This window comes from Martes martes (genome assembly GCF_963455335.1).
Source record: "Martes martes genome assembly, chromosome: 8".
Classification (NCBI taxonomy): domain Eukaryota; kingdom Metazoa; phylum Chordata; class Mammalia; order Carnivora; family Mustelidae; genus Martes; species Martes martes.
The window spans coordinates 108,645,055-108,789,233 of NC_137895.1; the positions used below are offsets into that span (position 1 = coordinate 108,645,055).

The 144,179-nt window shown below is 35.8% G+C and overlaps 1 protein-coding gene across 1 annotated transcript; it reads left to right on the forward strand.

Annotated features, from left to right (window-relative positions):
- Positions 1 to 3,590: 3,590 nt before the first annotated feature.
- LOC308347163 (double homeobox protein A-like) lies at positions 3,591 to 4,019 on the forward strand (the record flags this gene model as incomplete). The annotated part of the gene is made up of 1 exon (XM_080810293.1): positions 3,591 to 4,019. One exon carries the CDS (start codon positions 3,591 to 3,593, stop codon positions 4,017 to 4,019), a length of 429 nt encoding a protein of 142 aa, XP_080666419.1.
- Between the last annotated feature and the right edge of the window lie 140,160 nt (positions 4,020 to 144,179).

Sequence of the window (144,179 nt, forward strand, 5' to 3'; positions counted from 1 at the left end):
GTTACATTGCAAAAAGAAAAAAAATTATTTTCCAATCTCAACTTGTGTCTTGTTCTTTCTACTCACTCCCCATGAATTTTATCCAGCACATCAGTCATACCCATGATAAAGTCTCTTTGGTCTACATTAGGCAGAGACTTAGGGTGTTTGATACACTTTATTTAGTAAGCTGTCCCCTGAATTACAAGGATGAGGGAGGGTTCCCACCTCTGAAACTAAAATACCAAGTAAAGTAGATCGGCTTCTACCCAAAGGGAATAAATGAAACCCATTTTTAGGGAAGTGTTTAAAAAAGATTTATTGGGAGATTTTTTATTATTGCTTCAATTTCCTTGCTGGTTATGCTGGTTCAATTTTGGTAGTTTATATGTCTCTAGGAATGCATCCATTTCTTCCAGACTATCTACTTTGTTGGCATATAGTTGTTCATAATATGTTCTTATAATTGTTTGTATTTCTTTGGTGGTGGTTGTGATCTCTCCTCTTTCATTCATGATTTTATTTATTTGTCTCCTTTCTCCTTTCTTTTTGATATGTCTGGCCAGGTGGTTATCAATCTTAATTCTTTCAAAGAACCAAATCCTAGTTTTGTTGTAATAAAAAAATCTGCCAACAAACAAGAGACTAAGACCAGATGACTTCCCAGAGGAATTATACCAAACATTTAAAGAAGAATTAATGCCTATTCTCCTGAAACTGTTCCAAAAAATAGAAATGGAAGGAAAACTCCCAGTGATTTCATGAGGCCAGCATTACCTTGATCCCAAAACCAAAGGCCCCTTCAAAAAGGAGAATTACAGACCAATATCCCTGACGAACATAGAGGCAGAAATTCTCACCAAAACACTATCCAGTATGATCCAATAGTACATTAAATAGATTATTCACCATGACCAAGTGGGATTTATTCTTGGGCTGCTAGGTTGGTTCAACATCCACAAATCAATCAATGTGATACAATACATTAATAAAAGAAAGAACAAGAACTATATGATCCTCTCAATAGATGCAGAAAAAGCATCTTTTTAAAGCAAAAATCTTCCTAATGTAAGGATAGAGGATACATACCTCAATATCATAAAAGCCATCTATGAGAAACCCACAGTGAACATCATTCTCAATAGGTAAAAACTGAGAGCTTTTCCCCTAAGGTCAGTAACATGGCAGGGATGTCCACTATCACCACTGTTAATCAACATAGTACTAGAAGTCCTAGTCTCAGCTATCAGACAATAATAAGAATTAAAAGGCATCCTAATTGGTAAAGAAGAAGTCCAACTCTCACTCTTTGCAGATGCTATAATACTTTATGTGGAAAACCCAAAAGACTCCACCCCAAAACTGTTAAAGCTAATACAGAAATTCAGTAAAGTTGCAGGATATAAAATCAATGCACAGAAATCAGTTGCATTTCCATGTACCAACAACTAGACAGAAGAAAGAGAAATTAAGGAGTTGATCCCATTTACAGTTGCACTGAAAACCATAAGATACCCAGGAAAAAATCTAACCAAACAGCCACAGAGTCTGTACTCAGAAAACTATGGAATACTCATAAAAGAAATTAAGGAAGACACAAAGAAATGCAAAAACATTCCATACTCGTGGATTGTAAGAACAAATATTGTGAAAATGTCTATGCTACCTAGCATAATCTACACATTTAATACAATCCCTACCAAAATACCATCAATTATTTTCACCAAAATGGAACAAATAAACCTAAAATTTGTATGGAACCAGGAAGATCCTGAATAGCCAGAGGAATGTTGAAAAAGAAAACCAAAGCTGGCAGCATCACAATTCCAGACTTCAAGCTCTATTACAAAGTTGTAATCATCAAGACAGTATGGTACTGGCACAAAAACAGACAGATAGATCAATTGAACAGAATAGAGAGCCCAGAAATAAACCTTCAACTCTATGGTCAACTAATCTTTGACAAAGCAGGAAGACTGCGTAGTAGAAAAAAGACAATCTCTTCAACAAATGGCATTGGTAAATTGGACAACCACATGCAGAAGAATGAAACTGGACCATTTCCTTTCACCACACACAAAATAGACTCAAAATGGATGAAAGACCTAAATATGAGACAGAAATCCATCAAAATTTTAGAGTAGAACACAGGCAGCAATCTCTTTGACCTCAGCCACAGCAACTTGTTCCTAAACATATTGCCAAAGGGAAGGGAAGGAAGGGCAAAAATGAACTTTTGTGACTTCCTCAAGATAAAAAGGTTTTGGATAGCAAAAGTAACAGTCAACAAAACCAAAAGACAGCTGACATAATAGGAGAAAATACTTGCAAATGACATATCAGATAAAGAGCTAGCATCTGAAATCTGTGAAGAACTTCTCAAACTCAACACCCAAATAACAAATAATCCAATTAAGAAATGGGCAGAAGGCATGAACAGACATTTCTGCAAAGAAGACATCCAAATGGGCAACAGACACATGAAAAAGTGCTCAACATCATTTGGCATAAGGGAAATACAAATGAAAACCTAATAATAGTTAATAATAGTTCACATCAGTCAGAATGGCTAAAATTAACAAGTCAGGAATGACAGGTGTTGGTGAGGATGCAGAGCAAGGGAAACCCTCCTACACTCTTGGTGGGAATGCAAACTGGTACAGCTACTCTGGAAAACAGTATGGAGTTTCCTCCAAAAGTTGAAAATAGAGCTACTCTATGACCCAGCAACTGTACTACTGGGTATTTACCCTAAAGATACTAATGTAGTGATCTGAAGCGGCAAATGCACCTCAATATTTATAGTAGCAATATCCACAGTTGTCAAACTCTGGAACGATCCTATATGTCCATCAGCAGATGAATGGGTAAAGATGTAGTATATAAATACAATGGAGTATTATGCAGCCATTAAAAAGTGATATCTTGCCATTTGCAATGACATGGATCGAACTAGTGGGTATTGTGCTAGGCGAAATAACTCAGCCAGACAAAGACAATATCATATGATCTCACTGATATGTGGAATTTGATAAACAAGGCAGAGGATCATCAGGGAGGAGAGGAAAAAATGAAACAAGATGAAACCAGAGAGGGATACAAACCATAAGAGGCTCTTAAGTTCAAGAAAGAAACTTGTTGGAGTGGAGGGTGGTGGAAGAGATGGGGTGGTTGTGTGATGGACACTGAGGAAGGTATGTGCTATAGTGAGTGTTGTGAATTGTTTAAGACTGGTGAATCACAGACCTGTACCCCTGACACAAATAACACATTATATGTTAATTTAAAAAAAAAAGAAAAGAGATATTGGAAAAAAATAGACTTATTTAGGTTTTTGTTTTTGTTAGAGCTGTTTTTAAAAACAGTTGTATTTTAAAATCACAATATGTTGTAAGATTAATACAAAAGTTCAGGAGAAGGGGGTTAAGATGGTGAAGGACTAGGGGACCAGGTTCATCTGGTCCCTGGAATTCATCTAGATATCAAATCATTCTGAACACCTGCAAAATCAGTCTGAAATCTGAGAAAAGAAATGCTGCAGTTCTGATCCTTAGACTTCAGAAATCTGTTCCAACGTGGCCCAAGAGAGCTCTCCAAACAAGACCATAACAATGAGTCAGAGATGCAGCCACACCAAATTCACAGATCAACTGAAAATCCTCATCAAGGCATTTGACCAAACTCCTTACCCAGGTTACACTACCAAAAAAAGACTTGCTTTAGATGTCAACACTGATGAGTCTAGAACCCAGATTTGGTTTCAGAGTCAAAGGGCTAGACACCAGTGCCAGAAAAAATCAGAACCCAGTGAGGACTTAGAATCAAGCCAAGATCAAGATCATTCTGAAGAGGAGATTCAAAGTACAGAAGACAGATGGTGTCATACCAGCTATACTGCCTCACAATTACACACCTCAAGAGGCATTTATGAACAACCCTATCCTGGCATTGATACCAGAGAGCAACTTGCTAAAGAAATTGACATTCCAGAGTCAAGAGTCCAAATTTGGTTTCAAAATCAGAGATTTTGTAATAGATAGATCATCTAACAGAAAATCCATAAAGAAACAAGAATATTGAATGACACATTGGACTAGATGGACCTCACAGATATATATAGAACAGTCCACCCTAAAACAACAGAATACTCATTCTTCTCGAGCACATATGGAACTTTCTCCAGAATAGGCCACATACTGGGTCACAAATCAGGGCTCAACTGATACCAAAAGACTGAAATTATTCCCTACATATTTTCAGACTTTGAGAATTTGCTTTGAAACTAGAACTCAACCACAAGAAAAGTTTGGAAGGAATTCAAACACTTGAAAGCTAAACACCACCCTGCTCATCACGAATGTTTGGATCAATCAGGAAATCAAAGAAAAACTTAAACAATTCATGGAAACCAATGAGAATGAAGACACTTCAGTTCAAAACCTATGGGATATGGCAAAGGAAGCACTAAGAGGGAAATATATAGCCATCCAAGCCTCCCTCAAAAAAATTGAAAAATCCAGAATACACCAACTGTCTTTACACCTTAAAGAACTGGACAGTCAAAACCCCCCCACAGAGGAAGGGAAATAATCAGGATTAGAGCAGTGACCAATGAGATAGAAACTAGAGATACAGTAGAACACATCAATGAAACTATAAGCTGGTTTTTTGAAAGAATCAATAAGATTAATAAGCCATTGACCAAACTATTCCAAAAGAAAAGAGAGAAGATCCAAATTAATAAAATTATGAATGAAAAGGGAGAGATCACAACCAACACCAAGGAAATAGAAGCAATCATCAGAAATTATTATCAAGAGTTATATGCCAATAAGTTAAGCAATCTAGATGAAATAGATGCATTCCTGAACTTCCAAAAATGAATCAGGAAGAAATTGACAACCTGAATAGACCAATATCTATTAACGAGATTGAAGCAGTGATCAAAAACCTCCCAAAAAATAAGAGCCCAGGACCTGAAGGATTCCTTGAGGAATTCACTAAACATTCAAAGAAGAAATAATATGTATTCTCCGGAAGCAGTTTCAAAAAAATTGAAACATAAGGAAAACTTCCAGACTCTTTTTATGAAGCCAACATTACCCAGATCCCCAAACCAGGCAAAGACCCCACCAAAAAGGAGAATTTCAGACCAATATCCCTGATGAATATGTTTGCCAAGATTCTCAACAAGATCCTAGCTAATAGGATCCAAAAGCACATTAAAAAGATTATCCACCATGACCAGGTGGGATTTATCCATGAGATGCAAGGGTGGTTCAACATTCACAAGTCAATCAGTGTGATAGAACAAATCAGTAAGAGAAGAGAGAAGAACCACATGGTCCTCTCAATTGATGCAGAAAAAGCATCTGTTCCTGATTAAAACGATTCAAAGTATAGGGATAAAGGTATCATTCCTCAACTTCATAAAACCTATCTATGAAAAACCCACAGCAGAAATTTAATTTTAAATCTTTATACATTTATTCTTCTCAGGTAATCATCAAATTGTTTAGTTTCTGACATAAGTGACTAGTTCTAGTTTTAAATTTCAGTTAAAACTTCTATTTTGATCAAAGAACTGCATATGGCATCTAATGAGTTTGATGTTAGTGTTTATTATAATTTTATTAAAATACAATAAATATAATATTAACTCTATATGTCCTCAGAATGAAATATATTAGTCTAATTCTACTCATGAATTCAAAAATAGACCTATATTTGTGTGGCATTGTGACACAACTCAAAAGAAGTGGAACTAAACATAACTATTATTTATTTACACAGAATATGCAATTGCCATCAACATTTTTATTTTCTTGATGAAATGGTGAAACCTGGTCTTATAGTCAACTGACTATTGGGCAATGTTTTTCCAGTATTTATCAATTTCAAGAAAATTCTCGGTGAGGAACTACATCTTTCATATAAATACTCACATACCTATTTGCATAATCAGAATTACATGGGATCTATCAACATCATATTCCTTTCACTGTTTGTTTACCTGAAATTATTTTTCTTACCTTTAAATTTGAAAAATTTAGTTCTATACTCTTTTCAGGTAAAAATGACTCTGTATCATTTTGAATTTCCTTTAAGCCTTGATCATGGTGCCAATGAAAATTTTTAGGTAATTCTGATGTTAAGAATTAAAACAGAGAGCCAAGATATTTATTTTGAAGTGGAAAGAATGCAAAACTTTGTAAACATAGCTATCAGGAAGGGATTAGCATTTTTTTCTCTTCTAATTCTCCAATTTGTCAAGTGCAGCTTTAGAAGATGTTCATTTGTCCCAGAAAATTATAGAAATAATCAAATAAAACTTATCTAAACCAAAATAACCAATTTCATAATAAACCCAAACTATCATTAGAGATATTACTATTTAACTAATGTAATTTCTATGCACCAGTTTGTATTTTCTTTTTCACAGGTATTTTCCATATGCTTAATTTATGCTGAGGAGGAATATCCATGCTTATTCTGAGCTCACATGAGTGGCAAATGGTTTTGTATTTTGTATTCTATATCTATTGCAAATAATAATAATAATAATTTCTTGAATTAATAATTCTTAAATAATTCCTTGAATTCTTAATGATTTCTTGAATTCTTGAATTCTTAATGGTTTCTTGAATTAATAATTCTTAAATAATCATTTCTTGATTATTCTACTACAACCCAGACATGGTTCAATGAATGCCATAAGCAAATGACTATAGAATTCCAAAATAATGGTTTTTTAAGATTATAATATTTGGGTTTCATTTATTTTCTCCATCATTTTTATTAAGAAACTAGCAATGAGAATGACAAAATTCAGGAGTTAAAAAATCAAATTAACACCCTGCTGATTACAATAATGAACTATGAAGTAATCCAATACCTGCAACCAAGATAAAGAAGTTCACATCAATTAAAATGGCATTATATATAAAAGCAAAACTCTGTTCTGCTAAGTACATCTGACCTATTAATTCATGCTAAAAAACTGTGGTTACCTAAGTAGTTTGCTCTGTAGTTATAAGGGCTTCCAAACCCAGTAAATATGATGGGGGAAAAATAAGAGCAACCTAGCAATTTTCAGCAAGAAGCACAGTCATCAGAAATCTGAGAACACCTTTAAACCAATCACAGGTTAAACCAATTTGATTTATAACAATAAAAGAACCTTCTGCATATACTTGAGTTACAGCATCCCTTTGTACAACTCTATACAATAGAAAGTCAGGGCAGGTGACATGCAATAGAACAAAGCCTTATTTCAAGCAAAGGAAATTCTGCACTTAGATGAAATTTTATCAGCTTATTTAATTAAAAGGTGGTAGGTAGGGTTGAGTGAGAAAACTATAAGCAAATTCAGTAAACTAGATAAGAAAAATCATATAAAAAGGATATATTTATTAATATTTACTTCAGATTTTTAAAAAAATTTTATCTATTCATTTGTCAGAGAGATCACAAGTAGGCAGAGAGGCAGGCAGAGAGAGAAGGGAGGAAGCAGGCTCCACGCTGAGCAGAGAACCCGATGCGGGGCTCGATCCCAGGATGCCGGGATCATGACCTGAGCCGAAGGCAGCAGCTTTAACCCACTGAGCCACCCAGGCGCCCCTATTTCAGGTTTCTTTATGTACTTGTGACTTGGTTCATTGTTTTATGACTAGAAGATAAAGAGACTTTATTACTGCTTTTATTATTATTATTATCTACTGTTTGAAACATCTCCTATAATGTAGCTTGAGTAGGTAAAATATGAAAATACCATCTTGGAAAATTCTCTCTTTTATTTCCCAAGGCACTATAATGAAGCTTTTGAAAATATTTCACCATTTTTCTTTAGGTCTTTAAATGATGTATATGAAAGTGACCATGTAAATATAGTGGCATTTCATATTCTTTGTAGATATATTATTCAGGAAGCTTCATTTATATAGGTGTTGCAAATCACAATCTTTCATGATATATCAACTGGAAATTTTATGAATGTATCTAAAAGGAAATGGTGATCCTTTGTATTTATTTTCTTAAATAATCAGAAATTCAAAGTGCTGTCTCTGCATTTTATGGTTCATTAATATGAAGGGAAACAAACTTGGCAAAGTAATTGGACTTATCAGCTCAGTTCAATTTATTTAATAAAGGACATATGCTTTTCCAGCCAAAATAACATATTACACATTATTACACATAATTCCCACTCTCTGTTTCTGCATAATCCCCACAGTTCCTGTTTTCAAGCAAAGAAAAAAATAATTTTACAGGTTATAACAGTCAGTAAATTCTTTCCAAAATGATAGGAAAAAACACAGCAAATCAAAGGTTGGTTACATAAAACAGTGGACCAAAATTCTTATTAAAAACTTAACAACTGGAGGAGGAATCAAGATGGCGGAGAAGTAGCAGGCTGAGATGACATCGGGTAGCAGGAGATCAGCTAGATAGCTTATCTAACCATTGTGAACACCTACAAATCCAACGGGAAATCGAAGAGAAAAAGAGCAACAATTCTAGAAACAGAAAATCGATCAGTGTCTGAAAGGTAGGACCTGCGGAGAAGTGAATCCAAAGCAATGGGAAGATAGACCCCGGGGGGAGGGGCTGGCTCCCAGCAAGTGGGGGAGCAAAGGAGCACAAAATCAGGACTTTTAAAAGTCTGCTACACTGGGAGACATCGCTCCAGGGGCTAAACCGGGGGGACACCCAGGCGGGTTCAGGATAACCCCAGTTCCCGCGGGGTCACGGAAGGACTGGGGGTGTCTGAGGGCCCCGGAGCTTGCAGGTATTGGAGCGGGGAAGCCGGCTACAGCGACAGAGCTGAGAACTGAGCTCTCAGTCCGGGGTTACCTTGTGCCAGTCGCAGGCTGGGTGGGCTCGGAGTGCGACTGGAGGCCACGGAGACAGAAGTGACCAGGCGCTTTTCTCCTTGACTCCTTTCCTCAAGGCGCGACCGCAGGCCAGGGAGGCGGGGTGGTTGGGCGCTTTGCTGTGAGGGCGCACTGAGGAGCAGAACCCCAAGCTCTCGGCTCCTCTGGCCGAGAGACTGGGAGGCCGCAATCTTCATTCCCATCCTCCAGAACTCTACGGAAAGCATTCAGGGAACAAAAGCTCCCGAAAGCAAACCCGAGCAGATTACTTAGCCCGGCCCCTGGCAAGGGCGGTGCAATTCCGCCTGGGGCAAAGACACTTGAGAATCACTACAACAGGCCCCTCCCCCAGAAGATCAACAAGAAACCCAGCCAAAACCAACTTCACTCACCAAGAACAGCAGAATTCCACAGCAGGAGAAAGCAAATCTTATCTGGACAAAATGACAAGGCGGAAAAACTCACCTCAAAAAAAAGAACAAGAGGCAGTACAGAAGGCTGGAGACCTAATCAATACGGACATTGGTAACATGACAGATCTAGAGTTCAGAATGACAATTCTCAAGGTTCTAGCCGGGCTCGAAAAAGGCATAGAAGATATTAGAGAAACCCTCTCTGGAGAGATAAAAGCCCTTTCTGGAGAAATAAAAGAACTAAAACCTAACCAAGTTGAAATGAAAAAAGCTATTAATGAGGTGCAATCAAAAATGGAAGCTCTCACTGCTAGAATAAATGAGGCAGAAGAAAGAATTAGTGACATAGAAGACCAAATGACAGAGAATAAAGACGCTGAGCAAAAGAGAGACAAATACTGGACCACGAGGAGAGAATTCAAGAGATAAGTGACACCATAAGACGACACAACATTAGAATAATTGGGATTCCAGAAGAAGAAGAAAGAGAGAGGGGAGCAGAAAGTATATTGGAGACAATTATTGGAGAGAATTTCCCTAATATGGCAAGGGGAACAAACATCAAAATCCAGGAGATGCTAAGAATGCCCCTCAAAATCAATAAAAACAGGTCCACACTTCGTCACCTGATAGTAAAATTTACAAGTCTTAGCGACAAAGAGAAAATCCTGAGAGCAGCCCGGGAAAAGAAGTCTGTAACATACAAGGGTAAAAACATTAGATTGGCAGTGGACCTATCCACAGAGACCTGGCAGGCCAGAAAGAACTGGCATGATATATTCAGAGCACTAAACGAGAAAAACATGCAGCCAAGAATACTATATCCGGCTAGGCTATCATGGAAAATAGAAGGAGAGATAAAGAGCTTCTAGGACAAACAAAAGCTGAAAGAATTTGCAAACACCAAACCAGCTCTACAGGAAATATTGAAAGGGGTGCTCTAAGCAAAGAGAGACCCTAAAAGTAGTAGATCAGAAAGAAACAGAGACAATATACAGTAACAGTCACCTTACAGGCAATACAATGGCACTAAATTCATATCTCTCAATAGTTACCCTGAATGTTAATGGGCTAAATGCCCCAACCAAAAGACACAGGGTATCAGAATGGATGAAAAAACAAAACCCATCAATATGCTGCCTACAAGAAACTCATTTTAGACCCGAAGACACCTCCAGATTTAAAGTGAGGGGGTGGAAAACAATGTACCATGCTAACGGACATCAGAAGAAAGCTGGGGTGGCAATCCTTCTATCAGATCAATTAGATTTTAAGCCAAAGACTATAATAAGAGATGAGGAAGGACACTATATCATCCTCAAAGGGTCTGTCCAACAAGAAGACCTAACAATCTTAAATATCTATGCCCCTAACATGGGAGCAGCCAACTATATAAACCAATTAATAACAAAATCAAAGAAATACATCGACAGTAATATAATAATAGCAGGGGACTTTAACACTCCCCTCACTGAAATGGACAGATCATCTAAGCAAAAGATCAACAAGGAAATAAAGGCCTTAAATGACACACTGGACCAGATGGACATCACAGATATATTCAGAACATTCCATCCCAAAGCAACAGAATATACATTCTTCTCTAGTGCACATGGAACATTCTCCAGAATAGACCACATCCTGGGTCATAAATCAGGTCTCAATCGGTACCAGAAGATTGAGATCATTCCCTGCATATTTTCAGACCACAATGCTCTGAAGCTAGAACTCAATCACAAGAGGAAATTTGGAAAGAACGCAAATACTTGGAGACTAAACAGCATCCTTCTAAAAAATGAATGGGTCAACAAGGAAATTAAAGAAGAATTGAAAAAATTAATGGAAACAAATGATAATGAAAACACAACAGTTCAAAATCTGTGGGATACAACAAAGGCAGTCCTGAGAGGAAAATATATAACAGTGCAAGCCTTTCTCAAGAAACAAGAAAGGTCTCAAATACACAACCTAACCCTACACCTAAAGGAGCTGGAGAGAGAACAACGAAGAAAGCCTAAACCCAGCAGGAGAAGAGAAATCATAAAGATCAGAGCAGAAATCAATGAAATAGAAACTAAAAAAACAATAGAACAAATCAACAAAACTAGGAGCTGGTTCTTTGAAAGAATTAATAAGATTGACAAACCCCTGGCCAGACTTATCAAAAAGAAAAGAGAAAGGACGCAAATAAATAAAATCATGAATGAAAGAGGAGAGATCACAACCAACACCAAAGAAACACAAACAATTATAAGAACATACTACGAGCAACTCTACGCCAACAAGTTTGACAATCTGGAAGAAATGGATACATTTCTAGAGATATATAAACTACCACAACTGAACCAGGAATAAATAGATAACCTGAACAGACCCATAACCAGTAAGGAGATTGAAACAGTCATCAAAAATTTCCAAACAAACAAAAGTCCAGGACCAGATGGCTTCCCAGGGGAATTCTACCAAACATTTAAAGAAGAATTAATTCTTATTCTCCTGAAACTGTTCCAAAAAATAGAAATGGAAGGAAAACTTCCAAACTTATTTTATGATGCCAGCATCACCTTGATCCCAAAACCAGACAAGGATCCCACCAAAAAAGAGAATTACAGACCAATATCTTTGATGAACACAGATGCGAAAATTCTCACCAAAATACTGGCCAATAGGATCCAACAGTACATTAAAAGGATTATTCACCACGACCAAGTGGGATTTATTCCAGGGCTGCAAGGTTGGTTCAACATCCGCAAATCCATCAATGTGATACAATACATCAATATAAGAAAGAGTAAGAACCATATGATACTCTCAATAGATGCAGAAAAAGCATTTGACAAAGTGCAGCATCCCTTCCTGATTAAAAACTCTTCAAAGCGTAGGGATAGAAGGCACATACCTCAATATTATCAAAGCAATCTATGAAAAACCCACCGCAAATATCATTCTCAATGGAGAAAAACTGAAAGCTTTTCCGCTAAGGTCAGGAACATGGCAGGGATGTCCGTTATCACCACTGCTGTTCAACATAGTACTAGAAGTCCTAGCCTCAGCAATCAGACAACAAAAAGAAATTAAAGGCATCCAAATTGGCAAAGAAGAAGTCAAACTCTCACTCTTTGCAGATGATATGATACTATATGTGGAAAACCCAAAAGGCTCCACTCCAAAACTGCTTGAACTTATACAGGAATTCAGTAAAGTGTCAGGATATAAAGTCAATGCACAGAAATCAGTCGCATTTCTTACACTAACAACAAGACAGAAGAAAGAGAAATTGAAGAGTCAGTCCCATTTACAATCGCACCCAAAACCATAAGATACCTAGGAATAAATCTAACCAAAGAGGCAAAGAATCTATACTCAGAAAACTATAATGTACTCATGAAAGAAATTGAGGAAGACACAAAGAAGTGGAAAAATATTCCATGCTCCTGGATTGGAAGAACAAATATTGTGAAAATGTCTATTCTACCTAAAGCAATCTACACATTTAATGCAATCCCTATCAAAATCCCATCCATTTTTTTAAAGAAATAGAACAAATAATCCTAAAATTTATATGAAACCAGAAAAGACCTCGAATAGCCAAAGGAATATTGAAAAAGAAAGCCAAAGTCGGTGGCATCACAATTCCAGACTTCAAGCTCTATTACAAAGCTGTCATCATCAAGACAGTATGGTACTGGCATAAAAACAGACATATAGATCAATGGAACAGAATAGAGAGCCCAGAAATAGACCCTCAACTCTATGGTCAACTAATCTTCGACAAAGCAGGAAAGAATACCCAATGGAAAAAAGACAGCCTCTTCAACAAATGGTGCTGGGAAAATTGGACAGCCACATGCAGAAAAATGAAATTGGACTATTTCCTTACACCACACACGAAAATAGACTCAAAATGGATGAAGGACCTCAATGTGAGAAAGGAATCTATCAAAATCCTTGAGGAGAATGCAGACAGCAACCTCTTTGACCTCAACCGCAGCAACTTCTTCCTAGGAACATTGCCAAAGGCAACAGAAGCAAGGGCAAAAATGAACTATTGGGATTTCATCAAGATCAAAAGCTTTTGCACAGCAAAGGAAACAGTTAACAAAATCAAAAGACAACTGACAGAATGGGAGAAGATATTTGCAAACGACCTATCAGATAAAGGGCTAGTATCCAAAATCTATAAAGAGCTTATCAAACTCAATACCCAAAGAACAAATAATCCAGTCAAGAAATGGGCAGAGGACATGAACAGACATTTCTGCAAAGAAGACATCCAGATGGCCAACAGACACATGAAAAAATGCTCCACATCACAAGGCATCAGGAAAATACAAATCAAAACCACAATGAGATACCACCTCACACCAGTCAGAATGGCTAAAATTAACAAGTCAAGAAATGGCAGATGCTGGCGAGGATGCAGAGAGAGGGGAACCCTCCTACACTGCTGGTGGGAATGCAAGCTGGTGCAACCACTCTGGAAAACAGTGTGGAGGTTCCTCAAAAAACTGAAAATAGAGCTACCCTACGACCCAGTAATTGCACTCCTGGGTATATATCCTAAAGTTACAAACGTGGTGCTCCGAAGGGGCACGTGCACCCGAATATTTATAGCAGCAATGTCCACAATAGCCAAACTGTGGAAAGAGCCTAGATGTCCATCAACAGATGAATGGATAAAGAAGATGTGGTATATATACACAATGGAATACTATGCAGCCATCAAAAGACATGAAATCTTGCCATTTGTGACAACGTGGATGGAACTAGAGGCTATCATGCTTAGCGAAATAAGTCAATCGAAAAAAGACAACTATCATATGATCTCTTTGATATGAGGTAGTGGAGATGCAAGGCGGGGGGCGGGTTGGGGGGAGGTCGGAGAAGAAAAAATGAAAAGATGGGATTGGGAGGGAGACAAACCATAAAAGACTCAATCTCAAAAAACAGACCGAGGGTTGCGGGGGGGAGGGGGGATGGGAGAGGGTGGTGGGGAAATGGACATTGGGGAGGGTATGTGGTATGATGAGTGCTGTGAAATGTGTAAACCTGGCGATTCACAGACCTGTACCCCTGGGGATAAAAATACATTATATGTTTATTAAAATAAAAAAATTAAAAAAAAAACTTAACAACTATTGGACTCTGCTTACTCTGTTGAAAAATGGAGTAATAATTACCTATGATTATCTCACAAGGTTGATGCAGAGTTCATTTGAGAATAAAGTTCCTAATAGTGCTTTGGAAATCATAAAAAAATACTTACATAATTATATTACAAAACTTCATTTTTGAAAAGAAAAAAGTACAATTTAGATTTGAAATAATGTCAACTTACTTGAGGTAAATTATATTATATACAGAGCTCCTGAAACAGAAAAAAATATATATCATATACACCACCAAAGAAGAAATGTCTTTGTTCTGGTCCAAACACACAAAAATTAATCATGATCTGAACTTTTTTTTCCCTGAAAGGTAGAAATCTCCAATCAGAAGGCTACAGTAAGAACATAAAATATAGTTAACAGTTATACTTAAAATGTTATGTCTGCATGAAGAGTGAAGTGAAACAAGACTATTGAATCATTTCCCACAACACAGTTATGGTATCCAGAATTTGAAGGAAATTGGAGGACAGTTCTTATAGTTCAAGTCTCTGGCCCCAAGTATAAATTCCCTTTGAAGCAGAAGAGAATACAACTTGTGTAATTCAGGTGTATACTATAGCCTACCCATAACTGGATTTCATGGCAATATAAGCAATATGAGTTTCACATGGGATAATCAGATAAATAGTTGATTGACACTGACATGAAAAGTAAACAAAGACTTTTACTGTTGACTGATTATTCTTCACATATTTTAAATCTTTTGTGGGAATTATGTTAAATGAATGCATTTTTACTTGTTTTAAGCATTTACCCTCAAACAACCGTCTTAAAAAATTTCTCTAATGAATTTGGCATTTTTTGTTTCTATTACAAGTTTTCCAAGAACATTATTTTAGGATTTGTGAAAAAGATATGGTTGGCTAAAGCAGTTTTTCTACTTAGAATCCAATGAATTTTTAAAATAAATCTATTTGGGGACGCCTGGGTGGCTCAGTTGGTAAAGCGGCTGCCTTCAGCTCAGGTCATGATCCCAGCATTCTGGGATCGAGTGCCACATCGGGCTCCTTGCTCAGCAGGGAGCCTGCTTCTCCCTCTGCCTCTGCCTGCCACTCTGCCTGTGCTTGCTTGCTCTCTCTCTAACAAATAAATAAATTTAAATAAAAAAATTTAAAAAAATAAATATATTTGAAGTTCAACTTGAATAGAATAAAATATACCTGAATTAAGTAGAGAGTTTGATGAGTTTTGACAAATATATGGAATTGTGTAACTATTACCATAATCAAGATTTTGAAGATTCCTATCACTCAAAAATGTTCCTTATATTCCTTTTCGGTCTGTTCTTACCCTGACTTTTGGTTCCAGGCAATATCTGTTCTACAATCTGAATCTCTAAATTCACTTTACGGAATTTCATAATAAAATTGTGCAATATGTACACTTGTGTGTCATTCTCTCAGCATAATGTTTTGAAGATCCATCCATGTTGTTGCATAAGCCAGTGGTTCTTATCATTTAAAAATGTTTTATTTAAATTCAATTTAGTTGACATATGGCTTTTTTGCTTGTTTGTTTTGTTTTTGTTTTTTAAATTTCAGGGGTAGAATTTAGTGAATCATGAATTGGCTTCTTCCCATACAGAAATACCACAATATATTTATGCTTCAACTTGTTGAAAGACATTTGGACATTTTTTCAACACTTGGATAGAAGAAATAAAGCTGCTATGTTCATTTATAGACATGTTTTCATTTCTCTTGAATAAATATCTAGGGATAGAATATCTGGATCAAATAGTAAGTGTATGTTTAGCTTATTAAAAAAAAAAAGAAAATCTGCCAAACTGCTATCCAGATTAATTATGTCACTTTATATTCCAACTAGCAGTGTGTGTGACAGAGTTCAGAGTATACTAGTCCTTCTCAAATAAGAGGTAGTCTGACTCCTTTTTGGCATCCATTATGGTTTCGGTGTAGTGTTATTGTATTTTGATTCTAAGTTCCATTATTTGATGACTTAGGATGTTAGCTTATTTAGTGTTGATCAGTCATTCGTGTATCTTCTATTGTAGATGTCTATTCAAATATCTTGCTCACTTTTTTTTGGTTATTTGAGCCTTCAGAATGCTTGACCCATAGGTATGAAATCCCACACAATATATTAACAGACCAGGGTACACAGTGAAAGATATGTGGAAATGGGCCTGTTATCATGGACTCTACTCTTAATATTACATACCACACTATGAGAAGAAGCTGGACTCATAAGTTGCTGCAAAAGCATTCTTTCTTTTTTTTTAATTTATTTATTTGACAGACAGAGATCACAAGTAAGGAGAGAGGCAGGCAGAGAGAGAGGAAGGAAAGCAGGCTCCCTGCTGAGCAGAGAGCCCCATGTGGGGCTCTATCCCAGGACCCTGAGATCATGACCCAAGCCGAAGGCAGAGGCTTTAACTCACTGAGCCACCCAGGTGCCCCCTGCTAAAGCATTCTGAAGACACAACTGAAACACCACCTTGAAGGAAACATTCTAAATGCAAAAGGGTATTATCCTTCAGGAAACAGTATCTTCATTCTTTCATAGGTCCCTATATGATCCCTATATGATAGTGTTTCCTCAATAGGAAGATTATATGGGTCCAGGAAACAAAAGGAGGAAGGAGGAATATTCTCATGTAATGTTACTCCCAATGGTCCTTTAAGGCATTTTGTATTTGTAGTCCCTGCAACTCAGTTCTGTAAGATTTACTGGACCTGGTCTCTAACAAGGCTCTCTTAGGCACATTGGATTCTTTGTGTCCAGAAAAAAGAAGTCAAGAAGAGGTATCATCATTGAGGCAGGCATAACTGACTCTGATTAACAGGAGGAAATTATGCTACCTTTACATAAAAGAAGAAAAAATGAACACACACACACACACACACACACACACACACGAGACATACACACAAAAAGTTGGACACTGAGAGGCAACCTTAAAATTAACTGCTTTAGTAATGGCTATAGTTTGTTTCATTAGCCCTCCTTTTCTAAGACTCCTATCAGGAAGAAGAAGTTTATGGAAATTATGGAGGAGCTAGTGTGAAGAACATATTTTCAGAGATATACTTATGCAGCACTTGAAGCAAGGGGGAATTGCACTGACCATGAAAATCTGCAACTCAAGTATCTTGCTACAGAGAGCATAACTGAATGACAGCCATGGCTTCTTTCCCTCTGTGAACATGACTACATGTTCGGTGGTCATGTTTCTACAGGTCATAGAGCAGAAAAAGGAATTCTGTATTAGAACCATTCCAATGAAATGAAAGATTCTCCAATAGCTGACTTTGGCCTGAGGAATCCCAACTGGTCTGGACAAAACATTCTTGGAATTATGCTGCAATCCATGTCTCTTCCTAATCCAATCCACTTCCCTTCCCTCTTTATTGCCATATATGTAAGGACTGCATCATTGTCTGGAGACTTCCCCACCTTCTCCTGTTCCTTCTTTCAATAATATCCTGCACTTTTAATTCCATCTTGGTATATGCTCCTCAAGGGATCTAAATTTTAATGCAAATTGTGTAAACAGATAAGATTAAAAAAAAGAACTAAATTTTTCATTCATGGTGTGTGGTTGGAGAGTTCTTGGTGGGGGTAGGAAGGAGAGAATTCTAATAGAAATTGCTTTGGAAAAAATACATGTTATGCATCCTAGTAAATATTGTAATTTCATTTTAACTTTGGAGATTTTTTCCATTTTCAAAAATAAAATGCATGAAACTCTTGGTTTGTGAAATAAATTAATGTTCTGAGAATACATCAGTAATTTGAGTACTTGAGATTGCCTATGGAAGGCCAATTATGACTGGGTTATGTAAAGATGGGAAGAACAGAAATAGCAAAAAGCTAAAAATCAACAAAATTGGACAATACATTGGTGGGACATAAAGTAGTTGGAAGGGTCAATGTTACATTGTTTCTGAGAAGGGTCTCTGGTTAAATAATTCATAAAAAAACATCCAAAAGGAACTTCACATTTTGTACATACTGCTCAGTGTGGATAGTGGAGCTCTGTTTGAAACATTCCATGATTAAGAATGTGTATGATAATTTCCACTCAAGATGAGTGTGCAAAAAATGATAAAAATGTGAAAAATGATGAGGGATAATAAAATGATTATATATATAAGAATTTTGGGGTTGAATTTGCTATAGAAATATCAAAACTATTATAGTAATCTATATTTGACTTTAAAATATATTTAAAATCTTAATTGGATTTTTAAAAGAAGAGTAAAATCCATGAAAAATAACAGGAGATTTTGAGACAACAACAGGCAAAAAAGAATGATGTAAGGATGGTTATAAAAAAGTAAGTTTGAGGAATGAAAATTATATAAGAAAAAGAAGCATAAATACAAGAATAAACAGAAAGACTAAAGCAACCCAATGATAACAATGAGGAATTTATTCAGATAAAAGGGATTAAAAAAATCTGAAAGACAAGTTACCATATTCTAACCATAGAGAATACTTAAGCAAGAAAAAAATTGTCAATTCCTTCACTAACTTTATATTTTACCTTATGCCTCAAAATGTCCAAAGTACAAAAAAGGTGCTAAGCAGAATAAATAAAAATGAATCCACATCCAAACATGTGGATGAAATGAAATAATAAAGATTAGAGCAGAGGGCGCCTGGGTGGCTCAGTTGGTTGGGCTACTGCCTTCAGCTCAGGTCATGATCCCAGAGTCCTAGGATTGAGTCCCATATCAGGCTTCCCACTCCATGGGGAATCTGCTTCTCCCTCTGACCTTCTCCTCTCTCATGCTCTCTCTCACTGTCTCTCTGTCAAATAAATAAATAAAATCTTTAAAAAAAAAAGATTAGAGCAGAGATCAATGAAATAGAAACCAGAAAAACAGTAGAGCAGATCAACAAAACTAGAAACTAGTTCTTTGAAAGAATTAATAAGATCAATAAACCTCTGGCCAGACTTATCCAAAAGAAAAGGCAAAGGACACAAGTCAATAAAATTATGAATGAAAGGGGAAATGTCATGACTAACACCAATAAATAGAAACAATTATTAGAAATTATTACCAACAGCTATATGCCAATAAATGAGGCAACCTAGAAGAAATGGATGCCTTCCTGGAAACTTGTAAACTACCAAAACTGAAGCAGGAAGAAATTCACAATCTTACAGACCAACAACTGATAACAAAACAGAAGCAGTAACCAAAAATAAGAATTCAGAGCCCAATGGATTCCCAAGGGGAACGCTACCAAATATTTAAAGAAGAAATAATGCCTATTTTTCTGAAGTTGCTTCAAAAAATAGAAACATAAGGAAAACTTGCAAACTCGTTCTATAAGGTTAGCATTACCTTGATCCCAGTACGTGAAAAATACCCCATCAAAAAGGAGAAGTACAGACCAATATCCCTGGTGAGCATGGATGCCAAAATACTCAACAAGATCATAGCCAGTAGGATCCAACAGTGTATTAAAAAGATTGTCCATCATGACTAGCTGGGATTTATCCTGGGGATACAAGTGTGATTCAACATTTGCAAATCAATCAATGTGATAGAACGCATTAATAAAAGAAAAGGCAAAAAACATAGATCCCATAAACTGATGCAGAAAAAAACATTTGACAAAATACAGCCTCCTTTCCTGATTAAAACTCTTCAGAGTATAGGAATAGAGGGAATATTACTCAATTCCTTAAAAACCACCTATGAAAAGCCCACAGCAAATATTATTCTCAATGAGGAAAAAGTGAGAGCTTTTCCCTTAAGGTCAGGAACATGACAGGGATTTCCGCTATTACAACTATTATTGAACATAATACCAGAAGTCCTAGCCTCAGCAATCAGAAAACAAAAAGAAATAAAAGATATTCAAATTGGCAAAGAAGTCAAACTCTCTTTCTTCACAGATGACATGGTACTTTATGTGGAAAACCCAAAAGATTCCACCTCCAAATTACTAGAACTCATATAGCAATTCAGCAACATGGCAGGATACAAAATCAATGCACAGATATCAGCTGCTTTTCTATACACTAACAATGAAACTGTAGAAAGAGAAATTAGAGAATCCATTCCATTTACAATAGCACCAAAACCCATAAGGTACTTTGAAATAAACCTAACTAAAGAGGTAATAGTTCTATACTTTAGAAACTAGAGAACACTTATGAAAGAAACTAAGGAAGACACGAAATGATGGGAAAACATTCCATTCTCATGGGTCGGAAGAATAAACATTGTTAAAATGTTTATGCTGCCCAGAACAATCCACATTTTCAACACTATCCCTATTAAAATATCACTGGTATTTTTCATAGAGCTGGAACAAACAATCCTAAAATCTGTATGGAAAGAAAAGATCCCTATTCACCAAGGAAATGTTGAAAAAGAAAAACAAAGTTGGGGCAACTTTTTGCCTAATTTTATGCTATATTACAAAGCTGTGATCACCAAGATGCATGGTATTGGCATAAAAACAGACACGTAAATTAGTGCAAAAGAATAGAGAGCCCAGAAATGGACCCTCAACTCTAGGGTCAACTAATCTTTGACAAAGCAGGAAAAAATATTCAATGGAAAAAAGACAGTCTCTTCAATAGATGGTGCTGGGAAAACTGGACAGCCACATGTGGAAGAATGAAACTAGACCATTCTCTTACATCACACACAGAGACAAACACTAAATGGATGAGAGACTTCAATGTGAGACAGGAATCCATCAAAATACTGCACAAGCAGTAACCTCTTTGACACCGGCCATAGCAACTTCTTGCAAGACACATCTCTAAAGGGAAGGGAAACAAAAACAAAAATGAACTTTTAGGAAATCATCAAGATAAAAAGCTTCTGCACAGAAAAGGAAACAACCAACAAAAGTAAAAGGCAACCCGTATCATTGGAGAATATATTTGCAAATGACATATCAGATAAAGGGCTGGTATCCAAGGTCTGTAAAGAAATTCTCAAAGTCAACACCCATAAAACAAATAACCCAGTCAAGAAATGGGCAGAAGACATGAACAGACACTTCTCCAAATAAGACATACAAATGGCTAACAGACACATGAAAAAATGTTCATCATTAGCCATCAGGGAAATACAAATCAAAACCACAATGAGCTACACTAGTTACACCAATTAGAATGGCAAAAACTAACAAGACAACAAATAACGAATGCTGGCAAGGATGGGGATAATGGGGAACCCTCTTACACTGTTGGCAGGAATGCAAGTTGGCACAGCCACTCTGGAAAACAGTATAGACATTCCTCAAAAATTAAAAAATAGAGCTAAACTATGACCCAGCAATTACAGTTCTGGGTATTTACCTCAATGATACAGATGTGGTGTACCCCAAAAATACACATGCACCCTAATGTTCTTAGCAGCCATGTCCACAATAGCCAAACTGTGGAGGGAGCTGAGATCCCCTTCAACTGATGAGTGGATAAAGAAAATGTGGTTCATATATACAATGGAATATTACTCAACGATCAGAAAGAATGAATACCTGCCATTTGCATCAACATGATGGAACTGGAAGAGATTATGCTAAGTTAAATAAGTCAAGCAGAGAATGACAATTATTGTATTGGGGAACATAAGCAATAGCACAGAGGACATTAGAGGAAGAAAGGGAAAACTGAAGGAGGGGAAATCAGAGGTGGGAAGAACCATGAGAGATTATGGCCTCTGGGAAAGAATCTGAGGGTTTCAGATGGAGGAGGGGTGAGGGATTAGTGTAGCTCAGTGATGGGTATTAAGGAGGGCATGTGTTGTAATGAACACTGGGTGTTACACCCAAATAATGAATCACTGGACACTACATAAAAAAAAAGTGTAAGTATATTTTCAATTTGGAAGGTACAGATTTAGATTCTACTTTAAAATAACATGAATGTATAGACCATCTCAAGTTGAATTATCTATTTCATTCCTTTCAAAATCTATTAAAACCAGGGATATTTATATTGAACTTTTTACAAAATCTTATTTTTATCCTTAGAGATATTTAGTTTAAAAAACCCAATTTAAAAAAATTATGTTGTGCCTTACCTCAATTAAATTTTTCTTCTGTATTCTATTTTTGTTTAGTATTTTTCTAGTTTATACATCCATAAACACAGCTGTTTATTATTCTAATTTAATCTATTCTGAATATGCTGAATGTGCCTTATTTATAAGATATTTTAACAAAGACATTTTTAACTGTAGAATGTAGTTTTTATTTCTTCATATTTTAAGAAGCTTATTTTTTCATTCTATTTTTCCTTTCATTTTGTTTTTTCATTGGTTAATTTTAATGAAGACATTATTCAACTTTTACCACTTCAAGTTGAATTTTATACGGTAAAATATAGTTTTTAAAATCAATGCCAAGAATAGAATGGAATATGCAATATTACATTGTATAAGATTAAAAATTAAGTACATTATCTCTTCCCAACATTTTATGTCTGGCAACTAACTTGACTCTTCAATTTATTTGGTTTTTCATTCTTTTTAAAAATTATTTGTTTTTTATTAACATATAATGTATTATTAACTCCAGGGGTACAGGTCTGTGAATTATCAGTTTTACACACTTCACAGCACTCACCGTAGCACATACCCTCCCAATGTCCATAACCCAACCACCTTTTCCCTTCTTCCCTCCCCCCAGCAGCCCTCAATTTGCTTTGTGAGATTAAGAGTCTCTTATGGTTTGTCTCCTTCCCGATCACATCTTGTTTCATTTATTCTTTCCCTACCCCCACACCCCCCACATTGTCTCTCAAATTCTTCATATCATGGAGATCATATGAAAACTGTCTTTCTCTGATTGACTTATTTCACTCAGCATATATACCCTCTAGTCCCATCCATGTCATTGCAAATGGCAGGATTTCATTTCTTCTGATGGCATCATAGTATTCCATTTTATATATATACCACATCTTCCTTAACCATTCATCTGTTGATGGACATATAGGTTCTTTCCATAGTTGGCTATTGTGGACATTGCTGCTATAAACATTTGGGTGCTCGTGCGCCTTCGGATCACTACATTTGTATCTTGAGGGTAAATACCCAGTAGTGTAATTGCTGGGTCATAGTGTAGCTCTATAACTTTTTGAGAAACCTCCATGCTGTTTTCCAGAGTGGTTGCACTCTGGAAAATGCAAGCACCAGCTTGCATTCCCACCAACAGTGTAGGAGGGTTCTCCATTCTCTGCATCCTCGTCAGCACCTGTCATTTCCTGACTTGTTAATTTTAGCCATTCTGACTGGTGTGAGGTGGTATCTCATTGTGGTCTTGATTTGTATTTCCCTGATGCCGAGTGATGTGGAGCACTTTTTCATGTGTCTGTTGGCCATCTGGATGTCTTCTTTGAAGAAATGTCTGTTCATGTCCTCTGCCCATTTCTTGATTGGATTATTTGTTCTTTGGGTGTTGAGTTTGATAAGTTCTTTGTAGATTTTGGATACTAGACCTTTATCTGATATGGCATTTGCAAATATCTTCTCCCATTCTGTCAGTTGTTTTCTGGTTTTGTTGACTGTTTCCTTTGCTGTGCAAAACCTTTTGATCTTGATGAAGTCCCAATAGTTAATTTTCCCCTGGATTCCCTTGCCTTTGGTGATGTTTCTAGGAAGAAGTTGCTGTGACTGACATCAAAGAGGTTGCTGCCTGTGTTCTCCTCAAAGATTTTGATGGATTCCTTTCTCACATTGAGGTCCATCATCCATTTTGAGTCTATTTCTGTGTGTGGTTTAAGGAAATTGTCCAGTTTCATTTTTCTGCATGTGGCTGTCCAATTTTCCCAACACCATTTGTTGAAGAGACTGTCTATTTTTCCATTGAACATCCTTTCCTGCTTTGTCGAAGATTAGTTGACTATAGAGTTGAGGGTCTATTTCTGGACTCTCTCTTCTGTTCCATTGATCCATGTGTCTGTTATTGTGCCAGTACCATGCTGTCTTGGTGTTCACAGCTATGCAATATAGCATAAAATCAGGCAAAAAGTTGCCCTCAACTTTGTTTTTCTTTTTCAACATTTCTTTGGTGATTTGGGATCTTTTCTTTCCATACGGATTTTAGGACTGTTTGTTCCAGCTCTTTGAAAAATGTCAATGGTATTTTAATAGGGTTGATGTTGAAAGTGTGGATTGTTCTGGGCAACATAAACATTTTAACAATGTTTATTCTTCTGATCCATGAGAATGGAATGCTTTCCCATCTTTTATTACCATACTATCCTGGTGATCACAGCTTTGTAATAGAGCTTGAGGTCTGGAATTTTGATGCCACCAACTTTGGCTTCTTTTTCAACATTCCTCTGTCTCTTTCAAGGTCTTTTCTGGTTCCATATAAATTTTAGTGTTTGTTCCATTTCTTTGAAAAAAAAAAAGGATGGTATTTTGATAGGGATTGCATTAAATGTGCAGATTGCTTTAGGTAACATAGACATTTTCATAATATTTGTTCTTCCAATCCATGAGAATGGCACATTTTTCCATTTCTTTGTGTCTTCCTCAATTTCTTTCATGAGTACTTTATAGTTTTCTGAGTATAGATTCTTTGCCTCTTTGGTTAGGTTTATTCCTAGGTATCTTATGGGTTTGGGTGCAATTGTGAATGGGATAGACTCCCTGATTTCTCTTTCTTCTGTCTTGTTGTTGGTGTATTGAAATGCAACTGATTTCTGTGCATTGATTTTATATCCTGATACTACGGAATTTCTGTACAAGTTCTAACAGTTTTGGAGTGGAGTTTTTTGGGTTTTCCACATAAAGTATCATATCATCCACAAAGAGTGATAGTTTGACTTCCTTGTTGCCAATTTGGATGTTTTTATTTTATTTTTTTTCTTGTTTAATTGCTGAGGCTAGGACTTCTAATACTGTGTTGAATAGCAGTGGTAATAATGGACATCTCTGCCATGTTCCTGACCTTAGCAGAAAAGCTCTCCATTTTTCTCCATTGAGATTGATATTTGCTGTGGTTTTTTCATAGATGGCTTTGAAGATACTGGAGTATGTACCCTCTATCCCTACATTTTGAAGAGTTTTGATCAAGAAAGGATGCTGGACTTTGTCAAATGCTTTTTCAGCATCTATTGAGAGTATCATATGGTTCTTGTTCTTTCTTTTATTAATGTATTGTATCACATTGATTGATTTGTGGGTGTTGAACCAACCTTGCAGCCCTGGAATAAATCCCACTTGGTCGTGGTGAACAATCCTTTTAATGTACTGTTGGATCCTATTGGCTGGTGGTTTGCTGAGAATTTTTGCATCTGTGTTCATCAAGAATATTGGTCTGTAATTCTTTTTTTTGATGGGGTCTTTGTCTGGTTTGGGGATCAAGGTAATGCTGGCCTTATAAAATGAGTTTGGAAGTTTTTCTTCCATTTCAAGTTTTTGGAACAGTTTCAAGAGAATAGGAATTAATTCTTTAAACGTTTGGTAGAAATTCCCCTGGAAACTGTCTGGCCCTGGACTCTTGTTTGTTGGGAGATTTTTGATGGGTGCTTCAATCTCCTTACTGGGTATGTGTCTGTTCAGGTTTTCCATTTCTTCCTAGTTCAGTTTTCATAGTTTATACATCTCTAGGAATGCATCCATTTCTTCCAGATTGTCAAATTTGGTGGCATATAGTTGGTCATAGTATGTTCTTATAATTGTTTGTGTTTCTTTGGTGTTGGTTGTGATCTCTCCTTTTTCATTCATGATTTTATCAATTTGGGTCCTTTCTCTTCTCTATTTGATAAGTCTGGCCAGGGGTTTATCAGTCTTATTAATTCTTTCAAAGAACCAGCTCCTAGTTTCATTGATTTGTTCATTGATTTTTCTTTTGTTTTCTATTTCATTGATTTCTGCTCTGAACTTCATGATTTCTCTTCTCCTACTGGGTTTAGGTTTTCTTTGCCGTTCTTTCTCCAGCTCCTTTAGGTGTAGGGTTAGGTTGTGTATTTGAGACCTTTCTTGTTTCCTGAGAAAGGCTTGTATTGCTATATATTTTCCTCTCAGGACCACCTTTGCTGTGTCCCAGAGATTTTGAAGAGTTGTGTTTTCATTTTCATTTGTTTCCATGAATTTTTAAAATTCTTCTTTAATTTCCTGTTGGACCCATTCATTCTTTAGTAGGATGCTCTTTAGCCTCCATGTATTTGGGTTCCTTCCAAATTTCCTCTTGTGATTGAATTCTAGCTTCAGAGCATTGTGGTCTGAAAATATGCAGGGAATTATCCCAATCTTTTGGTACCAGTTGAGACCTTATTTGTGACCCAGGGTGTGATCTATTCTAGAGAATATCCATGTGCACTAAAGAAAAATGTGTATTCTATTGCTTTGGGATGGAATGTTCTGAATATATCTGTGATGTCCATCTGGTCCAGTGTGTCATTTAAGGCCTTTATTTCCTTGTTTGTCTTTTGCTTGGATGATCTGTCCATTTCAGTGAGGGGGGTGTTAAAGGCCCCTACTATTATTGTATTATTGTTGATGTGTTTCTTCGATTTTGTTATTAATTGGCTTCTATAGTTGGCTTCTCCCATGTTAGGGGCATAGATATTTAAAATTGTTAGATCTTCTTGTTGGATGGACGCTTTGAGTATGATATAGTGTCCTTCCTCATCTCTTATTATAGTCTTTGGCTTAAAATCTAATTGATCTAAGGATTGCCACCCCAGCTTTCTTTTGATGTTCATTAGCATGGTAAATTGTTTTCCACCTCCTTACTTTAAATCTGGAGGTGTCTTTGGGTCTAAAATGAGTTTCTTATAGACAGCATACTGATGGGTTTTATTTTTTTTATCCACTCTGATACCCTGTGTCTTTTGATTGGGACATTAGGCCCATTTACATTCATGGTAACTATTGAGAGATATGAATTTAGTGCCATTGTATTGCCTGTAAGGCGAGTGTTACCATATATTGTCTCTGTTCCTTTCTGGTCTACTAATTTTAGGCTCTCTCTTTGCTTAGAGGACCCCTTTCAATATTTCCTGTAAAGCTGGTTTGGTGTTTACAAATTCTTTTAGTTTTTGTTTGTCCTGGAAGCTCTTTATCTCTCCTCCTATTTTCAGTGATAGCCTAGCTGGACATAGTATTCTTGGCTGCATGTTTTTCTCATTTAGTTCTCTGAATATATCATGCCAATTCTTTCTGGTCTGCCAGGACTCTGTGGATAAGTCATCTGCCAACATAATATTTTTTCCATTGTATGTTATAGAATTTTTTTCCTTGGGCGTCTTTCATGATTTTCTCTTTGTCACTAAGATTTGTACATTTTACTATTAGATGACGGGGTGTGGATATTTTCTTATTGATTTTGAGGGGGGTTCTCTGCACCTCCTGGGTTTTGATGTTTGTACCCTTTGCCATATTAGAAAAATTCTCTACAATAATTCGCTCCAATATACCTTCGCCCCCCTTTCTCTTTCTTTTTCTTCTTCTGGAATCCCATTTATTCTAATATTGTTTTGTCTTGTGGTATCACTTATATCTTGAAATCTCCCCTCGTGGTCTAGTAGTTGTTTGTCTCTCTTTTGCTTATCTTCTTTATTCTCCATCATTTGGTCTTCTATACCACTAATTCTCTCTTCTGCCTCATTTATCCTAGCAGTAAGAGCCTCCATTTTTTATTGCACATCATTAATAGCTTTTTTTATTTCAGCTTGGTTAGATTTTAGTTCTTTTATTTCTCCAGACAGGGATTCTATAATATCATTCATGCCTTTTTTGAGCCCAGCTAGCACTTGAGAATCATGCTGAACTCTAAATCTGATATATTACCAATTTCTGAATTGATTAGGTCCCTAGCCTTTGGTACTGCCTCTTTTTCTTTTTCTTTTTTTTGTGGTGAGATTTTTCCGCCTTGTTATTTTATCCAGATAAGAATATATCAATGAGAGAATAAAATACTAAAAGGGTGGCAAATACCCCTAGAAAAATGTGCGTTAACAAAATCAGAAGATACCCCAAATCATGGGGAGAATATAGGGGGTTAAAAGAAGTTTAAAAAAAGGTTAAAATAAATAAATAAATAAATATATATATATATATATATATATATATATATATATAAAAAACTGGTGAGTAGAACAGAGCCACCCACTTAATTTTGGGTGTATTTTGGTCTCTTAGAAGAAACTACCTCCCAAAATTTTAAAGAAAGAGAACATAAAAATATATATATATATAAATAAGGGTAAACACAATGAAGGAATGGAATATTACTGTAAAGGTGAAAATTTAAAAGAAATTCTAAAATAGAAGTTGATAAGATAAGTTGGTTGGGAAAAGAAAGAAAAAGAAAGTGATAGAAATTTCTTAGGCTGGAGACTAGTACAAAGCCCTGTGCTAGATTTAGGGAATATTTTGATCAGTTAGAAGAAATTGTATCCCAAAATTTTTTAGAAGAAAAAAACCCTAAAACCCTATGTTTATACAAAATACAAGAACTTATCTGAAAGATAAGAAAGTTTATCTTTCAGAAAGTGGTCGATTTTCTGTTTCTAGAATTGCTGCTCTTTTTCTCTTCTATCTCCTGTTGGATTTGTAGGTATTTGGAATGTTTTGATAACTATCTAACTGAACACCTGCAACCTGATGTCCTCTAAGCCTGTTACTCCTCTTCCATCTTGACTCCACCCCAGTTTTTCATTCTTAAATTACAATATTTTCACTACATATAAACATCCTCCTCCAATAATTTATTTTGAGAAATTCCGAAATTTGCAGATTGAAAGCTTTCACCGAATACCAAGAAGGATTATTGCTCCTTGTTAGTGATTCTAATCCTGATTTTTGTAAGGTTTCAGTTGTGCATTTGTTTAGGAAACTAAGTCAACATATTATCACTAAAATTAGTTGAAGTCAGGAAATTACTTCTGAATTTGAAAAGGGTATAAGTGAACGTTGGTGAGAGAACATAAATAATAGCTAAACTTGTCTGTCTGCCAGCATTGTGCTAAATGCTTTGAATGAATATGATCTTTTCAAAACTATGCACTGAAAAATAAATGTAAAAACAAAAAATATAAAAGATGTATTTAATTTAAGTAGGTATCATTCCATTCTTCCTAAAGTGTAGATTTTTACCCCTGGCAGATCTCTCTCTTTTTATTTTTAATTTTTATTTAAGTTTAGTTAGTTAACATGCAGTAGAATTCAATGATTAATCACTTACATTCTTATAATTAAGACACCTTATGTCTAACATTTTATAAATTTTGGCTTAGAGTTTTATTTAATCATTTTATACTTGTATTCATATAAACCTTGTATATAATAGAGTATTTAATCTAATATATTATTTAGAAGTAACTCTTTTGCATTTGAAATCTTGAACATATAAAGCATTCTTTTTTTTTTCACTTATTGTCTAACAAGTCATTTATTTTAAGACAGAAGTTGCACAAAGAGAAGGGAAGGATATTTAGACTAAGGATAGTACACATATCCCTTGTGAGTATACTCTGGAGTTTCTTTATTTTTTTTTAATTTTTATTTATTTTTTCTAATTTCTTTTCAATGTTCCAGAATTCATTGTTTATGTACCACACCCAGTTCTCCATGCAATACATGCCCTCCACAATACCCACTACCAGGCTCACCCAACCTACCACCTCCCTCCCCTCCAAAACCCTCAGTTAGTTCCTCAGAGTCCAAAATCTCTCATGGTTCATCTCCCCGTCCAATTTCCCCCAACTCCCTTCTCCTCTCCATCTCCCCATGTCCTCCATGTCATTCCTTCTGCTCCCCAAATAAGAAAAACCATATGACAATTGACTCTCTCTGCTTGACTTATTTCACTCAGCATAATCTCTTCCAGTACCGTCCATGTTGATACAAAAGTTGGGTATTCATCCTTTCTGATGCAGGCGTAGTACTCCATCATATATATGGACCACATCTTCTTTATCCATTTGTCTGTTGAAGGGCATCTTGGTTCTTTCCACAGCTTGGCGACTGTGGCCATTGCTGCTATGAACATTGGGGTACACATGGCCCTTCTTTTCACTACATCTGTGTCTTTGGGGTAAATACCCAGTAGTGCAATTGCAGGTCCATGGGGAGGCTCTATTTTTAATTTCTTAAGGAATCTCTACACTGTTTTCCAAAGTGGCTGCACCAACTTGCATTTCCAACAGTGTAAGAGGTTTCCCCTTTCTCCACATCATCTCCAGCACATGTTTACTGTCTTGTTAATTTTGGCCATTCTAATGGTAATGGTAAGGTGGTATCTCAATGAGGTTGTTTTTTTTTTTTTTTAAAGATTTTATTTATTTATTTGACAGACAGAGATCACAAGTAGAGGGGCAGGTGGGGAGTGGGGGGGAAGCAGGCTCCCCGCTGAGCAGAGAGCCCGATGCAGGGCTCGATCCCAGGACCCTGAGATCATGACCTAAGCCGAAGGCAGAAGCTTTAATCCACTGAGCCACCCAAGCGCCCCTCAATGTGGTTTTGATTGGAATCTCCCTGATGGCTAGTGATGATGAACATTTTTGCTTGTGTCTGTTACCATTTGTATGTCTTCATTGGAGAAGTGTCTGTTCATGTCTTCTGCCCATTTTTTGACGTGATTATCTGTTTTGTGTGTGTTGAGTTTGAGGAGTTCTTTATAGATCTCGGATATCAGCCCTTTGTCTGTAATGTCATTTGCGAATACCTTCTCCCATTCCGTGGGTTGCCTCTTTGTTCTGTTGACTGTTTCCTTTGCTGTGCAGGAGCTTTTGATTTCAATGAAGTCCCAAAAGTTCATATTCACTTTTGTTTCCTTTGCCTTTGGAGAAATAATTTTTTTTTAAGATTTTATTTATTTATTTGACAGACAGAGATCACAAGTGGGCAGAGAGGCAGGCAGAGAGAGAGGGGAAGGGAAGCAGGCTCCCTGCCGAGCAGGAAGCCCAATGCGGGGCTCGATCCCAGGACCCTGGGGCCATGACCTGAGCTGAAGGCAGAGACTCTAATCCACTGAGCAACCCAGGTGCCCCTGGAGACATAATTTTTTTAAAGATTTTATTTATTTATTTGTCAGAGAGAGAGAGAGAACATAAGCAGGAAGAGTGGCAGGTAGAGGCAGAGAGAGGAGTAGGCTCCCCACTGAGCAAGGAGCCAGATGTGGGACTCAATCCCAGGACCCTCGGATCATGACCTGAGCCGAAGGCAGCGGCTTAACTGACTAAGCCTCCCAGGCGTCCCTGGAGACATATCTTGAAAGAAGTTGCTGTGGCCAATGTCGAAGAGGTTACTGCCTATGTTCTCCTCTATGATTCCTGCCTCACGTTGAGGTCTTTTATCCATTTCAAGTTAATCTTTGTGTATGGTGTAAGAGAATGGTCGAGTTTCATTCTTCTATGCATAACTGTCCAATTTCCCCCACACCCTTTATTGAAGAGACTGTCTTTTTCCCACTGGATATTTTTTCCTGCTTTGACGAAATTAGCTGACCACAAAGTTGAGGGTCTGTATCTGGGCTATCTACTCTGTTCCACTGGTCTATGTGTCTGTTTTTGTGCCAGTAACATGCTCTCCTGGTGATCACAGCTTTGTAGTAAAGCTTGAAATCAGGCAACGTGATGGCCTCAGTTTTGTTTTTCTTTTTCAACATTTCCTTAGCAATTCGGTGTCTCTTCTGATTCCACACAAATTTTAGGATTGTTTTCTCCAGCTGGTTGAAAAATGCTGGTGGAATTTTGATTGGAATGGCATTGAAAGTACAGACGGCTCTAGGCGGTATAGACATTTTAACAATGTTTATTCTTCCGATCCATTAGCACGGAATGGCCTTCCATATTTTTGTGTCTTCTTCAATTTCTTTCATGAGTCTTCTGTAGTTCCTTGAGTACAGATCCTTTACCTCTTTGGTTAGGCTTATTCCCAGGTATCTTATGGTTCTTTGTGCTATAGTAAATGGAATCGATTCTCTAATTTCCCTTTCTGTATTTTCATTGTTAGTGTGTAAGAAAGCAACTGATTTCTGTACATTGATTTTGTATGCGGCCACATTACTGAATTGCTGAATGAGTTCTTGTAGTTTGGGGGTGGAGTCTTTTCGGTTTTCCATATAAAGTTTCATGTCATCTTCAAAGAGAGAGGGTTTGACTTCTTCATTGTGACTTTGAATACCTTTTATTTCTCTTTGTTGTCTGATTGCTGTTGCTATGACTTCTAACACTGTTGAACAAGAGTGGTAAGAGTGGGCATCCTTGTTGTGTTCCTGATCTCAAAGGGAAGGCTGTCAGCTTTTCCCCATTGAGGATGATATTCACTGTGGATTTTTCATAGATAGATTTTATGAAGTTGAGGAACGTTCCCTTTATCCCTATACTTTGTAAAGTTTTCATCAGGAATGGATGCTGTATCTTGTCAAATGTTTTTACTGCATCAATTGAGAGGACCATGTGGTTCTTCTCTCTTCTTTTATTGATGTATTCTATCACATTGATTGATTTGCAAATGTTGACCCACCCTTGAAACCCACAGATAAATCCCACCTGGTCATGGTGGATAATCTTTTTAATGGACTGTTGGATCCTATTAGCTAGGATATTATTAAGAATCTTAGCATCCATATTCATTAGGGATATTGGTCTGAATTTCTCCATTTTGGTGGGGTTTTTGCCTGGTTTGGGGATCAGGGTAATGATGGCTTCATGAAAAGAGTCCAGAACTTTCCTTCTGCTTCAATTTTTTGAAACAGCTTCTGGAGAATAGGTATTATTTCCTCTTTGAATGTTTGGTAGAATTCCTCAGGGAATCTGTCAGGTCCTGGGCTCTTGTTTTTTGGGAAGTTTTTGATCACCACTTCACTCTCTTTACTATATATTGGTCTTTCAGGTTGCCAGTTTCTTCCTGATTCAGCTTTGGAAGTTTATAGGTTTCCAGGAAAGCATGCATTTCATCTAGGTGGCTTAACAGCCCTTTCTGGCTTGCCAGATTTCTGTGGACAAGACTGACGTTTTCTGATGGGCCTTCCTCTGTACATAATGAATCTTTTCCCCCTAGCTGCTTTCAAGAGCTCCTGTCTAAAATTATGATTCGTCATTTTCACGATCAGGTGTCTTGAGGTCTTTCTAGATTCTATGATCTTGTGGGGAGACCCTTCTGCCTCTAGGACACAAACACTGGTTCCATTCCCCAGATCGGGAAAATTGTCATGGAGAATTTGTTCAACTATATCCTCTGGTCTTCTTTCTTTCTCCTCCCTCTCAGAGATTCCCATAATTCTGACATTGGAACATTTGATGGCGTCATTTGTTTCTGTAATTTTGTTTTCATGGCTTCTAAGCTTTTTGTCCCAGGCCTTCTCTGATCCTTTTTCTCTATCAGTTTGTCCTCTAGATCACCAATTCTATCTTCTGTCCCAGTTATTCTAGCTGCTAGAGAATTTAGATTAGATAAGAACTCATTGATAACATTGTTAACATCTTCCCCAGTGGCTTTCACTTCTGCCCTAATCAATTCCATGTTGCCATTAATGGTTTTCTCCAACCTAGCCATTGCTTGGATAATTGTTAGCCTGAATTCTCTTTCTGACATACTGTTTATGTCCATATCCAATAGCTCTGATTTAGAGGGCAGTCTCTGAATTTTTCCTCTGTTTGGCATTCCTCCTCGTAGTCATTTTGGCTCAGGGACTGAGGCTTGGATGCTTTGCCACAGTGTCTTTGGCACAGCACTGGCAGTGCCCGTCCTGGGTCTGTGGGCTTAAGCCTGTGCCCCTAACTGCCTGATTCCACCAATTCCCCCTTAAGATCTTTTGCTCTTTTTGAGTGCTTTTAACCAGACTCCAAGTTAATGCTGGTCCCCAATCACAGGGCACTGTTGTATTGGGGTATTACTTTCCAATGAGTCACTTCCGGTGGCTCCCTTCCCCTTTTGTTTATCTTCCAATATCAGTCCAAAGTTCCCACTCCACTTTACCTGTCTACTGGTGTCTTCTGACCCTGTAGAGATCCAGAAGCGTATAATCCTACATCTCAGGCTGATTTCATGTGTGTTCAGGGTGATCTGGTAAATAATCAGGTCACTTTAGGGGACCAGTTGAAACAGAGTCTCCTACTTCTCTGCCATCTTGCTCCCTCCCATAGAAACTGTTTATAATTCTTTTATTATGTTAGTGACCATACAGTATATCATTAGTTTTTGATGTATTGTTCCAAAATTCATTGCTTGTGTATAACACCCAGTGCTCCATGCAATATATGGCCTCCTTAATACCCATCACTGGGCTAACACATCCCCCTATCTACCTCCCCTCTAAAATACCCAGTTTGTTTCTAGGAATCCAGAGTCTCTCATGGTTCATCTCCCCTTTTGATTCTCCTCCTACATTTTTTTCCCTCCCTTCTAATGTCCTCCATGTTATTCTTTACATTCCACAAATAATGAAACGATATGATAATTGACTTTCTCTGCTTGACTTATTTCACTTAGCATAATCCCCTCCAGTTCCATCCATGTTGATGCAAATGTTGGGTTTTCATCCTTTCTTATGTCTGAGTAATATTCCATTGTATATATGAACCACATCTTCTTTATTCATTCATCTGTTGAAGGGCATCTCCCCTCCTTCCACAGTTTGGCTATTGTGGACATTGTTGTTATGAACACTGGGGTTCATGTAGCCCTTTTTTCACTACATCTTTATCTTTGGAGTAAATACCTAGAACTGCAATTCCTGGGTCATAGGGTAGCTCTTTTTCAACTTTTATGAGGAACCTCCATACTGTTTTCCAAAGTGGTTGTACCAACTTGCATTCCCAACCAACAGTATAAGAGGGTTCCCCTTTCTCCACAACCTCTCTAACATTTGAAGTTTCTTGACTTATCAGTTTTTGCCATTCTAACTGGTATAACATGGTATCTTGATGTGGTTTTGATTTGAATTTCCCTGATGGTTAATGATGTTGAACATTCTGTCATGTGTCTCTTAGCTATTTTTATGTCTTCTTTGGTGAACTGTCTCTTCATGTGTTCTGACCATTTCTTCAGTGATTCTTTGTTTTTTGGGTGTTGAGTTTGAAAATTTCTTGATAGATCTTGGGTACAAGCCCTTTATCTATAATGTCATTTGCAAATATCTTCTCTCATTCCATGGGTTGCTTCTTTGTTTTGTTGACTGTTTCCTTTGTTGTGGCAGAAGATTTTTATTTTGATGAAGTCCCAAAAGTTCATTTTTGTTTCCATTTCCCTTGCCTTTGGGGACATGTCTTGAAAGAATTTGCTGTAACCAATGTCAAAGAGTTACTGCCTATGTTCTCCTCTAGGATTTTGATGAGTTCCTGTCTCACATTGATGTGTTTCATCCATTTAGAGTTTATCTTTGTGTATGGTGTAAGAGAATGGTCCAGTTTCATTCCTTTGTATATAGAATTCCAATTTTCCCAACACCATTTATTAAAAACTCTGTCTTTTTTCCATTGGATATTATTTGCTGATTAGTCAAAGATTAGTTGACCCTGGAGTTGAGGGTCCATTTATGGAGACTCTAGTCTGTTCTATTGATCTATGTGTCTGTTCTTGTGCCAATACCATGCTGTCTTGGTGATCACAGCTTTGTAATATAGCTTGAAACCAGGCGATGTAATGCCCCAGTTTTGTTTTTCTTTTTCAACATTTCCTTGGCAATTCAGGGTCTTTCCTGGTTCCATACAAATTTTATAATTGCTTGTTCCAGCACTTTGAAAAATGTCATTGTTATTTTGATTGGTTTGGTATTGAAAGTATAGATTACTCTGGACAGCAAAGACTTTTTAGCAATGTTTAGTCTTCTGATTCATGAGCATGGAATGCTTTCCCATCTTTTTGTGTCTTCTTTAATTTCTTTGATGAGTTTTCTATAGTTCCTGGAGTATAGTTCCTTTACCTCTTTAGTTAGTTTTATTCCAAGGTATCTTATGGGTTTTTTTTTTCTTCCAATTTTTTATTTATTTTCAGCGTAGCAGTATTCATAGTTTTTTCACCACACCCAGTGCTCCATGCAATCTGTGCCCTCCCTAATACCCACCACCTATCTTATGGGTTTTGTGCGATTGAAAATGGAATGGATTCTCTAATTTCTCTTTCTACAATCACAATGTTAGTGTTTAGGAAAACAACTGATTTCTATGCATTGATTTTGTACCCTGACACACTACTGAATTGCTGTATGAGTTCTAGTAATTTGAGGGTGGAGTCCTTTCAGTTTTCCACATAAAGCATCATGTGATCTGTGAAGAGAGAGAGTTTGACTTCTTTTTTGCCAATCTGTATACATTTTATTTCTTTTTGTTTTCTGATTGCTGTTGCTAGGACTTCTAGTACTATGTTGAACAATAGTGACAAGAGTGTGCATCCTTGTCGTGTTCTTGATCTTAATAGGAAGGCTTTCAGGCTTTCCCCATTAAGAATGATATTCACTGCCCCCGGTTTGCTTGCATGCCCCCTAACTCCAGGTTTCAGTCTGGGGAGCTGTCTTAAAGTCCCTTCCCCATTGCTACCAGTCTGCAAGTCTGTGCCCTGTTTCCAGCATGGGAGGCTTTTACCTTCCCAGACCAAGATCACAGAGACTCCCTCCCCCCTTCTGTTTATCTCCTGATATCTGCCCACATAATCACAGCTCTATGATTCATACCTTGAGACAAATCGCTAGAGATATTCTGTTTGTAGAGATCCAGATATATCTTCTTACATCTCAGGCTGATTTCATGGGTGTTCAGAATGGTTTCATAGATATCTAGCTCAGTTCAGGGGACTGGTTGAAATATAGTCCCCTCCTCCATCCATCATTTTCTCTTCCATCTTTTCTCCCACTATTTTATGTGAAATATATGTTGTCTTGCTTTTTCTTTGGTCTGGAATCTTGGCACAGCCTATATGGGTCTTCTGACTATAATCATCTGAAGTTTCAACCAGGGAAGAACCTACTTCCCAGATGATGGGGTCACTGGCAGAATTCAATTCTTCATACTTTTTTGGACCAAGGTCCTGTTTCTTTGTGAGTGGTGGCTAGAGGTTTCCCTCAGTTCCTTCCCTCATGAGCTTCTCAAACATATAAACTAGTATCTGCTTATCATGAAGAATATAGCTGAACCACCAGAGGAAGGGGTAACACTGACAGATATCCCAGAGGGTTCTGAATACAGCAGCATCTGTCCCCAGGAGGTTTGAGGTGCCCCACCTTCTGGGGATGTGGATAGCTTCAGCAACCTGGATGCTCTCTCCACTTCTTCATTTAGGGCTTTTTAGGGAGTTTTTATTAGACATGGTGGATGCAATCCTTAGGCACTTGTGGTTGACTCAATTTCCAACCACTCTGCTCTCCTTGGAGAGATGAAGTCAAACACTTGGAGTTTAAAAAGCATCCTGCTAAGAAATGATTGGGTCAACCATATTAAAGAAGAGATTAAAGGAGAACTTAAACAATTCATTAAAACAATGAAAATGAAACCACATCAGTTCAGGACCTATGGAATAATGCAAAGTTGGTCCTAAGAGCCATCCAAGCCTCTCTCTAAAAATTAGACAAGTCCCAAATGCACAAGCTAACCTTACACCAAAAGACTCTGGAGAAAGAGCAGCAAATGAAGCCTAAACCAAGCAGGAGAAGAGAAATGATAAAGATTAGAGCAGAGATCAATGAAATAGAAACCAGAAAAACAGTAGAGCAGATCAACAAAACTAGAAACTAGTTCTTTGGAAGAGTTGTTAAGATTGATAAACCTCTGGCCAGACTTATCCAAAAGAAAAGACAAATGACACAAATCAATAAAATAATGAATGAAAGTGGAGAGATGAAAGCTAACACCAAGGAAATAGAAACAATTATTAGAAATTTATGCCAGCAACTATATGCCAAAAGATTAAGCAACCGGAAGAAATGGATACACCTCTGGAAACATACAAACTACCAAGACTGAAACAGGAAGAAATGGATAATCTGAACAGACCAATAACCAGCAAGGAAATTGAAACAGTAATCAAAAACCTTCCAAAAAACAGGAGTCCGTGACCTGACGGATTCCCAAGGGAATTCTACCGAACACTTAAAGAAGAAATCCTACCTATTCTCCTGAAGCTGTTTCAAAAAAATAGAAATGGAAGGAAAACTTCCAAAACTCATTTTATTAGGCTAACATTACCCTGATCCTAAAACCAGACAAAGACCCCATCAAAAAGGAGAATTACAGACAAATATCCTAGATGAACATGGATGCCAAAATACTCCCCAAGATAATAACCAATAGGATCCAACAGTACATCAAAAGCATTATTCACTATGACCAAGTGGGATTTATTCCTGCACTGTAAGGGTGACACAGCATTCACAAATCAATCAACATGATAGAGCACATTAGCAAAAGAAAATACAAGAACCATATGATCTTCTCAATTGATGCAGAAAAAGCATTTGACAAAATATAGCATCCTTTCTTCATTAAAATTTTCCACAGTGTAGGGAAAGAAGAAGCATACCTCAATATCATAAAAGCTATCCATGAAAAGCTCACAGTGAATACCATTCTCAGTGGGGAAAATGGTGGCATTTCTACACACTAATAATGTGACTGAGGAAAGAGAAATTAAGGGATGTATTTCATTTAGAATAGCAGAGCCATGAGGTACTTAGGAATACACCTAAGCAAAAAGGTAAACGATCTATACTCTAAAAACTACAGAACACTTATGAAAGAAATTGAGGAAGACACCAAAAAGGGGAAACATTCTATGCTCATGGATTGGAAGAACATACACTGTTAAAATATTTATGCTGCAGAGAGCAGTCTACATATTCAGTGAAATCTCTTTCAAAATATCATTGACATTTTTCACAGAGCTGGAACAAACAATCCTAAAATTTGTATGGAACCAGAAAAGACCCTGAACCACCAAGGAAATGTTGAAAAAGAAAGCCAAAGCTAGAGTATTACAATGCCTGACTTCAAGCTATTTTACAAAGTTGTGATCATCAAGACAGCATGGATCATCAAGACACAAAACAGACACATGGATTGATGGAACAGAATAGAGAGCACATAAATGGACCCTCAGCTCTATAACCAACTAATCTTCAACAATTCTTATTATGAACAAAATCAAGATAGGGAAATATCATAGATTTCATAAAAATAATTTTGCTTTTATTTTATAAGATATATTTCTGCATGTATCAATTCAAATATCTAGATATATACTCATATATACTTCCATATCCCCACCAAAGAAGTTTTAAAATACTGAGTAGAGCTAGGAAAAGATATTGTAGAATTCCTGATTTTTGTTTAATTATATGCCAATACATAGAAGACACTTTATTTTCTAATAACATTTTTCGATCTCATGTGCTAAGAGGATTAGGATTTGGTTAATTGAAGATATTCATGATTAAGGTGATTTCATTAGGGTTTTTTTTTTTTTTGATAGAACATTGAGTAAGTAGGTGAATCCAAGGCCATTCTCTACTCTGTTTTTTTTTTAATTCAATTTGATTAACATATTTGTATTATTAGTTTCAGAGGTAGAATTTAGAGATTCATCAGCTGCATATAACACCCAGTGCTCAAGTGCCCTCCTTAATGTCTATCACTCAGTTACACCAACCCCCACCCACCTACTCTGTTCTTGACAATCCTCAGTGCTACCAAGAAACAACCATTACCCCAGGATCCACAGATGAAGTGGTTATTGCTTTCTCCTAGCCCTGTTTGATTAGGACTTTCACAAGAGGCATGGATTATTTAATTTAAAATAGTTAAGCACTAATTTTCACATTGTGATAATAAACACAGGGCTTTTTAGGTATTAGGTGTAAAAAAATCTCACGTGTTTATTTCATAAATTCAGGGACTACTAAACTGTAGTTTTGAAATCATATGAGTAGCATTAGCCTCAGTTCCTCTCTAACTTGTCTTATTTTTATAAGCTCATGAAGGTATTTGTTATAGTGTTTTCTTCAATGGCACATGATTTCTGAAAATAGGTCCTGAAGATGTTTATAGTAGGAAGCTACAGTTCCCCTTCTTCAGGCAAATATGGGGAAAACCCTAATATGGTAACATAAAAAGTTTTCTATTAAGATTTTTAAGAGACATGAAGCATTTCAAAGAATTATGCAAATATGTCATGCTATGTGCCATTTGGCTGATTTATTATTTCACAGATGAGTGCAATTTAGTGCTTGAGCAGTGGAGACCTCCGGCAGAATTGTTAAAAGCATGAAGCATCTATAGTCTGAATATTGACATTAGCACCCGACAAAATGTGGATAACTGTAACCAAAAATTAGAGAAATTACTATGGAGGTCCTTTCCGAGCAAGGCAAAGATTTGATGAGACACAAATGTCTCTGATGTTCTGTCACAGGTGCATAATTTCATAGCTGAACATTCTAATATTCTGAATATTTTATTCCTATTGTTCTGGGAACTAATACTTCTAATACTTTCCCAGTTAACCAGTAGAGATGACAGAAAGTACCTAATATGTCTTTCCAAACATGATATTAAAGCTTATGATTACTCACTTTAATCAACAGCTCCATTCTTACAAAAAGTAAAATTGAAATGTGGATATATACTGGTATTAAAGAGAAAAATAATTAAGTTTTTTTCAAATATATGAGATATCTTGTACCTCTTCAATGAGTTACAATTAAAAAAAGAATGAGAAGCAGTAGAGTTAAAGTAGATTTATTTAGTCTGCTTCTCAATCTTTCCGGTGACCAGTGTGAGGGGCAAGGGGCACAACATGTGTTGTTGGGTAAGACCCCACATTTGAAAGCCTCTACACTAAGTTAAGCTCTATTGATGTTAATAATTTTTAAACAAGTGGTTCCTCATGTTTATTTTTCAATGGGCCCCCCAAATAAACACTGGTCCTGCCAATGAAGTTTGACTACTATGGACCCTGTGGAAGTCTGTTTCAGAGACAGTGAAGATTTGAAAACAGGGGAAAAGAGAACTGAAGAAAAATGAACTGATATTTCATCCTTTTTTTGTTAAATCTTCAGACAGTTGCCAATTTTTTTGTATAAGGCAAGAAGCTGAGAATTGTTACTGAAAAATACTTCAAAGAGGGCAAAAATTTATCAGAGTTTCATCAATCTGACCATTCTAAAAAGGGAAAAAAAAGGAAAGAAAAAGAAAGATAATAGGACTGCCAAGGTAGGCAGAGGTTGCTCTTTCTTTAAGTCTACTTGTAGCTCTGGGCTCAGGTTCTGGCCTTGGTACAAACAGAGGTTGCCATTGAGGAACCACTAAAGCTATTGGTGATTGTGAGGGACTAGTAATAAAATTTTGGAGACTCAATGTCCTGAATACATGACTGACTTTCTCTTTTCACCACTTCTAAACTCAGAAGTTTGAGGGGCTAAAAGATAAAGAGTTGAGACAAAACCTCTGTGAATCAGAATGTAATTTCTCAAAACCTAAAGATGGAGATGAAACAAAGATCCACTAAGTGGAAGGATAACTAAGTTTGCACAAGCAATAATTGAGAGTCCTAGAAAGACTTGTGATCCTGTATCATTACCTGAAGTTGTTTTTCCTGGGAGCGCTTCCTGATTTTAAATAAGTAGAGGCTCAGAATCTGGAGTTAAACATTAGAAGATGGAACTCATTGGAAAAGAAAAACCAGCAGAAAATCAGCAGCCATACAATGTCCTCATGTTGATTTTGGAGATCTATGTGGTCTCGATTAAATGACTAGTTTTGACAGCAAGATATTCGTGAAATTCTGAGGCTATACAGTGCAAAAGTATAAAACTAAAAACAAAAAACAACGCAACAAAAAAAAAATCTGAGAAGCAGACTAGAATTTCTCACAGCATCTTAATACTTAAGGAAAATGATCCAACAGACCCTCACAAGAAAATTTGGAGGACTATACACTCTAGTGTAAAAAATGTACATTATCAAGAGTAATTAAATAAAACCTACTCGTGTATCAGAAAACTAAATATTATAAAGGTGTTATGTAGTTCCAAAGTACAATGTGAATTTAATGCAATTGTAAACAAGATAACAGGAGATATGATAGTGAAAATTGAGAAGCTAATTCTAAAATCTAAAAGAAATGCAACAGATTTAGAATAAATAGTCAAGACAATCTTGAGAAAAAGAACAAAAATGGAGGAGTTGCACTACGTATCAAGAGAAAAAATAAAAATGGAGGAATTATACCACATATCATGATGAATACTAAAGTAAAATAAGATGGAATGATACAATTATTACCACAAAACAAAAGAAAAAGAGATGAATGAATGAAAGAAAAGGAGATATGCTAACGTAAAATAATAATGTCTATATATACCCCATAATTTATGATAAAGGTGATCCTGCACTGTAATAGAGACAGAATGGTTTTCTCAGTAAATGAAAAACACAAACATGAAAGTTTCCTGTCCAAAAGTGTCTTTTGAAGGATCTAAGTACTGGTGCAAGTACTCCAGACAAAGCTCTCTGTATTCCTAAATTTGTTGTCTCAAAACAAACAGCATTTCCTGAACTATCAAGATGAAGCAGTGTCTGAGTGTGGACAGAAGCTCACAGTCAGCATCACCATTGTCTTAAATATAAATGGACAAGAAAAGTGGCTACTGGAAATTTGGAAAGATAGAATGTGCACCATGAAAAAGAAAGGTTTAGATAAATAAACAGAAAAATTTAACTGACATCATTCAGGGAACTTAAAAAAAATTGTTATCAGAGATATTTGAGAAAATGTCACAACCACAAAATGAGTGACTAACTAATCAGAAAAAATAACAAATAGGAAATAGTTCAAGAAATTATGACTGCCAAAATAAATAAAGTCCATCAAATGGTTGAAAGATAAATTTAAGGAATTGTTCGTTAAAGTAAATCAACATAAACAAAAGTCTAAGTAGACAAAGCTATTGGAGAAAACTTAGTTACATAGATAATCTGTAAATTCAGTCATCCAGCAAATGGTTATTCCATAAAGAAAGAATAGGAAAAATGGAATCACCAAAGAAACAAAAAATTTTGAGTTGGCCATAGTTAAAGGACATCAGTCTCAGTTTGAAAGGGTCAATGCAATGACAATCAAGAGGTAAAAAAATACCCATATACAGAACATACTTGTAAAATTCAAAATAAAAAGGAGATCTTAGACACATTCAGAAAGGTTGAGGGAGCTGTACAAAGGAATAAAAATCAGATTGGCATGGGACATCAACATTGGGCATCTGTAGAACTAGATATTAGAGTACAATGAGGTAATGTTTTCAAATTCTGTAGCATTTTGTTTTCACCCTAATTTATAGTTGGCCAAATATCAGCAACAGTAAGGGAAAAATAAAAGCATTTTGACATTGATTGATTGATTGATTGATTGATTGATTTTTAAAGACTTCATTTATTTATTTGACAGACAGAGATCACAGGTGGGCAGAGAGGCAGGCAGAGAGAGGGGGGAAGCAGGCTGAGCAGAGAGCCCACTCTGGGGCTTCATCCCAGGACCCTGGGATCATGACCTGAGCTTTAACCCACTGAGCCACACAGGCTCCCCACATTTTGACTTTTAGAAGAAGCCTGAAAGTTTATTTTCCTTGTATCATTTCTTAAGAATTGTTCTGTTAGTCGGTAATCCAGAAAAATGAGATATTGAACCAAGAAGGAATATCAGGAACCAAGGAAAGAGTGTACCTAACCCAGAGGAGAAGGGAATTTGTAGGATTACAGTTGTAGAGCAGACCAGAAACAAAACTTTTGTGGACAAAGGACACTTAGATGGAAAGAAGTTGAGGAAGAAAAATTGGGAAAGGAGAAATTTCGGGAGGGGTAAGTGAGCAAATGTTACAGAAACATTAAGGAAATATCAGGAAAAATAAAAGCTGGGCAAGAAAAGAAATGTATTGTCTTACTGCTTGTTTGTCACTGCAGGGGCAAAGTAAGTACCTATTTTGGGTTACCCAACATAATTTAAATCAGCAATGATGAATTCATACATTCTCCATATCCAGGCAGAAAATGAAATATCAATGAGTAGAGGAGAGGCCATATTTTATAAAAATGGTGAATAAGGTTTATGGATTAATAGAGATCATGTACCTTGTTTGCTATACATTCCCTTTCTAGAAGTACTATCAATAATGACCAGTTTGGGCTCCTGGTAAGTGTTAACAAACCCTAAAAACTATAAGTGAAAAAATACAAATGACTAAATTGGGGATGTGGAATGTATGGAGAAGAGTGGAATGGAAGAACAGAGTCATTAATATTTTCCTCTTACAAAGCAGAAGGCAAAGTGTACTTGAAGAAGATACAGTTAAATGTATGTTATTTAAAATTATGGAGTAACCAAAGCAGAAAACATTGGTTTGGGAGGTGGTTTAGTGAGGTGATCCATACTCTATCATATCAGGAAAGAATAAATAAAATTGCCGAATTAAGAAAGCTTTATAGTACATTATTGAAAGAAAGACAACTGTTAGCAGATGCCAATGGTCACTTTGAGGATCCACATTCAGAATGTTCCTGTGAAAAAAGATGGCTGCTTCAAAAGGAAATTCACCACCAATAAAAATATATTAAAGTTACCTTTACATAGCTACAAATATGCTAGTATTATTTTGAGTTTTTTCATGTATTAGCCCATTAAATCATTGTAGCACCCACTGTGATATAGGTATTATTATCTTCATTTCAGAGAAAACAGGCTCTTAGAGGTTCTCAAGGCCATCCATTTAGTAAATCAAATAAAGTCTTTCTTTGAGTGACTAAGAAACTTAGTTATTTTTTTTAAGATTTTATTTATTTATTTGACAGACAGAGATCACAAGTAGGCAGAGAGGCAGGCAGGGGTGAGGGGTGGGGAAGCAGTCTCCCCACTGAGCAGAGAGCCCGAAGCAGGCCTTGATCCCAGGACTCTGAGATCATGACCTGAGCCGAAAGCGGGGGCTTAACCCACTGAGCCACCCAGGTGCCCGAAACTTAGTTATTCTTGTTAAGATTTCTTTTTGAAGGGTTTTTCTTTCCCTGTTTCTCACATTGCCATTTAATTAACATGTATCTTAAATACAAATATTTAATGCCTTCTCTACTTGCAGGGACTACTCTTCCCATTATTTCCAAGTTTTTCTCACAGTAAACATGTGGTCAGATGACGGTCAGCTGCATTTAGGTCACTTTAAGTACATGTCTACACAATATTGGATCAGGTACGTAAATATAAAGCCACATACTGTGTGTGAAAAGAAATAACAGTAACAGTTGTTATTTGATAATGATATGAGACACAAAGGCAGAAGAAAAATTATTAAAATATTATTAATTTCCTTTATTAGTTACAGCCCACTGACAAGTCCATAAAACAGACAGAGTGACATTCCATGTTGACACTTTGCTAAGGGCAAAAGGCAATTTTAATCTGACCCCTCAGCATCCTGTGCATCTACTTTAACATATAATAATTCCTTTGGAAATTTCCTTTATCTCTAGATCCCCCAAGATATGTATTGGCAGTCATCCCCCAAGGATATGACCCACTGACATACATCTGATGTATTATTAGATGGTAATAAATGACATTTTCCTAACAATAGTTGGCACCCTCAAGATCCTGGAACCCTTATTTCCAAAATTCCTTAGACACTTATGCTATCCCTAACCTCCTCCCACCTTGAAGGTATATAATCACCACCCCTCTAGACCCCATTGGAGCTCTTTCTGCCCATAGGTCCCGTCTCCTTGCTTTAGTAAAACTACCTTTTCACACTAAAGATGTCTCAAGAATTTTTTCTTGGACTTTGGCTTCAAACCCAAAGTTTTTTGTACATCATTGATATAAGTCCAAATCAATATGCTATTGGAAATACAGGGGTGGAAGCAAGAGGGAAAATATGCAAAGAAAACCCCAATCTCTCCTTTGAGTGAAGTTCTAGGTCTCTTTCCCCTTTCCTCTTCCCTCTAGAGCTCACTCAGGAGAACAAGAGGCCCACTGATTGCCTTTTAGTGACACCTGCTGGGAAAGACCTGAAAGAAGGGTTTGTAGATTTGCTTCTACTCAGTGGCTGCTTCTATCACACCCCGAGTCAGTAGCTCAGTCTATTTCACAGTGATGCTTGGACAGCTTGGACTTAAAAAATATTTCTTTCCCTCGGAGCAACTGCTTTCCAGCCTCCTCATTATGCCTAAAGGAGAATGACCTACATGCCAGCACGACAAAGATCTGGAAGTTTATAGAAGCTTCATTGTAAGCCTAAATCCTTAACAGGGTCTCAAACTGCCAATACCAAATGAAGATGGGGTTATGTAGTAAAGCGGGGGGTCATTAAAATAATGAATTATCCAGCTGGGTTTTGAGCTGTTTTCCCACTAATTTAATGGAAAGATTAATTATCTTCACAATTTATGCTTTTGAAAAATCATTTAATCTTGACATAAAGAACTATCTTTGTGTTTTATTACAGTTATTGTAGGTAACAAATACTTTCTGAGATTTTTAAAAAATATGTTATTTATTTATTTGATAGGGACAGCACATTAGAGGGAGCAGCAGGTAGAGGCAGCAAGAGAAGCAGGCTCCAGCTGAGCAAGGAGCTGGATGTGATGCAGGGCTCAATCCCAGGACTCTGGGATCATGACCTGAGTTGAAAGCAGCCATTTAACCGACTGAGCCACCCAGCGACTCCACAGATCAATATTTTTGCCAACTTGTACCTTACATCTAAGGAAATCTAGTATTATTTTAAATTAAAGCAACATTAAGGAAAGAATTGGTGTTTTCCCCCTTTCTATAACTACAACACTTAGAGATTCAATGCTTTCTCTCACCACATTTATCTTTTAATATTGATAGGTTGTTTTCTTTAATAAGCATTTTAATAGGAATTAAGACTATTTTTTTAACAGTATGATTTGACCAAGAATTGACTTGAAATGTATGACTTCCAAGTTTGGGAATTCTTTGGAGTTTCATTTACCTTTATAATAAGGAGTAGTGTATATGCTGCTGTTCCTATTTTGGTTTTGGTTGTTTACAGATACTCAACTATACTAATAGAGCACCAAATTTATTTCTTCAGTCTTCTTTTTGCAAATGGCATTTTCTGATTTGCAGATTTTACTTGATATTTTTGACAAATTTTTGGCATAAATCTTGTTATCGGAGTATTTAGAAAAGTACTCCAAAAGGTTTTTAAAAAGCAGAGAAAATTTAAAAAGCATGACAATAATTCCATCATCAAAAATCAACACCAATATTATTTTGACATATTTTCTTTTAAAATGCATTTTAGGATGGTTTAGTTATATTTCTATGCTATCAATAAACCATTTCCCTAAAGATAAGTTTAATGGGTGAATAATATTAAATTGTAAATACTTGTTATAGTTGACAATTTACCTTGTAGCGAGGTACTTATTTTTAATTATTTAGTATCATAACACTGTAATAAATACCCTATAGCTCATTTAGTCTGATTTAATTTGTGCACAATAATGTTGGAAACAGAATATAAATTGTCCTGCTCCAATTCTCCAATTTCCCTTTAGAGTGGAATACCCAGTTAAGGGTAGACAGAGAAGGTATTTTCCTGGTTGAGGATGGAGAACTCTGAAAACACTATTTCTTCCTTACTTATGTATTTTATAAAACCAGAAGTTGAAGTTGTGAGAAGTAAAACAAGAAATATATTTATTAATTGTAAAAGCAGACTGAAATATTTTATTTATAGTTAAATAGTCTACCTTTGACTCAGCTATTCTGCATTTTTTTTTCTGACACAGGGAGAACCAAAACAAAATTTCAGAAATAAAATGAGCTATTGGTATATGCCTCCAATAATTAGCAGCCAGAAGAAGAGAGAAATTTTTTATTATTAAAAAAATCTGTTATAAACTCAATAAGGAAAAGCACATTACTTTTCTATTTCTAATCATAACTGATTTAAACATATCACCTGCCAAGATGAAAGAGAAATCCAGTATCAGCCCATTTTAAGCTTGTAACTGAATTCTGGAAATTCAAGCACCACCTCTCCCCAACATTGGGAAGGCTCCCCTTTCTAAGTCAATCTTGATCTCTGACACTTCTGTTCCTAATATTCATGATCTCACTGTGGATTTGTGCATTGTTCATGTTTGTCTAGGATCCCTAAATCCTTTGTGGAATTTGAGTTAATAATTTTCTTATTTTAGACTGTCCATGATTTCTTCTTGCTACTTGGGTCCTATCATTCAATGGGCAATTTATAACTATTGTCCATTGATATCATGACCAACATTCATGACTATATGCCATGAGCTGGAAGAATCTCATCTCCAAATAAATATTTTCCCTTCTAATAGTCCCAACTTGGTCAAGTAACTGATTCTAAATTCCTCACACTTCTCCAAGGTTCTCTTGCCTGAAACCCAATTCTTCACAGCACTGTAAAAGAAAATGACTAACTTGAATTTCACAATTCTCAGTTCAAAAAGCAGAGGCATTCTATGACTTTGTTAAATTATTTTTTCTCTTGTAGACAAGGGTTGGTCTTACTAAGAGCCAAATGAAAACAGAATCTGTTGATTGTAGAAATAACAATTTATTTAAATTTAAAACAATTTATTTAAAGTTAAAGCCTCCCCAAATCATTATGTGGAAGCTTTAGCACAATTGGACAAACGTTAAATGTGGAGAATGCAGAGGAGGGAAGTATGTGGGAGGATTTAGATAGCTGAGGGTACTCCTAACCCCCTGAACCTCTTGGGTCTGCCTTCCCAGCCGAAGAAGACAATCAAGCCCATTGGTTGATGTCATCTTTGCCTTGCTCGAGGGTTCTGTAATAACCTTACCCTAAGGAAGCATTTTACAACAAGAAGTCATTATCTTGCATCATTCCCCAAACCTCTTCCTATTTCCAGATCCGTAACTACTGCCAACTCTGTGCAAACCTTTGAATAGAAAGTTAATGTCTCAAAAGATTTTGACAATTTATATTGACAAATATCTAAAAATTGTGTGAAAGTAGATCTTATGGATCTTATGGATGGTAGACCAGGTAAAGAAAGGGCATACTTTTAGATTTGGTTAAATTCATTGATAGGATCCAGTTATAAAAATTTCAATAGGATGAGCTATTTGGTTAATATCTTTAAGTCTAATAACTTAAAAACTAGAAGAAAAAATTAATTCCTTTATTACAAAAAACTGTTATGGCTGTATCCATGATACTGGGGTAAAGAATAATACATCTCTTTATTTCTCCATGTAGGCAAATGTGCATGATTCTCATTATTTTCATGGTTGGTTAAATAAAATTTGAGCACATTAATGACTTACTCTAAATGAAACTGAAATGCTTACATTTCCTTAGTATAATGTAAAAAAGGACACCCAAAATCTTGGAGAGTTAGAAATATTGAAATAAATTTATCAAGTATTATCTCATCCACACAATGACCATGTCAACAATGTGGCTCTGGAATATAATTTCTTTATTAAGGCCTTAAGAAATAAGTACATATGGAACTCCCATGTATATTTCAAAACTGTATTGGCCTTTTTCTGTAGGCACTGAAGAAGAATTTGTCCACGTGATTTGAGTGGTTATGGATAAGTAAGTGGCAGAGACCAATAGAAGCCCAATGTTAGGTGTGATCAACATAATGGTTTAAGGGCCAGCATGACAATAAACATCATCTCATCTACAGAAAGATTTGGTAAGGTCTAATCGATTATTTGGTCCTATATTAGTCATGGTCTAAGCAGGAAAAAGAAATCTTCAGGAACATTTACAATATAAGGAGTTATAGAGGTAATAGAATCTAAGAATACAAAGAGCTGAGGCAACACAAAGATTACTACCAACAAGGACCAAGAGTTGAATAATGTTAATCAAAGATTTCATGGAATGTCTCCCCCCATCAGTGGTTATTTCTCCAGCTTAGATTGCTAAACAGACAAAATTCCCTCAGGAAATGGAAGAATCCCCACACTAATCCTGTCTGATATTGGAAACAATATTATTATAGAAAGGGTTCAGTAATAGTCATTATAGACCTCTTTATACTCTATTTCGTCATCAGCAATGCCACTGGAGATAATATATATATAAAATGCTTAGATTGGTAGCTGTTACATAGTAAATGCTTGATAAATGTTATTTGTTGCTGTTATCATCATCATCATCATCATCATCATCATCACCACCATCACTGTACTATCTGTGGGATTTACAGAGAATATCACCATCAACTATTTGGAAAGTGCTGATGTGATGATTCCCCCCATATTCCCATTTAAGCCATTATTTTGGTTAATGTGCAAGGACTGGATACTAGAAAGTAATAGGATAATAACCTTAATAAAATGGAAATTTAAAATTCAGATGTAGTCTATTTTCTGTAGTAGATACATTTAGCTTCTGCTACCTGTTACACAGCTAGGCAAATTATTTTTCTCTATCTCCACAGCTAGAAAACATCTGAAATGATCTAAACTCATAAAACATTCTTACTTCCAGCTTTAGAGGTGTAACTCTCCTTCACTATGTCACAATTTTATTCTTGAAAACTCTTGCTACGTCTCCCAAGGGATATAACCTTGCTATGCTACATGTATGGCAACAGGTAGATGAGTTCTGGAGCTCTAGAGACAAGTAAAGTGTACCTTAGATATCTTGGAAACATGCATGGCAAAAATGAGGGTTTCCACCTTAGTATAATCTAAAAATTCAGAAGTGTGGGGTATTTGGGCATCCAACCTTCAAATGAAAGAGAAGTCCATTAAGAGGAACACTACTAGTGGTTCTTTTGAATGTTATAGGTAACAAAGTATTTGTATTTGTCTCCTAATTTACATATAGACACTAAGAATGATGTTAACTATGAGTGGGACTCAGAGAAAGAGAATGGTTTTGGGCTATAAAAGATTTCAATAAAGTAAATATGTTGTTATTATTATTATTAATTATAATTGTTGTTACTTTTAAGGCAACCAACGATTCAGGCACCTATGGTTGATAGAATTGCTATCTGGAACCTGTAGCAAGTCCTCAGAGGATAAATACAATGAAAGACACTTGATTTTGGAGCAAAATCCCTTTTGGCAAAAAACAAAAACAAAACCAAAACAAAACAAAAACACTTTCTTTTTGAGAAGCAGTTTGACACTTGATCAGTGATTAAAAGGAATGCCTGATCATGAGATAAGGGCAAACTATCATGATAGGAGCACGAAATAATCAAATTAACTTCAAAGCAGGCTTCCATCTTCAAGTGAAAGTTGTGCATAGGGTTCTGTGCCTGAGCAATTCCCAAGGCACAATTTAACGAGCAGGTTACACTCATTTCCAGCATGCTTACTCCTGATGCATTGCCACCCTTCCTCTTATACACTTAGTGACAGAAAGACTTGCTTCTGACTGGATGATTGAAGAGGAAAAATGGCTGGATTTCAGATATCCCCTCATAATCTGTGGCCATGGACTAGAAATCTATCATGTTATATCCCTACTTGGGCAGAAGAGAAATCCTTCAAGTGGGTAGAATTTCATTTACCATTTTTTATAAAAAACTACTCATACAGAGGTTTTATGGTTTGCCCTAACAGTAGAATTGGCAGTAGACATAATATTTGTATAATATGTAAATGCTTACCCAAGCCTACAGTAGACAGTAGATTTGGATGAAGTTATATGTGTGTAGTATGTAAATGCTTACCCAAAGCCTACAACCACTGATGATAATGCATATTGCTATAGTAATTTAATTTCAGGTAAATGCCAGAGGAGGCCACCAATTGTCTATCTCATAGACAACACTTATCTAATCAGTCATCTAACATTTGTAGAGATTGATATGCTATTTTAATTTTTTTAATTTTTAATTTTTTTATTTTATTTTTTAAAGATTTTATTTATTTATTTGACAGAAAGAGATCACAAGTAGGCATAGACACAGGCAGAGAGAGAGAGAGGAGGAAGCAGGCTCCTGCTGAGCAGAGAGTCTGATGCGGGGCTTGATCCCAGGACCCTGAGATCATGACCTGAGCCGAAGGCAGAAGCTTTAAACCACTGAGCCACCCAGGCGCCCCAATATGCTATTTTTAAAGCATATTATCTTCTTATTAGAATTATTTAGTATCTTACCTTAATATCCTTCCCTTCTGTTATAGATTTAATTGTACCCTCATAAAGGATATGTGGAAGTCCTTGTCCTTGATACCTGTAAATATGACTGTATTTGGAAATAAGGTCTTTGCAGATGTAATTAAGATATAATTTAGATGATGTCATATTTGATTAGGGTGGGCCATAGTCCAATATAACTAATATCATTTTAAGAAAGGGAAAGAGATATTGAAACATGGAAAAGAAGGCCATGTGTGGAAGGAGACAGAGATCAGAGTAATGCATCTACAAGTCAAGGAATGCCAAGGATTGCCAGCAATTACCAGACACTATAAAGAACAAGGAAAAATTTCTTTCCTAGAGCCTTCAGAAAGAGCATAATGCTGCTGATACTTGATTTCAAACTTCTAGCCTCTAGAACTGTGAGAGAATAAATTTCTGTTGTTTTAAAATGTGGTACTTGTACTTAATCACAGAAACCCTAGAGAAACTACACATCCTAATTCTTCTTTGAGGCAATATCAAAAATTTCCTAGTTATTTCCTAAACATTTTCCTTGAATGAACCTACATCTATCTGTACCACATTTCTTGAAGTGTGGTCCCAAGGTCATGTGCATGACAATTACCTATGGAGAGGGTCATTAAGAATGCAGACTTCTGATCCTCATCTGTCCCATACCTACCCAATCAGAATCTTAAGGGATCTAGAATCTGTTTAAAAACTAATCCAAGATGAGTGAAATAAGTCAAGCAGAGAAAGTCAAGTATCATATGGTTTCACTTATTTGTGGAGCATAACAAATAATATAGAGGACAAGGGTAGATGGAGAGGAGAAGAGAGTTGAGGGATTGGAAGGGGAGGTGAACCATGAGAGACTATGGACTCTGAAAAACAAACTGAGGGTTTTGAAGGGATGGGGGCGTGGGAGGTTGGGGGAACCAGGTGGTGGGTATTAGGGAGGGCACAGATTGCATGGAGCACTGGGTGTGGTGAGAAAACAATGAATACTGTTACGCTGAAAATAAATTAAAAATTTTAATAAAAAAAAACCTAATCCAAGAACTCCACAAAGTACTTTACATGTACCCTACATGTACCCACTTAGTCCTCACAGTAGCCATAAAGTAAGTTACTATTATTATTCTCATTTTACATGTGGGGAAATTGGAACACTAAAAGTCTAAATATTCTGTGCAAGGTCACACAGCCAGAAAGTGGAAAGTGTTTCAGTTCCCAGTCCAGATACCCTGGGTTCACAGAACATATGCTTAACCACTGTTAAGATATTTATATATCTATATCAATAAAATATTTATGGTATTATTATAATAAATATTATAATATATATATATAATATTGCATGTATATATAATATTTGCACACATGATATAATATATGTATATCAGTATGTTTTTTTAACATGGATTCCATATTCTTAAGTGTTCAAAAGTTGAAATTCATTGGTACAGTATCTTTTCCATTCAAAGCCAATAATCACAATAATAAATTATCCTTTCTTCAACTTGTTTCCATTGCTATCTTCTCTTATTAAATACATCTTAACTTCTTTTTAAAATCTTTTATTCACTGCAATTTTTTTCAACAACCATCACTTTTTTGAATAGTATTGTTGAAGTTTCAATGAATTCCTCATAGGATACAGGGAGAATTTTTATATGATCTTCCTAATTGACCCTTCTAAACATTTTGTTTTTCTTATTTTCTTCCTAAAATTTTCTTCCATCTTAACTTCCTTAAGACCATTCAATTCTGGCTCCATTAAACAACTTTCTCTCCTTGCTGTCATCTATTTATTCCCACTGTGTAAATATTGTTCTTGATGGGTATTTTTTCTTATTATTCTGCACCAGTGCTTCCCAAATCAAGAGTAATTTCCTGAAACGTGTTCACAAAATGCAGCTCTCTGATAACTTTGGGCAATGTTATATACTATATACTGTGAATGTGATGTAAAAGTCCCCAAGAAATGTTGCAGTAAAGAAAGATTATTAACTGTGTTTAACCAAATGTTTCCTAAATTTTTTGACCATGAAATATTTGCATGTTTATGAGTGAGTGTATGTGTGTGTGTGTGTGAAATCTATAACACTTTGAGAAACAATGTTCTAAATATTGTTTTTATTTTGTTTTGTTTCTGTTTGTTTCTTATCCATCCCAACATTTCCAATATTTCCTCCAACCTGTGACTTAAATTTTTACTCCAGATTTCTCATGTAGTTTCCACACCCATATTTTAATTACTGGCTGTCTTTCTAACTGTATTTACTGCCTACACCTCAAGATTAATGTATTCATGAACAAATTACATATGTTGGCAAATAACCCCATTCTTTTTTTAAGGAATTGCTCATTTCAGCTAATGATAATATCAAACCAGTCACCAAAAAAATCTGAGCATTCCTTGACCCTTCTAAATCAAATTATTAAATTTTGTCACTTCTACCCTGAATTATTTTGCAAATACATCACTTCTCTTCTGTATAACTGCAGATGTTTTAATTCAGACACTCATAACATCATGACTGTGCTACTTCTTTGTCTTCTTTTTCTAAATAAATCCCAAAGACATCTAGAATTCAAAAGTATATATATAGTACTCTTGGAAAATTGTTTTATTTATTTCCCAACATCTGAAGGTGAAATACAAACTCACTGATATTCAGGGACATTTTCCTCAGTTATCTACCACTTTCATCCAGAAAGCCATACTGTAGTCAAACACAGATATGATTATGTTCTGTCAAAGATTCATAATCTTTTGTACAACTCTACTCTTATTTTTCTATTCTGTCTGCTTTGGCCATTCTTAACTTACTCTGTCAACTTTCATGCATTCCTCAATGAAAATATTTTCAGGGGTGCCTGGGTGGCTCAGTGGGTTAAACCTCTGCCTTCAGCTTGGGTCATGATCTCAGGGTCCTGGGATCAAGCCCCACAACGGGCTCTCTACTCAGCAGGGAGCCTGCCTCCCCCTTGTCTCTGTCTGCCTCTCTGCCTACTTGTGATCTCTGTCTGTCAAATAAATAAATAAAGTCTTTAAAAAAAGAAAATATTTTCAATTGTATGAAGAATTTATCTGATTAAAAGGATAAGATCATTTTTACCTCTTTTTTTTAAAACTTCTAGACTACCACATAACTTCCTCTATTGTAGAACTTAACATATACAACTGTAACTGTCACTGGAAAATAGTAAATCTATAATTATAAATATATATATATATATATACATATACACACACACACACATATACCACAAAAGGATTTCTATCAAAAAGTAAAAACAAATGTCCAAGTCTAAAGTACAGAATTACAATCTTTCTGAAAGTAGTTGAGCTCTATTACATAGAAGTTAATTGTTCTATTACATAGAACAGCTAACAATGAGCTAATCTCCCATATTATTTAAAATCTCTAAAAGTGAGAAAATTTGACAATAATCTACATCATTATAAATATAACTAATTATTCTGAGAAAGAAAGAATTAATAGAATCTAAAGAAAACCAATTTATTTTATTTCCATCATCATATTTGAAATAATTGCACATAATGCAAATCATGTTTTCAAAATTAATATATAAAAATATTATCATATTAAAATCTATTAAATTATATTTAATTTCTCTATTAAAAATTAATATGAAGGACGCCTGGGTGGCTCAGTTGGTTAAGCATCTGCCTTTGGCTCAGGTCATGATCCCATGGTCCTTGGATCAGGCCCAGCATTGGGCTCCCTGCTCAGTGGGGAGTCTGCTTCTCCCTCTCCTTCTGCCTGCCATTCTGGCTACTTGTGCTCTTTCTATCAAATAAATAAATAAATAAAATCTTTAAAAATAAATAAAAAATAAACATGAAAATGATCACTATCATTCAGAATTTAATAAATACTTAGGAAAATTAAATAACACAGATATTTTTTTCTTTCCTTTTTTTCTAAATCCTTCTTTGGCTTTGTCTTCTTGATACACATGTGGCTCATTGTTTCTGTGGGAGAGAGTACAACACAAAAGCTACTTTAGTCCCTCTCCTGGCTTTCTTTATAAGAGTTGTAAAACTCAAAAATGAACAAATGTATCAGTAGGTTACTTCCTACAAATCACTTTTTTTAACTTTCAAAAACCATAGTGGAGGATATTTTGTTTTTATGTTTGTTATGTCTTTTATAAAGAAGAAAATAAGTAGCTAATGAGTTGGATGGATGTTGGAACCAATTTCCTGAAGGACTAAACCACTTTGATTGAAATCTATGGCTCTGTGGGTGGCATGGTAAACCCTTTAACAGATCTGGCACCTTCACTTTGGTCTAGAGCATGTTTTCCTCCACATGCCTCTTTAGCTTCTGTTTTAGCAGATACGAGTGGTTTGTGTTTAATTAAAAACAAGAATGGGCCACAAACCCCCCTCATATTTGGCTGTGAATCTGCCATTTGAATCACCATGACATTATAAGCTTGACTATTGAAAAGTTTTAATAAGAGAATATCTCCATTTGCTTTGCTTATAAGAATCTCCTAATAACAAAGCAGCTGATTAAAAAATATTTTCAAATTTCTCCATATCCTCTAAGAATTCAGAAACAATTCATCTCAGGGATATTAAGCTTGCATTTAAGTGTCCTCTCTGATTTTGTCTTTATGCTTTGCATTCAAATGATAGATCTTCACTGGTATTCTAATGGTGTATATATGTACAAATATATGTGTGGGTGTGTAAATATATATATGCACAAGTAATATAAGCTTTCATTATTTTTTAAACATTCATCTTACCCAAGTTGACAATGACTTTATTGTGATTCTTTAAAGATAAACATTATACCCATATAAATAAATTTATACCGAGGGTGCCTGGGTGGCTCAGTGGGTTAAAGCCTCTGCCTTCGGCTCGGGTCATGATCTCAGGGTCCTGGGATCAAGCCCCACATCGGGCTCTCTGCTCAGCGGGGAGTCTGCTTCCTCCTCTCTCTCTGCCTGCCTCTCTGCCTCTCTGTCTGTCAAATGAATAAATAAAATCTTTAAAAAAAATTTATACCGAGTGAGAATTATAGTTTTTCAAGCAAATGGAATTAGAATTGGACTTAGACTTTCATTTTAATTGAAATGTTTATTTAAAAATTTGTGATTTTTTTTCAAAACATTAATCTTAAAATATTCAAGTACTATTTGTAAGAAAAATAAAAAGGATAAAAATTAAGTGTGTTTTTATGAGCAAAAAACTTTATTTTACTTACATAATACTAAAACTAAAAGTACTATTTCTTCCATGAGGCATTTTAGAATGCTTTATATGGAGGAGGGGGCAAGATGGTGGAGAAATAGGAGACCCTGTTTCAACTGGTCCCCTAAAGTGACCTGATTATCTACCAGAACACTCTGAACACCCATAAAATCAGCCTGAGATGTAGGAGTATACACTTCTGGATCTCTACAGGGTCAGAAGACACTAGTGGACAGGGGAATCAGAGTGGGAATGTTGGACTGATATGGGAAGATAAACAAAAGGGGGAAGGGAGCCACCAGAAGTGACCCATTGGAAAGTAATACCCCAATACAATAGTGCCCTGTGATTGGGGACCAGCATTAACTTGGAATCTGGTTAAAAGCACTCAAAAAGAGCAAAAGATCTTAAGGGGGAATTGGTGGAATCAGGCAGTTAAGGGCACAGGCTAAAGCCCACAGACCCAGGACGGGCACCGCCAGTGCCGTGCCAAAAAGACTGTGGCAAAGCATCCAGGCCTCAGTCCCTGAGCCAAAATGACTAGAAGGAGGGCATGTATTGCATGGAGCACTGGGTGTGGTACATAAACAATGAATTCTGGAACACTGAAAAGAAATTAAAAAAAATAAATAAAAATTTTAAAAAATTATAAACAAGATAAGTGTGGTAGAAACAAAAAATAAAAATTGTACAAATAGTTCAAAAGCAAAATAATATTTGATTGGGTTCAGTGTGAGCTCTGTACTCATTGCAATAGCATGTTGTGCACCTGACAATGTGTGTTTACTGTCACAAGAAGAAGGATGCTAGAATGTCCAGGCAGTAATGTGCAGATATGTGTAGTATTCTATTTCTTTTTTTATTTTATTTTATTTATTTATTTATTTATTTAGTTTTTTAGTAGTATTCTATTTCTACTTCTCTTATGCACCATCTTCCTTTATGATCACACAACTGTTGGGGACAATAGATATCAAGAACATAGAATCATTATTTTTTATCTTTGGCTACCAGGACACATAGAAACAAATCTCCAGCCACCAAATTTTATAATGATGATATGAATAAGGTCTGGGTATGTGGATGACCCATAACAAGTTCAACTCAACCAGGTAAAAACCAACCTTCCTAATTTAGCAAACAAACGGAACATGGAAGAGTTGATTTTTACTGGTAATATGAACATATGAATGTGTCTCTGCATCATAATTTTGGAAAGTTTTGAAATGCCAGGGTCTATTAGGAATATGAATATCTTCTTTTAATAATTACAAATTAAAAGCTCAAGAAAAGATAACAAACAAAACTGTCCTTCATATGCCATGAATATACACCTATACCCAAGAAATTAGGAATAATAAACTGTATACTGTTTAACTTTGCACTGTATAGTGAGAAATTGGCCTTTAAAATTTTGATGACTAACTTACATAAGACAGCTTGAAATGGTGCGATGCTTCTCAAGTGACAGTTTGAGAGCTAAATTAAAACTGAATAATTACCTTTCTTTCCTAAATGCATCTATTTTTAACTCTTAACTAGACTATGAGTAGTGCTTCTGTTTGATTTTTCTGAATATAATTTCATATCTTTACATTCTTTAGAGTTTCAAAAAATAAAATGAATTTAGACTTTATTTGAATTGGGATTAATTTAGTATAAAATTTACCGTTTTATTTTTCTCTTGTCTGTTAAATGTTGGCTTTGAAAATCCACTGCCTAGAAGAATGTTTACCCAAGTTTTTTGTTTTGTTTTGTTTTTTGTTTTTTGTTTTTTAAGATTTATTTAACAGAGAGAGAGATTACAAGCAGGCAGAGAGGCAGGCAGAGAGAGAGGGGGAAGCAGACTCTCCACTGAGCAGAGAGCCTGACATGGGGCTCGATCCCAGGACCCTGAGACCATGACCCGAGCTGAAGGCAGAGGCCTAACCCACTGAGCCACCCAGGTGCCCCATGCCTAGAAGAATGTTTGAGAAACACTAGCTTTTAAAATGTTTGTTGTGCTGAATGGAAATACAATTTTATTAAATTTTCAAAACCTTTTCCTCTTTTTTTCCCTTTTCAATTTTTCTTTTTTTTCCTAGATGTACCATTTGTGTTCCTTTCCATCTGCATGAATTACCTATCAATTAATGAAACTTAAGAGGTAGTCAAAACAAAATGTTGACTTTTTTTATGTTTAAATATAACAAAATAGAAGAAAAAAAAAAGAGTTACATCCCAGAGCATATATTATACTGAGATAAACAAAATTTCGTGGATATACCCTACTATAATAAAGTGTTTGATACAGATTCTGAGGCCTTATGGTTATAAACAACTAAAATAATATTAAAAATAAAATTTTCAGAGTTAAGCAATAGGGAAAAATTGCTTCCAGCTCTTGTATTCATCTTTTTGCACACACACACACACACACACACACACACACACCCCAAGACTGTAAATTAGTAATAGCACTACAAAAGAATAGCAATGTATATGGAAACGGGACACTGAAAAATAACTGCATTTATGTTTAGTCATAGATTTGGATAACTATGCTGTATATATATTCCTTCAAATGTTTCTCTTATGGATGTTAGAAATTAAGTCGAATGTGCGAACTAAAACACCTACCTACTTGGATTAGACACATGTGTATGAGGAGCTAATATCACAGCTGCAAAGATTCACTTTGCACATTTCAGAGGCCACAGTGTAATAGGAAACTAAAAGTTAAGTCAAAAGAGTTGGTTTGACCTATCAATTCTCAACCAAAATAAAATTACAAAGAGATTAGAAAATATTAGGAATATTTTCCACCAGTCTTTCAAATATAGACTATAAGCATTTTATCTTATATCCAACCACTTCACAGAAAAAAAGCCATTTCTTATTGCACAGAAAGCAGTAATACATTTTGAAAGCCAAAATGTTGATATCAGTTTAAGGATTTAAAATACATTTTAAAGTATGAAAATACTTTGAGTATGACAATATCTATGTAAATATTCTTATCTTTAAATCTTTTCTGTAATAGTTTTGTCAACGTTCATTTTATATCAATAATTTTACATCATTAACCTTTCCTCAATTTTAATATGAGCTGAAGTTTATTTTTTGCTTTAAAATATACATTTCAAATTTAATTCCACATAAAATACCAATTTCATTCTCATGTTTTCCTTAGCAAGCAAATATCTAACCCCTTAATTTTTTGCCAAGACTTAACCTCAAATTATTATATTTAAGAGACACAAAAAGAACACATACTTGTTCAAACTCTCAGAGTGTTGGAGCCTGAAACTCTAAGAAAGCCTTTATCTAAAACCAAAGAAATTTTCAGGGCTGTTGAGAAATGACCAGAGGGGCCAATTAACTATTGCACAATTGGAAACTTCCTGACACTTTGTCAATAATTTATAAAATGGAGAGGGCAGAGGGGTCACTGTCATTGAGGGGAAGTCAAAATTAAAATGTTTCTCTTACATATTGTGCTCTAAAAAGAGAGGATACTTTTTTTTTCCAGAGGAAATTTATTTTGATATAAAACCGACAATAAATTACTAATTGTATAGTAGCCATGAATTATTTTTGCATACAATCTTTCTTAACTGTCTTAGGTTTCAAATCCTTGGTGATTAATGCAAACATACTGATTTAATTTTTGTTCTCTATTAGTATTTTTACACATTCTTAGAATCCTACTAATTCCCATTGCTTTATTTCCTGAAAGAGAAATATAATCAATCCTTTTTCTTTCTTCACACATTAATATAAATAAGTTCTGTAACTCAAATATTCCACATTTACCTTTGTATCTAGCTTCAAATTACCCATTAGTTACAAAGGTATATGGATCTTTTATTCCATTTAAAGAGAACGGATATCCTGAAATTGAGATTATTATCACTAGCAGGACAACATTCTATTCGATTCTCAAAATTAGTGACACTATGAGAATTATATGGAGCTTTCATTATTCAGTAAGTTCCATAAAATATGATAAATTTAAAATAAGGGTGTATTTTTAAAAAATTAAGTGAGAGTAAATGCATAATAACAAAATACATCAACTTTGTAAAAGTTTTAGCTTTAGGGATTTCTTGTAGGTAACAGTTTAGAGTTAGGACAATTCTAATGACTCATGATTCATGAGAGTCATGAGTTAACAAAAATAAATCTGAAATAAATGGTAGAGTGGAAGAAAGTAAAACCAGAGATGAAGCTAGAGATGATTTAGTAAAACTGATCACTCTGTTTATTCAATCTTCATCCAGAATGCTTCACCATTCACAATACATACATATATCAAATCATCATGGTGTACACTTTAAATATCTTACAAAATTATTGTCAATTATACCTCAGTAAAGCTGGAAAGTAATATAAAATAAAAACAGAAAAATAAGAGAAAGAATGCTTTACCACACAAAAAATCATCAGAAAACTCAATTGAACATAAAATTCTTGAGCTGTAAATAAATTTACTGCATTAGAATCCAGAAGAATAAAAAAGATTTTACCTAGCTTTTGAATAGAATTAACATTAACAATTTCTTTCTAGTTCTTTCTTAAGTTCAATCAAAGTCTACTTCCTCATGAGGAGGAGTGGAGATAAAGATATGAGGAAAAAATGCTAGCAAATAGTAAATAACAAAATTGTATTCAGGGACAAGTAAAGGATATGGATCAGTATACTTAGACACTCAGAAAAAAATAATATAGCTCATGAACTTTATTAAATAGATTCTTAAGTGCCTCTGAACTGTACCAGAGTTATTCCAGCACCCAGAAATTTCTAGCACTAAGGAGCATGGTCCTGGGTCTTCTACATGTTGGGAAGAAACCACTCCATTTCATTTGATTCTACACCCTTTCCTTTGAATTCAGCTAACCATGGTTTTATCCCTTTTCATTTCCTACTTTAACCCATATTCTTTGGGCAGTCCTATCCTACCCCCTTGTCTTTGACTGCCACTTAAGGACTCTGAAACCTTGATGGGTTTGACTCTGAAACTTATGGGCATAAGTTTCAGAGTCAAACCCATCAAGGTTGACTCACTTTTTCATCTTTTTCTATGGCAAATTGTGCTTAAATATGTCTCCTTCAGCCATGTCCTTTGTAAAATATTTAGGGAGATACTGCTTTATTGATGCCAATATTCTTCCCTGTTCCATTTCTTACCCTCAGCAGAAACCTATCTCAATTACCTAAAATTTCTTCTCTGAAGTTTCATCTTCAGAATTCAAACTCTGAAAATCTTTCTGGCTCTTGTTTTGGCAGCCTATGAAATTATTTTATAGATAGATCTCAGCTTACCCTACTTCTGCTACCAGTTAAAGGTCATCATACCAATTGAGCTTGTTCTGGTTTCCTGAATATTGATTCCTGGTGATGGTACAGAATATCAGGCCTTCTGTTATAAGATGGGGTTACTGGACAGATGAACCCAGCTGTCCTCTTCTCCTAGAAAATTTCCTATTGATGTTGAGTTAAAATTGAAGTAGTTTATCCTAGCAAACAACTCCTGGTGCTTTCTTCACTTACTATTTTTCTTGGTTAACCTGGCTAAATGCTAACCAATTTAAATGAGCTTTTTTAAGGAACTAGGTTTTGGTTTAGTTGCTTTTTGTTTTCAACTTCATGGATTCTCTTCCATTTTATTATTTCTATTATTTCTTTTTATTATTTCTATGTTTCTGTTCTTTACATTGCTCTTCTTTCTCTAGTTTATTAAGTGAACATTTTAATTACTAATTTTAAAACTTTCTTCTTTTTTATCTTATTTTTTCAGTGTTCCAAGATTCATTATTTATGCACCACACCCAGTGCTCCATGTAATACGTGCCCTCTTTAATATCCACTATCAGCCTAACCCATCTCCCCACACAGTCCCTTCTAAAACCTTCAGTTTGTTTCTCAGAGTCCACAGCCTCTTATGCTTCATCTCCCACTCCCATTTACCCCAATTCACTTTTGCTTTCCTTCTCCTATTGTCCTCCATGTTATTCCTTATGCTCCACAAGTAAGTGAAACCATATGATAATTGCCTCTCTCTGCTTGACTTATTTCACTCAGTATAATCTCCTCCAGTCTCGTCCATGTTGATACAGAAGATGGGTATTCATCCTTTCTGATGGAGGTGTAATATTCCATTTCTTCTTTTTTACTATATACATGTAATGCTCTAAATTTTACCTTAACTCTTTTTGTTACATCTTACAAGTTTTAACATTACACTTTCATTTTTCAATTAGTTCAAAGTTTTTAAAATTTAATTTGAGAAGTCTGATGGCAAATTATTTAGAAGTGTGTTAATTTCTGAATACTAAATCCAAAATTCTCCAGATATTATCAGCTAATTTTCTGTTTCTGATTTGTAGTTTAATTTTATGTTAGTTTTATGTAGTTTAATTTTAATTAATACACTTTGTATGATTTCTATTATTTCAAATTTGCTAAAGAATATTCTATGGCTGAGAATGTATTCTTGATTAATGTTCCATGGTTTTTTGTGTTTTTTTTTTTAGGGGGAATCATGAATATATTCTTTTTTTTAATATTTTTTTATTTTAATAAACATATAATGTATTTTTATCCCCAGGGGTACAGGTCTGTGAATCGCCAGGTCTACACATTTCACAGCACATACCCTCATCATAGCACATACCCTCCCCAATGTCCATTTCCCCACCACCCTCTCCCATCCCCCCCCCAGCAACCCTCACTCTATTTCTTGATATTGAGTCTTTTATGGTTTTTCCCTCCCAATCCCATCTTTTCATTTTTTCTTTTCCTACCTCCCCCCAACGCCCCCGCCTTGCATCTCCACTTCCTCATATCAAAGAGCTCATATGATAGTTGTCTTTCTCCGATTGACTTATTTCGCTAAGCATGATACCCTCTAGTTCCATCTATGTCGTCTCAAATGGCAAGATTTCATGTCTTTTGATGGCTGCATAGTATTCTATTGTCTATATATACCACATCTTCTTTATCCATTCATCTGTTGATGGACATCTAGGCTCTTTCCACAGTTTGGCTATTGTGGACATTGCTGCTATAAACATTCGGGTGCACGTGCCCCTTTGGAGTACCACATTTGTATCTTTAGGATATATACCCAATAGTGCAATTGCTGGGTCGTAGGGTAGCTCTATTTTCAGTTTTTTGAGGAACCTCCACACTGTTTTCCAGAGTGGTTGCACCAGCTTGCATTCCCACCAGCAGTGTAGGAGGGTTCCCCTCTCTCTGCATCCTCGCCAGCATCTGCCATTTCTTGACTTGTTAATTTTAGCCATTCTGACTGGTGTGAGGTGGTATCTCATTGTGGTTTTGATTTGTATTTCCCTGATGCCGAATGATGTGGAGCATTTTTTCATGTGTCTGTTGGCCATCTGGATGTCTTCTTTGAAGAAATGTCTGTTCATGTCCTCTGCCCATTTCTTGACTGGATTATTTGTTCTTTGGGTATTGAGTTTGATAAGCTCTTTATAGATTTTGGATGCTAGCCCTTTATCTGATAGGTCGTTTGCAAATATCTTCTCCCATTCTGTCAGTTGTCTTTTGGTTTTGTTAACTGTTTCCTTTGCTGTGCAAAAGCTTTTGATCTTGATGAAATCCCAATAGTTCATTTTTGCCCTTGCTTCTGTTGCCTTTGGCGATGTTCCTAGGAAGAAGTTGCTGTGGTTGAGGTCAAAGAGGTTGCTGTCTGCATTCTCCTGAAGGATTTTGATAGATTCCTTTCTCACATTGAGGTCCTTCATCCATTTTGAGTCTATTTTCGTGTGTGGTGTAAGGAAATAGTCCAATTTCATTTTTCTGCATGTGGCTGTCCAATTATCCCAGCACCATTTGTTGAAGAGGCTGTCTTTTTTCCATTGGATATTCTTTCCTGTTTTGTCGAAGATTAGTTAACCATAGAGTTGAGGGTCTATTTCTGGGCTCTCTATTCTGTTCCATTGGTCTATATGTCTGTTTTTGTGCCAGTACCATACTGTCTTGCTGATGACAGCTTTGTAATAGAGCTTGAAGTCTGGAATTGTGATGCCACTGACTTTGGCTTTCTTTTTCAATATTCCTTTGGCTATTCGAGGTCTTTTCTGGTTCCATATAAATTTTAGGATTATTTGTTCTATTTCTTTAAATGTTCCATGTGTTCTTAAAAGAATGTGTATTTTGTGATACTTGATTCTCTCTGCTTGACTTATTTCACTCAGCATAATCTTGTCCAGTCCTGTCCATGTTGATAGAAAAGTTGTTACTTGTGGAGCATAAGGAATAACACAGAGGACACTGGGAGATGGAGAGAAGTCAATTGGGGGAAATTGGAAGGGGAAACAAACCATGAGAGACTGTGGACTCTGAGAAACAAACTGAGGGTTTTGGAGGCAAGGAGGGTGGGGGCTTGGGTGAGCCTGGTGGTGAGTATTATGGAAAGCACATATTGCATGGAGCACTGGGTGTAGTACATCAACAGTGAATGCTGAAACACTGAAAAGAAATAAAATAAAATGGAAAAAAATTTTAAAAAATGATGTGAATTTTGTGGTTGTTGGATAGGTTGTTTATAAATGTCAATAAGACCAAATTGATTAACATTGCTATTCATGTCAAATATGTCCTTATTGATTCTCTGGCTGCTTGATCTGTCAATCACTGAAGGAGCTGCTGAAATCTCCAATTGTAGGAGTGTAATTTGTTTACTTCTACCAGTTCTTTCAGTTTTTACTGTAATTATGCTTTTTGTATTTTGATGCTGTGTTGTTTGATACATACATAAGTAAGACTGATACATATTCATAAAGAATTGACCCTTTATCATTATGTAATGCCTTTCTTTATCCCTAAAAATATCCTTTTCTAAAGACTGCTTTGTCTGAAATTAGTATGGATACCTTAGCTTTCTTTTAGTGAGTGTTAGTGTGTGATATCTTTTTCAGTTCCTTTACTTTAGTGGGTTTCTTGTAAACAATATATATATGAGTGTTGCTGTTTTGTTCACTGACACTTTCTGTTTTCTACTATGTGTATTTAGACCATGCATATTAAAATTAAATAGTCATAAAGTTAGATTAATATTTAACATGTATATAACTGTTCCTTTGTTGCATTTCTCTGGTTTCAACTGAACTTTTTTTTTTAAAGTTTTTATTCAAATTCCAGTTAGCTAACATAGAATGTAATATTAGTTTCAGATGTACAATATAGTGATTCAACACTTCCATATAACATCTGGTGCTCCTCACAAGTGCACTTCTTAATCCCCATCACCAATTTTACCCATCCCCCACCAACTTCCCCTTTGGTAGTCATTAGTTCTCTATAGTTAAAAGTGTGTTTCTTTGTTTGCCACTCTCTCTCTCTCTCTTATTTCCCATTGATCATTTATTTTGTTTCTTAAATTTCATATATGAGTTAAATCATATGGTAATTGAACACTTTTACAGGATTCCATTTTACTTACTCAGCATATCAATTACACTTATTTATAAAAACTCTTTGTTGCCCTAGAGGTTACTACATATACTGAACTAAATGAAGTCTACCTTAAATAACACTATGACATTTCATATATAGTACAATTATCTTATGACTAAATATCTCCAATTTCTCCTTTTTGTCCTTTGTGATATTCTTGCCATTGATTTTACTTATTCATATGCTATCATCACCCAATACACTGTTACTATTATTGCTTCAGTTACCTTTTAAATCAATTAAAAAATTAAAAGTATTAATGATTTTGTTTTATTTTCATTTATTACTTGTCTGATGCATTTCCCTTCCTTAGGTTAGATCCAAGATATTTTTTGTTTGTTTTGTTTTAGTTTGGTTTGGTTTTTTGCTTTTTTTTTTCCTACATGAAGAATTTCTATTAACCCTTCTTTGCAGAGCAAAGCACTGCCCCCAGCACTCTTTTTCCTAAGACAGTCTATTTCTTCTTCACTTTTTAAGGGCAAATTCACTAGATATACAATTTTAAATTGGTGAGGTTTTTTTTTTTAACACTTTAAATATTTACTACACTCTCCTTTTGTTTGTTTCTGATGGGAAATCTGTTGTAATGCTTATCTGTGTTCCTTTATTTAATTTGCTTTGTTTTCTTTCAAACTTTTTTCTTCGCAGTTGAGCTATAATACACCTATATATTTTCTTTCACACTTATATATTTTCTTTCTTCTTTCTTTCTTTCGGGGTGGGGTATAGGAGTCATTTTTTTTTTTTTTTTGGTGCTCTTTAGATTTCCAGATCTGTAATCTGGTATCTATCATTGATTTTAGAAAGTTCTCAGTCATTATCACTTCAAATATTTATTCTGCTCTATTCTCTCTTTCACCTTCTTTTGATATTCCCATTATGTCTATGCACCTTTAGAAACTTTTCCATAATACTTAATGTTTTGTTCTGTTATTTTTATTCTGTTTCTTCTTTGGATTTCAGTTTGAGAAGTTTGTATGGATCTTTCTTCAAGAACACTTATTGTTTCTTTGGCTGTGTACAGTATACTGACAAACCTACCAAAATAACTTTTATTATTTGTGTATAATTTTAAATATTTTAAAATTCATTTTTAGAGTTTTCATTTCTTTTTTTCATTACATATACATGTAATGAGCATTGTATATGTATATAATAAGCATATATATAGTATATATATAATGAATATATGTATTTCTCATTATAGTCCTTAAGATATTTTATTATTATATTTTAAATTTCCTATGTGATAATTCTAACAATCTGGGTCCCATCTGAGTCTGGTTCTGAATGTTTTTTTTTTTTTTCCTTGAATATAAACATGTCTTATAATTTTGTTGTTGTTAAAACCCAGACATTTTGTATTGGATAATAAGAGCTGTAGTATGTAGGGATTTAGCATAAAAATAAATATTAATTTGGCTAGGAGCCATTAACATTTAATTGTTAATGATTTTGGGACCAGAAACTTCAAATTCTTGTGTCTGTGTTTTTGTCTCTTCTCTTGACCTTGGGATACTCTAATACATTAACTCAGAAACAGTCTGTATCTTATAGAGCTATAATCCAGCTATAATCCAATATGACTATGTTGGACCCCATGCTGGTGTGGTCATGAGGTATGAGTAGGGAGATCATTCAATAATTTTATAACAATAAATATAATATACACCAACAAATTAGACAAGTGAGAAGAAATGGAAAATTCTTGGAAATCTATAACTTACCAAGAATGAATCAGGAAGAAGTAGAAAACCTAAATAGGCTAATTACTAGTACGGAGTCTGAATTGGTTAACAAAAATCTCCCAATGATAAAAAGCATGGGTTCAGATGGCTTCACTGTTGGATTTAACTAAACATTTAAGGAAGAATTAACAACTTTTTTCAAACTTCAAAAAATTGAATGGTAAGAAACTCTCCTAGATTCATTTTACAAAGCTAGCATTATTCTGATAACTAAAACCCAAAGAAGATACTACCAGAGGAAAAAAGTAAGGGCCAATATTTCTGCTGAATATAGATGCAACAATTCTCAATAAAATGTTAGCAAGACAAATTCAACAGCACAACAAGCAGCATGTTATCATTCACTACGATCCAGTAGGATTTATCCTGAAGATCCAGGTATGTGATACATCACTTTAATAGAATGACAGAGAAGAATCATATTATCATCTCAGTAAATGCAAAAAAGCATTTGATAGTATTCAGCATCTATTCATGACAAAAACTCATAACAAATTAGGCACTGAATGAACATATTTCAACATAAAAAGGCCATACAAGACAAACCCACAGCTAACAGCACTCTCAATAGTAAAGGTTGAAAGTTTTTCCTTTAAGTTGAGGAATAAGACAAGAGTTTCTCTCTTTTCACCACTCACGGTCAAAATAGTATTAGAAATTCTAACTAGAGGGGTGCCTACGTGGCTCAGTGGGTTAAGGCTCTGCCTTCAGCTCAGGTCATGATCTCAGGGTCCTGGAATCAAGCCCTGCATCAGGCTCTCTGCTCAGCAGGGAGCCTGCTCCTGCATCCCCTGCATGATGCTCTGTGTACTTGTGATCCCTCTCCCTCTCTCTCTGTGTCAAATAAATAACAAAAATAAATAAAGAAAGAAATAAAGAAAAGAAATCCTAACTAGAGCAATTAGGCAAGAAAAATAAATAACAGGTGTCAGGATTGGAAAGGAAGAAGTAACTCTGTCTTTATTTTTTATTTTACTAATTTTATATACAGAAAAAATCCAGATGACTCAACCAAAAATTAGATCTAATCCACAAATTTAGTAAAATGTGTGACTCAAAATTCATATACAAAAAATTAGTGGTGTATAAACTACTTATACATTAAAAAAAAACTTTTAAAAAGAGAAATAAAGAAATTGATTCCATTTAAAATAGCATCAAAACCAGTAAAATCATGGGAATAAATTTGTTTAAGGAGTTGAAATATCTGTACTCTGAAAACTTACTTTGATAAAAGAAGACACACATAAATGGAAATTTATCCTGTGTTCATTGGAAGGCTTAATATTGTTAAAATGTCAATACTACCAAAGCCAGATAGGTATAGATTCAAGATTCCAATGGGAAATTTTTACAAAAGTAGAAAAGACATCCTAAGATTTATATGGAACTACAAAGGACTTTGAAAAGTCAAAGAAATCTTGAGGAAGAAGAAGAAAGCAAGGAGCATTATACTTCCTTATTTGAAGTTATACTATAAAGCTAGAGTCATCAAAAATATATGGTACTGACATAAAAACAGACAAAGTGACTAATGGAATAGAACTGAGAACCTAAAATTAATCCAAGCATATAAGGTCAACTAATACTTAACAAGAATACACTAGTGGAGCCAAGAATACTCAATGGAGAAAAGATAGCCTCTTTAATATATGGTGCTGTAAGGAAATGAAAGTTGGTCCATATTTTATCCCACTAATGAATATTAACTCAAAACGGATTGAAGACTTAAATGCAAGACCTAAAAATGTGAAACATATAGAAGAAAACATAAGAACAAATTCTCTGATGTGGCCTATGGTAGTGTTTTTTGTTTTTTTTTTTTTCCTTTTAGGGTCGGGGGGGAGGGCACCTAAAGCATAAACAACATAATAAAAAATAAACAAGTAGAACTACACTAAATTAAAAAGCTTCTGCATAGCAAATGGAGGAATCAACAAAGTGAAAAGAAAAGCCTAAAGAATTAGAAAAAAAATATTGCAAACCATGTATCTGGTAAGGGCTACTATCCAACATATATAAAGAATTCATACAACTCATTAGCAAAAAAAAGTCCAAATAATCCATTTAAAAATGGCCAATCTAAATAGACATTTCTCCAAAGAAGATGTACAAAAGACCAACAGGTATATGAAAAATATTCAACATTACTACTCATTAGAGAAATGAAAATCCAAACTATAACATAATAACCTCACACCTGTTAGAATAGTCATCATCATCCAAAAAACTAAGAACAAATCCTAGTTGGATTTGGTGAAAATGGCACGTGTCTATTGGTGGGATTGTAAATTGGTATAACCACTGTGGAAAACAGTATGGAGGATCCAAAAAAAAAAAAAAAGAAAGAAAGAAATAACACCTGATCTAGCAATTCCACTTTTGGGAACACAACCAAAGAAAAAGGGAACACTATCTTGAGATGATATCTGCACTCCCATGTTCATCCCATAATTATTTATAATATCTAAAACATGGAAAAAACCTATTCATCCATTGATGGATGAATGGATAAAGAAGTTGTAGTATCTATAAAGAATGGGATATTATCCAGCCATAAAAAAATAGGAATTCCTACCCTTTGTGACAATATGGATGAATCCTAGATGTAATATGCTAAGTGACATAAGACAGAGAAAGACAATTCTTTATTATCTCATTTATATGTGGAATCTAAAGAAAAAAAACTAGAATCAAAGAAACTCAAAAACTCATAGAAAAAGAGATCAAACCTGTGATTATCAGAGGTGGAAGGTGGGAGAGTAAGGAATTAAAGGAAGCTAGTCAAAAAGTACATACTTCAAGATAAATAAGTAGTAAGGATGTTACATACAGCATAATGATTATAGTTGACACTGCTGTCTGATATACTGGAAAGTTACTAAGAGAGTAAATCCTAGGACTTCTCATTATAAGATTTTTTCCCTTTTTGTCTTCACTTCTTATACAATAATGCACGTCAATTTTTTCTTAATAGAATTGGAAAAAGATGTGATGTGCTATACACATACAATGGAAAATTATTCAGCCATAAAAAATGGAATAATAAGAATGCTACTAAATCGATGAGAGTTGATTTATACTAAGTGAATATAGTCATAAAAGATGATATATTATTTATTTTTTTAAGATTTTATTTATTTATATCAGAGCATGAGAGAGAGCACGAGCAGTGGGGAGGGGCAGAGAGAGAGGGAGAAGCTGATCCTGCTCCCTGCTGATCAGGGAGCCCAAAGTGGGACTCAATCCCAGGACCCTGGGATCATGACCTGAGCCAAAGACAGACACTTAATGACTGAGCCACCAAGATGTCCTATGATTCTATTTATATAAAATGTTCAGAGTAAGTAAATCTATAGAGACAGAAAAATAGATTAGTGGTTCACTAGGGCTAGAAGAGATGAGAATTTAGGGGATGTTGATTAATGTGCTAATGTTTAGTGAGCACAGGGTTTTTTGGGTGGTAATGAAAATACTTTAAAGTTGATTATGGTGATAGATGCACATCTTTGTATACATCCTGAAAGCCATTGAACTATACAGTTTTAATGAGTGAATTGTATGATATGTGAATTATGCCTCAATAAAACCAATACAATATAACATAAATGGAATCATGAAGTATGCAATCTTTAGGGTGTGGCAGTTTTCACTCAGTATAATTTTCTGGGAATTACTCTAGGCTGTAGGATGTATGAATAGTTTTTAAGTTTTTATTGCCTAGTAGTGTCCTACTCCATGATTTGGATGTGCCATAGCTTGTTTAACTATTTACTTATTGAAGAACATCTGCATTGTTTCCAGATTTTTAGTTTTTATAAATAAAGATTGTGACTAATGTTGGTATATGGGTTTTTGTGTGAACACAAATCTTATTTCTCTGGGATAATGCACAGGAGTACAACTTCTGAGTCATAAGGTAGTTGCCTGCTTAATTTTCTTTCCTTGTAACTTTTTCTCTTCTCTCCTCATTCCCCTATCTTTTCTTCCCTTTTCTTTGTTCTGCCCTGTTTGCTTTCCTCTTTCTTTCTTAAAATTGTTTTCCAGAATGATTATACCATTTTACATTCTCTCCAGAAATGTATGAATAATGATCCATGTTCTCTGCACCCTTGTCAGCATATGGTATTGCCATCATTTTTTAATTTTAGCCATCCTGATAGGTTTATATTGTAAAATATAAGTGGTAATGGTTTCTTATTTTAATTATAAATGTAGTGGTATCCTATTTTAATTTGTATTGCCCTCACAGTTAATAAACATTTCTCATGTATTTGTTTGTCATCTTTATCTTCTTTGGTTAAATGTCCTGTCATATCTCATGTCCATGTTCAATTTGTTTTTGTTTATTTGTTTTGTTGTCGAGTTGTGAACATTTTTGTAGATCAAGATACTAGTCCTGTGACTGATATGTGGTTTGCAAATAATTTCTCTCATTCCACAGCTTGCCTTTACATCATTGTCATAGAGCAAAATTTTTAATTTTGTGAAGTTCAATTTATAAAGTTTTTCCTTTCTATTTTAGGACATGCTTTTTGTGTGAAGTCTAAGAGCCTAATCCAATGTCTTAAATATTTTATCCTATATTTTTTCCTAAGTATTCTATAATTTTACATTTGAATCTATGATACATTTTGAGTTAATTTTTGCATAAAGTGCAAGACTAAGATGAAGTTCATCTTTTTGCCTAGGGATATCCACTACACTAGCACAATTTGTTGAAAAGATTCTTTCCTCTATTGAATTGCTTTTTTAAAACTTCATCAAAAATTAGTTGGGCTTATCAGTGTGGAGATCTATGTTCTTTTTTTAAAAAAATATTTTTTATTTATTTGACAGAGAGGGAGAGAGATAACAAGCAGGAGGGAGTAGCAGAGGGAGAAGAAGACTTCCACCTGAGCAGGGAGCCTGATGTGGGGCTCAATCCCAGGACTCTGGGATCATTAACCTACTGAGCCACCGAGGTGCCCCAATTTCTGGGTTCTTTATTTTTTTTTTCCATTGATTTGTGTATCTATCCTTCCCAGCAATTACACACAGTCTTCATTACTATGGATACATAGTAGTCTTGAAATAAAGTAGACTGATTCCTAACATATTATTCTGTTTTTCTAAAATTGCATTTTTATTTTTATTCGTATTTTCCTTGAGGTTTCCTATTTGACAAAGTTATTATTAAGCAAAGTGCTTTTCAGTTCCCAAGTGTTTGGAGATTTTTTTCTGTTTTTAATTTTGAGTTTGATTTCATTGCACTCACAGAACATCCTTCATAATTTCAATTATTTTAAATTTGTTCAGGTTTGCCTATGGCCTAGACACGATTTATCTTAATACATATTCCATGAGTACTTCTCTTGTTAGTTAATGTGTTCAGTAAACATTGATTAGATCCTGTCTATTGATGGAGTTGACTTTTACTATATTCTTGATGATTTTCTATCTAGCTATTTTAGCAATTATTGGGAAAAAGATGTTGAAGCCTCCAAGTATAATTATAGATTTGTCTATTTTTCTTTTTTGCTCTATCAGTTTTTGCTTCATATATTTTTTATCCTTTTTGTTTGGTGCATACATATTTAAGATTGCTATGTCTTCTTTGCAGATTGACCATTTCATCTTTATATAATCTCCTTCTTTGTCTCTAGTAAGCTTACTTGTTCTAGTAAGTTTATTAATATCTTATCTGATATTAATATAGCTATTTTGAATTTTCTATTAATTTTTGCATAATATATATATTTCTATTCTTTTATTTTCTATCTGCCTTTATCATTACATTTGATTTGAATGTCTTGTAGGTAGTAAATAGCTCAGTCATTTTTGTTTTGTTTTGTTTTTTTGAGAAGGAGAGAGAGAGCATGAGCTGGGTGAGGGGTAGAGGTAAAGTAGACTCCCCAATGAGCAGGGACTCTGGGATTATGATCTGAGCCAAAGGCAGACACTTAATTGACTAAGCCATGCAGTTGCCCCTTTTGTTTTGTTTTAGTTCATTTATGCTTTTAACTACTACAATAAATTATGTTTTTAATTGCTACATTTAGGCCATTTATATTTAATGTGATTAAGATATTTTAATGCTTGCATTTTCCATTTTATTTTTTGTCTTCTGTCTGTTCTGTTTCTTGTTTCTTTGATTCTTTTGTTATCTTCCTCAGAATTACTTGTGCATTTTTTAGAATTCTCTTTTGATTTGACTATAGTTTTTTTAAATGTATTTCTCTATATAGCTCTTTAAAATAGTTGCTTTCATTTTTAGATTATGTATCTGTTTTTATTACAGTCTTCTGGTGTCATTTTACCAGTTAAAATGAAATATAGAAGCCTTACATCCCTTGCCCTTCCCTGTTTATAACTGTCTTAAATATTTCTTCCACATTAATTTGGAAACACATCAGAAAGTGTTAGAATTCTTTCTTTGATCAACATAATTTAGAATAGTCAAGTGGAGAAAGACAGTCTATTATATTTGTCAGGAGTTCAGCTGAGCCAGAGACAGCTAAGCTGTCAGATGTCAAAGTAGCCATTAAAAATAACGAGAAAAAAATAAAAGTCTCAGTGGTCTTTACTTACTGTGATGGTATAAGCAAGAGTCTAAAACAAAAACACCAAATCTCCCCCAAGTGTATTTTCCCCTATTCAATGGTGCACTGGTTGAGGGTCAAGTGGATCACAGAGATATGGGGGTTGTCTCAAACAAAAGTTTAATGTGATTTTATGGGCTGTGAGACTGTTTGCAGGCAGGAATGAGGAAGGGCTAGTACTGAGCACCACGAAGGGAAAAGTGTCTTTAAGTTTCCCCCTCCTCCTTCTGATAAGAAGGCTTCACATAAGCCTCTGAAGAAGACTTCTTCCCACGGCCTTAGATAAAAGAAACTACAAATAAAGATGCCTGGCCAGGAATGAAAATGTGTTTTAAAGCATGGCCAGCAATGGAAGACTGACTCCTTGATTTCAGTTCTCTTTAGAAATAGACGTGCAGTGTCTGTGCACCAAGCCTAGTGTAAGGGGTATGCTTTACTCCATGAGGCCTTCCAAGTAATTGCCTATGGTAAGGACTGAAATATCACAAATAGATTTAGTTACTAGAAACCAGAATCCTCATTATTTACCCATAATTTTGCATAGTTCATTCTTAGTTCCTCTTTGATATTCCAGGGTTTCTTTGTTTATTGTATTTAAGAGGACTTCCTTCAACTATTCTATTTTGGGTAGGTCTTATATTGACAAATTGTCATAGTATTTTTTTTATCCGAAAATGCCTTCATTTCCTCTTCATTCCCGGATTATTTTTTTTGGATAGGGAATTCGAGGATAACAGATCTTTCCTTTGGCATTTGGAAAATATGCTACTTCCTTCTATCCTCTGTGGTTTCTGATTAAAAAAAAAAAAATCTGCCATTACTCAAAATGCTTTTTCTCATAAGTAAGGTAGAATTCCTTTTTTGCTGTTTTCAAGATTTTCCCTATGTCTTTAATGTTTAAAAATTTAATTATGATGTGTTTAGATATAGATGTCTTTGGGCTTACCCTGTTTGGTGACTACTCAGCTTCTTCAACCTATGTATTTGTGTATCTAGCAAGATTTGGGATGTTTTCAGACATTATTCTTTCAATTATGTTCTTTTAACTGCATTAAGACCCTCCTTTTCCTCTTTTTGGAACCTCAGTAGCATGAATTTCAGATCTTTTCTTATAGTCTCACAATTTCCTTAGGCTCTGTTTATTTTTTAAACAGAATTCGATTTTCTTTCCATTGTTTATATAGGATAACATAGCTTTCTCTCTCCTAGTTCACTGATTCTTTCCTCTATTCCTTTCATTCTGCCGCTACATTCACTGAACTTTTAAGTAATTGTATTTTTCAGTTCTAAATTTTTTTTTTTTGGTTCTTCTTGTATCTTATTCTTTGCTGAGGCCTTTTGATTATTCATTTCTTTAAAATGTGTGTATTTCCTTATTGAGGTATTTCTATTATGACTGCTTTAAAATCTTTTATCAGGTAGTTTCATCACATGTGTAATATTGATGTTGACATCTGTTGACTCTCCTTTTTTTTGTTCAGTTTGACATCTTCCCATGATTTCATATTGAAGACTGGACATTTTGTCTTATGAGACTCTGTATTTTATTTAAACTTCCTGTTTTCATTGGATTTTTCTGATACTAGCTTTTCAGGAGTAAAGGAAGTCACCATTTCATTACTTCCAGGTGGAGGTAGAAGTTCAGGTTCATCATTTAGACACCATCACACAGAGGTGGGGAGAGGGGCTCCTTCCCACATTACCTTGTAGGTAATTGTGAGAGTTTTATCTTCCCATATTGTCCGCATTCACATGACAGAGGGCTTGGCTTCAGTACCACTGGGCAATAGAAAATGTCCCGAATCTCCTATGGTCCACTCCATACACCAATATATCACAGAGGGTAAAGAATGCCTTGTCACTGCTGGGTGAGGTAGAAGTTTAGGGTTCTTATGTGGTCTCCATAAACATCATGAGGTAGGAGGGATTGTTTCCAACAGGCAGGGAAGAATGTCATGGCTCACTACTTGGTCTTTTCTGATATTACAAAGGTAAGGATGTTGGAGCACCTCATCACAACTCAATAAAGTTGAAAATCTAGACTCTCCACTTGGTTTTTGTTGGTTAGGGTTGGGACCAGATGTGTTTTTTGCTTGTTTGTTTGTTTTTATAGTGTTTGCAGAAAATAAAGAAGTATTGTCTGAAGGTTTCCTGTCATATTATGTTGTCCCTTTTGTGGTCCTCTGGCTAAGAGCAGGCTTCCATTGGAGCTTCGGTTGTTGTGCCTCTTAGCATTTCCAGATTACTAGCTCCTTCATGTCTAAGTCTTAATTATATGAGGAAAAAAACAAACCTAGGAATTCACCACCATGTCATTCCCTGTGTCCCGAGTTCCATAGCTGACCAGTCTTCTTTTCTTCATATTTAGAGTCTTCTTACATTTGTTTTATAAGCACTTTCCAGAGTTGTTAGATATATTTAGCAGGAATAATATGGGAAAACATGTCTATTGCATCTTCACAGAAGCTGAATCCCCATTTTTATTTGTTGGCTGTTTTTTTTGGTTTTTATTTATTTATTTATTTATTTATTTATTTATTTATTTATTGGTTTGGTTTTTGGTTTGTTTTAGGTGAGACAGGATAGCTGGAGGGGACTGGGATAGAAAGAATTCCTTTCCCTCAAATGGAATGAAGCTCTAGCAAGGTGCTTTCCTTTTAAGGGTAAGCCTTTGTGATGGAGAAGTCTGGTGCATTTCACAAGGATTACTCTTTCCTCCCCTCTGCCAGGGTCTGGAGGAAGTATTTCCTGGCTCCTCAAGAGGAGCTTGGGAGTAAATGTGGGGGCTCAGTTAGAACTGTAGCTTCAGGAGTTTTCTATTCTCCAACTAGTCCACACAATCTCCAACAATTTTTAAAAATGACCTTTCATAAAGTTCTACCAATGGCTCCAATAGCTTCTGCTCTAGGTAAGTAGATCTCAGCTTTGACTTTTGGGATGCTCCTATCTCTTCAGATTTCAATGTGGCAGTGTGTCTTGTGCCTTATTTTTCTCATAGGTCCAAGAATAGTTGTTTATATTCAGTTTGTTCAACTTTCTTTTTTCTGTTATATAGATGAGAGGGAGGACTTCCACACTCTTTACATGTTGAAGTGAAGACAGGAAGTCACCTAGATTTTCCTTCCCCTTCTTTTTATCTCATGCCACCTTCCCTCATAGTTTTGAAAATATAACAAAAGATATTTTGAGTTATTAATTGAAGCACTCCTTCCAGTAGTGGCTTGCCTCCCATGACTTTATTCTCTAACACTTTCCAAATTTCTAATCCAGGGAAGTAATAACAAAAGAAAGAGGGAAAAAGAAATTAAAAATATCTCAACTCTTAATTTAAAATAGCTGTGGAGACACTTAACAGCAAAAACTTTGGAAGAGTATTGCAGGTCTTCCAACTCCCCTGTAATTGCTGTAAAACCCTCCTCCTCAATTGAGTCCTTAATTTGAGGAGACAGCATACAGGAATGAGAGGGAAAGAGTAATTTAACTAGTAGTTGTGTAGGAGAGATATTAGAATTCGAAGCTGTTAACCAACAAAGAATTCTTGAGGTGTTAGTGCAAAAAGGTGACTTTTATTAAAGCACAGGGACAGGATCCATGGGCAGAAAGAGCTGCATCAGGGTAATGGGGAGTGGCCCATTATATACTCTCAAGGTGAGAGGGGATTAGAGATAGTGTAAGTCTCTAAGGAATGTTGGAAGCAAGGTTTCCAGGACCTTGAGGGGGCTAGCTATTATTGGGAAAAAGGTCATTTATTACTGTCTAATAAAACCTTAGTCTTGAAATCCTTCAGATGCATATCAGTAGTCCATATACTCAGAGATGATTAGCAACATGTGTCTTGGGGGTTTAGAGATAAAGGAAGCTTGCAAAGGAATTTTTGTATGTTAAAGTAGACTTACAGGATTAGGGTGGTGGGGGAGTGGGCTAGGATTGTCTCTTGCCCTTAGCAAAGTATTAACATGGTGTCTGTTGAGTCCCCAAAAGAATGTCACTCTGCCTATTTCAAGGACTTGTCAGTGGACTGTAGAAAATAAGAAAATTTAATAATTTTTTTTTCCTACCTTTGTTTCCCACATCACAAGTAATTTCCTGAGCTTGAGTCATGTTCTCTTTCTCAAAGTTGGATCACAGTGGTGTGTGTGTGTGTGTGTGTGTGTGTGTGTGTGTGTATGTGTGTGGAGGAGTATTGAGAGGAGAATTCTCAAAGTTGAATCACACTGAGTGGTGTGTGTGTGTGTACATGTGTGTAGGAGTATTGAGAGTATACTGAAACAACAGAAACATCAAGACTGTCTTCACAGGCATGAAATAGCACAAGGTCATACTCTCAGAAGTACTCCACACTTATTTTAATGATTTGCTATTACTGTCTTGAAATTTCTAGTAATTTAAAAAAACAGGACTCTGAATTTTGATTTTGTGCTGAGCCTCTATAAACTCTACAGATGCTCCAAGAAAATCTAAGAGATAAAGAATCTGATTCCCTGAATGGGCTCTGGGTGGAGGCAAACTTCATAGAATTTGAAGAAGCCCAAAACATATTGAGAGTGGTAGTGCAGAGATAACTACAGACAGTGTCCAGGCAGAAAGCCTTGGAGGAGTGCATGGTTCTCTGCATCTAAAATTGAATGGGGTATAACCATATTATGATGTATAGTAAAAAGGAGTTTGGGTGTTACTGAGCAGAATGGGGATGAGAGGGAGGGAGGAGGAAGAGAGAGAGAGAAAGAGAGAGAGAAAGATCTTCACTTCAATAATGCCCTGGGACTATAAAGTCCTTGGAATTTAGACCCAGCATAGAGAATGAAGGGATACATACCACAAGAAGGCAGAGGTTACTTAAAATTGATTGAAATTAACTTTGAAATTAACTTTCCACTGTCTTGTGGAATTGGGATATCAAATCTAAATCAGCATAACAAGGATTATGGACTGAATATTTTTTTCCCTCCAATAACCATATATTGATGTCCTATCACCCAATGTAATGATATTTGGAGATAGGGCCTTTGGGAAGTGATTAGATTATACAAGGTAATAATAGTAGGGCCCTGGTCTGATGGGATCAGTGTGTTTGTAAAGAGACACCAGAAAATCTGCTCTCTGTCTCCCCTGTGTGATGACACAGTGAAAAAGCCACTATTTACAAGGCATGAAGACAGAGACTCCCAGCTTCCAAACTGTGAGACATAAATTTCTGTCATTTAAGCCACTCAGCTTATCATACTCTGTTATGGCAGCCCGAGCTGATTAGATCACTCAGAGAAAAATAAAATTATAATAATGCCCATTTTAATTTAAAACCATCAGTTTGTGCCCATTATAAACGCTACATTTCAGCCCAGTAAAGGGTTCAACATATCCCAAAGGTGATATCCTTTTCTTCACTTCTGAGTCTCTGAACAGAATCATGTCACGTTAGACTAGATTCTGATTATCCATGTGTATATGCATGTGTGTGCATGTATGCGTGTATATTTCTTATTTCACCCACACTAGGGACAAGGTCTTTGCTAGCCCCAGCCTCAGCAAAACTTTTAAATCCTATTTGTTATTGGAATGGTTTACCTTGAACTCCAATTTCACAGTGAGCCAAGTTTTGAACTCACAAGATATGTGAGGCATTCACGATCACTTATTCCCACAAAAACTAAATTTCAGGCCATGTCTTCCTATTTCTAGACCTGCATAACAGTGAATCCGCATCTTCAACCTCCCCTTCTACTGTATTTTTGTATTCAATTTTTAGTCCACAGAGACATTTACCCAATTTTTGAGTTAAACTATATATTTAAAATACAGTTTTGGGGCGCCTGGGTTGCTCAGAGGGTTAAAGCCTCTGCCTTCGGCTCAGGTCATGATCCTAGGGTCCTGGGATCGAGCACCACATTGGGCTCTCTGCTCCCCAGGGAGCCTGCTTCCTCCTCTCTCTCTGCCTGCCTCTCTGTCTACTTGTGATCTCTGTCTGTCAAATAAATTTAAAAAAAATACAGTTTTGGTACTTTCAGGTAAAGATAAAATATAGCAACAATGGGCTGAGAAGGGGTAAGATGGTGGAGAAGTAGGAATCTCTGTTTCAACTGGTCCCCTAAAGTGAGGTAAATATCTACCAGAACACCCATGAAATCAGCTTGAGATGTAAGATTATACACTTCTGGAACTCTACAGGGACAGAAGATAACAGTGGAGAGGTAACATGGAGTGGGAATGCTTAGACTGATATTGGAAGATAAACAGAAGGGGCAGGGATCCACCAGAAATGACCCATTGGAAAGTAATACCCCAATACAAAAGTGCCCTGTGATTGGGGATCAGTATTAACTTGAAGACTGGTTAAAAGATCAAAAGACCTATAGGGCAACTGGTGGAATTGGACAGTCATGGGCACAGGCCTAAGCCCAAAGTCCTAGGATGGTTACTGCCGGTGACCACCCATGCCAGAGAGAGCCCAGTAGGGGGTCCAGTCCGTGTTCCCTGAGCCCATGGCTTTGCACTTCTTGCACCATCATGTGGCTGGGTGCACTCCCATCCACACCTGAGAGAGCCTGGTGTGGGGGGTGGCCTGTGGTCTCTGGGCCCTTGGCCTTCTGTGACCAGCATGGCTGTGGGGTCTGAGTGCATCCAGCCTGCACCTGAGAGAAACTGGCACAGTCTTAGTGTGGGGTCTTTTGGCCAGCAGCCTTCCATGACCTCAGCTGGGGGCAAGTGCACTGGATGTGGGTGTGGACCCCAGACACCTTTCCCAAGAATGGCAGCCACCCAGGTTCGGGCTCACCTGGACCAATATCACTCATGGTTTTAGTGGCACAGGGGTGCAGAGATAAGCAGGGGCCTCAGGTGGCCACTGAGACGGTGGCTAGGGTGCACACCGCCTCTAGGGTGTTGCAGTGTTCAATGGATTTTGCAGAAGGGGAGTCTGTGTGTTCTGGACCACCCAGAGGGGAACAGACTGAGGTTTCTCTCTGAGGCAGAGGCCTGGGTGCAGATAATTTGCTTCCCACTAAACCTCCGAAAAGCCTCCAGAAGCCACCAAAGAGCAAAAACTTCCAGAGAACAAAAGACTGAACAACTGGTTTCCACAGAGACAAGCCCCTTGATAGGGGGCAGGGCAACTCAGCCCAACCAGGACTGATTGAAAAACAATGCAGGAGGCCGCTCCCCCAGAAGACAAGCCAAAAGAACAAGAGGACAACCACCACAGGTTCCCCATAAAAATGTAAAACCCCAGCATCAGGGGAAAACAATATGTTAAGCTCCCAGTATTGCCCCAAAGCCTGTATATTTCATAGATAAAACTTTTCTTTCTTTCCTTCTTTCTTTCCTTCCTTTTTAAAAATTTATTCTCACGATTCTTGTTCTTTTAATTTTTTTAACGTACTTACCATTACATCTAAAGGTTTAATACAACATATTCCATAATAAATTTTTAACTTGAACTTTTTTCATACATATACCTGTGTTTTCTTTTCTTTCCTTTTCTTTTTTTTATACATATAGATATAAGCTTCAGGGTAATCCTTCTTCCTTTTTCAATACTACCCTTGTATATAAAGCAGTTTTAGTTTCACTGTGTCTGTGGAAAGTTGAGTCCTTTAACAAAGATAACAACATTCACCCAGAAAGAACTGAAATAACCTTCCTTGCCCACATCAAGATTTTCTAACCATCTTCCCATCTTATTCTACTGTTAGTGTTTCTGTGTATTTGTTTTTGTTTTTGTACCATATAAATCTTATTCTTGGGGTTCATTTTGGCTGGGTTTTTCTTTTTTCTTTTTTTTCCCTTGTCTTTTACTTTTGTTGTTCTTTTTGTTTGTTCGTTTTTATTTATGTACCTTATAAGTCTTACTATTGGGGCTCATTCTGGCTGGGTTTTCTCTCTCTCTCTCTCTCTCTTTTTTCTCTTTCTTTCTTTTCCCTTTTTTTTTGGTGGTGACTTCTGGTTGCTCTGAAACTTTGCAGGGTGCACCTTGCCTGGATTGTGGTTGATATATTCAGCTATATATCCCCTCAACCAACTCTCACGAAAATGACTAGGAAGAGGAACACCCAACAGAGGAAAAATTCAGAGACTGTGCCCTCTGCCACAGAGCTATTGAATATGGACATAAACAGTATGTCAGAAAGGGAATTCAGGCCATCAGTTATCCAGGCAATGGCTAGGTTGTAGGAGACAATTAGTGGCAACATAGAAACTCTAAGGGCAGAAGTGAGGGCTGATCTGGCAGTACTAAAAAATGCTATCAGTGAGATCCAGTGCTATCAATGAGATCCAATCTAACCTAAAAACTCTAATAGCTAGGGTAACTGAGGCAAAAGACAGAATTAGTGATTTAGAAGACAAACTGATAGAAATGAAGGATCAGGAGGAGGCCTGGAACAAACAGCTTAGAAGCCATAAATACAGAATTAGGGAGATAAATGACACCATGAAACATTCTAGCATCAGAATTATTGGGATCCCTAAGGGGATAAAGAAAGAAGATAGAAGATATACTGGAACAAATTCTGGATGAAAATCACCCTAGTCTGGAGAATGGAACAAGTGCTCATGTCCCAGAGACAGAAAAACACTGCCCAAGATCAATGAGTCTATAAAGACCTCTAGACACTTAATTGTGAAATTCACGAATCATAATTTTAGACAAGAGGCCCTAAGGGCATTTAAGGGGAAGAGATTCCTTACGCACAGAGGAAGATCCATCAAAATAACATCAGACCTATCCACAGAAACCCAGCAAGTCAGAAAGGACTGGCAAGACATATTCAGGGCACTAAATGAGAAAAATGTTCAGCCAAGAATACTTTATCCAGCAAGGCTGACATTCAAAATGGATGGAGAGATAACGAGAGTCTAAGACTGGCAAGGTTTAGGAGTATGTGACCACCAAGCTGGCACTACAAAAAATATTAGGGGGAGTTCTATAAAAAAAGAAAGAACCTAAGAGTAACATAGAACAGAAATTTACAGAGACAAGGTATAGAAACAAGGACTTCTCAGGCAAAATGCTGTAAATAAAACTTATCTTTCAATAATCATTGGGAATGCCCTAAATGCTCCCATAAAATGGCAGAGGGCTTCAGAGAGGATAAAACAACAGGACCCATCCATATGCTGTCTACAAGAGGCACATTTGAACTTAATAGATACATCCAGATGGAAAACGAATTCCATGAAAGACAGAAAGTGAATTCCATGAAAGATGGAAAACCATCTTTCACACCAATGGGCCTCAAAAGAATTCTGGGGTAGTGAATCTCATATCAGAAAAATTAGATTTTAAGCTAAAGAATGTAGTCAGAGATACAGAAGGACACTACATCATTCTGAAAGGGTCTATCTACCAAGAAGATTTAACAATTGTAAATATTTATGCTCCCAATATGGGAGTAGATAACGACATAAGCCAAGTGTTAACCAAAATAAAGAGTCATATAGATATGAACACATTAATTGTAGGGGATCTTAACATGCCACTCTCAGCAAAAAAACACAGCAGAAAATCAATAAAGAAACAAGAGCTTTGAATGACACATTGGACCACATGGACCTCATAGATATATACAGAACATTCCACACCCGAACAACAGAATACTCATTGTTCTTGAGCACACATGGAACCTTCTCCAGAATAGAACACATACTGGGTCACAAATCAACCCTCAACCGATACCAGAAGATTGAGATTATTCCTTGCGTATTCTCAGACTTTGAGAATTTGCTTTGAAACTGGAACTCAACTACAAGAAAAAGTTTGGAAGGAATTCAAACACCTGGAAGCTGAAGACCATCCTGCTCAAGAATGTTTGGATCAGCCAGGAAATCAAAGAAGAACTTAAACAATTCATTGAAACCAATGAGAATGAAGACACATCGGTCCAAAACCTCTGGGATATGGCAAAGGCAGTCCTAAAGGCGTAATATATAGCCACCCAAGCCTCACTCAAAAAAATTGGAAAATCCAGAATGCACCAGCTCTCTTTACACCTTAAAGAACTGGACAGTCAGCAACAAATTAAGTCAACATATGCACAATAAGGGAAATAATTAAGGTTAGAGCAGAGATCATTGAGTTAGAAACTAGACACAGGGGAACACATCAATGAAACTCAAAACTGGTTCTTTGAAAGAATCAGTAACTCCGATGAGCCACTGGCCAAACTAATCCAAAAGAAAAGAGAGAGGACCCAAATTAATAAAATTATGAATGAAAATGGAGAGATCATGACTAACACCAAGGAAATAGAAACAATCATTAGAATTTATTACCAACAGCTATATGCTGATAAGTTAAGCAACCTAGAAGAAATGGATGCATTCCTAGAAACCTGGAAACTTCCAAGACTAAAACAGGAAGAAATTGACCACCTGAATAGACCAATGCCTAGTAACGAGATTGAAGCAGTGATCAAAAACCTCCCCAAAAGCAAGAGCCCATGTCCTGACGGTTTCCCTGGGGAAGTTTTACCAAACATTCAAGGAAGAAATAATATCTATTTTCCTGAAGCTCTTTCAAAAAATAGAAACAGAAGGAAAACTTCCAGACACTTTCTATGAAGACAGCATTTTCCTGATCCCCACACCAGGCAAAGACCCCCTCAAAAAGGAGAATTTCAGACCAATATTCCTGATGAATATGGATGCCAATATTCTCAACGAGATCCTAGCTAATAGGATCCAACAGTACCTTAGAAAGATTATCCACCATGATCAGGTGGGATTTATCCCAGGGATGCAAGGGTAGTTCGACTTTTGCAGGTCAATCAATGTGATAGAACACATCAATAAGAGAAGAAAGAAGAACCACATGGTCCTTTCAATTGATGCAGAAAAAGCATTTGACAAGATATAGCATCCATTCCTGATTAAAATGCTTCAAAATATAGGGATAGAGGGAACATTCTTCAACTTCATTAAATCTATCTTTGAACAACCCAGAGCGAATGTCATTCTCAATGGGGAAAAGCAGACAGTCTTCCCTTTGAGATCAGGAACACAACAAGGACGCCCACTCTCGCCACTGTTGTTCACCATAGTACTAGAAGTCCTAGCAACAGCAATCAGACAACATAAAGAAATGAAATGTATTCAAATTGGCAAAGAAGAAGTCAAACTCTTTCTCTCTGACAATGACATAATATTTTACATGGAAAACCCAAAAGACTCCATCCCAAACCACTAGAACTCATACAGTAATTAAGTAATGTGGCAGCATACAATATCGATGCACATAAATCATTTGTTTTCTTATACAGTGACAATGAAACTGTAGAAAGAGAAATTAGGGAATACATTCCATTTTCAACAGCATCAAAAACCATAAAATACCTTGGAATAAACCTGACCACAGAGGTAAAGTCTCTATACTCTAGAAACCAAAGAACACTTATGAAAGAAACTGAAGAAGACACAAAATGATGGAAAAATATTCCATGCTTGTGGATTGGAAGAATAAATATTGTTAAAATGTACATGCTGACCAGAGTAATCTGTACTTTCAATGCCACCCCAATCAAAATACAAACGGCATTTTTCAAAGTGCTGGAACAAACCACCCTAAAATTTTTCTGGAACCAGAAAACACCCGGAATCACCAAGGAAATATTGAAAAAGGAAAACAAAACTGGGGGATCACATTGCCTGATATCAAGATGCACTGCAAAGCTGTGGTCACCAAGACAGCATGGTATTGGCACAGAAATAGATGCATAGACTAATGGAACAGAGCAGAGAGTCCAGATATGGACCCTTAACCCTATGGTCAAGTAGTCTTTAACAAAGCATGAAAAAATATCCAGTGGAAAAAAGACAGTCTCTTCAATAAACTGTGCTGGGAAAATTTGACAGCTATGTGTAGAAGAATGAAACTAGACCATTCTCTTACACCATACACAAAGATAAACTTGAAGTGGGTAAAATACCTCAAGGTGAGGCAGGAATCTATCAAAATCATAGAGGAGAACGTAGTAACCTCGTTGACATTGGCCACAGCAACTTCTTTCAAAACATGTCTCCAAAGGCAAGGGATAGAAAAGCAGAAATGAACTTCTGGGACTTCATCAAGATCAAAAGCTTCTGCACAGCAAAGAAAACAGTCAACAAAATAAAGAGGAAACCCATGGAATCTGAGAAAATATATGCAAATGACACTACAGACAAAGGGCTGATATCCAAGTTCTATAAAGAACTTCTCAAACTCAACACCCCCAAAACATATAATCAAGTCAACAAATGGTCAGAAGACATGAACAGACACTTCTCCAAAGAACACATTCAAATGTCTACCAGACACATGAAAAAATGTTCATTATCATTAGCTATCAGTGAGATTGAAATCAAAACCACATTAAGTGAGATACCACGTTACACAAGTTAGAATGGCCAAAATTAACAGGACGGTAAACAAGTATTGGAGAGGATGTGGATAAAGAGAAACCCTCTTACACTGGTGGTAGGAATGCAAGTTAGTGCAATTACTTTGGAAAACAGTGTGGAGATTCCTCAAAAAATTAAAAATAGAGCCGCCTATGACCCTACAATTGCACTAATAGGTATTTATTTCAAAGATTCAGATGCAGTGAAAAGAAGGACCCTATGTACCCCAATGTTCACAGCAGCAATGTCCACAATAGCCAAACTGTGGAAAGAGCCAAGATGCCCTTCAAGAGATGAATGGATAAAGAAGACATGGTATATATAAATATATGGATACCATGTGTATATATATATATGTATATACCATGTGTATATATATATATATACACACACACCATATATACAGTATCCATATATTTATATATATATACCATATCTTCTTCACACAAGAGATGAAGAAGATATGGTATATATATATATAAGATATGGTATATATATATACCATATCTTCTTTATCCACTCATCGCTTGTGTGTGTGTGTATATACACACACACACACACACACACACAAGCGATGAGTGGATAAAGAAGATATGGTATATATATATAAATATATATATAAAAATATATGGATACCGTATATATATGTATATATGTATGTATATGTGTATATATATACATATATATATATACACACAGACACACACACAATGGAATATTACATCTCCATCAGAAAGGATGAATACCCAACTTTTGTATCAATGTGGATGGGACTGGAGGAGATAATGCTGAGTGAAATAAGTCTAGCAGAGAAAGTCAGTGACCATATGGTTTCACTTACTTGTGGAGCATAAGGAATAACATGGGGGCCATGAGGAGAAGGAAAGTACAAGTGAATTGGGGTAAATTAGAGGGGGAGATGAAGCATGAGAGACTGTGAACCGTGAGAAACAAACAGGGTTTTGGAAGGAGGTTTTGAGGGCTTGGTGAGCCTGGTGGTGGGTATTAAGGAGGGCACATATTGCATGGAGAACTGGGTGTGGTGCATAAATAATGAATCTTGGAACACTGAAAAAATAAAATATAATAAAACTAAATAAATAAATTCAATTAGCCAAAAAAAAGCAACAATGAATAAAATATAGAAGTTGAAAACCAAAAAGACATAGCCACCCTCCCATATAAGGTAAAAATCTCCATTGTAAATAAATTAATCTAAAACATAAAAATTTGTCAAATTGCTGGTGTCTGCCTTATTGAGTTTGGGAGCAGGATTTGGCAGTGACAGTGTGTATATATCCCAGAGACTGTTGCCCTATGTGTGTCATTACAATGTTTCAGTGAATATCTTTATGCATGTGTACAGGTGTATTTGTGCAAGAATTTCTGTAGGGATTATAACTAGCAGAGAAATTGCTGGGTCATTGGGACAAGACACATTTTGAAGGTTTCCAGGCAGTGTTAAATTTGTTTTCAAATTATAACAATTTATGCTTCTGCTAGTACAGTTAGGAGAATTTTTATCTCTCCACGTCTTCCCAGCATCAGTTGTCAGACACAAACCCCCTCAACTACTACATACATGTGGTATTTCATTGTTTTCATCTGCGTGCCCTTAGTTGCTGAGGTTGAACCTGGTTTCATTTTAAAATAGGTATTTTGGATTTCATCTGTAAACTTGCCTATTTATACTGCTGCTAGTTCTTCTATTGGTATGTTTTGTGTTTTTATTTTTAGGGGATTCCCATATATTTTTCTAAGTTCCCTTCTGACTACTGTACTAAAACTCCTTCCTATTTTCAAATCCCACATTCAATTCTTGATTTTTATCCCACTCGATGTTTCCACGTTACTCATAGAGATGACCACTCCCTTGTCTTTGTTAATTTCTTCTCTCTTGGCTTTTGTTTCTCATTTTCTTCGTGTTTCTTAAGATTATTTGTTTTCATTTCTTAATTGCCAGTGCCAAGAACATTGCCCAGCACAGATTAGATATTTAATAATATTTCAGTATACAGTTTCTAGTGAATATTTTCTTGTAGGATCAAGATACATATTTCAGCTCTGGTCCTTTCTCTTTCTCACGAGCTAGCAGAACACCTGTGCAAAATCATAGGGTTTCATCCAATTTTACTTCCAATTACTCTTCACAAAGCACTCTTCCTCCACTTCCTCTAACTGTAATTCATTGTATGTTGCAATCAGTAACATTTTAAAATGAACTTTTATCCTGACACTTGGTGACATTCATTCCAACAAGCTGGGGTGCAGAAAGCAGAAATTGTGTTAGATTATGAAGTATGTGATGTGATAAAATAATATCTAGAAAAGGTCATTACATTCACTTTCTGTGATGAGTAATGTAGTATTTGAAGCCAGCTAGTCAGAGGTAAATAGTTATTACGTTACTTATTGGGTAATTCCTCAAACCTGAACTAGAAAATAAAATAAAATAAAGTAAATTAAGAATTTTACAAAGTGTAAAATATTTTAAAAGGATAAACTCATTTTTATTTTAAAATAGCAAAATATTAGAATATATGAGAAAATATTTCCCAATTTGTATAAGCAAATGATAATGAATCATGAGTATCAGAGATTTAAAAATTACTTCAGTAGTAAGGAAATTGAAAATTCCACATTGATCTTTCATGACTATAAATTAATAAAAAGTTCCATTTTTTTCCTAAAAAGCAAATGTGACAAATAAATCTGCTTTAAAAGAAAGAAAATAAACATACATGTCTATTATGATGAAAGAAAAGGTCAATATAATTTCTATCTTTAGACTATAACTTGATTTATAGTGATCTAAACTAATTACAATTTAACCATGAAATGGAACATATAATAATAAAAAAAATAGAATAGATTGGGATATGAACCCTTTCTTTCAAATTTTTCTTCTCTAGTGTATTGAAAATGATTACATGTATTAGAGACTAAATAAATCATTTGCATGGATTCCATTGTATATTTTGGGGAAAAAAAAGACACTGACATTTAATAAAACACTGATTTTCTTTGCATTCTATGGAAGAGTGATTGTGGGAAGTATGACGATGAAATGGACAGAAAAGGAGCAGCAATATTTAATGAGAATGGTTGGGAACTCTCGATTTTCCTAGTTTGTGTCCCACCAAAAAAATACAATTTTGGGGGGGTTAACAGTGGGGGAAAAAAAACCCTCACTTTTTAATATTTTATTTCTTTATCACCAACGAAGTAAAGTAATGATCAATTAGTGGAGACAAACCCTGTAATACAGGGAATGCCTTTTTCTTGTCCTTCATGTCTGTTAGGCTCCCTACAGTTTTCATAACTGAATGACTTGTATGCAGATTACTTCTTCCTACTCACCCTCATCCAACACCTTCTATAATACAATCAAAGCCATGTGAACTCGAACTTATGACCATATGTTGGTATGCAGAGATACAAGAAGAGAAAAACTTTAGATTTTAGTTGGTGAGGAGACCAGCTCCTTAAAAATATGTGTTACTCCATAGAAACAAAAGATGTCAGATGACTCACTCCAGGCAAATAGGAAGAGTAAGAGAAGGTATGTCATACTTGCAAGTAGACATGGTATTGAGATTAAGTGTAGTCTTAGTGGTTTCTGAGAAAATCTATGGCCCATTCATATTGTTTTATGTTTATTAGTGGCATGAATATCACCCTTTAAAAAGCTCTAGGTTTTGCATTTACATCAGAGATCTCCCACACTGAAAATGAAGGGTGACTTACAATAATGGAACATAGTTCTCAACAAATGTAAAACTCACACATTTAAATAATTTTTTATTTTTAAATTAACCATTTAGAAATGTTTTGCAATCATAGTAATATTGTTATTACTTGAAGTATTTTCACAATTTTTTGCAGTGTTCCTTATTATAATATTCTTACACTTATAAATTTCTTTTTTTTTAAGATTTTATTTATTTATTTGACAGACAGAGATCACAAGCAGGCAGAGAAGCAGGCAAAGAGAGAGGAGGAAGCAGGCTCCCTACTGAACAGAGAGCCCAATACAGGGCTTGATCCCAGGACCCTGGGATCATGACCTGAGCCAAAGGCAGAGGCTTTAACCCACTGAGCCACCCAGGTGCCCCTACACTTATAAATTTCTTATTCTTTGGGAAATAACTTTATTTTAAAATAGCCAAATCAAATTTTAAGTAACATCCTATGAATTTTTAAGTAAATTTTAAAAAATAATTATGTAATAATTAATGGCTTATAAGAAAATTAAAATTATCACTATGATTTGATCAAGATGCAATATCAATATTGAAATTAGTTAATAGCATCAGAAGGTGGATACATAGAGGTGCAGCATTTATTTTAGTGTGCGTATATATATGGACATACATACAAAATGTAGTCACTTCATTTTATTTTGTATTTTATTATCTTATATTTTTAAATTTTATTTAAATTCAATTAATTAACATATAATGTATTATTAGTTTCAGAAGTAGAGTTCAGTAATTCATCAGTTGTGTATAATACCCAGGGCTCATTATATCAAGTGCCCTCCTTAATGCCCATCACCCAATTCTATTATCCCTTTTCCCCACACACTTCCCCTCCAGCACCCTCAGTTTTTTTTCCTATAGTTAAGACTCTTTTATGGTTTGTTTCCCTCTCTGATTTCATCTTATTTTATTTTTCTTTCCCTTCTTCTATGATCCTCTATTTTTTTCCTAAATTCCACATATGAGTGAAATCATATGATAAATGTCTTTCTTTGATTGACTTATTTCACTTAGCATAATACCCTCTAGTTCCATCCACATTATTGTAAATGGTAAGATTTCATTTTTGAAGGCTGAGCAATATTCCATATATATATATATATATATACACATATACATATATATATATACACACACACATACATACATACACACACACACATATACAGCATATACACACATATACAGCACTTCTTTATCCATTCATCTGTTGATAAACATCTGGGCTCTTTCCATAGTTGGTTCCTGTGGACATTGCTGCTATAAGCATTGGGGTTCAGGAGCCCCTTTGAATCACTATGCTTTTGTCCTTTGGGTAAATACCTAACAGTGCAAATTCTGGGTCATAGGGTAGCTTTTTTTAAAAACTTTTTGAGGAAACTCCATACTGTTTTCCAGAGTGTCTATACCAGCTTGCATTCTCACCAGCAGTGTAAGAGGGTTTGGTTTCTCTTTCTCTGTATCCTCATCCCCAACTTATTAATTTTAGTCATTTCTGATCGGTGTGAGGTGGTACTCATTGTGGTTTTGATCTGTATTTCCTTGATGCCGAGTGATATTGAACACTTTTTTCATGAATCACTTCATTTTAGTGTCACAATTCAAACGAAAAATAATTTAGCCATGTGATATTTTCTGAGGGTCCTGAGGATGGTGAATGAAATGAAAACACAACATTGTATTTGTAATTCTTTTCATTAAAGTCAAATTAATAAACTGAGGCAAAGAAAGCTATTTTATTTAAACCCTTAGCATGTTCCATTAATTTTGTGGGTAAACTGGAAAGCATCATTTTTTTAAAAATTTCTTTTCAGCATAACATAATTCATTGTTTTTGCACAACACCCAGTGTTCCATGGAATACGTGCCCTCCTTAATACCCATCACCTGGCTCCCCCAACTTCCCATCCCCATCCCCTCCAAAACCCTCAGGTTGTTTTTCAGAGTCCATAGTTTCTCATGGTTCACCTCCCCTTCCAATTTCCCTCAACTCCCTTCTCCTCTCCATCTCCCTATGTCCTCCATGTTATTTGTTATGCTCCACAAATAAATGAAACCATATGATAATTGACTCTCTGTTTGACTTATTTCACTCAGCATAATCTCTTCCAGTACCGTCCATGTTGATACAAAAGTTGGGTATTCATCCTTTCTGATGGAGGCATAATACTCCATAATGTATATGGACCACATATTCCTTATCCATTTATCCATTGAAGGGCATCTTGGTTCTTTCCACAGTTGGTGACTGTGGCCATTGCTGCTATAAACATTGGGGTACAGATGGCCCTTCTTTTCACTACATCTGTATCTTTGGGGTAAATACCCAGTAGTGCAATTGCAGGGTCATAGGGAAGCTCTATTTTTAATTTCTTAAGGAAAGCAACATTTTAGCTTTTAAAAACACCTCCTAATGAAAACTCAGAGGCTAATTTTCATAGACTTGTTCTTTCATGTATAAAATTGATGGTGCTAACCCTCTTGTCAATAAGACATGGCCTCTCAGTTGTTTTTACACATCAGTGATGGATTTATCCCAGACCTTTGATAACCTGCCTTGTCCCTTTATAACCTACAGCACACATTTTCCAGATATCTGTTGAACACATAGCAAATTGAACTACACAGTATCATGCAACAGTTTGGTACTAAATTTCTACAAGAATATCTGTGATGCTCATTTGAAAACAAAGTTCACCGCTTTTGATAAGATCACATGCAGGAGCTTGTCCTCTTGGGTTACTACTCTAATGACCAAATAGGAGAGTGAGAGAGGAAAAATCTCTTATCCAGGCCAATCATGTAAATTGGGAGTTCATAAATTCATGTAAACGATGTAATCATGAATTATTACTTTATCTTTGTAAAAGGGTAAGAAAATTCCTTGGTAGTGTCCATTCTTACAGTTAGCAGCTTATATAAGAAATTCAATCTATATGAGAATTGCATTAGCAAGAACATTAATATTTTATAAGCATCTTAGCTATTGTATCTACCCTATCCTGTACTGGGCATTTTTTCCAATTTATCCTTTGAATAATCTCTATAATTGCAGGTTGAAGTATTTGAGTACTTTTCTATGAAGTTTATAATCTAATGTAAAGCATTTTAATTTTTCTATAGATTTTCAAAATCCTGGTGTTACAAAACTTCATCTAAGAAATAGTCTTGAGGATGACTACAAAATGAAATGGCAATTGTACAGCTGGAAACACCCCCTTCAGAGAGAAGAAAAGCATATAACAGATTGACTTAACTATAGATCCTTCAGGCAAAATTCATCTTTCTTTTGGCACAGTCAAGAACTTGAATACATCAGGGATAAAATGGGTTAAAATGGATTAAAATGTCAGGACTCACTGAGGCTGAGAAAAACCTACTACCTTTCAACAATTCAGTAAAATATTAACCATTGTACACCAGTTCCTCATGTATTAACACAGGGAAGAAAATGGTTTCATAACTACTGAAAGAGATTGTCAAATTGCCAGGAGACTAGAACAATTTCTTAAGAGATTAAACTGGGTGATATAAGTTATCTTGCTAAAAGGTTTTAAGTCTCTGTTTATTTATAGAAGTAATCCTTTCCCCTGTGTTTTATCATTCACTGTTTCTAAAACTCTAACCATTTGGATGGCAATTTATATTACTACAGCTTTTTAAAATGCATTGTTATTTTAAATCACCAAATTGCATGTGACTTGGTGAATTTCAATAGAAAACCATTGTCTAAGTTTTGTAAGCAAACCTGTTAAAACCAGGAAATTTCTAAACCCAGAAAGACAGCCTAGGGCTAAAGACATTTGTTGGGTCATTGATCAATAGTGACAGCAAATAGTGACCTCACACCAACTGAATGTAAACTTCCAAACTCATTGATAGCATTCCTGACTTGGGGTTAGAATTTATGTTCTCTCTCTATAAACTGTTTGACTTACATGATGAATGATGGTTAAGGTAATAGCAGCATAGCTCTGATGAAAATGCAAGTCGGGTTTAGGTTATTTTAAGTCTGTTTTTTTTTTTTTTTGAAGGTCAGTATAAATGTCTTGATATACTATAAAATTACTAGAATTGCCTTGTCTTATTTTAAGAAGGAAAATTCATTTTACCGGTCATTTAGTGAAAATAATTATTAGCTTCCAATTTTGCTTTTCTTTTTAATTTGACAAAATGTAGATTTTAACCACTTATAGTTTCCTTTACTATTTAAAGAAAAGTCAACATGTGAGATATGAAAAGTATATTCTCATTTAAGGTATTTCAAGATCTTCAAAGAGAGAATTCTAGTTTTCCAGGAATAGTTCAGTCTTACTAATTAAAAAAAATGTGTTTAGTTACTATTCGTGAAAAAAGGCTTAAGAAGATTATTTTTTAGAACACTTACTAAAAAAAGAACACTTACTTGTTTTATATATATATATATATAAACAAGTATATATATATACTTGTTTTTACATATATATGTATGATACAGTGTGAAAATGTTTAGATTGGTGAATCATCCAAAATTTTCCAAGTTACCATTTCAAAAGAATATATTTTCTTACCTCAAAATAGTCCTTCTTTTATTTATTTATTAATTTTTAATTCTAACAACATGAAGTTCTTGCATCTAATTACAAATATGCCCATAGATCCTATTATATGATATGGTATAGTAAAAATGGGGGGAAAAGGGTGATTCATACAAATATTAAAGGAATACAAATAATTATATGTATGTACTTTCACAAAAGTATATGTACTCCTTATTGAGCAACTGGTAATAATGTGCAATGCATTTTTCAAATCCTATAATGTAAATAACACCTCTGCAAGGCTGGAGGTTATATAGACCTATGCTGTAGAATCCTTGTTAGACCCTCTATTTCCTTATAGATAAGGAAATTGAGGCTAAAATATTAGTCTTCAAAGGCAAAAGCATAGTAATTGTATATTCATTCAAATAGAGGCCATGAGAAAGTCAGAAAGGAATACATATAAACTTAAATACTAGATGATATAGGAAATCAGAAAACAGACATGATTAAAATGACTGTCAAAGTCCTGATGCAAGAGGTAGAATTTAGACTCTTCAGCAAAGATGGGATATGCCTGGCAAGATGGAGAAAGGAGAAAATGGATGCAGTCATACTTTGTGTCTTTCAGAGATGAAAATATTCCTGAAAGAATAAAATACTCTCTTTGAAGATCATGGAATACCTTAATTGGGTACATACTTTTCATCATATCTCACATGTTGACTTCCACCTCTGATAATGATAGTCATTTTTTTTTCTAAGAAAAGGCAAAATAACTTTCTAAAGGCTCTACATCCTCTAATAGTCTAATAAGACTCATTCACCTCAATGGTTTTCTTAAAAAGTTATTAAATATGTGTCAATAAACTCCAGATAATGATATATTCCAGAATGGGGTTACCTAGAACCAGTTGGAAGACTCACTCTACCTAAGCAGTAATAACAAAATGTCCATTACTGTGATCTCCAACTCAATCCTCTTCCCTGAACTCTCAGCCTATAGATATTATTGCCTATTTTATATCTCCATTTGGGTACCTGTAGAGGCATCTCAACTTGGTATGTTCAAAACCAAACTCTTGATTTCCATCACAAACCTTGCTTCTAACCCCAATATTTCTCATCTCAATAATGGCAGCTCTGTGTTGCTTATTCCAAAACCCTGAAACTTCTTAACTCCCCTCATTCTCTCATATATGTAGTCTTTAGCTTTTCCCTCAAGATATATTCAGACTAGAACTGATTATCATCAATCTATTCAAACTATCAAACGATCATTAAACTATTACCATTAACAAACTATCACCTGTCACTTGGACTATTGTTATGGCTTCCTCACAGACTTCCCTTCTTCCACCTGCTATCCCCACAGTCTATCCTCTACACAATAGCCCAAAGGGATTGTCTTAAAATAAGTGGGATTATACAATTTCTCTGCCCCAAACTTGTCAATTCTTTCCTTTTCACATGAAATAAAATCCAAAGACTTTTTTTTAAAGATTTTATTTATTTGACAGGGAGAGATCACAAGTAGGCAGAGAGAGAAGGGGAAACAGGATCCCTGTTGAGCAGATAGCCCAATGGGAGCTTGATCCAGGACCCTGGAATCATGACCTGAGCCAAAGGCAGAGGCTTTAACCCACTGAGCCACCCAGGCACCCCCAAAGACTTTTCAATGTCTCTTTTTAATTATTTATTTGAGAGAATTAGTGGGGGAGAGAAGCAGACTTCAAAGAGAGGGAGGAACAGACTCCCCAGTGAATAGGGAGCCTGATGCACGGCTCAATCCCAGGCCTCTGGGATCATGATGTGAGCTGAAGGCAGACACTTAAATGCCTGAGCCACCCAGATGCCCCTCAATGTCTCTTAATAAATTGAATTTTCTCCTCTCTTTCACTCAGTCTGACCTAGACTCACTGGCTTCCTTGCTTTTCCAAGAATGCATCTCCCTAGGCCTGGAACATACCTCCACCAAATACATGTGGGGCCTGCCTCCTCATACCATTTAGATCTCTTCTTCAATGTCTCCATGTTAAAGATTCTTACCCTGACCACCCTGTAGCAAATAGTCCTTTTCTGTAGATCATTCTCAGAAGTACTACCATATTTTGTGGTGCTAGTTGTGCCTGACAGGTACCTGAAGCAGGAAGCAAGCCAGGACTGAGGGTTGCTCCTGCTCTGCTAGCCAAGTGCTATTCTTTAGCTCCGTGGTAAGTCAACACAGAGGAAGAAGACCTTTTTAAATTTTTTTGTTCTGAACAGGAACCTTTAAAGTACTCCCAAAGAAGCCATACATAGACACATATATACACACATATATAAATATACACATATATGAAATAGGTATAAACATATTTATACATACAAATTATACATATATATATATACAAATTATACATATTGTCATGCATATAATCTCTTTTCCCAACCTACCCCATCTCCCACTACAAGAATGTAAGCTTAATAAGAACAGACTTAGTTTGTTCTCTTCTGGGTCACCCAGCCCCTGAAATAATGCCTAGCACACAGTAAGATTAATATATACATGTATATATTACATATATATATTGAATTAAAAGAGAAATCAAAAGATAAATCAATAAACGAATTAGTTCATGTGTTTATGAGAAAGAATGTCACAAATGTAAGCATAAAAGTTTGAAAATTATTAAAGATTTTCAGATGCTGTTATAAGACTTAAACAAAAGACACAAGAAATGAAGATTTAGTTTAGATATTGGATTAATTTAGAAACAGTAGTGTGTTATGTGTTTATTGAATATGTTTGAAAAAGATAGGTTTTAATTACCTTTAGGCTTTAGCTGCCTATATTAATTCAAGGTAAGTGCTTTTAAAAATGTCCCAAGAAGATATGTTATAAAATGGTTGACTTGGCTTAAACATGTTTAACCAATACAGCCAAAGAAAAGAGGATTTTTTTCTCATAGTGAGAGCCTTAATAAAGAGATTTCATCCCTTTGTCTCAAACCTTATAATTGGCAGTGAAGTAAAGGAGTAACTCATTTCTTGAAAATATGGGAGAGTTCTTGCATTACATAATCAATAAACCTAAAGAATGGTATTACAGATAGTCAAACCAAAATCCAAAAAACTCAAATGATTTGCCAAATTTATATAGGAAGTAAGGAGTAGACTGGATTTGACTGAGTCTACTATTCTTTTGACCACAGCATAATGTTTCTTCTTTGGTGGAACAAATGCTACTGCTCACTGTTTTTACAAAATATTTCACAATTGTATAACCTCAACCACATACTTCATTTGTTTCCTCCAACCTGTGACATTTGGAGAAATAAAAAGTCATGATATACAGCAAATAGGAAACCACTTTCCATGGACACTCTTCCCATTATGTCTGTTTACTTCCTGATTTTAACAGCCAAGAAAGTGCCAAGGACAAATTTTCTCCTCACTATTGGTTATTTCTTGGCGTCAATATTTATAAAGACAAACCTAAATTGAACCTTTATTTCCTGTTTTACTTCCATACTGTGTACTGAAAACTACTATTCTTTCATGGGTCAGCACAGATGCTTAGTTGGTAATCTGTATCAATGGTGTCATCTTTCAAATGAAACAGAGCAATATATATTTGGTTGTGATTTCTCAAGAGCTACCTGAACCTTCTCCTACCTATCACACACACACACAGACACACAGACACACACACAGACAGACACACACAGACAGACACACACACACACACACACACACACACACCAATTCTCAGTGGCACTTGGTGAACAGGAAGCTTAACCTTCATTAAGCTTTAGCAGAAGAAGAGCATGCTTGGCTATAACAGGTCTTCCTGATCTGGTTTTAATCCCTCAGAAATCTCATACTGACAAACCATGAATGTTTCACATCAGTAGCAGGAAGAAGGGCTTTTTGGAGCTATAATTAAGAGACTATTTATATCACACATTTAATTATGTGCTCTCTATTAGTAGTTCTTAAAGGTGCTAGGTTGAGGCAGTACCTAAATAAGTGGCGTGATTTTGCTGCAATAAACTGTAACTGCTGAGGATAGCAAAGTTTATCATTTTATTAATTCCACAATTAACCCTCATCATATGTCTTGCTCAGTGCAGGTGCACCTGCAGAACGTGTTCAGTTTCTTAACAGCCAATCCCATTATATAGCAGACCTTATCATAGCTGAAGAAGACATGCCTACCACATATGCTTTGGTTTAAGAAAAGGTGGTTGCCTAATTCAATTGAGCACAGTGTCTTCAGCAACAGAAGATAAACAAGAGAGGTGAACCCTACACAATCAATGTGATTTCCAGCTTTGCTGGTGTCCACAGTAATGCACTGATTCTTACAGCTGCAGCCACTTATTTACAATACCCTAGAATGTCAAGTCAGACCCCACTCTACTCCACCCCAAAAATCACAACCCTAGGCAAGAAGAACATAAGATGGCCTAGGTGAATTAGGTTAGCAATATAACAGGTTTTATACTGAAATGTTACCTCCTTTGACCAAATGCCTTCAAATTCTGTCTTCACTGTCCTATGTCAGCTCTCCAAATCATACACTTTATATGAGACTATTTTCCTCGTTTTTAGAATTATGCTTAGTGGTGCTGTTGATATGATAACACCTGAGCATATTACCTTTCTTATTTCATTTGATTTTTGCCATTGTTTCTTGTTGTTGGAGAAATAGACATACATTGACCTAACCTAAAGCATGCTCTAAGAACAAAGTTTCTTAATCTGATTGTCAAGTGTGTAAGATTAAGAGCATCCCACAGTTTGACATTTAAAAATTATTTTATTTTTTGTTCTTAAGAGAGAACTTTCCCTTCAGCCCGATTTTCCTGCTGTATTGGACTTGTCTTTCTTACACCTGGAGAATGAGGCACATTCTTAACTGTGCCACATCCACACCCATCACTGAAGAAGGCCAATTGAGGTTGACAGGTTGTGATATTGGATCTCTTGACTCGCTGAGAAATGAGCACAGTGAGCTTGAGAGTAGATATTCCCCAGTAAGAGGAGTCAGATTTGGTGGTTAGTGAGTCAGATTTTGGTTTACCAATATTCCTTTTACCTCCACCAACTTTACTGGGGTAAATCCATGAGTCAGCACAAAGTGTTACTTCTTTATTTGTCTTAGACTTTCTGGTCCTAGTCAATGAAAAACAGTCATCTTCACACTGTTGGCTTTGACAGCCAGTGGAGTTTAGTGCCCATGATTACTGCAAAGTGATAAGTTGAGGTATGTGATTAACGTCTCCCAGGTCACTTCACAAATAAATGTATGTATATGTATATGTATATATATATGTATATGTATATGTATATGTATATATAGTAGAGATGTACTAAAAAGTCATACTGCATTATAAGCCAGAAAATCTAGCTCTACTATTTATACAATTGTGAGCTTTTCCAAATCTATTAAACCTTTCTCGGCTTCAGTTTTCTGATCTGTCAAAGGAAGGAATTGGATCAGATCCTTTATTAGAAGAAAGAAAAAATAATAAATAGATCGATCAATCACAACTTACATGGCAATGTATAATCATGGACAAAACAGAAAGGGATTGTGTTTTTACAGGGGCCAGAATCTAAATAAACTGAAAATATATACATGATAAGAGATGATTATTTATTGTGTTATCATCAGGTGCTATGAAGAAAGGATAACAGAGTGAGTTCTCTCTAAGGAGTTGATGGCTTAATGGAGATATGAAGGGGACAAAAGTTAGGTACAAAAGTATAGAAGATGAGGGGTAGGGCCAGAGGAGCATATATATTGGTCAGTTTGAGGAAACAATAAAGACCTTTGTGTTAGAAGAGTAGTAAGTGAGAAGAGAGGGAAATGAAAAAAAGAAAAAGTTCTAGAGATATGAGGGTGAATTCCTGAAAAGTTTATGATCCAGGTTAAAATGTTTGAAATAAAAGCACAGTGTGATGCAGTGGATGAGTTTGTGGTAGGGAAGTGTGGAGGTCCAGAGACATTTTTAAATAGAAACTTAGAGGAGAAATTCAAAGAAAGACTCCATTAGAAGACACCTAGGGAGGAGAACAAAGTTAGTTAGTGGAAAGAGAATGAATTAGTATAAACATTTAGCCAAAAGATCAATATAAACTTATAGAGACACACAAATCAGAGAGCTGTCAAAATTGTAGAGTGATATTCATTTTGTCAATAGTGAGGATAAAGGGGAGCCTGTGGAATTCTGTTGTCTTGAAAATTGTGAAAATACCACAACCAGTTGCCCTGACAATGAGACCCCACACTTGGATAGTGATAATAGAACAACAACAGCAGCAGCAAAAATGAAGCAAAGCTCATGAAGGAAATTTTAATTAATAATAGACCTATTTATAGGTCTTGGCTAGATTTCCCCCGGGAAATGTGGGTGGCTCAAAAAATGATATCATGTGGGAAATAAATGCTACTTTGAATTGAAGAGTTAAATTGAGTCCCTAGGCTCAAAATGTTCTGGTGGTACTGTGCACCAGGTGGTTCTCAGAATGGCTTATTCTTAACCAATGTCAGTAAACCTAGGGGTTATGATCCCCTTCACCATCCATCACAACCCCACCTCTAGCAAATTGCCAAAAAATTTTTTTAAAGTCTCTGTACTTTACTGTGCAGAGGTGTCAACTGGAGATTTGAAAATACAGATTCTTGGTCTATATGTTTGAAATGAGGCCTGAGATTCTCCATTTCTTCAAGCTTCTGGCATTGAATTTGGTTCAGAAACCACACTCATAGTGCCAGAGTTAGGGAGAATGAGGAGAATTGAAGAGAAAGTTAAATGGCTGTTAGAGTATTCAGATGGGAGATCACAGTGTTATCTTTGACTAAGGCAATGGACATGAAGATAAAGAAATATTAAAAAAAACCTGGAAAATAATCTGTAGGTCAAATTAGCAAGATTAACAGATTGAATGGAGGAGTGAGTATATGCATAGTAACTGTAATAGATCAGATTAGATGAAGTGTAAGGTCATTGATGGTTCTAAAATCTTGAATTCTAGGCCACTATGATACTTAAATACTTTCTGTGGACTCAGTATCTTTGCAGATAGAGTGTTACACAACTATGGAAAGATATTATGGTCCAGTGATTACCAACATGGTTTTGGAGTCAAGAAGATTTAGGGTTTTGTTCTAGCTCTCCCAAGTCAATAACATTCTCACTTTTCTCATCCATATATTTTGAAGAATATACTATTTATACATGGTGGTTGAGTGAGAATAAACCTTAGCCTACTAGCCAGCACATGATAAATGCTGTCATCATCACAATTATATTATTGTTTTATTAGCTTTCTTTAAGAATGCAAAAAAACAGTTTAAAATTATATATAGTTTGGAAAATTTAAAGTTGAATTAAAATATATAAACATGAAGAAGATTATATATATATAGAAGATTATATAATATATAAGAATATATATAAGATTATATAATATATAATATAATATAATATAGATTATATATATATATAATAAGTACCCGATTATTCTGATTTCCTTTTAAAAACATCTTAATGTCTTCATTAAATAAATGAATTGAAATTACTTATTGTTTTCCCTGTTACTTCATTACTGCTTGTAAAAATAAGTAGAATCAAGAAAGACACTTTGCAGAACATTAATTTTCTCATCTGTGTGTTATGGGAAAACACTCTCTCTCTTTCTCTAATCTTCTCTGTGTTTCTCATCCTCCCTTCTTTCCTCTCTCTCCTTCTACAGGCTGAAATATATTTGTGTTACCAGGCCTATCACAAAAACTGGCTCTTAGAATTCTCAATAAACTGGCTTTAGAATTCTCAAAAAATGTTTCTAAGTGTCGAATTAACAACACATGATTGTTAAATGAGACAGGATGAAGCCCCCCCCCCCATTTTATTCTGTTCATCTAAAAAAGAGACTATTGGGGGACCCTGGGTGGCTCAGTGGGTTAAGCCTCTGCCTTTGTCTCAGGTCATGATCTTGGGATCCTGGGATCAAGCCCCGCATCAGGCTTTTGGCTCAGCGGGGAGCCTGCTTTCCCCTCTCTCTCTGCCTGCTGCTGTGCCTACTGGTGATTTCCCTTTCTCTAGCAAATGAATAAATAAAACATTAAAAAAAAAGATAAAATAAAAATATAAAAAAGAGACTATTTTAAGTCCTATAAATTCAGTTTTATAGGTGACAAGGACACAAAAACCCCAGCAGACTTGGATTTCAGTGGCATAGTCCTATAAGATGCCCATGGTATAGCCAAGGAACTGACTTTAATAAATCCTAGTGTCTCAGCCATACACCTAAATAAACATCTTAAATACCTCGGAAGCCTATAACTCTGTAGAACATATCCAAGCTAACTTGCAGAATAGAGCTGTGCTTCTAAGGGATGTTATATATGATATTTCTATGGGTAAAGATTTAATTATTGAAGGGCAGATCTACATTTGATTGCTCCTATGCTCACAGTTACATTTTCAGAGATGTTGTGTGGCAGAAAAAAAAAATCTAATGACAGCAGTTACTCTTAGTATGATGTACAAAGTAGACTGTTTTTCTTTTAAAGATTTTATTTATTTATTTGACACAGAGAGAGAGAGAGAGAGAGAGAGAGAGAGAGAGAGGAGCTGCAGGTAGAGGGAGAGGGAGAAGCAGGCTTCATACTGAGCTGGGAGCCTCATGAGGGGCTTGATCCCAGGACACAAGGATCATGACCTCAGCTGAGGCAGATGCTTAACCGACTGAGCTACCCAGGCACCCTTACAAATTACTCTTAAAACTAATAAATGAAACATGATGCTAGTGGATTAAGATAAAACTATTTATTTATTTATTTATTTATATTTTATTGTGGTAGAACAAAGAAATTATTTTACAACTTTTTAGTATTTTTTAATTAATTAACTAATTAAAAATATTTTTTATTGGCATATATTATTTGCCCGAGGAGTACAGGTCTGTGAATCACCAGGCTTACACATTTCACATCACTCACCATAGCACATACCTTCCCCAGTGTCCATCACCCAGCCACCCTATACCTAACCCCCACCCCCCAGCAACCCTCAGTTTGTTTCATGAGATTGAGTCTCTTATGATTTGCCTCCCTCCTCATCCCATCGTGTTTCATTTTTTCCCTCCCTACCCCCAACGACCCACCACCCTGTCACTCAAATTACTCATATCAGAGAGATCATAATTGTCTTTCTCTGACTGACTTAATTCACTCAGCGTAATACCCTCTAGTTCCATCCATGTCATTGCAAATGGCAAGATTCCGCTTCTTTTGATGGCTGCATAGTATTCCATTATATATATACCCCACATGTTCTTTATTCATTCATCTGTTGATGGACATCTACATCTTTATAGATGTAGATCTACATCTACATCATTGTATCTTTAGGGTAAATACCCAGTAGTGTGATTTCTGGGTCATAGGGTAGCTCTATTTTCAGCTTTTGGAGGAACCTTCATACTGTGTTCCAGAGTGGCTGCACCATTCCCACCAACAGCTTAGAGGGTTCCCCTTTCTCCACATTCTCGCCAAAATCTGTCATTTCCTGACTTGTTAATTTTACCCATTCTGACTGGTGAGAGGTGGTATCTCATTGTGGTCTTGATTGGTATTTCCCTGATGGCAAGTGATGTTTGAGCACTTTTTCATGTGTCTGTTGGCCATCTGGATGTCTTCTTTGCAGAGATGTCTGTTCCTGTCTTCTGCCCATTTCTTGATTGTATTATTTGTTCTTTGGGAGTTGAGTTTGTTAAGTTCTTTATGTATTTTGGATACTAGCCCATTACATGATATGTCACTTGTGAATATCTTCTTCCATTCTGTCAGTTGTCTTTTGGTTTTGTTGACTGTTTTCCTTTGCTGTGCAAAACCTTTTGATCTTGATGAAGTCCCAGTAGTTCATTTTTGCCCTTGCCTCCCTTGCCTTTGGTGATGTTCCTAGAAAGAAGTTGCTGTTAAAGAGGTTGCTGCCTGCATTCTCCTCAAGGATTTTGATGGATTCCTGTCTCACATTGAGATCTTTCATCCATTTTGTGTCTATTTTTGTGAGTGGTGTAAGAAAATGGTCCAGTTTCATTATTCTATATGTGGCTGTTTCCCAACACCATTTGTTGAAGAGACTGCCTTTTTTCCACTGCACATTCTTTCCTGCTTTAGCTAACCATAGAGTTGAGGGTCCATTTATGGGCTCTCTATTTGTTCCATTCATCCATGTGTCTGTTTCCGTGCTGGTACCATACTATCTTGACGATTACAGCTTCGCAATAGAGCTTGAAGTCTGGAACTGTGATGGCACCACACAAAGTCCTCTGGCTATTTGGGGCCTTTTCTGATCCCATATAAATTTTAGGGTTATTTGTTCCATTTCTTTGAAAAAAAATTGATGGTATCTTGATAGGGATTGGTTTAAATGTGTAGATTGCTTTAGGTAGCATAGACATTTTCACAATATTTATTATTCCAATCCATGAGCATGGAACATTTTTTCATTACTTTGTGTCTTCCTCAATTTCTTTCATGAGTACTTTATAGTTTTCTGAGTACAGATCCTTTGCCTCTTTGGTTAGGTTTATTCCTAGCTATCATATGGTTTGGGGTGCAATTGTAAGTGGGATCAACTCCTTAATTTCTCTTTCTTCTATCTTGTTGCTGGTGTAAAGAAATGCAACTGATTTCTGTGCATTGATTTTATATCCTGACACTTCAAGGAATTCCTGTACTAGTTCTAGCAGTTTTGGAGTGGAATCTTTTAGGTTTTCCACATAAGGTATCATATTATCTGCAAGGAGTGAGAGTTTGACTTCTTCTTTGCCAATTACAATGCCTTTTATTTCTTTTTCTTCTCTGATTGTTGAGGCTAGGACTTCTAGTACTATGTTGAATAGGAGTGGTGATAGTGGACAGTCCTGCCATGTTCCTGACCTTAGCAGAAAAGCTCTCAGTTTTTCCCCATTGAAAATGATATTCACTGTGGGTTTTTTATAGATGGTTTTGATGATATTGAGGTATGTACCCTCTATGCCCACACTTTGAAGAGTTTTGATCAAGAAAGGATACTGTATTTTGTCAAATGCTTTTTCAGCATCTACTGAGAGGACCATATCATTCTTGTTCTTTTTTTTATTGATGTATTGTATCACATTGATTGATTTGAGGATACGGAACCAAGCTTGCAGCCCAAAAATAAATCCCACCTGGTCATGGTGAATAATCCTTTTAATGTACTGTTGGATCCTATCGGCCAGTATTTTGGTGAGAATTTTTGAATCTGTGTTCATCAAGGATATTGGTCTGTAATTCTCCTTTTTGATGGGGTCTTTGTCTGGTGTTGGGATCAAGGTAATGCTGGCCCTATAAAATGAGTTTGGAAGTTTTCCTTCCATTTCAAGTTTTTGGAACAGTTTCAGGAGAATAGGTATTAATTCTTCTTTAAATGTTTGGTAGGATTCCTCCTGGGAAGCCGTCTGGCCCTGGATTCTTGTCTGTTTGGAAATTTTTGATGGGTGCTTCAATCTCCTTACTGGTTATGGGTCTGTTCAGGGTTTCTATTTCTTCCTGGCTCAGTTTTGGTACTTTGTATGTCTCTAGGAATGCATCCATTTCTTCCAGATTGTCGAATTTGCTGGTGTATAGTTGATTGTAACGTGTCCTTATAATTGCTTGTATTTCTTTGGTGTTGGTTGTGATCTCTCCTCTTTCATTCATGATTTTATTAATTTGGGTCCTTTCTTTTTTCTTTTGGAGAAGTCTGGCCAGGGGTTTATCAACCTTATTAATTCTTTCAAAGAACCAGCTCCTAGTTTCATTGATTTGTTCTATTGTTCTTTTGGTTTCTATTTCATTGATTTCTGCTCTGATCTTTATGATTTCTCTTCTCCTGCTGGGTTTAGGCTTTCTTTCCTGTTCTTTCTCCAGCTCCTTTAGGTGTAGGGTTAGGTTGTGTATTTGAGAACTTTTCTGTTTCTTGAGAAAGGCAGGCACTGCTATATACTTTCCACTCAGGACCACCTTTGTGGTCCACTCAGGACCACCTCTGTCCCAGAGATTTTGAAGAGTTGTGTTTTCATTTCCATTGCATTTGTTCATTTCATTTGTTTCCATGAATTTTAAAATTCTTCTTTAATTTCCTGGTGGACTCATTCGTTCTTTAGTAGGATGCTCTTTAGCCTCCATGTATTTGAGTTCTTTCCAATTTTCCTCTTGTGGTTTAGTTCTAGTTTCAAAGCATTGTGGTCTGAAAATATGCAGGGAATTGTGACCCAGGATGTGATCTATTCTGGAGAATGTTCCATGTGCACTAGAGAAGAAGGTGTATTCTATTGCTTTGGGATGGAATGTTCTAAATATATATACAAATATATCTAAATATATTTGTGATGTCCATCTGGTCCAGTGTGTCACTTAAAGCCTTTATTTCCTTGTTGATCTTTTGCTTAGATGATCTGTCCATTTCAGTGAGGGGCGGGTATTAAAGTCCCCTACAATAATAATACAATAATACAATAATACAATAATAATACAATAATAATACAATAATAATACAATAATACAATAATACTTGTATTATTGTATTATTGTTGATGTGTTTCTTTGATTTTGTTATTAATTGGTTTATATAGTTGGCTGTTCCCATGTTAGGGGCATAGATATTTAAAATTGCTAGATCTTCTTGTTGGACACCCTTTGAGTATGATATGGTGTCCTTCCTCATCTCTTATTATAGTGTTCGGCTCAAAATCTAATTTATCTAATATAAGGATTGCCACCCCAGCTTTCTTTTGATATCCATTAGCATGGTAAATGGTTTTCCACCCCCTCACTTTAAATCTGGAAGTGTCTTTGGCTATAAAATGAGTTTCTTGTCGATAGCATACCGATAGGTCTTGTTTTTCTAATCCATTATGATACCCTGTGTCTTTTGATTGGGGCATTTAGCCCATTTAGGGTTAAATTAGTTACATTCAGGGTAACTCAATTCATATTGAAAGATATGAATTTGGTGCCATTGTATTGCCTGTAGGGTGACTGTTACTCTCAGTTGTTTGTGTTCCTTTCTGGTCTGTTACTTTCAGGCTCTCTCTTTGCTTAGAGGATCCCTTTCAATATTTCCTGTAGGGCTGGTTTGGTGTTTACAAATTCTTTTAGTTTTTGTTTGTCCTGGAAGTTTTTTATCTCTCCTTCTATTTTCTAAGACAGCCTAGCTGGATATAGTATTCTTGGCTGCATATTTTTCTCATTTAGTGCTCTGAATATATCATGCCAGTCCCTCCTGGCTTGCTCGGTCTCTGTGGATAGATCTGTTGCCAATCTAATATTTCTGCCATTGTATGTTACAAACCTCTTGTCCTGAGCTGCTTTCAGGATTTTCTCTTTGTCACTAAGACTTGTAGGTTTTACTATTCGATGATGGTGTGTGGACCTATTTTTATTGATTTTGAGGGGGATTCTCTGTGCCGCCTGGATTTTGGTGCTTGTTCTCGTCACCAAATTAGGGAAGTTCTCCACTATAATTTGCTCCAATATACCTTCTTCCCTTCTCTTTCTTCTTCTGGGATCCCAATTATTCTAATATTGTTTCATCTTATGGTATCACTTATCTCTTGAATTCTCCCTTCATGGTCCACTACTTGTTTGCCTCTCTTCTGCTCAGTTTCTTTATTCTCTATCATCTGGTCTTCTATATCACTAATTTTCTCTTCTGCCTCATTTATCCTAGCAGTAAGAGCCTCCATTTTTTATTGCACCTCATTAATAGCCTTTTTTATTTCAACTCGGTTAGATTTAGTTCTTTTATTTCTCCAGAAAGGGATTCTCTAGTATCTTCCATGCTTGATTTGAGCCCAGCTAGCACCTTGATAATCACCATTTTGAATTCTAGTTCTGACATATTACTAATGTCCATATTGATTAGGTCCTTACCTGTCGGTAGTACCTTTTGTTTTCTTGTTTTTTGGTTTTGGTTTTTTTGTGGTGAGTATTTCCACCTTGCCATTATCCAGATAAGGATAGATGAATGAGAGAACAAAATACCAGAAGGGTGCCAAAGACCCTAGAAAATTATACACTAACAAAATCAGAAGAGACCCAAAACTGGGGGGAGAAGAAAGGAAGATAAAAGAAAATAAACATATATATTAGCCTGGTCAATAGAACAGAGCCACACACTTGATTTTGTGTGTATTTTGGTCTATTAGAAGAGACCAGCTCCCAAGATTTTAAAGAAAGAAAAACTTATAAATATACAAAAGTAGGGGTAAACGTGAAGGGATGGAATATGACTTTTAGATGAAAATTTTTAAAAATATTCTTAAAAAGGAATTAATAAGAGAAGTTGGTTGGAAAAGAAAAGAAAAAGAGGAGAGAATGTGATCAAGCTGGAAACCAGAACAAAGCTATATGCTAGATTTCAGGCATATTTTGATCTATTAGAAGAAAGTATATCCCAAAATTTTAAGGGGAAACAAAAAACCCTATATGTATGCAAAAAACAAGCTTAAATACAATGAAGTGATAATACATGACTATAACAATGAGAATTTTAAAATATTTTTATAAAGGTATTGATAAGATAAAATGTTAAAAAAACATTAAAATAAAAAAGAGGAAAAGTTTAAAAATAGAATAAGAAAAAAATAAAATTAAAAACATTTAACTTTGAAAGACTAAAGGATCATGGGGGGAAAGTGATGAATTCTATATGTTGTTTTCCTCTAGCTTTGGACTTTTTTTTTAACATCTATATTTATGAGTGATATTCTAAATTTTTTTGATTTTTAAAAAATTTTTCTTCTGTGGCATGAGTGTGTGCATGTTGTCTTTGTCTGATTTAGGTATCAGGGTAGTACTAACTTTGTAAAGTGCAGTAAGAAGTGTTTCATTCTCTTTAATTTTCAGTAGGATGGTTTGTGTATAATTGGGGTTAATATAGGAGGAGGGGCAAGATGGCGGAGAAGTAGGAGACCCTTTTTCAACTGGTCCCCTAAAGTGAGCTAGTTATCTATCAGAACACTCTGAACACCCATGAACTTGCCTGAGATGTAGGATTATACACTGCTGGATCTCTACAGGAGCAGAAGACATTAGTGGAGAGGTAAAGTGGAGTGGGAATCAGAGGAAAAACAGAAGGGGAGGGATCTACCAGAATCAACCCATTGGAAAGTAATACCCCAATACAAAAGTGCCCTGTGGTTGGGGACCAGCATTAACTTTGAGTCTGGTTAAAAGCACTCAAAAAGAGCAAAAGATCTTAAGGGGAAACTGGTGAAATTGGGCAGTCATGGGCTTGGGCCTAAGCCCATGGTCCCAGGATGGCCACTGCTGGTGGCCACCTATGTCAGAAAGAGTGTGGTGGAGCCCTTGGGGTTGCTTGGCTAGCATCATGGCTCAGCTGGGCACACTCCTGTCCCAATATGAGGGAGTCTGGTGATGGCACCAGCCTGTACTCCCTAAAACTTTTGTGCACTGTGAAAGCTGGGTCTGACCCACTCCCCGCCTGTGGCTGAGAAAGCTTCATCCTGGCACTAGCCAGTGATCTCTAGGACTGGCAGATGGTCTGGCCTTTCCTAGCAGGAGTCAAAAAGAACTCAGTGCAATCTCCTGTGGTGGCAACCTGAAGTCTGGACCCCAGATAGTAGACCCGGCAAAAGAAGCCACTGGAAGTGGACTACCTAGACCAATGTCACTCATGGTTTTAGTGGCACAGGGGTATAGAGACAAGCAGGTGCTTTTGGCAACCAGTAAGATGGTGGCTCAGGACATGTTCTGCCTGTGGAAGTTTGCATGGCACAGCAGAGTTTGCAGAGGGGGATTCTGTGTGTTCTGGACCACCCAGAGGGGAGCAGACTGAGCCTTCTCTCTGAGGCGGAGGTCTGGGTGCAGTTTGCTTTCCACTAAACCTCCTAAAAGCTGCAAAGAAAAAACCTCCAGAGAACAAACCCCTGAAAAACTGGTTTCCACAGAGCCCAGCTCCTTGATAAGGGGCAGGAGGACTCAACTCAAGCAAGACTGCCTGAAAAACAATGAGACAGGACTCTCCCCCAGAAAGCCAGCCAAAAGAATGAGAGGACAACCACCACAGGGTCTCCATAAAATAGTAAAACCCCAACATCAGGGAAAAACAATATATTAAGCTCCTGGTATTGCCCTATAACCTGTATATTTCATAGGTACAACTTTTATTTTTAATTCTTTCTCACTATTCTTGTTCTTTCTAAATTTTTTTAACCTACTTACCATTACAACTAAAGGTTAAATACAACATATTCCATAATAATCTTTTAACCTGAACTTTTTTCATACATTTACCTGTGTTTTTCTTTTTTTTTCCTATTTTTTAAATACATAGATATAGATATAAGCTTCAAGGTAATCCTCTTTCCCCAATCAACAACACCTATATATAAACCATTTTTAATCTCCCTTTATCTCTGGAAAGTTGAGTACTTTAATAAGCTATCAAGATACACCCAGGAAGAATCAAAATAACCTTCTTTGCCCACACAGAATTTATAACCACCCTCCCATCCTTTTCTTCTGTCAGTGTTTCTGTGTATTTGTTTCTGCTCTGGTATTATATAAATCTTATACATGGGGTTCATTTTGGCTGGGTCCTTTTTTTTTTTTTTTTTCCCTTGTCATTTACTTTTGTCAGTCTTTTTGTTTGTCTGTTTCTGTTTGTATACTTCATAAATCCTACCTTTGGGGCCCATTCTGGTTGGGACTTCTCTCTCTCTCTCTCTTTCTTTTTCCTTTTTATCCCCCCCTCTTTGGTGGTGACTTCTTATTGCTCAGAAGCATTCCAGGGTGCACCTTGCCTGGATCACAGTTGATATATTCAGCTACACATCCCCTCAACCACCTCTCACTTTTCCTCTGAAAAGAAACACCCAAGAGAGGAAAAATTCAGAGACTGTGCCCTCTGCCACAGAACTATTGGATATGGACATAAACATTATGTCAGAAAGGGAATTCAGGGTAACAGTTATCCAGGCAATCGTGAGGTTGGAGAATACCATTAATGACAACATGGAATCAATTAGGACAGAAGTGAAAGCCACCCGTGAAGAAGTTAAAAATGCTATCAATGAGATCCGATGTAATCTAAATACTCTGACAGCTATGGTAACAGAGGCAGAAGATAGGATTAGTGATCTAGAGGACAAATTGATAGAGAAAAAGAATCAGGAGGAGGCCTGGAACAAACAGCTTAGAAATAATGGAAACAGAATTAGGGAAATAAATGACATCATGAAACATTCCAGCCTCAGAGTTATTGGGATCCATGTGGGAGAGGAGAAAGAAAGAAGACAAGAAGATATAGTTGAACAAATTCTCCAAGAAAATTTTCCCAATCTGGGGAATGCCCCAGTGTTCCTGTCATAGAGGTATAAAGAACACCCCTCAAGATCAACAAATTTAGATAGACCTCGAGGCACTTGAATGTGAGACTGATGAATCATAATTTTAGACAAGAGCTTTTGAGAGAAGCTAGAAAGAAGAGATTCCTTACAGAGGAAGATCCATCAGAATAATGTCAGACCTGTCCACAGAAATCTGAGAATCCAGAAATGGGTGGCAGGACATATTTAGGGCACTAAATGAGAACATGCATCCAAGAATACTTTATCCAGCAAGGCTGACATTCAGAATGGATGGAAAGATAAAGAGCATCCAAGACAAGCAAGGTTTAAAAGAGAATGTGAACACCAAACTGGTACTACAAGAAATATTAAGGGGGGGGAGGTTCTAAAAAGAAGAATGAACCCAAGAGTGTCGTGTATCAGGAATTTGCAAAGACAATCTATAGAAACAAGGACTTCACAGGCAACATTATGTCAATAAAAATGTATATTTCAATAATCACTCTCAACGTGAACAGCCTAAATGCTCCCATAAAATGGTAGAGGGTTGCAGATGGAATAAAATGACAGGACACATCCATATGTTGTCTACAAGAGACACATTTGAAACCTAAGGACACATCTAGACTGAAAGTGAAAAGATGGAGAACCATCTTTCACGCCAATGGCCTCAAAAGAAAGCTGGGGTAGCGATTCTCTTATCAGATAAGTTAGATTTTAAACTAAAGACTGTAGTCAGAGATAAAGAAGGACACTACATCATTTTTAAAGTGTCTATCCACCAAGAAGATCTAACAATTGTAAATATTTATGCCTCCAATATGGGAATAGCCAACTACATAACACAACTGTTAATCAAGATAAAGGGTCATATTGATATGACTGCATTAATAGTAGGGGAACTTAACATGCCACGTTAGTAACAGACAGATCATCCAAGCAGAAAATCAATAAAGAAACAAGAGCATTGAATGACACTTTGGACCAGATGGACCTCAGAGATATATACAGAACATTCCACCCTAAAACAACAGAATGCTCATTCTTCTTGAATGCACATGGAGCTTTCTCTAGAATAGAACACATACTGTGTCACAATTCAGGGCTCAACAAATACCAAAGATTGAGATTTTTCCCTGCATATTCTCATATCACAATGCTTTGGAACTGGAACTCAACCACAAGAAAAACCTTGGAAGGAATTCAAACACTTGAAAGCTGAAGACCACCCTGCTTAAGAATGTTTGGATCAACCAGGAAATCAAAGAACTTAAACAACTCATGGAAACCAATGAGAATGAAGACACTTCAGTCCAAAACCTATGGGATACAGCAAAGGCAGTCCTAAGGGGGAAATACATAGCCATCCAAGCCTCCCTCAAAAAAAAAAAAAAAAAATCCAGAATACACCAGCTCTCTTTACACCTTAAAGAACTGGAGAATCAACAACAAATTAAGCCAGTCCCACACACAAGAAGGGAAATAAGACAAGAGTAGAGATCAATGAGTTAGAAATCAGAGATACAGAGAACATCTCAACAAAACTAGAAACCTGTTGTTGGAAGGAATTGATAAGATCAATAAAACCTCTGGCCAGACTAATCCAAAAGAACAGAGCAAGGACCCAGATCAAGAAAGTTAGGAATGAAAGGGGAGAGGTCACGACTAACACCAAGGAAATAGAAAGAATCATCAGAAATTACTACCAACAGGTATATGCCAATAAGTTAAACAGCCTGGAAGAAGTAGAAGCATTCCTGGAAACCTATAAACTTCCAAAACTGTATCAGGAAGAAATTGACAACCTGAATAGACCAGTATCTAGCAATGAGATTGAAGCAGTGATCAAAAACCTTCCAAAAAGCAAGAGCCCAGGACCTGATAGATTCCCTGAGGAATGCTACCAAACATTCAAAGAAAAAATAATACCTATTCTCCTGAAGCTGTTTAAAAAAATAGAAACAGAAGGAAAACTTCCAGACTCTTTCTATGGAGCCAGCATTACCCTGATCCCCAAACCAGGCAAAGACCCCACCAAAATGGAGAATTTCAGACCAATATCCCTGATGAATATGGGTGCCAAGATTCTCAACAAGATCCTAGCTAATAGGATCCAACAGTACATTAAAAAGTTTATCTACCATGAATAGGTGGGATTTATCCATGGGATGTGAGGGTGGTTCAACATCTACAAATCAATGTGATAGAACAAATCAATAAGAGAAGAGAGAAGAACCAGATCGTCCTCTCAATTGATGCAGAAAAAGCATTTGACAAGATACAATATCTGTTCCTGATTATAATGATTCAAAGTATAGAGATAGAGGAAACATTCCTCAACTTCATAAAATCTATCTAGGAAAAACACACAGCGAATATCATCCTCAATGGGGAAAAACAAACAGCATTCCTTTTTGAGATCCAGAACACAATAAGGATATCCACTCTCACCACTGTTGTTCAACATAGTATTAGAAAGCCTAGCAACAGCCATCAGAGAGCAAAAAGGGAAAAAAAAAGGTATTCAAATTGGCAAAGAATTAGTCAAACTCTCTCTCTTTGCAGATGACATCATGCCTATATGGAAAACCCAAAAGTCTCTATGCCCCAAATACTAGAACTCATACAGTTATTCAGTAATGATACAAAGGATGGATACAAAATCAATGTACAGAAATCAGTTGCTTTCTTATATGCTAACAATGCAAATATAGAAAGGGAAATTAGAGAATCAATTCCATTTACTATAGCACCAAGAACCATAAGATATCCTGGGAATAAACCTAACCAAAGAGGTAAAGGATCTGTACTCAAGAACTACAGAACAGTCATGAAAGAAATTGAAGAGCACAAAAAGATGAAAAGAATTCCATGCTCTTGGATCAGAAGAATAAACATTGTTAAAATGTCTATACTGCCTAGAGCCATCTATACTTTCAATGCCATACAGATCAAAATTGCACCAGCATTTTTCAATGAGCTGGAACAAACAATCCTAAAATTTGATTGGAACCAGAAGAGAGCCCTAATTGTTAAGGAAATATTGAAAAAGAAAAACAAAACTGGGGGCATGACATTGCCTGATTTCAAGCTTTACTACAAAGCTGTGATCACCAAGACAGCATGGTACTGGCACAACAACAGACACATCGACCAGTGGAAAAGAGTAGAGAGCCCAGAAATGGACCCTTCAACTTTATGGTCAGTTAGTCTTTGACAAAGCAGGAAAAAAAATATCCAGTGGAAAAAACCATTCTCTTCAATGGTGCTGGGAAAATTGGACAGCTATGTGTAGAAGAATGAAACTTGACAATTCTCTGCACCATACACAAAAATAAACTCAAAATTGGACAGCTATGTGTAGAAGAATGAAACTTGACCATTCTCTACACCATACACAAAGATAAACTAAAAATGGATTAAGACCTCAATGTGAGGCAGGAATCCATCAGAATCCTAGAGGAGAACATAGGCAGTAATCTCTTCGACATTGGCCACAGCAACTTCTTTCAAAATATGTCTCCAAAAGCAGAGGAAACAAAAGTGAAGATGAACTTTTGGGACTTCATCAAGATCAAAAGCTTCTGCACAGCAAAGGAAACAGTCAACAAAGTAAAGAGGCAACCCATGGAATGGGCGAAGTTATTCTCAAATGACACTACAGACAAAGGGCTGATGTCCAAGATCTATAAAGAACTCTCAAACTCAACACACACAAGACAGATAATCATGTCAAAAAATGGGCTGAAGACATGAATAGATACTTCTCCAAAGAAGACATACAAATGGCTAACATATATATTAAAAATGCTCATCATCATTAGCCATCAGGGAGATTCCAATCAAAACCACAGTGAGATACCTCCTTACACCAGTTAGAATGGTCAAAATTAACAAGACAGTAAACAAGAAGTGTCGGAGAGGATGTGGAGAAAGGGGAACCCTCTTACACTGTTGGTGGAAATGCAAATTGGTGCAGCCACTTCGGAAAACAGTGTGGAGATTCCTTATGAAATTAAAAATAGAGCTACCGTATGACCCTGTAATTGCACTACTGGTTATTTACCCCAAAGATACAGATGTAGTGAAAAGAAGGGCTGTCTGTATCCCAATGTTCATAGCAGCAATGATCACAGTTGCAAAACTGTGGAAAGAACCAAGATACCCTTCAATGGATGAATGGTTAAAGAAGATGTGGTACATATATACAATGGAGTATTATGTCTCCATCAGAAAGGATGAGTACCCAACTTTTGTATCAACATGGATGGGACTGGAAGAGATTATGCTAGGAAAATAAGTCAAGTGGAGAGAGTAAATTATATGGTTTCACTTATTTCTGGAGCATAAGGAATAACATGGGGGACATTGGGAGATGGAGGAGAAGTGAGTTGGGAGAAATCAGTGGGGCAGATGAAGCATGAGAGACAGTGGACTCTGAGAAACAAACTGAGGGTTGGAGGGGAGAGGGGTTGGGGGTTGTGTTAGTCTGGTGGTGTGTATTATGGAGGGCATGTATTGCATGGAGCACTGGGTGTGTTGCCTAAACAATGAATTTTGGAACACCGAAATAAAATAAAATAAGATTTAGAAAAATTGGGGTTAATCTTTTTTTAAAAGTTTTTATTCAAGTTCTAGTTAATATACAGTGTAATACTAGTTTCAGATATAAAATATAGTGATTCACTACTTCCATACAGCACCTGGTGCTCATCACAACAAGTAGACTCCTCAATCCCCATCACCTATTTTACCCACTTCCCCACAACTTCCCCCCTGGCAACTATCTGTTGTTCTCTGTAGTTAAGAATATGTTTCTTGGTTTCTCTCTCTTTCCCCCTCTTTGCTCATTTATTTTGTTTCTTAAATTATACATATGAATGAAATCATATGGCATTTGACTTCTGACTGACTTACTTCACTTAGCATAATACTCTCTAGCTCCATCTATGTTGTTGCAAATGGCAAGATTTCATTCTTTTTATGGCTGAATAATATTCCATTATATTATAATATTCCATTGTATATATATAATATTCCATTGTATATAAATTCCATTGCATATATATATTATCCCACTATATAGACAGATATAAATATAGATGTTATAGATAGATATAGATATAGATATAGATTCACATCTTCTTTTCCATTCATCAGTCATTAGACACCTGGACTTTTCCGTTATTTAGCTATGATATATAATGTTGCTATAAACATGTAAACATCAGGGTACCTGTATCCATTTGCATTAATCTTTTTGCATTCCTTGGGTAAATCCTTAGTGGTGCAATTGCTGGATTGTATGGTAGTTTTAATTTTAACTTTTTGAGGAATCTTCATACTGTTCTACAGTGTCTGCACTAGTTTGCAAAACTGAAACAGGAAGAAATAACAAATTGATTAGTAACCAGTGGGAAAAAATGAATCAGTAATCAAAAAACTCCCCAAAAATAAAAGTCCAGAATGAGACAGCTTCATTGGCAAATTCTACCAAATACTTAAAGAGTTAATACCTATTGTTGTTGTTGTTTTGATAAATGTTTTTACAAGTATTTCATGTTTTTTGATGCTATAGAAAATGGAAGTTAAAACATTTATTTTACAGTAGTTTGCTGTTAATATAAAAAATACAATTAATTTGTGTGCCTGGATTGCTCAGTCAGTTAAGCATCTGCCTTCAGCTAAGATCATGATTCTGGGGTCCCAGCATTGAGCCACACATTGGGCTCCCTGCTCATTGGGGGGTCTGCTTCTCAAACTCTCCATCTGCCTGACACTCCATCTGCTTGTGCTTTCTCGCTCTCAAATAAATAAATATAAAATAAACAAAATACAATTAATTTTTATATAATCATCTTGAATGGTAATTGGTAAATTATTTTAACAGTCCTAATAGCTGAAGATACTCTAGTCTTTCCCACATACTCACATAATTTACAGATAGAGACTATTTTACTTCTTTTCTAAACTTTGTCTTTTCTTTTTTTTTTTGAATTTTCTTTGATTTTTTCTTCAGTGTTCCAAAATCCATTGCTTATACACCACAACCAGTGCTCCATGCAATACATGTCCTCCATAATACCCAACCACCAGGCTCACCCCTCCCACCCACCCCCAAAACCCTCAGTTTGTTTCTCAGAGTCCACAGTCTTTAATGGTTTGTCCCTCTGATTTTCCCCTACTCACTTCTCTTCTCCTTCTCCCTATGTCTTGCATGTTATTCCTTATGCTCCACAAGTGAAACCATATGATAATTGACTCTCTCTTCTTGACTATTTCATGCTGAGTTAATACCTATTCTTATTAAACAATTCAAAAAATAGTAAAGAAAAACATTCAAATTCATTTTATGAGGCCAGCATTACCCTTACACCAAAACCAGGAGAACTACAGACCAATATGCTTAATGAACAGAGATGCAAAAATTCTTAATAAAATACTATCAAACCAAATACAGCAATACATGAAAAGAATCATTCATTACCATCAGGTGGAGTTTATTCTTGGGTTCTAGGGTGGTTCAATATTTGCAAATTAATCAATGTGATATATCACATTAATAAAAGAAACCGTAAGAATCATATGATCATTTCAATAAATGCAGGAAAAGCATTTGACAAAGTGCAACATTCATTCATGAGAAAACTGTCAACAAAGTAGGTCTGGAGGGAAGATACCTCAACATAATAAAGGTCATCTATGAAAAATCCACAGCTAATATCATCCTCTACAGTCAAGAACAAAACAGGGATGTTCACTCTTACCACTTTAATTTAGCATAATGCTGAAAGTCCTTGCCACAGCAATCTGACAACAAGAAGAAACACAATGATTCATATTGGCATGGAAGAAGTCAAACTTTCACTATTTGCAGGCAACATGATGTTCTATGTAGAAAACCTGGAAGAATCCACCAAAAAATTTCTAGAACTGCTAAATGAATTCCATAAAGCTGCAGCATACATAATCAACTCTGGAAATCTGTTGTATTTCTATACATCAATAATAAAGTAGCAGAAAGAGAAATTAAGGGATTAATTTTTTTTGAAAATAGAATTCTTCAGTGAAATCATATGGTGACAGATTTGCTTTTTGGGAGTCTTTCAATTAAAATTCAATGTGCTTAATAGTTATAGGGCTTGGGACGCCTGGGTGGCTCAGTTGGTTAAGCAGCTGCCTTCAGCTCAGGTCATGATCCCAGCATCCTGGGATCGAGTCCCACATCCCCACATCGGGCTCCTTGCTCAGTGGGGAGCCTGCTTCTCCCTCTGCCCCTCTGTCTGCCCGTGCACTCGCTCTCTCTCTGATAAATAAAATCTTAAAAAAATAGTTATAGGGCTATACAAATTATCTATTATAAGTAGTTATATTCATAAGGTGAGTTGTAGTTTGTGTTTTTTAAGGAACTGGTTTATTTCATCTAAACTGTCAAATGGTATATGTAGTTTTATTGTATTCCTTTTGATGTCTGCAAGATATATAGTAGTATTCCCTGTTACTTACTAGATCTAGTAAGACAAGAAAAGAGAGGAAACACAAATGCTAATATCAGGAATATATATATGTCTTCTTAAAGAGCTGCCTCTTTGTTTCATTAAGTCTATTTTCTTTTTGTTTTGTTTTCAATTTTGCTGAGTTCTGCTCACATGTTTTTATTTCCTTTCCTTTGCTTCCTTTGAGTTTATTTGTTCTTCTTTTTCACGGTGCTTGAAATGAGAGTTTAGATTATTGATTTGAGAGGAAAGTCTCAAATCAATATACATTTAAATATATATTATATTATTAAATTATATATATTAAATATACATTTAATGTTATAGATTTTACCTTCAGCACTGCCTGTGTACTATAAGTTTTAATTTATTACATTTTCATTTTCATTTAGTTTAATGAATTTTACAAATTTTCCTTTGAGTGTTATTTTACCCATGGATTATATAAATGTACCATGCACTTTCCAAGTGTTCAGATATTTTCTTGTTATCTGTCATTCATTTCTAGTTTGCCCTTTCTGGTCAAAGAACACAGTCTGTATGATTTCAGTTCTTTTGAAGTTGCTCAGAATATGATCTATATTGGCATATGGCCCAGAATATGGTCTATATTGGTATATATTTTTTTGGTACTTGAGAATGTATTTTGTTGTTGTTGGTTGGATTGTCCTGTAAGTGTCTTTAGATCCTGCTGGTTGAAGGTATTTGTTGTGTTCTTTTAGTTGCTTTATCTTTTTCTGCAGTGGTCTATCAATAACTGTGAGAGGAGTATTGAAGTATTCAAGAACAATTGTGGTTTTCTTTTTTTCTCCTTTCAATTCTATCAATTTTTGCCTTGGGTGATTTGCACCTTTTTTGTTTAGTTCCTATGCATTTATGATTGCTATGTCTTCCTTGTGGATTGACATTTTTATCAGCATATAATGTTCCTCTTTGTTTTTGTTAGTCTACTTTGGCTAATGTTAATATAGTTATTTCTGCTTTGTTTTCATTATTGAGTGTTTACTGGATATACACATATGTATATGTATATTTTAATTCATTCCATTTTAACCTGTCTATATTGTTAATTTGGATTGAGTTTCCTATAGATGGCATATAGATGAATCATGATTTAAAAATCCACTCTGCCAATTTCTTTCTGTTAAATAATGTATTTAGACAATTTAGAGCTAATGTAATTACTGTCATGTAAGGGCTTAAGTCTTCTGATTTACATGATAATTTTTTTAATTAATCTTTTTTTTAAATTTAGGGCTGTATTTGTTTTTTATTTTTATGTATTCATTTGAGAGAGAGGCAGAGAGTGCAGAAACAAATGGAGGGGCAGAGGTACAAGCCAACTCCCCACTGAGCACAGAGATTGAAGTGGAGTTCAATCACAGGACCCTGAGATCATGACCTGAGCTGAAGCTGGACACTTAACTGACTGAGCCACCCAGGCCCCCCAAAGCTGTATTTTTTTTAAAGCAGTTTTAGGTTCTTAACAAAATTGAGGTAAATGTATATATCTCCCATGTAATTCCTGATCCCAAATGTGCACATTCTCTTCTACTATCAACATCCTCTACCAGAGTGGTACATTTGTAACAGTTAATGAATATACACTGGCACATCATAATCATTTTAAGTCCATAGTTTACATCATGACCTTCTTTTGTTGTTGTACATGCAATGTGTTTGAGAAAATGTATAAAGACTTACATCCACCATTATAGTATCTTACACAATGTTTTTACTGCCCTAAAAACCATCTGTGCTCCATGTATTTATCTTTCTTCTCCCTCCCAAATTCCTGGCAACCACAGATCTTCTACTTATCTTCATAATTTTGCCTTTTCCAGATTGTCATATAGTTAGAATCAGACAGTATGAGGTCTTTTGTAACTGCCTTATTTCACTTAGTAATGGTAATTATAAACAACATTGCTATAAATATCCATAGGCAGGTTTTTGTGTGAACATAAGTTTCAACTCCTTTGGATAACTACCATGAAGTGTGGTTGTTGCACCATACAGTAAGAATATGTTTAGTTTTATAAGAACTCACCAAGCCATTTGTAAAGTAGTATACCATTTTGCATTCCCACCAACAATGTATTTGAATTCTTGTTGCTTCATATCCTCACCAATCAGTGTTCTGGATTTTGGCTATTCAAACAGATCAAACAGATATTGCAATTTTACTTTATTTTATTTTTTAAAGATTTTATTTATTTATTTGACAGAGAGAGAGAGAGAGAGATCACAAGTAGGCAGAGAGGCAGGCAGAGAGGGGGAAGAGGCAGAGGGGGAAGCAGGCTCCCTGCTGAGCAGAGAGCCCAATGTGGGGCTTGATCCCAAGACCCAGAAATCATGACCTGAGCTGAAGGCAGAGGCTTAAACTACTGAGCCACCCAGGAGCCCCAAATATTACAATTTTAAATATGCATTTGCCTGATGACAAATGATATGGAGAACCTTTTCATAGTTTATTTGCCATCTGAATATCTTCTTTGGTGAGGTGCCTGTTAAGGTCTTGGCTTATTTTTTAATTGAGCTATTTGTTTTCTTATTGTTTAGTTTTTATTCTTGTATAGTTTGGATAGAAGCCTTTTATCAGATACAGTTTTTTGAAAACATTTTCTCCCAGTATGTGTCTTACCTTCTCATTGTGTCAACATATTCTTTTGCAAAGAAAAATTTTTATTTTTAATGAAGTACAGTTTATCAAGGATTTCTTTCATGGATTATGCCTTTGATGTTGTACCTAGTAAGTCATCACCATACCCAAGGTCGTGGAGCATTTCCTCTATGTTAGCTTTTAGGAATTTTATAGTTTTACATTTTACATTTAGGTCTGTGTGTCCATTATGAGGTATTTTTGTGAAGGGTGTCATATCCGTGTCTTTTGTATGTGGATGTCTAATTTCAGTAACCATTAGTTGAAAAGGCTCTTTTGATATATTGTATTGTCATTGTTAATTTTGATACATTATACTATCACTTTATCAAGGATCAATTTATACAAGTCTACCTTTTGTCTTTCTATTCTATTTCATTGATCTGTTTTTCTCTTCTTTCACAAATACTACATTGTCTTGGTTACTATAGTTTTTTAGCGAGTATTGAAATTAGGTAATGTTTGTCCTCCAAATTTATTCTCCTTCAATATTTTGTTGGGTATTATTTTTTGTTGTTGCCTCCCTATATAAACTTTGGGATCAGTTTATCAATAGACACAAAATAACTTGATAGGATAACATTGATTGCAACTATGTTGAATCTATAGATTAATTTGAGAAGAAAGAACATCTAGATAATAGTGAGTCTTCCTATCTATGAACAAGGAACATCTCTCCATTAATTAAGTTCTTCTTGATTTTATTCATCAGATTTTTGTAGTTTTCCTCATATAGATTTGTCCATACTTTGACATATACCTAAGTATTTCTTTTCAGGGTGTGGATGTAAATGTTACTGTATTTTTAACTTCAAATTCCACTTGTTAATTGCTGCCATATAAGAAAGAAATTGACTTTTGTATATTATCATGGAACCCTCCTATATTTGCTAATTAGTTTTATAATTTTTTTAGTTAATTCCTTTGATTTTCTACATAGATTATCGTACCACCTGCAACAAAAGTAGTTTTATTTCTTTTCTCCCCATCTGTACGTATTTTATTTCCTTTTCTTATTGGATTAGTAGGAATTTCTGTATGATTTTGAAATGCCATGGTGTGAGGGAATATCTTTACCTTGTACCTGGTCTTAGCAGAAAAGCTTCACGTTTCTTACCATATAATATGATGTTAGCTATAATTATCTGTGGATGTCTTTTATTACATTTAGGTAGTTCCCTTTTCTTCTAGTTTATTGAAAATATTTATCACAAATAGATGTTAGATTATTTTGCCAAGGATTTTTGCTTCTATGGCCTTAGAGATATTGCTTATAGTTTTGTTTTCTTGGAAGATATTCATCTGGTGTTGTTACTAGGATAATGCTGTCCTTATGGAATGTGTTAGGAACTATTTCCAGTTCTATGTTCCAGAAGGAATTGTAAAAAAATCAATATAAATTCTTTCTTAAAAATTTGCTGGACTTCACCAACTAAACAATTATAGGTTCAATTCCTATAAAGCATATAAATCTGGGCAGATTATATAATTCTTCTTCTGTATTTTGATAGATTGTGCTGTTCAAGGACTTTGTCCATTTAATCTAGTGGATAGTGGGTATAAAATTGTTTATGATTATTTTATTGTCCTTAATGTATATGAGATCATTAGTGATGGCCCTATTTCATTTCTGTATTATGAATTTGTATCTTCTCTCTTCTTCTATTAGTTAACTGGCTAGAAGTTTATTAATTATAGTGATCTCTTTCAACCCCCTTTTTATTTCACTGATTTTGTCAGTGAATTACTTGCTTACAATTTCACTGATTTCTGCTCTAATGTTTATTATTCATTTTCTTCTTACTTTGGATTTCACTTGTTATTTTTTTTAATTTCCAATGTTGGAAGCTTACATTATTAATATTAAAAAATCAGCTATATTTAGAAATCATTAGATACATGGTATATTGAAAATGTTTACTACAATTAGGTTAGCTAACACAGCCTTCATCTAACTTAATTACCATTTTATTCTTGTTGTTTTGGTGAAAACAATAAAGCTCTACTTTTATAACAACTTTCAAGTATACAATACAGTATTTTTTAAAAGATTTTATTTATTTGACAGAGAGAAACATAGTGAGAGAGGGAACACAAGCAGAGGGGATGGAAGAAGGAGGAGCAGGCTACCCGCAGAGCAGGGAGCCTGATGTGGGGCTCAAACCCAAGACCCTGGGATCATGACCTGAGCTGGAGGCAGACACTTAAAGACTGAGTCACCCAGGCACCCCCAATACAGTATTGTTAACTATAGTCTTCATACTGTACATTTGATCTTTGGAACTTATTCATATTACAACTTCAAGTTTGTATCTTTTGAAAAATATCTCCCACTTTCCCCCACCATTCAGCCTCTAGTAACCACCATTCCATTCTCTGATTCTATAAGTTTGATGCTTTTAGATTCCACGTATAATTGATATCCTGCATACTGTTTTCCAAAATGGCTATACAAATTATATTCCCACAACCAGTGCAAATTTGTTACCCTTTCTTCATATCCTTGCCAACACTTCCTATCTCTTACCTTTTTGATATAGCTAAACAACAGGTGTGAGGCGATGTCATATTTGCAGTTTTGAACTGAAGTTTCCTGGTAATTACTGACATTAAACTTTTTTGTTTTCCATATATCTATTGACCTTTAAATATGTTGTCTTTGGAAAATTGTCTATTCAGTTCCTCTATCCATTGTTTAGTCAGATTTTTTGTGTTCTTTTTGCTATTGAGTTGTATAAATTCCTTAAGTATTTTGATTATTAACCTTTAAAGGATATATGTTTTGCAAATATTTTTCCCCACACTGTAGGTTGCCTTTTAATTTTGTTGATTGTTCCTTGTGCTGTGCACACCTTTTTAGTTTGATATAGTAGCACTTATTTAATTTGCTTTGTTGCTGTGCTTTTGGTGCCATACTCCAAAAAATCATGGTCTATACCAATGCCCAGCTTTTCTTCAAGGTGTTTTCTTCAAGGTGTTTTACAATTTGAGTCTTATGTTTAAGTTTTAACTGATTTTGAATTAATGTTTTTGTGTTGTATAATATAGGGGTCCAATTTCATTCTTTTGCATGTGATTATCTAGTTTTCCTAACACCATATATTGAACAGACTATCCTTTATTGAATATTCATGTATCCCTTGTCAAATATTAGTTGACCATATATGTGACAATTTATTTCTGGGCTCTCAATTCTATTCCATTAGTCTATGTGTATATTTTTGAGGTAGTTTCTGACTGTTTTGATTACTATAATATGGCAATACAGCTTAAAATCTGGAAGTGTGATGTCCCTAGCTTTATTCTTCCTCTGGATTGCTGTGGCTATTTGGGGTCTTTGTGGTTCACAAAAATATTAGGATTACTTTTTTATTTCTGTGAAAAGTGCTATTAGAACTTTGAATCTATGCATAGCTTTGTATAGTATGGACATTTTAACAAAAATCATTCTTCTGATTCATAAACGTAGGAAACTTTGTACTTATTTCTATTTCAATATTTTTGTCATTGTCTTACAATTTTAGTAGACAGATATTTTATCTGCTTTGTTCAGTTTGTTCCTAAGTATTTTATTCTTGTTAATTTATTACAAACAGGACTTTTTTCTTTGTTTCTTGTTTAGATAGTTTATTTGTAGAGTATAGAATTGCAAATGACTTTTGGATGTTGATTTTATACCCTGCAACTTTACTAAATTTATTACTTCTAACATTTTTTTCAGTGGTTCAGGATTTTTACATACAAGATCATGTCACCCATAGAGATAATTTTACCTCATGTTGATGACTTTTATTTCTTTTTCTTGCCAAATTGCTTGAGTTAAGACTTCCAGTGTATGTTGAATAGAAGTGAGGGTGAGCACCCTTGTCTTGTTCCCCGATCTTAAAGGAAAACCTTTCAATCTTTCACTATGAGTATATCTTTTATGTAATGTGTCTTTTATTATGTTGAATTATATTCCTTTTTCACCCAGCTTGTAAAGAGTTATAATAAAGGAATGCTTATTTTTGTCAAAAGCTTTCTATGTACCAAGTCAAATAATTTTTCTCTTTCATTCTATTAATGTATCAAGTTTAGAGTTACGTACATTGAAACATCTTTGCCTCCCAGGGGTAAATCCCACTTGGTCATAGTATATGATCCCTTTAATGTGCTGTTGAATTTTGTTTACTAGTATTTTTGAGAATTTTTGCATCTATATTCATGAAAACATTGGCTCTAGTTTACTTACCACCTCTCTCCTTTTTTCCTTCTTCCTTCCTCCCTTCCTTCTTTCCTTTCTTTAATTTTCTTTCTTTCCTTCCTTCCTTCCTGCCTGCCTTTCCTTTCTTCCTTCTTCCCTCCCACCTTTCCTCCTTCACTTTTTTCCCCTTCCTTCCTTTCCTTTTCTCTTCCTTCTTTTCTTTCCTTCCTTCCTTCCTTCCCTTCTCCCTTCCTCCCACTCTTCCTCCCTCTTTCTCTCCTTTCTCCCTTCCTCCCTTTCCTTTTCTCCTTCCTTCCTTCTTCTTTCCCTCCTCTGATTGGTAATGTTGCTTATTTATCTTTTAAATCACTAATTCTTTTTTACTTGGTCAAGTCCGCTGTTGATATTTTCTATTAAATTCTCCAGTTCAGTCAGTGTATCCTCCTGCTCCAAAATTTTGATTTGATTCTTTTGCATGTTCTCTCTCTGTGTGTTGAAATTTTTATTTTGTTTTTGTATGGTCTTCCTGATTTTTATTGTTTATTTGTGTTTTCTTGTATCATCTTTAGGAAATTTAGTTTGAATTCATGTTGGGCAATTCATATATCTCTATTTCTTTGAGGTCGCTTGAATTTTACTGTTTTCCTTTGGTAGTGTCAGGTATCTGTGACTGTTTGTGATATTGGTAAGCTTGTGGAAGTTTCTGCACATTTGAAGTAACAGTCACTTCTTTCAAACTTTATGGACTAACTTTAATACAAAAAGATATTTATCTGCAGTTGAAGGCAAGGTGGAGCATACTGTGATACCAGGGCTAATGGTGAAGAGCCCCAAATGCAGGGGCATTTAGAAACTCCAGGTTCAAAACTATGTGATTTATTTTCTTTCAGGTTACTGGTGTCCACGGCATTGACAACAGCATGGTCATTTGTGTCAGTCTGAGATTTTGTCAGTCTGATGATTTGCAGGGACTACACGGACTTTGAAGTCTTCAGCAGTTTTCCAAGATTCTATGTCTATGGATCAGGACAGACAAGAGCAGTGACCAGAGTCAGTGGTATACACACAATCAGCTATAAAGACCAGCAGCATTTTCCTGTGTAGTGGCAGGTCTGGTGTGTGTAGTGGCAGGGCCAAACTGGGCCTACAAAGGGCTGTGATGGCCTTAGTCCTTTGGCTGCAGGGTTTTGCCATAAGTATATGGCAGTGGAATCCAGCGATATGGTTGGGTCATGAGCATACAGGTGCACAGCTGGAGGGGTTAACTGTAGATCAACCCAGTGGTACAGACCAGCAACAGGAGACAGAGCAGAATCAGAGCCCACAAGTAGCTATGGGGGGGGGTGGTCTCGGCTGTTGCCATGCACTTATGTGGCTGCAAGCTCACACCATAGTTACATCAACAGTATTAGAAGGTGGTAACTCAGGGTCAGGCTGGCAAGTGCATAGTTGAAGGTGCTAGTTCAAAGCATACACACAATGGTGTGCTCAGCCACAGGGGCCTAGACTTTTATGTCTTACACCTTTGCAGATGCAGAGATTGGGTTTACTGGAAGTGCAAATGGTGGACTCTTGCTGGTGCAGAGGGTAGGAGACAGGAAGGAGCAGGGAGGAACTCAGTCAGCTGGCATTTTCAAAGACAAATATCTGTGGGGTGAAAATCAGTAAAATCTGCAGGAAGTTCATTGTAACTATGTTGGCCTTTACTTTTCTCAATGGCAAGAAATCCTGAGGTCATCTGAAGACCAGGTTGCTGGGAACCATTGTCACTCCAATTCTGTGGTTGATGCTAGTAGCTTTGACTCTTCTTCCTTGCTTTCAGCTATATCTATATGTCTCAGCTTTACTGGTCTCTGGTGGGGCAGGGTTGGTTTGAAATCAAAGTGGGTTTATATGAAATTTTCTGAAAGACTGGGGTAACTGGATGCTCACCTAGTTCTTCTTTTCCTGACCAAGGGAACATTTTCTAGCTGGAGAATTCCCCTTAGCTCACAGCAGTACAGGTTAGGGGGTGAGATAGTCCAGGCAAAATGAACTTGTTTATCCTTCTATTTTTTTATGAAGTGATTATCATGTGTTTGTTTTTCTCTCCCAACAGTGTAATTTAGGTTCCTGAGCTCTCCTAGGCCATTTTGCTCATGAGTATCTGTCTAATTGTTGATCTTTGTGAGAAGATAGAAGATAGAGTCTCCTGCTTCACCATCTTGGTGGTATCTCCACCTATTATTGGTTTTATGTCTTTCTTCTTTCCTGATACCTATAGTCACTGTTAATTTACTTTTGAGCACTGCTTTTGCTGCATTCCACACATTTTGATAAGTTGTATTTTTATTTTCATTTTGTTTTACATATTTTTAATTTCTCTTGAAATTTCTTCTTTGAGTCACATTTTATTTATAAGTGTTTTGTTTACTCATTGAGTTTGTCTTTTCAACTGTCTTTCTGTTATAGAGTTCTACTTTAATTTTATTATTATCTGAAAGCATACCTTATATAGTTTCTGATTTTTAATGTATTAAGATGTTTTGTGAAGCACAATGTGATCTTAGAGAATATTCCATGTAAGCTTGTCAAGAATGTTTATTGTGTTGTTGATGAAAGAAGTATGCTATATATGCCAGTTACATACAGCTGATTGACGGTACTATTCAGACCTACTTTGTTCCTCCTGATTTTCTGCTTGCTGGACCTGTCAATTACTGATAGGAGGCTGTTAAGTTCTCCAACTCTAATAGTGGATTTATGTATTTCTCTTTGCATTTCTAACAGTTTTTATCTTATGTACACTAATGTTGTGTTGCTAGGTGCATACACACTAAGGACTGTTAGATTTTCTTGGAGATTTGACCCCTTTGTTATTTTGTACTGCCCCATCTTTATCACTGATAATTTTCCCAATTCTAAGTATACTTTTTCTTAAATTAATATAGCTACTCTAGCTTTCTTTTAATTATTGTTAGTGTGGTATTTCTTCTCCATCCCTTTACTTTTAATCTTTTGTGTCTTTTTATGTAAAGCGTGTTTATTGTAGATGATGTATAGCTTGGTCTTGTTTCTCTACTTTGACAGTCTTTTAATTAATATGTTTACACATTTAACATTTAAAATGATTAACACTATAACACTTCAACAAGGCAAGTAACTTTTTTAAAAAAATAGTTTATTTATTTATTTGACAGAGATCACAAGTAGGCAGAGAGGCAGGCAGAGAGAGAGTGAGAAGCAGGCTCTCCACTGAGCAGAGAGCCCGATGCGGGGCTCGATGCCAGGACCCTGAGATCATGACCTGAGCTGAAGGCAGAGGCTTAACACACTGAGCCACCCAGGTGCCCCAAGGCAAGTAACTTTTAACAAAGTATTCCTAAGTCCTCCTTCCCATCCCTCATAACATTTTTGTCATTCATTTTACTTATTCATAAGCTATAATTACCAAAAGCATTATTGCTATTACTACTTTAAACAAGTTGTTATCTGTTAGAACAACTAAGAATAAGAAAGATAAAATACGTTATTTCCCATTTATTTGTTTGTTCTCTAGTGCTCTTCCTTCTTTATGTATATCCAAATTTCTAGAGGAGTTTCTATTAACATTTCTTGCAAGACACATGTACTGGTGGCATATTTCTTTTTCTTTCTTTCTTTCTTTCTTTTTTTTTTCTTTTTTTTTTTTTTTTTTTTGTTCTGAGAAACTTTTTATTTCTTCTCACTTTTGATATATAATTAAGCCAGGTGCAGACTTCTTGGTTGATAGACTTTTTTCCCCTCAATATTTTATATATTTCACTCTACTTTTTTTTTCTTTCTCCCTTTTTTTTCCTTCTTTTTTCTTTTCTTTTTCTTTTTCTTTTCTTTCTTTCTTTCTTTATTTTTTTTTGCTTGCATGGTTTCTTTCTATATAGGTAAGATGTTTCTTTTCTTCTGCTTTATTCAATATTTCCATTGTGTCTTTGATTTTATGCAGTTAATATATGATATGTGTGGGTAGAGAGATTTTAGTATTAATCCTGCTTGATGTTCTATGAATTTCCTGAATTTTTGTTTTGATATCCATAATTATGTCTTTATTATTTAAAATGTTTTTCCCATCAGGGTGCCTGGGTGGCTCAGTGGGTTAAAATATTTTCCCTTCACTCTTCACATTTTATACTTTTATTACATGTATATTATATCTTTTGTAGTTGTCCTACATTTCTTTGTTTTGATGTTCTGTCCTTTTGCATTTTTATTTCCCTCTGCATTCCAGTTTGGGAAATTTCTATTCACATTTCTTTAAGTTCATTGAATCTTTCTTCATGCACCCAACTCATTGATGGTTCCATCAAGTTTTTGTGTATGTTTCAGTGTTTTTTTATTTTTTTATTTCTGACATTTCTTTTTTTTTACTTTTTCTTAGGACTTTCATCTTTTCCCTTGTATTACCTGTGCTCTTTCATGCTGCCTACCTTTTCTATTAGAGACCTTAACTTATTAATCAGTTTTAAAATCCAGGTTTGACAATTTCAACATCATTGCCATCTCTGAAACTTGTGATATTTATTTTGTTTCTTCAAATTTTGTTCTTTTATTATGACTTATAATGTTTTGTTGTCAGAGACTGAATATTATGTACTGAGTAAAAGGAACTCAGGTAAATAAGCCTTTGGTATGAAATTTTATACTTATCTGGCTGTGTTAGGTAAAATCTAGATATGAGTAGTAGAAGGAACACCTGAGGCAGACTCCTAAGTCTTTGAGGGGAGGATTATAGAGATATGAGCTGTAGGCAAGGACAGTGAAAAATAGATAATACATTAGAAGCCTGGACACACAACACCCTGATTTTGTGGCTTTCAGGACCTTGGGCTGACACACCAAGAGCCACAGGTGCAGAGCCTTCACTGGCCTCTTCCACCTCTGTCCCAGGGTAACCCCTAGACTCATTAAAATACATTTGTATTGCAGTTATAGCCTCTCCATGGAGAAAGACTGCCATGATGGTTCTAGTACAAACTTTATAGGGTCAAAAACTCCCCCTCCCAGCCTGTGGAAGGAGTCCCCCAAATGGCTGGAAGCAGCCTCTGTTAAAGAGTACCACACTGTACATCACAGATGTACATGTCACAAATGTACCACATCACAGAAAGACCTAATAATATCCAAACTCACAACAACCTAGTTAAAAATTGAAAGCAAGGTCTCAGAGATACATTTATGTTGATAGACACATTATTCAAAACAGCTAAAATGTAGAAGCAGTTCAAGAGTCCAATGATGGGTAAATGATATTCAGCCTGAAGAAGAAAGGAAATTCTGACATATGCTACAATACAGATGAACCTTAAACACATATGCTAAGTGAAATGTAGCATTCACCAAAAAAGCTGTATAATTTCATTTATATTAAGCACTTGTGCAGTCAAAATCATAGAGATAGAAAGTAGAATGGTGGTTGACAGGGCCTGGGAAGAGAGAAGATGGGAAGTTGTTGTTTAATGGGTATAGAGTTCCAGTTTTGCAAGATGAACAAAGTTCTGGTGGTTGGTTGCACAATTAGATATGAAACTACCTAATACCACAGAACTGAACTCTTTTTTTTTTTTTTTAAGATTTTATTTGTTTGTTTGGCAGAGAAAGAAAGCACACAAGTAAGGGTAGCAGCAGAAGGAGAGGAACTAGACATGGGGCTCAATCCCAAAACCTTGGGATTATGACCTGAAGGCAGATGCTGTAACCAACTGAGCCACCCAGGCGCCCTTGAACTACTCTCAAAGATGGTGAAGATAGTAAATTTCATGTATGCATATTTTATCACAATAAAAATGCACTAAATTCTTTAGTTTTAAATGGTAAAAAAAAGTTTCCAATTTTATTATTTATTAAAAATTAGTGCATGCAATTCTAATCTATGCAAAGTTGATTACTATTAACTGTTTTTAAGAACACAAATATCAAACATCAAAAACACATACAGCTAAATATACATTATATTTCTAAAGGGAATTACCATGGGAGGACTTTTTTTTAATTATCAAAGTGATGTTTCTTTTGAACAAAACTTATTTATCCTTTCTAAATTCCCCAATTGGAATCATGATTGTTTTGAAGTCATATTTTATACTAACAGTGCTTTATTTTAGTATTATATTTATAAATCATATAATTAAAATTATAAATGCAAATTTTAAATTTCAAACTTCAAACTTAAGAAGCATCTAAACTTTGAGTTGGCAAGCCATGAGCACAGAGGGGCAAAATACTATGATATTTAAATTTTATTTCTTCATTTCCCTATTTTCTGTATCATTATCATTATGGATCCTAAGAAATTTATTGCATACTCATGTCAACTTTTTTTTATGTACACCTTTACAAGCATCTCTTTTTTTTTACATTTATATTTTATTATGCTTTTAAGATTCTCATTCATCACTTAAAAGAATATGTTCATTCTTTTAAAATATGAGAAGTTTGACAACTCATTAAATTAAGAATAACTCTTTTTTTATAGTTTACAGAGTATTATCTTAATATCACACAAATTAAACACATATGTATTTGATTAAATGATATACGCACTCTTTGCAGTCAAAATAAAAAGTTAAATGCTAATATATTGAAAATACAGGAGAAGAAGACAAATTAAAATATACATTCCTTTTTTTAAGATTTTATTTATTTATTTGACAGAGGGAGTTAACAAGTAGGCAGAGAGGCAGGCAGAGAGAGAGAAGGGGGGGAAGCAGGCTGCCTGCTGAGCAGAGAGCCTGATATGGGACTCGGTCCCAGGACCCTGAGATCGTGACCTGAGCCAAAGGCAGAGGCTTAACTCATTGATCCACCCAGGGCCCCATAAAATATACATTCCTTTTAAATAAACCTCCTAAAAGAGAATCCAAGCTAGCATACTTAAGCCTAATTAAAGAGATTTGAAAGTGAAAATAAGTTTTAGCATATAGTCTCAAGGAAAAATGGGGAGGTAAGCCTAAAAATATTCCTCGCAGTCCTTAGTACCAGAGAGATATGAAACAGAATATACCTTATAGTACTACCAATCCTTGGTAAATCCTTATACTGTCACACTTATGAGACAACCAGTACTCAAGCTGTGTTGGTTTGTTAATTTCCAAACACAATTTATTTCATTATTAATTAGATTGTTTTTAAAATTGATTAAATTTATTTATATAGGTATGTATGTTTACTGTCTATTCTCATTAGTAAAGTGCAATTTTAAACATATTATGTTTAATGATCTTGTCTATTGTATTCCATCCATTTTTATGTATATTTGATTTCACAGATAAGACATGGCAATCATTCTACAACAAAGTTGGTTTCTTCTCTTCCTCTACTTCAATTCCTGCTGTGTTATAACTTTTATATTATTTTCAGTGCTTAAGTTTCTGGGTATTCCTGTGCCACTTCTTAGAAGTTATTACTAGACTACTTCTGTGAAGTAGTAATTAATAATGACTTTGTGTCATTCAACAAATATTCTATTGATTACATTTCACATGCCAGGCTTTGCTTTTTATACTATGGTCACTAATCAAGGCAGCAACAATTCCAGAAGTTGCTGGGCACAATTCTTGCTGTACAGCAGTTCAAAGAATACAAGTTTTTGAGAATGACCCTACTCTTGGGGAACTTTGAATGGACTCAAGACCCACAGTTCTATTTTATATGTTATTTGTGGAGGAAAAGATGATAAATTAAAAAAAAAACCTGAAAATTCACTAGCAATGAAAAATGTTTTTAAACAAAATCAATCTGCTTTGATTTCTTGAGAAAAATACCTACCCTCATTCTTTTCTTTGCCTGTGCTACCATAGAGTACATTCTTTCCATTTTAAGCCTTTCATGACCTTTACATAGGAGAAGTGTGAAAATCTGACTGATCAATACAATCATGGGTGGCTAATTGTTAAGTCAAATAATATGCATATGTTTTTAAAGTCTCTTTTTTGTGTAAAATGTGTTATCTCACAACATAAAATGACTGGGGCAATAAATAGTGGATATAATTAAAAATATATATGTCAGATAAATATTTGATTTGAATTTAATCCTTAAAGACAATCTTCCTAGCTCAAGTAGGGCTATTTTTATTTAGTGTTACTTGATATAGAGGGAGACTTTATTAAATTCTTTCTCTTTAGAAACAAAGGAAAACAAAGTACAAAATTCCTAGAATCAGAAATTACACAAGTAAACAACTATTATTTTTCCCCTCCCTTACTAGTACACATTTTAACTTTATTTAAAATTTCCATGTGCTATACAACAGCTTAAAATATCATGTTCGATGTAGCAAATGAAAGCAGTTGTTTTTACCTTTTATTTATTATTTCTCTATAAAGAGCTCCCTGATGTTATTCTGTTCCCATTTCTTGTACCTTTACTTAAAAAGAAAATATGTATGCTACATAATATCCTTTTTTAAATTTATAATGATATTCTCCTTTCCTCAAGTCAGGTGATGGTATTATTGTTTATTATTGAGGGTGAATGGGTTATTTTAGACTTTTTTTTTTTTTACAAAGAGTTAAGCTCTATTAAGCAGCATTTTACTCAAAACAGATATAATTTTACATAATAAAAACAATATTCAAGCCAAAATATTAATTCATTTATCAAATGTATATTGGATGTCTCCTGTCTTTGCTGCTAATAGCTGAGAACATGAAGAGTAATAAGACATAGGCCCTTTCCTTAAAGATATTTTGGGTTACATAGTGAGAAGAGAATTAAAATACCTACATGTGTTATAAATTTTGGCAATTTCCAGATCTGCACCTTCAGCCTACACTTCTACCATGAATTTCAAGCTTATATGTTCAACCACATATTAAACATTTCTACCTGCAGGTACTATAGTTACCTCCAGCTAAGCAAAATCACTGAAGCAAGAAACAAACCTGAGTGTCTTTCTCCCTCTTCTATTTCTGCCCTTCTTCCAAGTCAGCTAACCAATCATGAAGTCTTACTGATTACAACTACTATTTTTTTTTAAATATGGCCCTCCTCTCCATCCCTGCAGTTTTCTAAGTGGTCTCCTTATTATCCATCTTGTCCCACTGCAATACAACTATCATAGCTACCATTTTAAATAGGATGTTTCGGAATGTCAGTGGCTTTTGTAATCTATAGGATAAACTTCTAATTCTTTATAAAAGGAAAAATTGGGGGCACCTGAGTGGCTCAGTGGGTTAGGCATCTGCCTTCAACTCAGGTCGTGATCTCAGGGTCCTGGGATCGAGCCCCGCATCCAGCTCCCCACTCAGTGGGGCGTCTGCTTCCTTCTCTCTCTGCCTGCCTCTCTGCCTACTTGTGATCTCTGTCAAATAAATGAAATAAAAAATCTTAAAAAAAAAAAAAGGAAAAATTGTTCTATCTGATATGTTCCTAACTTCATCTCTAGCCTCATCACTGGAGACTCTTGAGAAAATTGTAGTAGTACCAAACACTTCATACTTTTTTGGCTACTTCTGGATCTTGCATGATATGTGTTTTCTTCTTTTCCCTCTATTAGTTTCTACTCAATTGAGAACTTTATTTCAGCTAGCACTGCTTCCAAGAAACCTTCCTGAGTAGTTACACTTCCCCACCCATGTTGATTTAGGAGTTGCATACTGGTCTCCATTGCACTTCTGCATTGTTTTATTAATGTTCTAGGATTGCTGTAACAGATTGTTACAACACTGGTGGTTTAAAATAATTTAAACCTATATTTTTTTCACAGTTCTGGAGGCCAGCAGTACAAAATTAGGTGATAGCTCCTTCCAGAAACTCTAGGTGGAATCTGTCCTTTGCTTCTTCCAGCATCTGGTGGCTGCCTGTACTTCTTGGCTTCTCATGATTTGTAGCTACATTACTCCCATCTTCATTTTAATGTTCAAATTGTATTCTCTGTATGTGTCTATTTCTAACCTTCTGCCTCTCTTTATAGGAATACATGGTCCACCTAGGTAACCTAGAATGAGCTCCTCCTCTCAAGATTCTTAAATTAATCACATATTCCATAATTTAAGATAATACTCATGGGTTCTAGGGATTAGGGAGTGAGTATCTCTTTAGAGATCTATTTTTCCACCAACCACAATATTTTTTGACAACCTTACCTAGTAGACTATTCCTCACTCTTTTTGTGTTTTCAGTGTCAATCATATACTGATTGGTTTGTGAAATATAATGCTTTGTGGAATAAATAAATACCATTATGTCTATTAGAAGTCTACTAAAATTATAGTAACATGGCAATAAGTAAAAGTTCTTAGGCAATGTAACATCTAAGATTAATTTTAAATTCTGATTTGTTTGGCAAGATAGGGGGCAGGACATCCAAACCAAGAGAGGGTGGGAACCATGATAAAATTGGATGAAAATGGAACAGGCCAAAGAGAATATAAAAAAGCTGTTATTCTGAGGAAAATTATGGCCAGTCTTTATTTTAGACATAGAACTTCAGCAACAGGTGGAAGAAGTGTGAGGTAGAATCAGTATGCTATAAAATTTGCGGTAAGGGCTTACATTACCTGTTCGGCCAAGTCAGAGGAATTGAGTTATTAAGGAGATGAGTTTGATAGAATATTGTCAGAGCCTTCATATTAGGTGGTCGTCCCTGAGAAAGGGAATCTGAAAAAAAGGAAATGTATTAGAAAAATAAAACTTACTGAGAATAACACTTAGTGAGTACTTACTCTGTTAAGTACTATTCTAGGTTTTATATTTGAAATTACCCTTTTAATATTACAATAACTTCATGAGGTAGTTGATATTATCATCTATAGTAGTCTGAATAATGCCCCCAAATAAAAACAAAATAAACTGAGTTGTATAATCAGTCATTTTAGAAAGGGTATGCTAGCCTTAGAATAATGATGCCAACAAGGGTATAATGTCCTAATAACCAGAATCTATGGCTATTACCTTATTTTGAAAAAGATTATTTAGAGGTGTGATTGATACAAGGATTTTAAGGGGGGAGATAATCCTGGATTGTCCTGGTGTCCCAAATGCCATCACATTTATTCTTATAAAAGAGAGACAAAGGACTTTGACATAGAGTGAAATAGTGTGTCCATGGGGGCAGAAATTAGAGTGATCACAATGGTGACAAGTTAAGGAATGTCAGCAACCATCAGAAGTTGAAAGAAAGCAAAACCCAATTTTCTTATAGAACAACTGGAAGGAGTGAAGCCATGTTGACATCTTGATTTTGTTCCAGTGATACTGATTTTAGAATTCTGGCTTCCCGATCTGTGAGAAGATAAATTTCTGTTTATTTTAACCTACCAACTTTGTGGCAATCCTTTAGATCAGCCACAGAGGAAAAAAAAATGCATATGCACTTATAGTAAAAAGGGAAACGTTCATATCAAACGGCTTGTTCAAGATCACATATCTAATCAGTAAAATGCTAGGACTTTAACACACTCAGTCTTCTTCTAAAACTCATAGCATTGTGTTGTTAATTAGGCTGTGTTATGTCTGAGGTATTTATGAAACACCAAGTTGGAGAGAGCTATGGTAGTTAGAGTTAAGGGAATGAATAAGATCACTCTGAAGAATATTAAGGTTTTTATGAAAAAGATCCAAAAAAGAAAAAGATGCAAGGATAGAATCTGGAGGTACACACTTAGGTGATAATAATATGAAGAAAGGGGGAAAAAAAGAAAGAAAGAATGGACAAAGGAAGCTTTTCGTATATTAAAAAAAAAAACTCATTTAATTATATATTTGGGACCCATGCAATTTTCTATATATGTGTTATGTTTTAATAAATATTTACTTATAAAATATTATATTAAACATAAAGAAGATAACTGAAAATGATGCATTGGATTATCAGTTGAAAGGTACTAGTGGTGCTAGCAGACAGTTTAGAGTCCTGCAGTGATAAAATCCTGAATATTCTAGGATAAAGATAAGTAAAGGGGAAGCAGCAGGACAAGCGTAGATAATTTTTCCAAGGACATTTTTATTGACTTCTTAAAGTCTGTAAAAAGGAAGAATGTAAAATGTATAGGTAAAAAGGATACTAGTAGATCAAAGTCCTTGAAAGGAATATAAATCATATCAATAGCAAAGGCTGAAGGACATGTCTTGGACAGAACTGAAGATTCTCCTAGGTTGCAGGAAAGAAGAGTCTGAGATAAATGTGTAAGCATGGAGTAAAAGGTGGAGGAAGCTCCTGATTCTATAGGCACTTCTTTTGCACTCCTTATCAACTAACTTCTATAAAATAATCTTTGCTTCTATACAACCCTATTGTCAGTAGTATATTGCCTCATGAAGAATCATTGCCATGATTTTTGTGCTCTTCTTTCGAATTTTTTTTTTTTAAGACTGGGTTTAAGATCAACATGCAATTTTCATGGGAATTTAATCTTACAGTGTGTTTTAAACCAATTATTATCAACAATGGTCTCAGTGAAAAGGTTGTGAATCATTAGGAATCAATGATTTTTAAAAAATCAGGCCTAGGGGGGGAGACAAGATGGCGGGGAAGTAGGAGGAGGCGCCTTTTCAACCTGCACCCTAAAGTGAGCTGATTACCTACCAAAGAACTCCGATCACCCATGAAATCAGCCTGAGATCAGAATTATACACGTCTGGATCTCTACGGGGGCCAGAAGACGCCAGTGGGCAGGTAAAGTGGAGTGGGAACGTCGGACTGATATCGGAAGATAAACAAAAGGGGGAGGGAGCCACCAGAGGCGACCGACTGGAAAATAATACCCCAATACGAGAGTGCCCGGCATCTGGGGACCAGCATTAACTTGGAGTCTTGTTGAAAGCACTCAAAAGAGCAAAGACTCGCGCGGGGAAATTGTGGGAATCGGGGCGGATAGGGATAGGGGCTTAAGTCCCCAGACCCAGGGCAGCATCCCCTGGCGCTGAGCCGGAGAGTGCGGCGGAGAAACCTGGTCTTTGTCCCGGAGCCGCCAGTGCGCCCGAGAACGGGTGGAGTCCGGCTCCCGTGAGGGACTGGGAGCCACACCAGACGGCAGAACGCGCACCTTACTGGAGATGCGTGCGTGCCTCAACCTCCCCTGAGAGAGGTGCACGAACGCCCAGCCTGGTGTTCTGGGACCCACGCGGTGATAGACCCACGCGGCGATAGAGCCGATAGAGCTGGAGGCGCCGCGCCCCAAAAAATCCCCTGGGAGAGGTGCGCGCAAGCCCTGAGCTCTCAGCCCCAGCCAGCGGGAAAATCTCAGTGTGCGATTGCTGCTTGGAACCTCTCTGGCGGTCTGGAGCTGCCCAGACAGCCACAGCTGCCTTGGTTTTGCGTACAAGCAGGAGATCCTGCGTCCCCAGGGACCGCGACTCAGAACCTGCTCTGCCAGCGGCCCAGCGGCTGCAGCACCTGCAGGGGAGCAGACTGAGGCTTCTCTCTGAGAGGGAGGTTGGGGTGCAGTTTTCTTTCCTCTAAACCTCCCAAAACCATCAAAAGCTGTCAAGGCGAGAGAAAAGAAGTGAACAAACATAAAAACCTCCAGAGAACAAAAACCTGAAAAAAACGTTTTTCTCAGAGCCCACCCCCTTGAGGGGGTCGGGAGGACTTAACTCAGGGAACATCATTGACTGAAAACCCACGTGGCAGCCCCCTCCCCCAGAAAACAAATCAGGAAAAAAAAAAAAAAAAAGACTACAAGAGAACAACCACCACTACTTCATAGATACAACTTTTATTTTTAATTCTTTCCCACTATTCTGGTTCATTTTTTTTTTTCTTTTTATATATAGATAATTTTTTAACCTATTTACCATCACAGTGAGATGTCCAGTACATCAAATTCCATGATAAACTTCTAACCTGAATTTTTTTGATACATACACATGTGTTTTTCTTTTGCTTTTCTATTTTCTTAATTTTTAAAAAATTTTTTAATTTAGTTTAGTCCAGTTTATTCCTTTTTTATTTTTATTTTCTAATAGTCATATAGAGTTAAACTTCAAGGTAACCCCCTTTCTCCAAGCAATGCTACCCCTATAGGTGAACCAATTTTTAATCCCCCTTTTTCTTAGGAAAGTTGAGTCCTTTAACAAAGATATCAAGATACATCCAGGAAGAATCAAAATAACCTTCCTCGCCCACACCGAGAATCTATAACCATGCTCCCATCTTTTTCTTCAGCCAGTGTCTCTGTGTATTTATGTTTGTCTGGATAGTATATAAATCTTATACTTGGGGTTCTTCTTGACGAGGCTCCTCCTTTTTTTTTGCTTATATATATATATATATTTTCTCTCGTCATATACTTTTATCAGTCTTTTTGTTTGTCTGTTTTTGTTTGTATACGTCATAAACCTTACCCTGGGGCCCATTTGGGCTGAACCTTCACTTTTATCTTCCCTTTTTTTCCTGTCTCTCTCTCTCCCTCTTTTTTCTTTTTCTTTTCTTTTTTCTCTCATTTGGGTGGGGAATCCTGAGTGCTCAGAAGCGTTCCAGGGTGCACCTTGACTGCACCACGGTCAATACACCCAGCTACATCTGTCCAGTCATCTCTCACCAAAATGACTAGGAGGAGGAATCCCCAACAGAAGAAAAATACAGAGGATGGGCCTTCTGCAACAGAGCTAACGGCTATCAACATAGACAATATGTCAGAAAGAGAATTCAGGCTAACAATTATCCAGGCAATAGCTAGGTTGGAGAAAGCCATGGATGACCAAACAGAATTGATTAGGGCAGAATTGAAAGCGACCAGAGAGGAGGTTCATAATGTTAGGGCAGAGCTGAAGGCCACCAGGGATGAGGTTCACAACGCTCTCAATGAGTTCCAATCTAATCTAAATTCTCTAAAAGCTAGGGTAACTGAGACAGAAGACAGAATTAGTGATCTGGAGGACAAACAAATAGAGAGAAAGGATCAGGAGGAAGCCTGGAACAAACAGCTTAGAAGCCACGAAAACAGAATCAGGGAAATAAATGATGCCATGAAACGTTCCAACGTCAGAATTATTGGAATCCCTGAAGGGGAGGAGAAAGAAAGAAGTCTAGAAGATATAGTGGAACAAATTTTTCATGAAAATTTTCCCAACCTTGCGAATGGAACAAGTGTTCATGTACTAGAAGTAGAAAGGTCCCCCCCCAAGATTATAAATTCAAAAAAAACATCCAGGCACCTCATAGTAAAATTGAGGAATCATAATTGTAGATACAATCTCTTGAAAGCCGCTAGGACAAAGAACCTCCTTACATACAGAGGAAAGCCCATCAGAATAACGTCAGACCTGTCCACAGAGACCTGGCAAGCCAGAAAGGGCTGGCAAGATATATTCAGGGCACTAAATGAGAAGAACATGCAGCCAAGAATACTTTATCCAGCAAGACTGACATTCAAAATGGATGGAGAGATAAAGAGTTTCCAAGACCGGCAAGGCTTGAAAGACTATGCAACCACCAAGCCGACACTGCAGGAAATATTAAGGGGGGTTCTATAAAAGAGGAAAAATCCTAAGAATAGCATTGAACAGAAATATAGAGACAATCGACAGAAAGAAAGACTTCAAAGATAACACAATGTCAATAAAAACGTATCTCTCAATAATCACTCTCAATGTGAATGGCCTAAATGCACCCATAAAACGACACAGGGTTGCAGATTGGATAAAACGACAGGACCCATCCATATGTTGTCTACAAGAGACCCATTTTGAACCTAAAGATACACCTAGACTGAAAGTGAAGGGATGGAGAAGCATCTTTCACGCCAATGGGCCTCAAAAGAAGGCCGGGGTAGCGATTCTCATATCAGATAAATTAGATTTTAAACTAAAGACGGTAGTCAGGGATACAGAAGGACACTACATCATTCTTAAAGGGACTATCCACCAAGATGATCTAACAATTGTAAATATCTATGCCCCCAATATGGGAGCAGCCAATTACATAAGAAAACTATTAATCAAGATAAAGAGTCATATTGATATGAATACATTAATAGTAGGAGATCTTAACACGCCTCTCTCAGAAATAGACAGATCATCGAAGCAGAAAATCAATAAAGAAATAAGAGCATTGAATGACACATTGGACCAGATGGACCTCATAGATATATACAGAACATTCCACCCTAAAACAACAGAATACTCATTCTTCTCAAGTGCACATGGAACCTTCTCCAGAATAGACCACATACTGGGTCACAAATCAGGGCTCAACCGATACCAAAAGACTGAGATGATTCCCTGCATATTCTCAGATCACAATGCTTTGAAACTGGAGCTCAATCACAAGGAAAAGTTCAGAAGGAACTCAAATACCTGGAAGCTAAAGACCACCTTGCTTAAGAATGCTTGGATCAACCAGGAGATCAAAGAAGA